We start from the raw sequence: 144,179 nt of genomic DNA, 5'->3' as shown, positions 1-144,179 counted from the left end.
TCAACTTACCTAAACCAGATTTAATTATTGCCTGAAAGTTTTGACATTGTTTATTATTTATCCGTTTCGGTTTTGTATATCGTCAGGAAAATACGCTACAATACAACATAAAAAGCCACACTATGAAAAAGCAACTGTAATGGCTTAACTCTAACAAAAAGACATCGAAACATTAACAAGTGAACGTACTCTGAACGAATAATTTTGTTATATTACACAATATAAATAAAATATCAAAACGCATGAGCCTATATAACATAGAATTTCAGGTAGTGATACAACACATTTGTTGTTTAAGTGTCAATAAGACAACTCAAAACGAGACAAACTATAGCTAACATTAAACAAATAAAAGCGTACACTGGTAAATTAAAACATAATAAAATTGTCGTAAGAAATAAAAATCAGCAAAGCAGACAATATTAACGGAGGTGAAAGGCTTGAGCATATACCTAGTGGTATTCGAAATAGAAGAAAAGTTGTTTTCTACTTTTTTCAAAAAGTGGAAAATGTTCGTACAATACGAAATGGGATGGCAGGGAAGACGTGGACGAAAACAATACTATCGATTTCGAGACGAAAGTATAATTGACTATCTAATCTGGGAATGTGTTCCTCCTTTGTACAAAAGTTTAACAGACTGCATAATTTGCTCCGATTTAGAAAGCAGTGGAAAAGAATTACAAGTGTACGACAGTGCTAAAAAAAGTACGGCATCGCTAGAGATGCTATTAGATGTTGGGGTTTGTTCAGCAAAGTATATTGAAGAGAAAGGCTGTCAAAACATAAACGCAATTATGAATGCTGATACGACAACCTTAGCTAGAATAATCAGCAACATAAAATTGAAAATGGAAATGGGGAAAGTGTCAAAGAGACAACAACCCGACCAAAGAACAGACAACAGCAGAAGGTCATTCAATGCAGCGAGAAATTCCCGCACCCGAAGGCGTTATTCAGCTGTCCCCTAAACAAATATATAAACTAGTTCAGTGATAATGAATGCCATACTTAACTCCAAATTGTACACAAGAAACTTTAAGTTGATATAATACAAGACTAACAACGGCCAGAGGCTCCTGACTTGCGATAGACCATTAGGTAGAAAAATGAAGTTAATCATACTTGAGTACCACATGGAATCAAGTAATACAAAATTGAGAGAAAAAAATATAAAAAAATTACTAGTGATATTGTTCACTTACAATAATGTTACATGTATGCTATACAGTGTCAAATAAAATGACCAGAAATCAATAGCAGAAAACATCAGCAATCGTTCTCTATTTTCTTAACCGTCATGATCAATGTAATGCAAGATGGTGCAACTATCTACAAAAACCTAATAATATAAAACCTACTATCCGCTTAAAAGATTCAATTTTATAGTTGAACTCGTTTTAGTAAATCTGTTTCAGAAAAAAAATGGGCAAAGTTGCACTATGTGGACCAACAAAGCACAATAAATCATCAATTATAAACATGGTAACACACAATGTACCACAAGCAAACATTTCTGTGTTCCAGAGACATTAGAAAGTAAGGTTATGTGTTCAGCAGACCAGAAAAATGCAAAATTTGATTATATTTTGCTTATAAAAATAGGATTACAAAAATAACGAACTCTGAAGATTGCGATCAGTAGTCGAATTAAAACCAAACGAAAACTTTGTTTATTGTTGATAAAAAGTGACATAAGATAGTTTAAATATACACATATTCAAATTCTGGATCTGTAAAGGCCCATTTAGTTAGGTTTGTTAAATATTTCTTAATGAGATAATGCGTTTTTGCTATTGATATGACAGTATTTCGTTTTTTCTATAATGAGTTCCAATCCCAACATAAAGATATGCAAGACAAAACTCAAAATATTTCTTAAAATATTTAACGGTGTACTGTATACTGAATAGCAAACGAACTATGTGAACAGCCAAATAATGTTGTAAGGCAAATATTAAATGGAACAAATATTTTTTCTGAGGGTTCATAAGTAGTATGCCGAAAGATAATTGCAAAAAAGATAATCATATAACTCTTACTTACATATGAATTTCAGAGAATCTACTGTTACCAGTTGGCGTGGTATCACTTTTGTCTGCAAAAATATATACATTATAATATAATGAGTTTTCTTTTTATAAAAAAATATTTTTTTTTATAGATATATTGTTCAAGCAAATGAGGTCATAAATTTATCCAAGTGATCAAACTGTATATAGTAGACATAAACTTGGTTGCATGATTTTATAAATGTTTTACTTTATTTTTTTTTCAATTTTTGCAATTAAGAACAAAGTTGATCTCATCTTCCACCTACTCTTCACAAAGGTTACAAAACCGATCAGGACCTGGGATGCTTTTGTGTTTTTTATCTCCATTGCAAAATGATGGTTCATAATTCTGAGTTTTGTTATTACCTGTCTTTGTTTAAAGTTTAACAGGTTTGAATAGGGTTCAACATTAAAAGGAGTAGGTTCAGTGAGACCCCTTTTTGGCCCCAAAATAAAGCAGTTTTACAAAATTGTTAAAATGTTAACTTTTAGATTTTTATTGGAAAGTAGAATGCTTCTGCTACATAAATATGGGCTGATTTTAACAATATAATGCACATATATCGGGTACTTGCATCATTAAGTCATGCTAAATTACTTAAATCTTCAAAATTTTAGCATTTTAATTGAATTTTAGACGGTTTCCGTCTAAAATGAAAATGGCCGCATTTGTGTTCATTTTCTTTTGAGGAACCATGTAATTAATCAGTAAAAAGAGACCTTTATGGTGGCACGATAGTATAAGCATTCCGGAATTTATGTTGCTCATGTATGTACCGATCAACTGGAATACTTTCCCAAACCTAGGGATGTATTAGGTGCATGATAAAAATTCAAACAGTTTATTTTATAATTATGACCATATCAATGACTTCTGATGTCAAGCCCAGAAATGCTCACCAAAACAAATAAAGTGCAAGGGTTCTTATTTTTTCACTCAAGTAAGCTATATTTATTTTTTCTCTGGTTTAATTTTTAGTTTTAGGGTAACATTAAACCAGTATGAGCTTTCTTGAAACAGTTAGTGGTAATTGGGTTCCTACATATTCATTTAGCCCTATTTATTTGGAATAGAGATAACATTTGGGGTTCTTTACACTGACAAGACAAAAATGTGATTATGAATGTAAATCTCCAAGATTAAATAGTTATATGCAAATTTCACGAATTGTTTTGAATTTCTGACCCTTAAAAGCACAATTAAGGTTAATTGATTTTGTAAGGATACATATTCTAACTCAATGTATACATGAAAAATAGACTAATAGTAAACTTAGGGATGTATAATTGTACATGTACTAGTATTTGTATGCATGCTTTATTGATTTCAAAAAGCTTTTAATCCAGTTTTGCTTCAGAGGTTTTTCTATAATCTGAGACAATTTGGTGTAAGTGATAAATTTAATTCAGCATACTTTGATATTAATTACATATTAACTATAATATCTTTCTCAATATACAAATCAGATGTTGTCTCAGAAAAGAAGACAAAAAAAGTAAACATTTTAAAAAATTTCTAGAAAGAAATTTCAGATATTATAGAAATAAACAATTTTAATAACAAAAAAACTAATCAGATACTCATAAAATCAAATAGATTCATTGCAAAGATTCAATTGAATCAGGACTAAGCTTTGTATGAAGCACACAACATTGTGTACAAAAATTGTGTCTCGTACACAAGTCAAACATGGCAATATATTAATAGTTATGATCAAGTTCAACCATGCATGTTCAATGTTTGTAAGCATGTTCAGACAAGCATGAGTCACCACATGTAAATTATACGGCATTCTTTATATTTCAAAATGTGTATTTACTAAAGATAAAAAGATTTGTTACGGTATAAATGTATCCGCACGTTTATTTATTAATATGGGCGAAAAATGTATCATTTCGGATGAGAGTTCCAATTTAAACATGTCAAACTTTAATTACTTGTGCATTACATATACATTTCGACAAAAAATAGATCAGTATATAACTAAAATAAACTTAAATAGTAAACTCACCATATATAATCATTAAATCCAATGGATAAAAATTATATTTAAACGATACACATTAAAACTATACCCGATAACGCACATGTGAAAAACAACACATATTGTGCCCAATATTAATGGAAACACGGATCATACCGATAACGGAGTTGATTCCGGAAAAATTTAGTACTAAGAAAAAGAGAAAAAGAAACAAAATATAATGTATGTGTAATCACAGTATTTTATCAAATATATTTTGTGAAATGACTTATGTTATGAATACTAATATTATGAAGAAATAATATCTTGCCAAATAGTGCTTCCCTTAACTATTAGGTAAGCTAACATGAGGGATACTAAGGCCGTGTTCACATTGACCTAAACTCGGTGTTGTGTAAGTGTAACTCACACGTAAACTTAACAAAATTACGTTCCCATTGATAAAATTCAATGTTTACATGTAGTGTAAATCATGTTTTGTCTACATGCAGTCGATACTCGATGTAGGCCTTGTGTAGATTACGTGTACACAAAACTAGGCATTTAAAACATTAGTTTCACCGTGTATATTTACGGAAGAAACAATTTTTGAATAAAATTGATATTTATAACAATTATTAATAAAGTTCTTTACAGAAATATTTGTCTAAATTTGATATATATAAATTATATATTTTTTTTTTAACTTAACGTAGTTTTATTTAGCCCTTATAAAGACTCAAATCAGCATCATTGCCGAACACATAATTCATTTGAAAATTAAGGTCTTTCCGAATCGACTTGACTTGCACAGAAATGTTTGCCACTGGTCTTTACTCAAACAACGATTCACTCATAAATGCATTACTTAAAAAGTGTGAGGTAAATGTATTGTTTGTCAAGTACATGTATCTCGGATCCGTTAAATAACCCTTAAAACTAAAAAAAAAAAAAAACATTACCCCCTTCCTTTGCCAAATACTCATTGGAGAAGAAATTATACCATTTTAAACAAACAGAAAAGATAGGAATATAGTGATCCCTAATATATCATTCCTTCTTCTCCTTCAATCTCTGTACCGATGTAATGCATTGGCTTTATGAGAATAAAAATATATTTTCTTCACCTGTAAGCACGCTGCTGCAGCCTACGTTTTTTAATGCTTAATCGAGACATCTTTATTATTTTCAAACTAGTGCAAATCATCAAAATGGCTTTCATAAAGAAGCAACCACTTAACTTAAAAAAAAAGGGGGAGGGGTATTTTGTTAATCTATCTGAGCCAGAAATGTTTCCGCGCAAACGTTTTATTCCGGGTAATCATTTTTTTTTCTCAACATATAACACTATAATGTATGGGGAAACTCTTGATTTAGAATATTTTTGTATCATCTATAGGACTTTTTTTTTTTTTATCCAATTGGGGTTCGGAATATTTTCATCGATACACCCTTCACAAACCCACCCCCCCATCCCGGTTTGAAGTCAAATGGTCGTTCCCTTACTGCTAGAAAAGTTGTCCAACAACTTTGCATTCGGTTCTACGTAACGAACATTTAAATGACATAGAGTTTACAAGTGTGAACAAATCTTATGTACAGGTAATTAAACAAGGTGTATAGATGTGAACAAATTTAATGTGAAACCAATGTCCAGTTCATTAAACTATTGTAAACAAGTTTACTGTACATGGCGTTTGATGTGAACACGGCCTAAGTTAGTAGTAAATACAGTAGTTTTGAATATTTGATAAATAGCCTGCTGTTTAATCAATATCACGCAACTTTGATGCGCACCCTTTATCCCATACCCTTTATCACACCCCTACCTTTTTTTTTTACAAAGTCAGTTTTTATTTATTTTAGCTTAAGAAATAATTTCCCTCAAATAGGTAAATAGAACGTAATTCATTTAATGACGTCATTGTTTGGTATGTACATGTGACATCACAAATGTCAAGTTTTCATATTTTTTTGCACACTAAATGCAACTAAAAAAATACAAAACACACTAACAAATACAATAATAAACACTATATTTTTAATTCAGCACGCAAACTGTGAGGTAACCCAGGTGCTTTGGATAATTAATTGCTTGAGCATTTCTTTTAAGGTTTTTAAAACAAGACAAAAGAAGAACTGAAGGTAACCCAGTGCTATGGAACAGAAAACAGTTCATAAATGGTCTAAAAGAAGCAATACAAGAATACTGCTCAAAATATAATTTTGGGTGGGAAAATATGAGTGGTTGCCATGGTAACGGACACACTATTTTTTGGTAGATAAGCACGGTAAAATCTTTCAAAAATCAGCTAAATCACCACAATTCAGAGCCTGATTATGAATAGAATCATGCATTTTTCATTAATGTTCATATGTAATTAACATTGATACAACTTGTTTGAAGCTTCATTTAAGTGAAGATTGCATGTCAACCAAATTTGTAAATTTTTTGAAAAATTTTGCCAAAAAATGCATATTTTCCACTTTTCTGAAATTGGGATTTATGCAAAATTACCACATTTTCTCTGGTGTTTTTCAGAAAAGTGCAAATGTGTACAGAATAGGTAGAACTGTAGTTATGAAGTTTGGATACTTCTTTACCAAATTAAATAAAAAAAATGCGTGGGATTTTCTTTAGTTTTATCACCATAGCAACCAATTTTTTCCTTGGAAACGGATTATTTATTTGCAGAATATTGCAGTTTAAGAGCTCAAATGTCTTGAATTGTTTTATAACCGATAAGAAAATACAAAAAAGCTAACGAAAACTTAAAATTACTATCGTCAAGTGTTTTTGACTTCAATTGTTACCACGGAATCACATAATATCCATAGCAACATCCCCTCAAAAACTGCATAAATAGAAATTTATGTAAAAAAAAACATAAATAGAGGGTGTTTATTTTCAAATTGGAATATGAGTTCATTCTTTGCTTCACTCTCAGTCTTGTCTGGGTTTTTTTCAAATTTTTTCAGATTGTTCAATAAATATAATATATAATGTAACATTTAGGTTTGGGGATGAGGGGATGGCGTGGAAAAGGGTGGAAGGAGATATGTTAATTTTTTTTAAAATGACACAGACATTAACAACTATAGGTCACCGTACGTCCTACAACAATGAGCGAAGCCCATACCGCATAGTCAGCTATAATAGGCCCCGATAAGACAATGTAAAACATTTCAACCAATAATAGAATCATTTGGCCAAAGCATTTCTAAACTAAAACTGAAGTGTGATGGACAGACGGATAGACGGACAGGCAAATTGAACACATTTTTTAAGTTGGTGGTGACTTGAAAATAATATTAGTCAATTGGTGATCACTAATATCAGAAGTCCAGTATAATGGAATCCTCTTAATATATACATGTAGTTATTTTAAAACATATCATTAATAACTCCTTTGTTGTACTACTATCCCGCAATTGGAATTCAGGATCTCCGAGATAGACAAATAGAATATATCTAAGTTGGAAATTGTGCTAATCTCGGTAAAATAATTATGCTATTACTGGCAAAATTATCAAGCAAAATTATCAAGCAAAATAATTGAATCAATATATCTCATAAGTTCAAGCTCTATCTCAATTACAATGCCTAGGCAAACATGAATACAAACCAAGCAAGCAAGTCTTCAAGAAAATGAGTATAGTCTAATTTTCAAAATTTTTTCCTAGGGGCGGGAGGGAGGACCCAAACCCTTCTATCAGGTTTGGATCACTACGTGAAAAAAATTGTTTTTGATTGGCCCTGGTAAACAATACAAGTTACTTTGTCTGGAAAACATTACAGGTTATTTACATAAAAAAAATTACAAGTTACATGTAAATAAAAAATCAAAGACCTCCACCCCAAACCCCCCCCCATCAGCCCCACCCATCATAAAATCACATGGTTGCTACTTTACTGTCCAAGATATATGTATACAATGATGGCGTGTAATAGGAAAGGATATATTTAATCTTACATATAGATCTGGGTCTGTTCAAATTATCAGAGAATATAGAATTGACAATATAAAAAAGAAGATGTGGTATGATTGCCAATAAGGCAACTCTTCACAAGAGACCAAAATGATACAGAAATTAACAACTATAGATAACCGTACTGTCTTCAACGATGAGCAATAAATGCCATTTTACAGCATTTATAAATATATTACCTCAGACTTTCACTCACAAAGTATGCATATATACTAGTCAACAAAAGAAACGATACACGAATTTGAATTTTTTTTTATCAAAAAGTATTAAATATAAAACAAAATGAGATAGACTATTTTAAAAAGCTTTCATTTGCAATGTATGCACATGTGATAATGAAAATCAAAACTTGTCGTAAAGTATCTAAATTCCGTGTAAACGATCATAGGGTGCAAATTAGTTTTTCAATAAGTTGAATAAAAAATCGACACATAATTTTCTTACTACTGCATAGAATTTCAAATGTGTTAAACATATTCAATATGCTAATCAAGTTATGTTCATGTTGTAACTAATGAGTTGAAATATTGTTTTTTCAAGTTTTTGGGGAAAAAAGTGTTTTTTGAAATCTCAAAAATGCAAAAAAAAAAAAATTTATTTTCGTCTCAAATCAATGCTTTAGATATGAAAACAACACACAGTAAAGTTGAAACCTTTCGGATTAGTTTTAAGATTGTTACCGCTTTTTGAATCTCGCTCTGCACATACTGTCTATGGTAAATCAGTTGATAATGTATACATTTTAACGATTTCTCGTGGGGCCGAACTTTGCTTCACAAATAAACGAAGAAACTGTATGATTATTAAAAACAAATTGATGGCAAACACTGTCTTTACCTTTAAATGAGAGGTTGGCATCATAAGTTGGGACTTCTGTTTAGGAAAGTAACATAAATTAACCATGTCAAACTTATCTAAACTATGACAAAATCACTGTACTCAACGCTCCTCGATATGACGACCTTTAATACTACCCATGATGCTTAAACCAAATGTTTCTATTATCGGTTTGTAAGCTAATATTTATAAGTGAGATTTCAAGTTGGGTCTTTTGCTGTTTAAAATTTCTGAGAGTTATTGCGCTAGGAAAATTAGAATTTTGCCAAAGTTTTATAATTTTTTTCCCATTTGTAAAGGACATTATATTGTCGGAGCAATACTTTAAAATTTTATACGGACCTTAACAAAAGCTAGAATGTGCTATTGCAATCCCTATGAAGTCGATCATCTGTTAGTAACATTTCATGAATAATAATAGATTACCAGATTGAAACCAAATGTTGTAGGAAAAAGTAATATAACAAATATACGGAACAATGAGGATAATTCTAAACAGAAAGTTTCTAAGCAAACGACAAAATCAAAAGCTCAAACACATCAAACTAATGGATAAAAACTATCATATATTACTGACTTGGTACAGACATTTTCTTATGTAGAGATTTAGAATGTTCTTATGATTTTAGTATATAAGTTAAGGGTTTTTATGGTTAATTATCATTGTAAAAATAGTAGTAACAGAAGTATAGAAGTATTATCAGTTGAATTAGAAAGAAGAAGGATTATTCCAATGTGGTATTTATAAACTGTATATATTGTAAATAACTGTTAGTTATTGGATTAAAGATATAAAAGGATTCCGTGTTAGACTGATTTCGCCACAATGCTTTCTGCTCGAAAAAATGTGTGAACCAAGGACCGGAACAAAGGTGCATTTCTAAATCTGCATGAGTATTTTCTTTTAACGTAGGTGTTTTTGATTGAGTTATAAAATATTAAATGTCGGAGAAATAATCACTTTTTTGTTCATTGTGTTCTTTTTGAAGTCAAGGAAAGAACATTGCAATATTTTTTAATGTCAGTTTTGATAACGAACAACCAGCAAGTTCTACATTTAACAAAATTTAATAAATGTGTACCCTATCAAATTATAACCCTAAGGCTTTTTATTCGTGTAAATACGGTAAATGTAACTGGAAATTCAGATCCAATTTACGTGGAAACAAAGCTTAAATGGAGATAACCTGCCCTGTCAATGAACTTTAAAGGAAATTATTTAAAATACTTCTTTTTAGATACTTTTAGAGATAAAAAAAACTGTATTCATAAAAAGAAAAGGATAAATGTTTCAAGCAATTAACATTTCTAAAATGGAAATGCTGGATCAGATAAAAAAATTTAACTTTCAAAAAGGGTATGCAGCTATCTCAACATCCAATTACAGACCGAAGGCAACGCACAAGTATGATTCATTCAATATCATCAAAAATGCGTTCTCTATTCTATGCGGATATTAACTTATCAGCTTTTACTTGCAAAATAGTGACAATACAATACAAAATGAGTTTTAGTTAGTTCAGAAAAAAGAAATATTTATTATTATCTTTACTGTTACTATTTTTATTCCTTTTCACTTTTTCTGTTTTGTAATTTTTCTTCTAATTAAAAATAAAAAAATGCCTATACAATAAATTAGGCACTTGATATTCCATAAAAAAGATAATATTACTTAGTTTTGAAAAATAAATCAATTCAATCTATCATTGTCAGGATTGACAAAAGATAATATGTTTTTTTTTTAATAATATCTATTGTTTTATATATTTATCTTTTAACTTAGATCTTTAAAAAATGTAAAAGAAGGAAAAGTCACCGCCCCCTCTCCATCTATATGTCAAGAGCTATATGTCAAAAATACCTAAAATAAATAGCCAAATTCATCCAAAAACGACTTTGCCTGAGGGAGTTAAAACCTTAATTTCATAATAGTAAAGGCGTGCATCCGCCCGTTAGTCTGCTCTGCATCATGTTGAAATTTGTGATCAAGGTAATGTATCCATGAAGTTTTGTAACAACAACTTAAAACGTATAATACAAGTTCACAAAGCATAGAATTATAAATGCGTAAAATTTGTAATATTTACAGTTTTTTAGTAGTTTACTGTGCCTCGAATTAAGTTGTGGTCACATTAGGTTGAATCACATGACACATGGTGCCATGAAAACATATCATTGATAACTTTCTTAGAAACTCTTGCTTACTTTTATATGTTACCGTGTACATGCATAACTATATCAAAGTGAAATCGACTAAATGTGAACACATTTTAAATATCAGGCAAACAAAAACTTGTAGGTTGCATTTTTGTAAATATTGACAATGCAATTTCCCATAGGAACTCCTTTCACGGCTAAACCTGTACCACATTTATTATGAAGTTTCGAAAAAAATCATATCATAGAATGAAAAGTTCATATGCACTATAAATTTTTTCAAAGGTCAAAATATAGGGGTGTGCGGCATATTTTCAACGTTTATATGCCCCGAAATTTTAAGAGTTTAAACTTACACTAAATTTCTTAGCTGTCCCTACCTTGACTGTAGTATTACCACAGATTTCAATATAAACAATATACATTTGTATAAATAGAGATTTATACATGGCCTTTTCCATATCAGCCTGGGTATCATCCCTAGACCCCATATCAGCCCGAGACGGAGTCGAGGTGCTGATATTGGTCGAGGGATGATACCCAGGCTGATATGGAAAAGGCCATGTATTAATCGCTTTATCATATACTTTCGACAATAGTTTTATGTAAGGCAAATAAACAAATGCAATAACTAAAACAGTCAAAATCTTTATAAAGAAGTTAGAATCTAATATACTATAATTGTCCAACAACAGCATCACTACCTTCCTATATTTATGATAACATTTCCTTAAGACAAAAAAGAGGCATTTTGAAACATTGACAACTTTTAAAAGAGTTTTATGATCATTATTATTCCATGTTTGTTGTACTATAAAATGATTCATAATTGTCAATGGCATTTGTTCGCAAGTACTATATATTAAACTATCCCCATAAAAGCTCCCGTAAATTTTGACGTCGTCATAAAAAATATCTGACGTCAAAATGGAAAAGTAAACAACCAATACCGGAAACACCGGAAGTAACTTGCACGAGAAGCACTATTATGGGTTTTGTGCACGAGATGCACCTGATATGGGTTATCAGCCCGGGTGGGAAATTATGGCTTGTGTACTTCCGCTCATTACACATATGCAAAAGCTATCATATCAATGCTAAGTATATGATAATTGCTTTTAACACACTACAGTTATGTATTTATAAGATGAAATATAGAGATCATCAATAGAAACAAAACTAGTTATCTATGCATATTCTATATATTCTATAAAGAGACGTAAATTGAGAAAAATCTGTACAAATGCAACCTATACAAACATTTACTCTAATAGAAAACTGTCTAAAACACCCTTTCTAACATTAATACTTATTTATTACCAAAGAATAGCCTTAAAGAAATATACGAAAATGTATTAGCGCCACACAACTTTTTTTCTAAATATTTCTTCCTGTGATTGCGATTTTAACACACAAATTGGTTTAATCTTGTTTATTATGTAAGATTCAAAGGCAGCAGCAGTTATAAATTGAAGAGGCTGCATACATTAAAATATATCTGTCTGTGTTATGTGTTACAAAGAAAAATGCTTGACTATTTAGAACATATAATTATTGACTAATAATAAGTAGGTTTATAAATATGTGGTATGAATGGCAATGAGACAGCTCTCCATCGAAGTCACAATTTCTAAAAAAAAAATTAATAAGGGTCAAAGTACGGTCTTCAACACGGAGCCTTAGCTTATACCGAACAGCAAGCTAAACAGTGTCCCAAAAATTATATACATGATAATACATGTATATATTACAAAGAAAATTGAGTTTTAGCAAAGCATATAATAAATCAACCCTGGCAATACAGCTATAGCCAAATATAAATATACTTCAAAAGTAAGCTCTCGTTTGAGGGTTGTGTTGGGTTGCTTAAATTCAAACAAACTACTTTTTATCAATAAAAAATCATCAAAATCTAAAACAAAATGTTTCTTTATTACTGTAAATTCAGAAATTATTGCGAGGTTTTTATTATTGCGAATAATGCGACAGAGTTGTAAACGCAATAATTAAAACTCGCATTTTGTAATATCTTAACTGAATTAAGCATGACTTTTCTCAAAATCGTAATAATTAAAATCGCATTTAATTTAAAATGACAAAATCGCAATAATAAATGAACGCAATAATTTCTGAATATACAGTAATAATTCATTTTAAAGTAGAAAGATCATTTTGTGTATTTGACTTAAAATTTCACAATTGTATGACATTATTTTTGCTCTTTCAATTAAAGTATGCCAATATCATATCATTTTTCATGTTAAATTATATACTTTTGTGATGCACACATCATTCTTAATTTATGTATGATTGCACTTCAAATATTCCCTGATTCATATGCATTTCTATTATAATGATTTGGCCTTGTACTTATGGTTCTTACTTATCTACTAGTTAATCACAAATAAAATAATAACAGACGGACAGATATACCAAATTTGATGAATAATTGAAATCAAGATGTTTGCGTTGTAACGCAAAGGTTTCCGTTATTTCGCAAAATATTTGCATTATTTCACAAAGGTTTGCGTTACGTGATGAACATTGTTTACCTGTTTTATTTTACTAGGGTTCAAATTAATATTACTTTTATCAAAATGAAACATTGTTAAAAATTGAACGTTTGTCTACACTCGAATTTGTTTTGTTTATGAATTGCTAAGGATATTTTTAATACTTAGAATCAGTAACAGAAAGGTTGTGGTTAACAAAACCGGAAATATTCCGATCGGTAGTTGTAAATTAAGGGCCGTCATTCAAACTTTTAGCTATAGGGGTTTATGTACTCTACAAACACTTATAGGAATAAGATATTTAGTATCGTCAAAATTGAATGGTGTGGTCCAATGCTCAGTATAAAACCTGATGCGCTGTCAGAAAAAGGGTCGCTTCATGAATATTCTAGACGTCTAGGAGAAGCAGGAAGGTAATTATTTGATTTATAAAAGATTGTATAGATTCTAAATAAGAATCTATATGCGTACCTGAATAAGGTTGCAAGAGGATATAAGTGGAACATACGCACCAGGCAGTAGGTGGATAGGCGACTGTGCGGTCATAGTGCACAGGTACATACATGTACCGGTAAACCATAACACAGAGTGTGCGTTGGTTAAACAGTGCATAGTCGGGACATGCCAGATAGTGCATAGGATAGCGGTGCACAGTATATTAGTGCATTTATAGAATACACTAAAGTTTCATATATTGCATAGGTTGGCGCTTGTTGTTGTTTGTCACATAAGGACTGTAGAAAGACAACAACACGTCCCACTCATTGCTACTGAGTGAGAGGTCAAATTAACATGTTAAAATTAGATATCTAAGAAACTGTTAATCTTCCAATATCCAGGGGTAAACTCTGGTACGATACCCATAAGTCACTACCCGATTGCGTGACATAAGTCATGTGGCAGTGGTGGGATATTAGTAAGTGCACCGATACTTGATTAAATATGGACCATTTACAACAGCATAAAAATACGTTAAAGGAACATGTTTAGCAAAGGATAGAGAAGTTGAGACAAACTCAATATCAAAGGCTTTCACACCACAACACTTTACCCCAAAAGAGCAAAAAGGAAACCTGACAGACTTTGGTATTGTCCAGACGAGGCGCAAGGATTTCGGTGATGTAACAGAGCTCACAGTCCAAATTCAGTTTCAACGAGCTGATGATCTTTCAACATTGTTTGGACCTTACTTGTGTGAGCACGAACAGGGCGCCCGTTCAAAGCAAATGCCATACAAAACAACTAGCGCAGTGCCCGGTACCAGTAGCGGATGTTCAATAAAGATTTCTCCTTTCTTAAGATATAACCAAAGAAATGCAAGACAGGTTGTCAATAACCAAGAAAAGAACACACGCCTGATAAGAATACCTGGAGAAAATCAAACTTGCCAATTATGATGGGTCTAGCGAATGGGTCGATTTTAAATCGCACTTTGCAGCATGTGCTATCATCAATTACTGGAATTAATATGAATTAATATAGTGGGTTTACCTTGCAGCTTCCCTTTGAGGGCACGCACAGAGTGTCTTCAGCAATTTAACAACTGATAATAAAATGAATAATGAGACCTTAGTGAAATCATTAGAAGAGCGTTTTGCCCCTCCAAATCAGAACAAACTATACAGAGTTCAGTTGAAGGAGTGACACCAGCGCGCGTGAAAATTTGCCAAAACTAGGACAAACTACACGGCGATTATTAAACAGAGCACACCCATTAGCACCCATTGAAGTCAAAGAAACATTATAAAAAAATTATTTATCAGATGCATTTCAAGATAGTGATATGAGGATAAAAATTAAACAATCCAAACCGCAAAACTTAAACCAAGCAACCTGTTAAGCTGTCGAATAAAAGATAAGATTTTGTAAAACCTCGGATGCGGGCAACGCATGCAGAAACTAGTACTAAAGAATTATCTAAGGACGATCAAATTTACAGAAATGATGGATTCGTTTACTAATTCGTTTACTAAGCAATTAGAATTACTTCGAATTGAGTTAAATGAATTCAAAAAAAGTGGTCAAAGGAACACTGCCAATCTGGAATAGAAACGAAATCACCAATGCTACAATTGCGGTAAATTTGATCATTTTAAACGAAAATAAAGGCTACGAAAGAAAGGTGGCAATGGGAATGGGAACTATGAGAATTTCTCTGCAAGGCCAGTGCACAGTGCATTCTAAAACACGAATACAGCGGAGAAGACAAATCAAATTGAATGTGCAAAATAACTCTTCAACAGAAGCAGGGGCAAATATAGACGTAGCTTTAGGAAATATAAGTTTCCTCGAAGACACAGGAGTCACAGTCACTCTTATATAAAAAAAAACTATTCAATAGTTTGAGAAAGGAATCGATGCCAAAGCCAAATTAGTTGGTTCAAACTATGATGTCCGCAAATGGAACCGAACTAAACGTTGCGGGAAAAGGAGGATTTCACACCTGGATTGATCAAAACGTATACTTATCAGAGGCAGTAGTAGAGGTTCTTGCTTTAGATGGTATAAATGTATATACAACTCGTCTAAACATCAACCCAACAATGTTAGATCTGTAAATTTGTTTTCGCAAATGTTTTGTTCTTCCCTCGCCGGGATTCGAATCCATGGTACTGAGATATCGTGACACCAAATAGTCTGCACTATAGCCGTCCCGCTCGACCACACGACCACCTGGGCTTCACAATAATAAAGCTTTCGGTGGTCGTGTGTTACCTTTCCTCGTCAGTTTTAATCTAGCGTCGTACTACAGTACATGATATATAAGGCATGGAGATGTTATTTTTACAGATCAGCTCCATTATCTATAGTAAAGGATCCAAAAAATTAATGCAAGATACAGTCACAGAAAATAATTATATTTATATTTGTAAGAACGTCTGAGTCAGTGACAACTCTACAACAGATTTATCCATCGGATCACAGCAGTGATGGTAATACATGACTTGGTACATTCTGTATATACAAGTCGTCTAAACATCAACCAAACAAGGTTAGATCTGTTAATTTGCTTTCGCAAATTGTTTGTTCTTTCCTCGCCGGGATTTGTACCCATGCTACTGAGATATCGTGACACCAAATCGCCTGCACTGTAGCCGTCCCGCTAGACCACACGACCACCTGGGCTTCACAATAATAAAGATTTCGGTGGTCGTGTGTTACCTTTCCTCGTCAGTTTTAATCTAGCGTTGTACTACAGTACATGATATATAAGGCATGAATATGTTATTGTTACAGATCAGCTCAATTATCTATAGTACATGATCCTACAAATTAATGTAAGATACATGTACAGTCACAGAAATAATTATATTTATAAGTACGTCTGAACTTGTTACAACTCTACACCATATTTGTCCATCGGATCACCAGCAGTGGTGATGATACATGGCTGTGTACATTCTGTATATACAACTCGTCTGAACATCAACCCGACAATGTTAGATCTGTTAATTTGCTTTCGAAATGTGTTTGTTCTTCCCTCGCCGGGATTCGAACCCATACTACTAAGATATCGTGACACCAAATCGCCAGCACTGTAACCAGCGCGCTAACCCACACGACCACCTGGGCTTTAAAAAAATGAAGCTTTCGGTGGCCGTGTGTTATCTTTCCACGTCAGTTGTATTTTAGCGTCGTACTACAGCACATGATATATAAGGCATGAAGAGGTTACTTTTACAGATCAGCTATATAATCTATATAGTAAAGTATCCTACAAATTAATGTAAGATACAGTCAAAGAAATAATTATATTTATAAGTACGTCTGAACACGTGACAACTCTACAACAGATGTGTCCATCGGATCACCAGCAGTGATGTACTACAGCATATGATATATAAGGCATGGAGATGTTATTTTTACAGATCAGGTATATAATCTATATAGTAAAGGATCCTACAAATTAATGTAAGATACAGTCACAGAAATAAGTATATTTATAAGTACGTCTGAACACGTGCCAACTCTACAACATATGTGTCCATCGGATCACCAGCAGTGATGGTGATACATGGCTGTGTACATTCTGCATACACAAATCGTTTAAACATCAACCCAACAATGTTAGATCTGTAAATTTACTTTCGCATTTTTTTTGTTCTTCCCTCGCCGGGATTTGAACCCATGCTACTGAGATATCATGACACCAAATAGCCTGCACTGTAACCGGCGCGCTAGACCACCCGACCTTCTGGTCTTCATAAAAATGAAGCTTTAGGTGGCCGGGTTTAACCTTTCCACGGCAGTTTTAATCTAGCGTTGTACTACAGCACATGATATATAAGGCATGGAGATGTTATTTTTACAGATCAGGTATATAATCTATATAGTAAAGGATCCTACAAATTAATGTAAGATACAGTCACAGAAATAAGTATATTTATAAGTACGCCTGGACCAGTGACAAATATACAACAGATTTATCCATCGGATCACCAGCAGTGATGGTGATACATGGCTTGGTTCATTCTGTATATACAACTCGTCTGAACATCAACCCAACAATGTTAGATCTGTTAATTTGCTTTCGCAAATTTTTTGTTCTTCCCTCGCCGGGATTCGAACCCATGCTACTTAGATATCGTGACATCAAATCGCCGGCACTGTAACCAGCGCGCTAAACCACACAACCACCTGGGCTTCATACAAATGAAGCTTTCGGTGGCCGTGTGTCACCTTTCCACGTCAGTTTAAATCTAGCGTCGTACTACAGCACATGATATATAAGGCCTGAAGATGTTATTTTTACAGATCAGCTATATAATCTATATAGTAAAGGATCCTACAAATTAATGTAAGATACAGTCACAGTGATGGTGATACATGGTTGTGTACATTCTGCATATACAATTCGTTTAAACATCAACCCAACAATGTTAGATCTGTAAATTGACTATCGCTATTTTCGTATTCTTCCCTCGCCGGGATTTGAACCCAAGCTACTGAGATATCGTGACACCAAATAGCCTGCACTGTAACCGGCGCGCTAAACCACACGACCACCTGGTCTTTATATAAATAAAGATCTAGGTGGCCGGGTTTAACCTTTCTACGTCAGTTTTAATCTAGCGTTGTACTACAGCACATGATATATAAAGCATGAAGATGTTATTTTTACAGATCAGCTATATTATTTATCTTAAATGATCATACAAATTAATGTAAGATACAATCACAGAAATAATTATATGTATAAGTACGTCTGAACCAGTGACAACTCTACAACAGATTTATCCATCGGTTCACCAGTAGTGATTGTGATACATGGCTGTATACATTCTGTATATACAACTCGTCTAAACATCAACCTAACAATGTTAGATCTGTAAGAAAGCAAATTGTTTCTTCTTCCCTCGCCGGGATTCGAACCCATGCTACTGATATCGTGACACAAAATTGCCTGCACGCGCTAGACCACACGACCACCTAGGCTTCACAAAAATGAATATATATAAACAAGTCTAAATTGAAAACTACGTTCAAACCTATAACGTTGGATACAAACTACAATTGTTATACGTTTGCATGTAAACAAAATCGTTGTAGAAGGGTATAAAAGATTAAGGGGAAAATGTTTGCCTAATTGGGATTAAGATATGATATATATCATCTGAAACAATCTAATGGCATCTTATTGTAGTGATTATACCTGAAATTATTAAATTTAAGAATAATTGACTATAATTTTAAATTAATACATGCCAAAGCCATAAGGCCTTTTGCAAATTGTTGGTTGACAAATGACCGTGAAAAATATTAACCATATGTAGCCATTTTTTGCAATTTTGTCATTGAAACGTATCAAAAATTATATATTTTTTTAAATATGCATACAAAAACCTATAATGCGAGACAGGAAGTGAATTTGAATAAACTGGAAGTACCTTATATCTCAGTTATCACTATCAAAAATATATAGAAACCATAAATTATTTTGAAATCATTTAAATAAATCATGTGATTGTAATTTTGAGTAAACCGCAAATATATTTACATCAATAATTTAGAAAATTGATGTGGAAATAAAATTGAGAATGGAAATGAGGAATGTGCCAAAGAGACAGCAACCCGACCATAGAAAAAAAAACAACATCAGAAGGTCACCAACAAGTCTTCAATGTAGCGAGAAATTCCCGCACCCGGAGGCGTCCTTCAACTGGTCCCTAAACAAATGTATACTAGTTCAGTGATAATGAACGCCATACTAATTTCCAAATTGTACACAAGAAACTAAAATTAAAATAATACAAGACTAACAAAGGCCAGAGGCTCCTGACTTTGGACAGGCGCATAAATGCGGCGGGGTTAAACATGTTTGTGAGATCTCAACCCTCCCCTATACCTCTAGCCAATGTAGAAAAGTAAACGCATAACAATACGCACATTAAAATTCAGTTCAAGAGAAGTCCGAGTCTGATGTCAGAAGATGTAACCAAAGAAAATAAACAAAATGACAATAATACATAAATAACAACAGACTACTAGCAGTTAACTGACATGCCAGCTCCAGACTTCAATTAAACTGACTGAAAGTTTATGATTTCATCATATGAACATCAGGCACAATCCTTCCCGTTAGGGGTTTAGTATCATACCATCATAACATATATGAGAAGAACATAACCCGTGTCATGCCAACAACTGTTTTTTGAATAAATGTGTTTAGTTCCGATGCAAAGACCCTATAAGTGAATCAATATTAACGCCAAAATATGCCATCTTTAATGACCTGACAACAGTATCGTAACTATATCCCTATAATAAAGGTTTTGTTAGTTTTTGAGGTGAATACTGACACCTTTGTGCTTTATAAAGAATATTTCCATACAAAATTGGATGTGAAATACCTGAACGTATAAGAAGTCTGCATGTTGAGCTATATTTACGAATGATGTCCTTATACCGATGATAAAATTTAGTAAATGTTTTGACTAGTTTGTGATATCGAAAACCCTGGTGTAATAATTTTTCAGTAATACATAAATTTCTCTCGTTAAAATCTAAAACATTGTTACATACACGAGCGAATCGTACAAGTTGAGATATGTAAACACCGTAAGATGGTGACAAGGGAACGTCACCATCTCAAAATGGATAGTTAACGATAGGAAATGAAAAATCATCTCTTTTATCATAACTTTTAGTATTCAGCTTTCCGATAGTGATATAGATATCATGATCGAGGAAAGGGCAGTGGTCATTGTTAGTATTAGCTTTATTTAAAGTAAGTTCAACAGGATAAATTTCTTTAATATACATACTGGAGTCGTCATTATTGAGAGCCAAAATATCATCCAAATATCTAAAAGTATTATTAAATTTGTTTATCAGATGTTGTTTCGATGGGTCTTTGCTTATGTTTGTCATAAATTGTAACTCACAGCAATACAAAAACAGGTCCGCAATAAGTGGTGCACAGTTAGTCCCCATTGGAATTCCGATAATCTGACGATATACGGAATCCCCAAAGCGAACAAAAATGTTATCAAGTAAAAATTCAAGGGCATATATAGTATCAAAGCATGTCCAATTGACATAGGTTTTTTGTTTATTGCTACTAAAAAATGACCTAAAAGAGTTTGAACATATATATTCACATTCTGACTTTTTAAATGCCCATTTAATTAGGTGTGTGAATTTTTTCTTAATGAGAATGTGAGGCAATGTGGTATACAGGGTAGAAAAATCAAAACTTTGAACAGATTTAAAATCACCAATATAAGCATGCAATTTATCAAGTACTTCCAACGAGTTCTTGTCACTCCAAAAGTAATTAATTCCACTATTTTCGAAGGCCTTATTTGAACAATTTATTATCAGGGTTTTAATTGTAACAAGTGTGCTGGTAAGAAGAATAGACAATTTAGTAGTGGAACAGTGGCTTGAAGACGAAATAAATCTATATTTGTAAGGTTTTTGTGTAGCTTCGGAAGCCAGTACATAGTTGGGACTTTCATTGTATTTGGCTCTGCTTGTAAAGCGGTAGCTAAAAGTTTATGTTTGTTACAGATGTCGTTTGCTGAAAATGGAGTCAGTTGGAATGTTGGTGAATTGGTGATTTCTTTTTTCAGAACCTCAATGTAAAATTTACGTCAAACAATAATAATATTATTAGCATCTATATCGGCCAGGACAAAAACAAATTTCTTGGCTAGTTCTTTTAGTTTATGTTTGATACGAGAAATAGGTTTTTTGTGGTTATTGTTAATAGTAAAATGTTCTTTAAATGTTGAATACATATATTGTGGATGATATTACGACACTCATTCCAATTAATAATTGACGGGGGACGATATTTAGGTCCTTAACTGAGGAATGATTTTAACTGTCGGTCTTGAACGATGTTAAGATCTCCTGTTATAACATGGGAAATGGGTCCATAAATATATTCGGAGGTACTACAATTACATGAAGTAGGTGTATTTTCACTGATATTAACATCTTTACACAGTTGACTTTAATTAAACACAAATTTCCGGGTAGATTTCTTGTAAATATAACAAATAAGAGGTAGCTCAGTATTGTCAAAATATCCAGGAATTTGTTCTTTAACAGAATGGTCGTTAAATATACCGGCAATATTTACAAAATCAAAACCTTTATTGACATACTTTATTTTAATAAAATGTTTTTTATGATCTTCAGGGCGATCAATTTTGGGAAATAGTTTAGAATAACAATATGCCATAATAATTTGAACAATTTCATACTTAGGACTGCTATATGAAATTGTGTTGCAATCCTCCAAATTTTATCTAACTTATTAACCGGTAATGAACAGAGTTTTGTTAACAGATAATGTCTGCCGTTGTTTTTTGAAATAGAAATTAGGTCCGAAATATTGGTATGATTGGTCCGAAATTTTCTTTGATTGCAATTTGTCCTACGACCGCGAGAACGGTTTTCACGAACAGTTTTAGAAACTATATCCAAAATGTTAACGGAATCGGTTCTAGATATATTACCAATTCCCATGATATTATCATTAAGACCGAGAGGGTAGACTGTCTGTAATTTTTTAATCCAATTTAATTCAATTATTTTCCGTGATCGTACAAACTTTGAATGAGATTCACCAGGCTGCTTATTTACTACTTCTAAAGGTTGAACTGCTAAATATTTAAAAGGATGGTTGTGCTTCTTAAGATGTTGGTAAATGATACTTTTGAATTTATTGGGTCTTTTAAAACGATACAGATGTTCTTGAGTGCGTTTAGATAAATATCGTCCAGTTTCTCCTTCGTACTGAATACCACATCCTGGTTTGTTTCATGTGAGTAAATAAATAATACTGTTTGTTTTTCAAGTTATATCAGTTTCAAAATTCAAAGAAAATGTGCGACCATTAAACGTGGACCTAACCGTATTGTTGGTGGAAAGACGGGGACATGTAAGTCATTTTTTGGCATGACACTTATCGATAGAAGGGTAACCACGATTTTTATTGTTAAAAATGTTAGCGATGGTAGTATTTTTAGATAACCGATTTTGAAGATTGAGACGTCTAGATACCCTTTGAACAAGTTTAGTATTTAATATTTTTTCAATTGTTCTTTGATCAATTGGTTTTCAATTACAGTTTTTTTTTCTTCCACCTTTTTTGTAACTTCGCTGTTTGATTGATTGGCAATATGTCGATTTAATTTTTGGTATGTACTATCGAACAGTTAATACACTTTTGAAACTGACACCGCTTAAAAAGTAAAAACACAAAAATTTTAACTGCGAGGAAATTTAAAAAGTCCCTTATCAAATGGCTAAATCAAAAGATAAAACACATCAAAACAATGCACTACAAATGCCATTTTCCTGAATTGATACAGCCATTTGCTATTTCAAAAATGGTGGATTAAATCTTGTTTTATAGCGCTAAACCTCCTACTTGTATGACAGTTGCATCAAATTCCATTATATTTGCAACGATGCGTGAACAAAATAGACATAATAGGTTAAACTGTCAAAATAAGGGTACAGCAGTCATTACCGTGTCACAATCTCAATCAGAACAAAAACAAACAAATAATTAACAAAGAAGCACAAAAAGCATATTTCAAATGAAACAACTGCGTGCATTGCTAACTTATTTTTGTATTTTGTTTATGTATACTAAATCAACCCAAGAGGATTGAAATATTTTTAGTCCTGTGATTGAATCGCTAGATAAACATCAACTCTGGTATAAAATCGCGTGTTTGACGTGACGGCAGAATGTAAACGTCGCTCAGGTAGAGATATTAAATAATTCGTTCGTTCAAATTATGCAAAAATTATAATAGAACAATAACATAATGACGGGATATTTTAAAGTACAGAGCTACGTCATATGTATCTAAGAACCACAAAAAGTCACACGGGCAAAGCACACTATCAAAAATGAAAGATAAGACAAACATGCAACACATTGACGGGATGCTTGAATACTGAACCACGTCAAATGATATCATCAAAACAGACCAAACAGTAAAAGTAATATTAATAAAGTCAATCAAAAGAACAATATAACACGTTATTAAGTTAATAAACAACGCCAGTACGCACAATCTATACACTAAGACCATCATGTATTATTTGTGAAGTTGATACGGAATTTTATCAACAAATGGAAGTTTTTAACGACCTTGACTGGCTATACAGTCCTTGCACGGTCGGTATATCAACAAGGTCTTGGTACCTTTCGATGAACTTTTTTTTTAGAAAAAGGACGAGACGTTATTTCACAAGCCCCTGGTTCATCAACTATCTCCTCAAACACTGGTGACGTTTTACAAATTATGAGAAGGAGCCGCAAGGTCTTGAGTAATGAATAAGCTGGGAAATGTATATATCATATGCATGGGAAATTGGTACATTTCTACTTAGGTGGGGGAAGTTAATAAATCTTAAAATTAAAATCGTTTGTCAAAGATTCTGGTACTTAGATGACTGTGTATGTCAAATTCGAAGTTAAAATTTGAAAATGCAGCCGATCACTTTTCAATGTAACAGTTATCTCCCTTAAAACAAAATTTTCTTGTTATTTCTAAAAACACGTTTAAGATTACGGCAAATTCATTTTACCAAATTGCTTTTTATATCCTCATAATGCTTTGATTAATATTGACAGAACCTATCCGGAGACTCGATATGAGAGTGGTTCCCCTATATGCATTTGATATAATTCATATGCATATCCAATCGGTAAACAATAAATGATAGACACATATAGTCTTTTTATTTGAGGTCCTTGGCCAAACAAGAGAAAATAAGGTCAAGGTCACCAGTCAAGGTCATGTTCTTAATTTTTATTTTGACTTATTTTCAGAAATCTTATAATATATCGACATACATATTTTCATAATTGTTCCAACGTTTCGTTATACGTAAATATAAGACGAAAAGGGTACGTATAAAATTAATTTGAATGGTTTCCCTTTTATATCTAAAATTAGCTGTATGATTATAGAACTCGCCTTTTCATTTGAGACTCGTGTTTAATGACCTTGATATTTGTGCATGATACATCTATATGCCTTTTTACATAAAGTTGCAAGCCATATGAACTTGAAAAAAAAACAATTGGAAAATACCTTTTGTAAACCGGAAGAAGCTATTTTTGAACTTATTTAATGTAAAAGTACATAGGACCACGCGTTGATTAAAGAAGATTAATCAACAGGTCAGGAAAAGGATTAAGTCATTTGAGATTTTTTATTTGAAAAGCAAAGCAAGACTAATTCTTGTCTTTTAATCTGGAATTGGGAATACTTGAGCTAAGGATAGAACAGTTGAATGTTTTAAAGCTAATGCAAATATATAGAAGATATGTAATCTAACAGATCTTTGGATTTTTTTGTATTCTCATCTTATTAACACCGAAGTATTCAGTGTTGTACTTACCTGTGAAAACTTCCTCTTTCAATAAAAATTTCCTCTGTCCTAATGTTACATCATATAAGCAGGAATACGAAACGTTAAGATCTTCTTTTGTCAGATTTTGTATAACTAAGGTATATCCATCCTTCAAAACCTTTCCATCATATTTTTTATTTGATCGTCCAGTTTTGACGTCTATAAATAGTGTATGTTGTACTGGAGTCCATCTATCCCATCCTGCATCCTTTGGACAACAGTTTGGAACATGGCAAAATAATGTCACGTTTTGTCCATAGTCTGTAGCCTTTCCAGTAACTGTCCATTCCAAAACACCTGAAACCGTTATATCTAGGTAAATGTTATTTATCCTGGGTAAAATATAAATAACTTAAACAATGAAAAATAGATATAAGAGGATATTAGTGCCAATGAGGAAACTCCGTACAGATCACACTTTGTAAAAGTAAACCATTATAGGACAAAGACAAGCCTTCAACACAGAGCCTTCTTTCACACCGAACACCAACCTATACAATGCCCCACAAATGACAACTGTTAAGTATTTCAATCAGGAAAACTAGCAGTCAAATTTAAATAAAAAGCGAGAAACGAGAAACACTTATAAACCCAATCGAAAGACGTCAACTACTAAAATCAGATTCGAAACTTATGACATGTGCAAACAAATGCAGCCGGTTTAAATGTTTAAGTAGGCACTAATATTCACCCTAACCTGAAACACAAGTATATTATCACAACATAGTAACACATACTACAAAATATAATTATAATATCTTCATTCAATCAAAAGACAAATGAAATAAACTCTTCATAGATTCAAGTACTTTTTGTTTTTGCGCCAGACGACCGTTTCATCAGTGACGCTCGAACAGAAAAAAAGTTTAAAAGGCCGAATATAGTTGTAGAACGATTCAATTTGATCTATAACAGTTAACCCGTTTACTAGTATCCATCATCTTTTTATAAGGAACAAAGCAAAGGAGTAACACATTTTAAGTGGTACATGCTGAAATTCTGAGAATACTAAAGTCAACTCGCAGGTCTCAGTAGAGCATTGTATTTTTTATATTATATTTGCCTAGATTTCTTATTTATAAATTCACAGCATATACATGACTGGCACGTATCTCAAAAGGACATTGCGTGCGTGTGTGGTGAAAAGCAGCATACAACAATTTATATTGGATTTCGTGTAAGCCTATTGTTGCATCCATTTATATTTTTTTAGAATTCAACAATAAAATTGAGAAAGGAAATGGGGAATGTGTCAAAGCGACAACAACCCAACCATAGAGCAGACAACAACCAAAGGCCAGCAATAGGTCTTCAATGTAGCGAGAAACTCCCACACTCGTCGGTGTCCTTCAGCTGGCCCCTTAAAAATATGTATACCTGTACAGTGATAATGGACGTCATACTTAACTCCAAATTATACACAAGAAACTAAAATTAAAAATCATACAAGACTAACAACGGTCAGAGGCTCCTGACTTGGGACAGGCGCAAAATTGCAGTGGGGTTAAACATTTTTATAAAATCTTAACCTTCCCCCTATACATCTAGCCTGGTTTTATATCTATTGTTAACTTGTTTATTAAATATACACATGTTGATATTTTTAGTTACCTTGTATCATATGACAATTTATTAAAATCAGCAAAGGTAGGAGCTGCTTCATGTCTGAAAATATAAAATAACAACGCAACTGTTATTTTCTTTACTTGTCACTGGCGCTTAGACAAAACTAAGTGTCATAGCTAGCCAAACATCCAAATAGACATAATTGGTCAACGTGAACATAATTGTGATCTATCAACTCATAGTTTGAAAACATATACCACAGATATACAACGCAAGACACGCAGAAATTCAAACAAATAAATGCAAAATGTGTTTAAAGGTCAAAAATCGATTGAGAAAAAAAACAAATCCGGGTAATAAACTTAAACTGAGGTAAACACATCAGCTATAAGAGGAAATAACTAAACAACAGAAAAACTGAAGTGCAACAAAAAACCAAAAACCTAATCGATAATGCAACTCACACAGAAAAGAACTATTAAATAACAACTCCTATTTTCTGACTTCGTACAGGACATTGCATGAAATAAATATTGAACTTGGTTTTGCGGCTCGCCAAAACTTGCGCTTTAATGGTAATGTTAAATATTATTTGACATAACTACAGTACCAATAAATGCTAAAACATTCAGGACAGAGAGATACGCAAATAAATATTACAATACGTCTTTCGACATGCTAATAGGTATCAAATGTACAAGGCTAATAATTTAATACACCATACGTGTGTTTCGTTAATAATACAAATGCATGCCTCATAGACTACATACACTTACAATTCAATCTAGGGGGATTAGTGTGTTAACGCCATGGACAGTCAAAAAGAATAAAAGTTTCGATAAGCAGACGGGTAATTCTTATTTTACCTTGTTACAAATAGGTGTATTGGTATATATAGAAAATTAACATGTTTGGCTGTTTATAAATCAGTAAAACCATTCGAAAAAAAAATGTTGATGACAAAGACGATATGTGTGCCAAAGTAAACAATATTTAAAAAAAAAATCTTACATTTGAATTACAACATTGTTTGTTTGAAGGTTCGATGAGTGCCCATGAATCACATAGTTGTTTCTTCAATTTTAGTACAATAATACCGAACAATTAAGTAAATAGCGTTCTTAATAAGGTAGAGACAAATTTACGCAAATATGTGTATATATGAAAGAAGTCAGTGAAATATTTTGGTAATTTATGGTAAGTAAATCTCTGATTTCATAATCAACAAGTGATGCATTGATTTAGTTCGTTGAAATCTATGACATCACTACACGAACGGGCATAAAAAAAGAGTTATGAAGAAGGCAAAGGAACATCGACATCTCAAACAAGAAAAGAAACTACACGTGCGATTTACATTTAATAACAAAGCTTAACCCATCCTAAGTATCCTTGTTTGAAATGACTTCATGATTTACACATGAAAATGAAAAATACTGTACTTGTAATAACATTAATAAAACAAATACTACTAAATTGAAAATCATAAAAATACTGAACTCATTTACAGACAAAAACCTATATATCGTGAGGTACAGCAAGGAAGACTAGTGTATAAGGTTGGGTCATGTCGATTAAAACAAAGAAGTAATGGTCCTCATAGAGCATTACAGAATGTATTTCAGATGATATGATTTGGCACTTTAAAGTTAGATATGTCAACTGTATCGTGTCGATGTGATGTTTACATCACCTTATACTGCTTACATAGTATATGTAGTAGACGTTTTAATGTTTTCCATAGCGAGCTAACATCGTGTTAATAGTGTTTACTGAATCTATACCTTTGTGTTAACATCTTTGATATCATAAACGTACCGAAGTTGCTAATAACAAGCCGTAATGGTGCCTAATTGAATACTGAGTCTATACCGTTGTTTCAACATCGTTGATTTCGTCAACATCTCAATTATATTGTATACCATGACTTTGTGATTACATCGTTCACTCCGTCTACATCATGACATATGGTGAATTGACAGGAACTGTTTTTTTAATCGTTTACATTATTACATTATCATTTGATAAGCAATAACTGAATGATTAACAAGGAAAGATACCGTTGATTGTCATTACACCTTTTAACTCCTATAACTAGTCAAAATTCAAAAGATGTTAACATTTTATCGTAAATACATTTACAAAATCACATAGTAAACTATGAAAACGATGTGAGGAGTATATAAAGTTCATACACAAAAAAATAATATTGTACGATACCGTAAAGATTGCAATAAAATGATGAAAACATCGCACCCTTTATCGCATACCATTTATCACACCCCTACTTTTTTCTTCTTTTTTTTTTTACATAAAGTCAGTTTTGGGGTTTTTCCACCAAAAACAATGTATTTTATCATGAAAGTTGTAAAATTCGCTATGATGAACAAAATATTCATTTAGATAGAAATTTACTAGTTGAGAAATTAATAATGCATTAAAAGATAGAAAAAAAAACAATTTGTCTAGTTTAATACGACATCCATTCATTCCTACTGCGTTATTTTAAAGAAGCATTGCCAGAAGGTGAATTATCAATTTTACAAACACAATGTGTTATCACCTGTCTACCTTTAGATGATAAACCCACACTTGTTCTTAAAGAATTGGCGACCTATTTCACTATTTAATGGAGACCATGAAATAGTATCGATATGTAAAAAAAAAAAATCCTCGATCAGTGGAACTCAAACTTGCTTTATGAAAGGAAGATATATTGGAAAGTTCAAACTGCAACTAATTTTCATAATAATTATATTGAATTGTTGTAAAAGGTACATCATCCTGTGTAAGTTTTTCCCACAGTCTTATGTTAAATTATGAATAGGCTAGTATCACTGAACTAGTATATAACTATTTGTGAAGGGGCCAGCTGAAGGACGACCCGGGTGCGGAAATTTCTCGCTGCATTGAGGACTATTGGTGACCTTCTGCTGTTGTCTGTGTTATAATCGGGTTGTTGTCATTTTGACATATTTCCCATTTCCATCCTCAATTTTATAATATATTACAAATATTTGTATTTAAACTGGTTGAGTAAACATTCATTTATTTAACATGTTAAAAGTGACACAGACACTTTCAATCGATTAATCAGAATATCGTCAGTATACACACATGTCATTAACATAATTGAAGTAACATACACGTGGTATATCAATATGTAGATTTTTCGGTTGTATTTGCCGATTGAACGAAGTATTTCTTCCTTATTTCTTAATCTTAGGACGTCGTTTTATCTCCAATTGTAAAGTGTTAAGATTTTTTTTTTATATTCTAGATTTAGCTTTATCATAAACAGACTTGTAAGAAACCTTATCTATTTTTACTAAGTCATGCAACTTTTTTGGAGTTAAAAAATGGTGGTGTAAGGTTAAATTGAGATGGCAAAATAAACAAATTGAAACAAAAGATATCAACAACAAAAGACTCTATAAAACTTTAGTAGATAAAAAATATTCAAAACCAATCGGTATCAACATTTGGACAAAATATTTAAAATTAGAATACGTACCACAGATGCCATTTGTATGCGATTTTATATTTAAAATGTTATGAGGTTTATGAATGAGAACAAAACAGTATCTCAAAATGTATTTTTCATAAAGTTAAAAAGATTGATATAATTGATGGAAAAAAAATAATGTTTATATTTTATTATATTCTGTGTATTTTCCTAGATACTCAGAAAGTATTTCACAGGGATACTTTATTGAAGCTTGGACAGTGAAGTAAAGTTGTAACAAGCAATTTGATGAATAAAGAATATTTTTTTGTTTTTTAAAACAAAACAAGAATAAAAATGGTCGTGTACTGATGTTAACTGTACATTTTCTATTTTCTATTTATGCAAGTTTCCCTTTATTAGACAACTGATTGATATTTAAGAGGAAAGTGTACATTTCTTAGGTAACAATTGAAACACCCAAAAAATATATGTGCGTGTCATCAATCAAGAATCTCTTAAGTGTTTGTCTTATGGAATAACAATATGCTTTTTGCCATTTAGAAATTATAGATATTACAGATTTTTATGGATTTTGATTTAATGTATTCATTTCTTTTACGAATAAGTGTGATGTGATACTTTATTAACTGTAAAGACAGATGTTGTTGAAGACTCAACCTAGCCTCTACATGCCATTTAGTTATCTGCATCGGTGCTGTGAAACCTGAACGACGCATATCAAATATCTTCTTTCATTTCATATCACTTTAGAATAATCAATACGGTTTACCTGAGCTTGCAATTCCTATCACAATTGCCTTAACATATCAATGAAATCCAGGATTTGTTTAGTAAATCTTTGATGAAATTAAAATAATATCCACATTTGATATAAGCAGAGACATATAATACATGTGTATTATATGTCCCTGATATAAGTAACAAAATAAACGAATAAAATCTTTATTAAAATGCTAATATTCTGATGATGGATATTATAATAAAATTGTCAATTGAAATTATCTTTGCAAAAGAAAATAAAGGTATATAAACTTGGGATTTTATTTGAAACACATCACAGTAACCTTTATGTAAGAAACAAATATGCACAAAGAAAGACAAAAATAATACTGAAGATATATTGTTTGTAAATGGGTCATTTTCAAAAAATGTCGAATTTTGAAATTGAAAAAATTATTAAAAGTTAATTGTTCAAACAACCCTCTACATAAGCAAATCAAAACAAACAGTACTTTAAGAACAACATATTAAAAGATGCAATCTTAATGATGTCATACAAAAATATGTTGAAACATTTTTTGATCGGTGGTACATTATTTTGTCTATCCTGTTACCATTTTCAAAAGAAATTTTGGGTTATTAAGAAAAGGTTTAGATAAAATGTTAAGCTTGTTTTACGTAGACAATTAGATGGTTTTCAAGAGAATAAACTTCTATATATATTCATTCTGTAATATAATAGATTATTTGCCAATTTAAAAGGTTGTACTGAAAAATGCCTCTAAAAATTGGTTTTCAAAGGTTGTAAAAATTACCACCAGTAATGCAAGTCTAAGATAGCAATATATATTGTTCGGCATTTTTTCACCCTTTCAAATGAACCCAACATCAAGTAAATCCCTCATAAGTTAGTTTACCTTTCTCTATATTTCATTGGTAACAGGAACGTACGTTTCTGATATATTACTATATAAAAGTCTATCCTGTTACCTTTTTGTCTACCCTGTTACCGATATCAGTATTGCACCTGCGAATGCTTAATTGGGAAGATTAATACGTTATAACCTTAAGATGACTTCAAACAACGAAATATTTCATTCGTTTTGCACCTATATGTTAAGATAAAAAAATTAACGACGTTTTTGTCTACAATTGTCTATCCTGTTACTGTAACCATAGCAACCATAGTAACAGGATAGACATAACCGGATAGACAAATTCCTTCGTTTTTGATTGCTGTTGTGAAATAACTACTCCCTTTGGTGAAGTGATTACGTTTTTCTATTGTGAATTTGGTTTCCAACACGTTATTGCACTTTTTACAAGTATACTGTTGGTGTATTTAATCAAAATTGGTGGTAACAGCATAGACATGAAAAAAAGTACGCTATATTTTTTTCACTAAATTTCTTGAAATTTCTTTTCTCTACACTGTCGTTCAAGAAACGAGGCGTTTTAAATGTAAAGATTACTTTGCACTTTTGAGATCAACACTGACTGATTCAATATTCATAGGGAGAAAATTTTCACGGCTGATTTAAGTAGCGGTAACAGGAAAGACATGAACCTCCTGTACGCAGATTCAATTTAGTTTGTAGATAATATGTTACATACAATGATATAGAAGCTACGATTTTTCGTTAGAGTAATATTAAACGTTCTTAAAAAGTCCCTTTTGCAGATATCAAGGCGATCAGAAAATCGCAAAAAAATCATTTGAAATGTGTTTTTCTGACACTGTACGCAGACAAATACCCCCAAAATGGGTCTTAAATGCAGTTTAATCTTATCAAAATAGATGTAAGGTGTGTTTATTATTAATGTTCTGAATCACAAATCCGACAAGCTTTCATTTTAACCATTACAACTGAAATTTCCATTAGAAATAAAAAAGTTAGCATGGGTGTACTGAAAATTCGACATTTTTTGAAAACGACCTAAATCATAATTTCATAAAAACTGTTTTCTTCTAATAAAAAAACTATTTATTGTACGAGCTAAAAACTTTTGTTTGTATTTACAGTTCATATGAGCAATACATCTTTTCTCTGTGTTCATTCTGTCAAAGTTAATATGTTCACGTGATGCTTTAAAAAGTTCATATCGGAAGTCTGTATATAAAAGACAGACCATTAAAACATGTTTTTTCGTTTTCCACACAGTTCGAACTACAAAATTTACAAAGTCTATCATTAAATGGTATCTGCGGTATGGAATATCGTTCCGTCTTAACGGCTAGCAAAGTTATGATTTCGCAGAAAAAAATATGAAGATGTTAAATAAAATTATTTAAACCTTTCTCACAGACTTTTTCCCAACGTGTACACTTTGATTACATTTTTGTGACTTTCGTCCTACTTATAAAAACATGTGCGACTTTTCCCTCAGCATACATGTAAATCATGGGATTCGTAGAAATACTACAAAGGACCTCCTTAGTGCACTAAGAACAAAATACACTAATGACCTGATGGAAAGATACTATCACAACGGATATGGCATCTAGAAAAAGACTTTGTAAAAAATCATAAAATCAAATTTTATAATTATGTCATTTTTAATTAGAAAGTTATCTAATATTTTCTCGACACGTGCTTCAATCGGTTGATTGCCACCTTTAGTGTAATCAGTAGAAATTCATGTTCGCTCAACCCTGTCCCGTTTATAATCCGCTTGTATATACCGATTTTAACATGTATATGGTATTTCAAATTGTTCTCTTGGTTTTTTTTTTTCGTTTGTTTGTTTCTGCCGTGTTTATTCTGTCTGGTAAATTTTTTACTTCTAAGGTAATAGCGTTTTCTCAAATATTTTCAGTTTTTGGAAATGTTTATCCTTTTTTTATTTATTTTAAAAATACAAATAATCTGGTAAATTTTTTACTTCTAAGGTAATAGCGTTTTCTCAAATATTTTCAGTTTTTGGAAATGTTTATCCTTTTTTTATTTTATTTTAAAAATACAAATAATTGTAAACACATCACGGAAAGGTGAGGTTTAATACTTGGTTGCTTAACGTCCAGTGGCCTATACTTCACTTTTTTTATGATGTCAGAAACCATGCCTCACCGCAAGGTTTTTAAAAGGATAGAACACAGGCAAATGCAAAAAGATTCTAATGACTATCTTTGCTGCCTAGGTCTCTATATAATGATTTATGTTTTATGGGATACTAAACTCCTGTTCTACAAAAACAAATATATTCAGTTTAAGTGAGGTTTTAGTCTGATCTAAGTTCTGATGTGATTTACTGAGAATGTTTCACTTATTTATAAGAGGCAGTACCAAACATGTTTATCTTTAACATGTGGTCAGGTTAAATACATATGGGGTTAAACACTTTCCTCGACATGTTTAGGAGAGGAACATATTTAGGGTACGAACTTGTTTACAAATGCATTACAAGTATAGGTATGTGTAATTTGATGTTCAGGCCCCGGCTAAACACATGTTTAGACTGTAAATATGACTTATTTATTTCTTACAGCTACTTAAATTTCAACGTTTGTGGATAGGTGTTTCATTGACAGCCATACCACATCTCCTTTTGCTTATTTTTGTTGTATATATTTTTTTTCATTTTCCTTGTCTTTTAAAGAATATTCCATTATAAATTTTATTTGATGCCGAAAATAAGAATACGAAGAGTTATTTGTTAAATGCTATAACTAAGCGAAGTAAAACAACCATTAATAATTGTGTATAAGAGCATCATATATATTTATAAAAAAAAATCAAATACAAGCAGACATACCATTTGTGACACCAATTTCATTTATTTCCAAATCTTAAATCTTATATTTCCACAGTTGTCCAGTTCTTTAGCGTCTCTTAATAATGACAGAACGGGCTTTAGAGTCATATGATTAAGTTAACTAAATTATTTAGTTCTCCCATGCACATTGTGAATTATATTTCTTACATCACTGCTTATTACATTATACAATAAAATGGTATTCATCTTTAATTGTTGAATAAAGATGAATTGTTAAAAAAAAAAGCATTGACATCAGTAATAAAGTTATCGTTCATAGAAGACAGTTATGATTTATATTCTCTTTTAAAAACGTAATATAGTATTTACCCCTTGGAGTTTTTCTATATTACTTCTGTAATCGAATTTGAAGAACCCCACGGACGCCACATACTCTCATATGTCTCTCAAGGTATAATGATAGTCTGTAAACTCTAGTGTTGTAAATAAGGAAATGAAATCGCAAAAGCTTTGTTTCTCACTTTGTATCTCAAAATTGGCTTCTTTAAATAAACAAAGAAGCTTACATAGCAATTTCCTTAGAAACAAAATAAAACAAAGGCAAAGTAAACACAAAAATTTTGAATTGTGGTTCCATTTTGCAGGCTTTACCTGAATCGTTTATTCTTTCTATAGTTCCTGAGTGGAATAAACCTGATACAAAACATTTCAGTGTCAACTCTATATCTAAATTTGAGAAAGAATTGAAAACAAAAACCAATATCTTTTGGTAGGAAATTAAATATTAATTTTTAACGCAATTGCGATGCTCCGCTTTATTCTAAAACTATGAAATTTTTCCAGCTTATATTACAAATGACCTGTTTTGCAAATGTTTGTCAGATATTGTGGATCGGTACGTCTAAATAACAACACAGGACTTCCTGTACGAATAGGGACATAACAAGTATACCCAAGGCAAGTTATAGATATAGGAAGATGTGGTATAGATATGCATTCGGCACCTTATTTATTTCAAAAAATATTCGTGTATTGAAAAATTTGTGTAAATTAATTAGAAATATCAATATAGACGTATGTTCTCCAGGTTGATCCCCAATCTCTCATTCTTGTGGCTCGTTTTGTGCACACTTGTCATGCGCAAAATCTGTATGTTATTATATGTAAAAATATCGTTCCTTGTACCATTAAACTTGGTTTTATAAGAAATAAAGAATCTTGATAGAAAATTTAATTTTTGATCTTATACTTTTTGTTTTGATAAAATCAATTCAATATTTGAGAAGCTATTTACAAAAAACGTTAAATACACTTTTCGTTTTGTTTCAACTTTATAATGAAACTCGTCCTCAATTTCACCTAATTTTACATAAAGTATATATAATAAATAAAATGTTCTCTTTAACTATTTTGCCATCTACCAATTTCAATAGACATTTTTTTAATTGTGTTCAAAGTTCTAAATCTACAAAAGAATAACTATTTTTGTAACATTGAATACCAAAGAAAGCTTCGCAAGTTAAACTGTTTTTTGGCATAATTGTTTTTATTCCCCCTTTTCTGAAACTCCTGATAGAATAGAACATCACAAAACAGCTTACGCATGCACATTTGTTTAAAAAAATATTTTTCGCCATTAAAACTCATTCTTGTCCCGTATGACATTTCCTGAACGAGTGAAAATCTGAAATAATTATTTTATTAAGCTTATATCTTTATTGCGGTAGCCTATTATTGAAAAAGGGTATAATTTTAAATTTCATGAAGTAAGATTCATACCACCAGAGACATTCAATATACTAGTAAACAAAAGAAACGACACACGGCAATACATTAATCATATAAAATAAAATTAGATACAAAATCTTTGCTCATTGTGGGAAGCCGTAAGGTGAACTACATGTATAGTTGTTAATTTCTATGTCATTCGTCTCTTTGGCAATCATACCACATCTTCTTTTTTTTTTATATAAATTTGCGTTCATCAGCTTCATGTGGACCTTGGTGGAAAGCAATAGTTTGAAGTTGTCTCATTCACAATCGAACCACATCTACTTTTTATACTGTCCAAAACCGGGAATGATAGCTGCAAAAGGCAGCGATTAAAAAAACAACAGCATAAATCATCGTAGTGGCCATCTTAGTCTGTTAACTAATTTTCACATTGGTAGGAATAGGGGGGGGGGGGGGCTTTACTTTTTCAGCAAGGTTAAGTCGAAAGTCGAGCTGATGAAGTCAAGAGTGGACAATATTTCTGTGCTCAAGTCTACCCTTTGGGTTCGAAAAAAGGGATTAAGAGTAAATATTGATGAGACAACAACCCAACAACACAGACAATCAAGATATTGAAAGTTTTTTTTTACAGTCTTTTTTTTTTTTTTTATTATTATAGAGAGATCCCTATACACCTTATCAAGCCAAACAAAAACGTTCCATGTATAAATAAAGTAAGGAGCTAATTTCATATTACCTGCCATTAAAAATATCACAAAAGGCACATACATATTTTGTGAAAAGTTTAACCATACCATTTTTATAATATCAATTCGTGGAAATCAAACCAAGTACATGAAATAAAAATCAGTACAAGGAAAATACTTCTCTATTTATTAACGATTTAGTAGATATATAATGAACGTTGAATATGCCTTATATCCAGACCTGTCCAGAGACAAATTCAAGTCCCAAATGTTATACTGAATATGAACCCTGTTCTAGACTGATAGTGTCGAGAAAGATTTTTAACGTGCTAGTTTACAAGGTAACACTTCGCATTTGGACATCATTTAGCCACTCGAGCATACCAGTCTTTTTTTTTTACAGATATATCATGTAATGGAGGAGAGGTGTAATTAAATTATTAATTCCACTAAAGTCTTGCTTAGCGGAGGAACAGCAATTTTAAATGTTGACGTATTTGGATTGACCAGGCCGGGATTTGAACCCACGATTTCCCGCACTAAGTGCAAAAACATAACCAAGAGAAATCTGAAATATAGTATCATACCAAAAAAACTAAAGTGCTATAAATAATCCAATCTAAAAGAACTCTCCCTTTTATTTAAGCCATCAAAATGCATTTAACCAGTTGATATTATTAAAAACTGTACTTGAAAAACGATGGTCGATTTAAGCATAGATTTCATGCACGGAAGACTTCTGCACATTTGGTACTCTTGCACAATTAATTGAGGCAGCTCTGTTTTTTATTCAATATATCCTGATTTTGCATTACCATTCCAAGTTCCATGTCCATTCTCTCAGTCGACCTTTTATATTTGCTATGAAAAGCCTACCTATTGTGTTCTCGTTATGAACATACATGTAATATTTGCCACAGGACGTAAAACAAACAACATTTATTAAACAGACTCATTAATAATTAATATCATGAAAACCATATACGAAGGCAAGATTTGACAATCCTATAAAGTAATATTTCCATGTATCCGTTTCGATAATTATTGAAACTATAACGACCCTTTTCAGGGTTGCGTTCAATATCGTAGCAGCTACGTAGTGCGACGTAAATTTATGACTATTGAACGAGAAGCTAGCTTAGCTGCTATTAATATCTATGTAGCAGCTAGGCTAGCCACCCGTTCAAAAGTCATAAATCTGCATAGCCCTATATAGCCGATAAGATATTGAACACAACCCAAGGTCGTGTTCAATATCGTAGCGGTTACGTAGATGGGTCGAGTTCAATATCGTAGCAGCTACGAAGTGCTACGTAGATTTTGACTATTGAATGTGTAGCTATAGACTAGTTGTTACATAAATATTGATAGCAGATACGTAGCCGCTACGTAGCTGCTACGATATTGAACCCAACCCTGGGACACGTTCAATATCGTAACAGCTACGTAGATATTGACTATTAAACGTGTAGCTATAGACTAGTTATTACTTAGATTTTGATAGCAGCTACATAGTCGCTACGTAGCTGCTACGATATTGAACTGATCCCTGGTATCAATATCTATGTAGCAGCTAGGCTAAATACAAAGGTTGAGTTCAATATCGTAGTAGCTACGTAGTGATCAATATCTATGTAGCAACAATTGTTAACGTTTGTAAGATACCAACAAAACTGACGAATCCATCTTAGATGACAAAACGTATCAAAATTTAATCCTATGGGAGAAAAAAAAATCCTATAGGACAAAGTTAATCCTAAGGGAAAACAAAATATCTTACAGGACAAAATTTATCCTAAGGGAGAGAAAAAAATCCGGTAGGAGAAAAAAATATCCCATGGGAGAAAAAAACATCCCACAGGACAAAATAAATCCCTTAGGAGAAAAAATATCCTAAGGGACCTTAGTTTCTGTCAAAAAGTCTTTCATGATAATCCTATAGGATAAAAAAAATCCTATCGGATTTAACACTTTTTTTGAAAATCCTACAGGATTTTACATCCCATAGGATATTAATTTAATCCCATAGGAGATAAATTTTCCTATAGGATAAATAAATCCGATAGGATTTATATATCCCACAGGATATTTAAAATATCCTACGGGATTATGACTTTATCCTATAGGATTTCTCAAAATCCTGTAGGATTTTTAAAAATCCTATGGGAGAAAAAAATATCCTACAGGATTTTGTCACTATTTTCACTCCAGTTTCCGAACCGGGCGAGCCACACCAATTTTTTTTTTGTATTGTGTTATTTATCCCCAGAGGTACATTATTGCCAAATTTGATGATTCTACGACAAAAAAAAGTGTGGTTCCAATTTGCACTTATGAGAAGTGCAAATTAATCCAAGAACATGTTATTTGCTGATTACAAGCTAGAGAAGTCGTTTAACTAGGATTTCCTAATGGGGAAGTTGGCTTGATTGAATGAGTTTGTACTTACTCGAGAAAAACGACGAGTGCCACAAATGGACCAAGATATGATTTGTACGGGGTAACTGAACTATTAGCATTCTAATAGGCACTAATTGTGCCCCTATTCTTGCCGGCTTTTTTCTTTATTAATATGAGTCTGAATTTATACATCAATTTATTAGGAAAAAAAAAGAAGTTAGCAACTTCCTCTAACTTCACTTTCAGTTTTATATATGATGTGCTCTCACTAAAAAAAAATGATGAGTATGTTAAACGCATCTATTCCATCGAACTAGAGATAAAGGATACATCAGAAACAGTTAAGTCCGCCTTATATCATGACTTACATCTAGATATTGGCAATGAGGGTAGGCTAAATACAAAACTTTACAACAATAAAGATGATTTCAGCTTCCTAATTGTGATCTTTCCATATCTATGTGTCAACATTTCAGTATAGTCTGCACATGGATTATTTATCTCCCTGTTGATACGATATACTCGGGCTTGCATTTTATATTATGATTTTTTCGTGACAGAGGGTTGCTGATAAGAAGGAAGCTACTAAACCAAGAGTTCCAAATGGTGAAGTTGAAATCATCCCTTCGTAAATTTTACGGACGCTATCACGAGTTGGTTGACCGTTATTCAATTACCGTTTCACAAAATATATCGGGTATGTTCTTTATGTCGGAACTTCAATCCATTCCCTTTTCACAATGCATGTGAACTTTTTTTAACCCATGACGGTGTCGGTTTATGTTTGATCTATGAGTTTTACTGTCCCTCTGGTATCTTCAGACCCTTTTTTAAATAGCTCCCGGATTTTGGTGGGGATCGTACTTACCAGACATTTTCAATTTTGGGTACTGATGTTTGTTGTTTCGTCGGGTTATATAATAGTTACTTTACTATTGCCCGTCAGTTTCATAGTTTGAATATTCCTAAAGTATCTTTTACTTCTTTTTTTTTTAATTTTTTTTGGAAAAGCGCAACAGTGTAGTAAAATTTGAACCATTAATATGCGATCAAAAGATCATATATTCAAGTTAAAGGTCGATTTCTTAAAATGTTCGCAGTATTTTAAGTTTCCTTTCGATATACTACATGTATTATACATGTATGTATACACAAAACCTGTTTACTAAGATATTTTGAAAATGTTAATGTCTTAATAAAAACAAATTTGTTATGAAGTAAATCACTTGATATCCCCCCCAAACAAAAAAAAAAAAAAAAAAAAAAATTGTTTTTAGGGTAATCAAGAACAATGAAGAAGTCTGTTTATATTTTTTAATTTCTGAAACTTGTACTTAACAATTATTTATTTTTGGCATTGTTCTTGGTAATTCACATTTTCGTATTACGTTTGTTTTTCTCGGTAATACACAAATTTGGATGTGTGCCAAATATGAAAATTCTTCCTAAACTATATATTTGTATACCTTTGTAATTCTGAACATAACACTATTACTATACAGATAGTAATTTATCGAGGTTGTAAAACATATATTATTCAGGTATATAGTAATACCACCTCATTTATCTATAGCGATATTTGATAGTCTTGTCGTCTTCAATAAAGAATTCAGGTAATTCGAATATCTACTTAATATTCGTATAAAGTTTTGACGCACCTGTTATTTGAGCAAACAGGAATATTTAACCTTAATTTCTTTTCAACTCTTATAAATGTTGAAAAAAATTAATTAATAAGCAAAGTACACGTAAATAAAGACAACAGTAGTAAAACGCTTTTCAAAAGTCATTAAACGAGTAAAACGAATTCAGGTTATAACTTGAACTGATGGAAACACATCAGCTTTGAGAGGAAAAAAACAAACACATGAACAATGAAGTGTAACAAAACAACAAACGCCAACATACATAGAAACTAATTTTTGATAACAACTGCAATATTCTGGACTTGGTATATGTCATTTAAAACACACGTTGGGTTTTAAATAACCTACTGTTATGGGTATCCAAACATCCGACTATATCGAAAGACTATTTTATGATTATTTTAACTACAAACAATGCTACAGAACATATTATCAAACCGAAATCACAACTGAACATCAATAATGAATACATGAGTTTTGAATATATTACATACCGGGACAAGTCGCATAGCAGTGCTATTCACACTCGGTAAAACTGTTATATTCTACTATAGATCACGTTAAAGTGAAATCAGTGCATTCATGATATATACTAGCCAACAAAAGAAACGATACACGACTTTGAAATAAAATTTATCAAAAAGTATTAAATTTAAAACGAAATGAGATACACTATTTTAAAAAGCTTTAATTTGTTATGTATGCACATGTGATTATGAAAATCAAAACTTGTCGGAAAGTATCTGAATTCCGTGTAAACGGTCAAAGGGTGCGAATAAGTTTTGTGGGATGTTGAATAAAATCGACACATAATTTTCTAAGTTCTAAATAAAATTTCAAATTTGTTTAAAAACATTCAATATGCTAATCAAGTTATGTTCTTGTTGTAACTAATGGGTTTTACTATTGTTTTTTTCAAATTTCTTGGGAAAAAAAGTGTTTTTTAAAATCTCAAAAAAATGCAAAAACATTTTTTTAAATTTTCGTCTTAAATCAATGCTTTAGATATGAAAACATCACACAGTAAATTTGGAACCTTTCGGATGAGTTTTAAGATTGTGACCGCTTTTTGAATATCACTTTACACATATTGTTTATGTAAATCTATTGATAATGTTTACATTTTAACGATTTATCGTGGGACCGAAGTTTGCTTAAACGAAGAAACTGAATGATTTTTTTAAAACAGATTGATGGCAAACATTGTCTTTATCTTTAAATGAGAGGTTGGCATCATTAGTTGGAACTTCTGTTTTTAAAATTCTCGTTTTATGTGAATTTTGTAAAAAAACAAATCGCGAAAAAACGTCACGAAAGCACGATTTTTTTTAAACGGATTTATATTTCTATAACGACTAAGTATTACTGCCTTTAATATTGACCCAATGAACAGAAAACTTTACCTTTAATTTGAAAAAAAGTCTTGTATCGTTTCTTTTGTTGAATAAAATTGAGAATGGAAAATGCATTCGTACCCCATTTTTCTTATATATCCATATAAGAAGGAATTAGACACATTTGGTAACAAATTACACATCGGACGACTGATAACTAAAGACATTACACCTCTAAAACGTGTAGCTCGTGTTATGAGACACTGATAAAAATAGAACGTACACTTTGCATAACTTAACGGTTTAGTCAGCTATAAAACTATATTTAATTCATCATTTTTTTCGATCTAAGGAAATATCTGTGCCAGGAAAATGACAGCTGTGCATATAAGTTGTTTTACATTGTAAATGAGCTACTAGTATGTGACAACAATATCTTTGGCATTTATTTTGTATAACTCATATGTAGCAATTTGCGATTCAAACTATATCAAATTTGAACACGTATTTATCTAGGCGTATTTAGTCATGTTATTTTTTAGCTATGATAATCCAAAGCGTTACCAAATAATACATGATAATCCAACATTTTTTTTCCTTAATTGAGTAAACATTTATCACTGAACTATATATTGTGGTAAAACAAATATATTTACATCGTAGATATGCACAGAAATCAAGAACTCGATGGCAAATCATTGGCGGACCATTTAAGTATATACGCAACACGTCTGATTCAATGCTGGGTTTTTTTACGAAATTTCTTAACAAGCTTTGTTTACCTAGTCAATTCAAATATATTATACAAACTATACCATCATTTGCTTCATTAAAGGATAAAAAGGGTCGATTTTATAGACATGTTCTTAAAATTTCATTTTTAAATATTTTCTTCTTTGAATAAACAAACTTACCTTTTTTAGGCTTTAACAGATAGACAGAATCGGATTTTGTAAAATTCTCTTAACAGAAGTGTGATCTTAATTTGTTCACATTTTGTTTGAATATTTGTTTTTACGAAAGTTTTATGATTTTAGTTAAACTGCCATTTGTTACTGCATCTGCTTTAAAACTAAATGATTGGTGACTTACAAAAATGGTACAAATAACTTTCATACGTAATCAAACCTTATGTCTTTTTTTTTTTTAAAAAGGTCTAGAGTTAAATCTGTCTGAAAGATAAAATATATTCAGAAAAATACATCTAAACCCGAAATTTCAGATTCACAAAAAATACTGAACTCCGAGGTTAATTCAAAACGGAAAGTCCCTAATCAAATGGCAAAATCATATACCTGATACACATCAAACGAATGGGTAGCAACTGTCAAATTCCTGACTTGGTACAAAAATTTTCTTATGAAAAAAATGGTGGGTTAAACTAGGCTTTTTAGCAATCTCAACATCTCGCTTGTTTTACAGCCGCATACAATTCCATTATTTTGACAACGATAATTAAACAAACCAAACAGTCATAATAGATACCAATTGTTCTGCACCAGATGAGTATTTAGACAATAAATTGAGTGATGCTTGAGGCCAAAATATTTGAAAATCAAAAGATTATTATAGATAAAGAGCTGTAATCTAAAAAGATAAAAAACGTAAAGCAAAAGCCGGGCAAGGAATCAGTGCTTTGCATGAGGAAGATATATTCCTTAATTCACACTAGTTTGTTACATTTTGTAAAGGCAAAATTTAATAAAAATAAAATCTGTATTTTTATGTCAGTACTGAAGAATTCATGCTACTGGCTACTGGACTGGTGATACGCTCGGGGACTAACCAGCAGACGCATCAACGGAGTGGTAGTAATAACATTAACAGTACTATTTTTTTGCACCAGAAGCGCATTTCGACAATTAATGTCTTTTCAGTGATGCTCGAGGCCAACATATTTGAGAATCAAAAAGTACAAAAAGCCTTTACATGCATTTAAGTGTGCTCTACATTTGTTCACATTTTGTGTAAATATTTTTTCTTATCAAATATTTATGATTTTATGACATTTGTTACTCTAGAACAAAAAAAGTGGTGACTTTTAAAAAAAATGGTACAAATAATCTTCATACGCAATCAAACCTAATTTCTTTTTAAACAAAACGTTTTAAGTGACATCAGTCAAAATGATAAATTGCAGTTGGAAAATGCATCTAAACCCGATATGTCACATTTTGACGTCGTAAAAACAACATTTGACGGCTGCAACATCATGCTCGCCCAAATAACAATATTGTATGTCCTTAATGCTCAGTGAGTACAATGTATATACAAAATTCAGATCATTACCAAAGAGGAAGTGAGGAAAATTCAAAACGAAAAGTCCTTAATCAGATGGCAAATTCAAAAGCTCAAACACATCAAACGAATAAGTAGCAACTGCCATATTCCTGACTCGGTACATGAATTTTCTTGTGTAGAAAAAAGTGGGTTAAACTAGGATATTTAGCTATCTCAACCTCTCACTTGTTTGACAGCCACAAATAATTCCAGAATATTAACAACGACGATTGAACAAATCAAACAGCCATAATTGATACCAATTGTTCTGCACCAGATGAGTATTTAGACAATAAATGTCACTTGAGTGATGCTCGAGGCCAACATATTTGAAAATCAAAAGATTATTATAGATAAAGAGCTGTAATCTAAAAAGATACAAAACGTAAAGCAAAAGCTGGGCAAGGAATCAGTGCTTTGCATGAGGAAGATATATTCCTTAATCTACACTAGTTTGTTACATTTTGTAAAGGCACAATTCTATAAAAATGAAATCTGTATTTTCATGGCAGTACCGAAGAACTCATGGTACTGGCTACTGACTTGGTGATACGCTCGGGAACTAACAAGCAGACGCATCAACGGAGTGGTAGTAATAACATTAACGGTACTACTGTTTCTGCACCAGATGCACATTTCGACAATTATTGTCTTTTTAATGATGCTCGAGGCCAACATAATTGACAATCAAAAAGTACAAATGTATAGCCAAAACCGGGCAAGGAATTTGTTATGCAAGAACTTTTATCAGTCCTTTTAATCTTTATATTAGAAAATCTAATAAAACATTGTCAACGCATCCGTTCTCGGTTTTTTGACAATTTATGCGATTTACTGAGTTTTATTGTTTGTTACCTTAATGTGTCCTTTCATTCGAGTTAGAAGTCTTGAACATATATAAACTAGTGTTGAACAATAATTTATGAACATATCTACATTTCTGTATAACTTTCTCTCACTTAGTCATCATCACAAGTTCCCTTTTACTTTGTATACAGGTATGTTTTCTCACCGGGTTATTTTTCTATATGAAAAATTCAAATCCATTAATCTTGAACTCTAACACTTTTCATAGTGATTAAGCACGCATACGTGACATATTTCAAATCTCAGTCTCCAACACAATATTAGACTATGTAAAATAATATCCTGTCAAAAGTCTTCGATCGTTAAAAAGACATTATTCAAATTAGGTTCAAATTTGACACTTTATATTTTGATAATGACAACTTTAGAATTATGGAAATAATATCATCTGGGAATACAAAATCATTGATATCATATATATGCATTGTTTAATTACAAAACACACATCATTTTACAAATCGAATGCGCCCAAAGCGCTTCTCTGGGTTCATCCTAAGCAGGAACGCCCAAAGCCGAATAATTGAAAGCCAATGATGTTTAAAAATCAAAACAGGTGAAGAGCCATATGAAAACGCATTGAATATTTTATATATGCAATAGACGCTCGTTTCGTATACAAAAGACTCATCAGTGACGCTCGAATAATGTTTTTTTTTTCAAAAGGCAAAAAAAGTACGAAGTTGAAGAGCATTGTGGACCGAAAATTCCTTAAGGTTTTGCCAAATACAACTAATGTAATCTATTAGTTAATATATTGTTTTATTGTATACAGAGTCTATACCGTTGTTACAAATGTAAAAACTAAAAGCACACAAATACTGAACTCCGAGGAAACTTCAAAACGGAAAGTCCCTACTCAAATGGTAAAATCAAGGTGTCAAGACATCGATAACAACGATTCAAAACAAATTGCTAATGCGTAGTATACATAGATATAGTTCCTTACATTTACTCCTTTAATTTCATAAACAAAACCATTTGCCAATGTATTATTCGTAAAATAATGTGTTGTTCGGTCACGCGTTGAACAGTTTTCTCTATTTGAAATCTTCAATCAGTTATTCGATATTCTTTGTAAAAGATGCATTATTCGATGGAAGTTGTTTTAAAAAAATATACCACAGTTCTAAATAGACTTAAATTATGAATAGGCTATAATACACTATATATATTTAAACTGGAAGAGCAACCATCCATTTATAAAAAGTGACACAGACACTTTAAATCGGTTAAACAGAAAATCGTCAGTATACACACTTGTCATTGACATGATTTTAGTAACATGTTTTATTACATTGTGATATGTAGAATTTTCGGTTGTTTTTGTCGATTAAACGAGGTGTCATTGACCTTTATCTTTCTTATGTCATAGTCCTAATACGCCATTTGATCTCCCATTTCAGATCGTTTAAAAAAGTATTTATATATTTTAAATTTAGTTTTATCATAAATAGACTTTTGACAAACATATTTCATATGATATGTCATTTTATCTTATTCATTATTATTTGTTTTCGTTTATTTCTAAGTCATGCAACATTTTTGGGAGTTAGTAAATAGTCATGTGCTAGTTTTTAATGTTTATTCTACCTATTGCCCTTAATAAGACAACTTCAATATTTAAGAGGAAAGTGTACATTTCTGAGGCAATATATATCGAAGGTACCATACGTATAAATAATACGCAAGATGCGTGTTTCGTCTACATAAGACTCATCAGTGACATTCCAAAAAAATAGTCATAAAGCCAAACATGTACAAGGTTGTAGAGAATTGAGGACACAAAATTCCAAAAAGTTGTGCCAAATACGGCTAAGGTAATCATGTCTGGGATAAGAAAATCCTTAGTATTTCGAAAAAATCATACTTTAGTTAACAGGAAATTTATAAAAATGACTATATAATTGATATTCATGTCAACACCGAAGTGCTGACTACTGGGCTGGTGATGCCCTCAGGGACGAAACGTCCAAAAACAGTATCTTCGACCCAGTTGTGTTAATAGTTATCAAATGTATCAGACTAATAATTTGATACGCAAGACGCGCGTTTCGTCTACATAAGACTCATCAGTGACATTCAAACAAAATAATTATAAAGCCAAACAAGTACAAAGTTGTAGGACCCAAAATTCCAAAAAGATGTGTCATATACGGCTAAGGTATTCATGTACAATAATAACTGATCGGTATATCAGAGCTTGCATTTTATATCATGATTTCCCTGATAGATGTTGATTACAATAAAATGAAGGAAGTCATTGAGCCAAGAGCTTCTAGTGGTGAAGTTGGATTAATTGAAATGGTTTGTACTTACACGAGAAACACGACGAAAGGCACATATGAAGCAAGGTAAGATTTTTACGGAGTAATTTAGATCACTTCAGGGTTCTGGTAGGTATCGTATTGACCGGACTTTTTTCATTTCTTTCATGAGTTTGAATATTCCTTTGATATCTTTTGCTTCCATTTTATATTTTTTAAAAAGCAGTAAAAATCATATGCGATTTAGAAGATTAGATATTCAAGTTATATGTCGACTTTTTAGAAAGTTCGCAGTATTTTTAGTTTCCGATCGTTATAATACAATTATTATATGTACATTGTATACACACAACCAACTTTAATAATTTTTTATTTGCCTAAGATATTTTGCAAATGATCATATCTTAATAAAAAACAAAGCAAGTTGCAATGAAGTAAATTACTTGATATATTTTCCTAAATAAAAAAAAGTAATAATGTTTTCTTTTCAAGAATCAAATCAAGAAGTCTGTTTATATTTTGTAATTTCTGAAAAACCTGTTCTTAACAATTATTTATTTTCGGAAATGTTCTTGGTAACTCACATTTTCTTATTACGCTTGTTTTTCTCGGTAATAAACAACTGTGGATTCGTGCCGAATGAGAAGAATCATCTTTAAGTATATTTATAATGTTATTCTGAACATTATAATAATACTATACAGATAGTATTTTAACGAGGTTGTAAAACATACATTAGACATATAGTAATACCACTATATTAAAATATAACGATATTTGATAGTCTTGTCATATTCAATAAAGAATAAAGGTAATTCGAATACCTACTTAATATTCATTTAAAGTTTTGACGCACTTGTTATTTGAGCAGACTGGAATATATAATTTACATTTCTTTTTAACTCTTATAGATAATGCAAAAATAAATATATAAAGATGCAAAGTAGACGTAAACAAAAGGCAACATTACTATACCGCTGTTCAAAAGTCATAAATCGAGAAAACAAATTATGGATATCAACTAAAACCGATGGAAACACATCAGCTATAAGAAATAAAAATAAAAGAAACTCAGGAACATAATAAAACGGCAGCATAAATAGGAACGCATGTTTTTCAACAACTACAAAATTCCTGACTTGGTACAGGTCATTAAAAAATGGTGGGTTTCAACTTGAATCTGTGTAATAATATCCAAACATCCGGCTCATATCACGGAACTGTATATAGTGTTAAAGAAAATCACGCGATATGATCTTTACACAACCGTAGAATATCAATTTTGTCAGAGAAAACTTTAAAAAAGTTAGAAAGTAAGTAGATAACAAAGGGCAAATAAAACTCATGTTGAAATTTTTTTTTAAACAAATATACATATCGGTTCATATATGACATAACATTACCAAGAAGCTTAAACATTCACCAACCGCAAGAAAAATCAAGGGTTAGGGGGGGGGGGGTGAAGTGGTCTTTGAATGGTTTTGAACTCAAATAATTTTAAAAGGTATAGGTTGACAGGTGCTTGTGGAAATTCAAATTCGGTAATTTTTTGGATTTTGTGATGTCAAAAAAAATAAGGAAAACAATGGTCAATTTTTACACTAGCCAGTCAACATTTTAAAACTTTTGAATTTTTTTTTTTATCAAAGTTTAAAATTGTAAATATATTTATTTTTCTTAATTTTTGTTTGGGATTTGAAAAAAAAAAATAATTAAATACATTCTAATATTCGTTTAAAAATTTTAAAGTGTAGATATTTAAAATAGTTAAAAATGTTAACATGTACATGCGATTTTATTTATTTTTCTTTTAAAAGTTTATCAATTTTGATTCAGTAATATAAAACAAAAAATAAAGGGCTAAAATACAACATCCTTCTAGCCTCTGTGGTACCTCACACGAAACGAAACGAACGTTCATGTAGTATCACTATAAGGAATAAAATGTGCAATACACATGTTAGATTTAACTTTAATGTTAATATAGAAAATAAAAAAAATAAGACGCATATTTATCTGTGAGATTTAACTGGGAAAATTATGAATGAAAAACTAAATATTTCTATAAAGGCGGAGAATCAATTTCCAAATTATTCACAATTTGATTATGCTCATTCTTTAGTAGAAATAAAAAAAGAACGATAAAATTGAGAATGGAAATGTGGAATGTGTCAAAGAAACAACAACCCGACCAAATAAAAAAACACAAACAGGTCTTCAATGTAGCGAGAAATTCCCGCACCCGGAGGCGTCCTTCAGCTGGCCCCTAAACAAATATAAACTAGTTCAGTGATAATGAACGCCATACTATATAACAAATATAGTTTAATCTTTTTTAAAGGCAAAACAAAATAAATAAATAAAGACCAGGTGCAAGTTTGTAGGTTTATTATCTATTGAAAAAGAAACAACATACGATTGATAATCCTATTTAAAGCTTAAATAAACAGCTTAATTTTACGTACAAGAATAATTTCTAAGAGACAATTCATTCAGAAATATTTGGTTTCACAAAGAAGGATAACAACAAATTTCGGATTTATAGATTTTTACTGAACTGAAGGAATTCTAGGTTGGATGTTTTTTTTGTCACTGTAATTGTGTTTTTTCTACAATCTTACAAACACACCAAACTTGCTTTATTAAGGGCCAAACATTTTGGAGTACTGAGTCGTACATGATTTCATTACAAAACAATTAGTATCTAAAATTGTTTACCTCCAATGGAAAATCGAATAACCGTCTCTATCAATTTTATTTCTTAATCAAAAATCATAAAATTCATACTTTCAAAACCCGAAAATTATAAATTAAGGTGGTATGGGAGTCTTACATAAATATAATAGAATTTGTTCATACTTTGCCAACACGTAGTATATATTGATACATGTTTAAAAGAATAATAAAAATGGTGACCGCGCATTTGCTCAAGCTACAGATTCTGACAAAATGAAACATTTTGAATGGCGTATACAGGGAAAAAACACCATTTGCTGATTAGACACTAAACAAAAAATAGAATTGTAAAATAAATTAGGAAAAGATAGCGTCCAGACAATGCTTTGGAAATATCAAAAGAAAAGATAGGGTCACCGTACCTTGTTTCGGCTGAAATACAAAATAGGAAAATTCCATGTAGAATCCTTCAGCAAATGCACTGTTATAGAGTTACCTCCCCTTAAAATGCCAATTCAAAAATCATTTCAAACAATCAAAACTTGTAAACATATTAATATTTATAAGTAATATTCTTATAAATTAGTTCTATTGAATGAAAATGCAAATTAAGTATCTGCCATCCTGTATCAAAGTTTGCTAACTTGATAAAAAAATGTTGACCTTGTGTTCTCTGTTTTTTACAATCCAAGATAGCGGAAGCGCCCAATACCACCTAAGTATATTTAAAGTTTGATTTGATAAGAACTATCAATGTTTAATCGATTTTTATAACATTTAAATTGCAAATATTTGGTAAATATAAAATATTTGATTTTTTTTTAGAAATTCCGATATTTTATACGTTGATGAATCCCCCCCCCCCCCCCACAAAAAAAAAACAAATACCACAACAACTTAAACTTGAAAACTTGATAAACCTTTTGTGAAATGATATCGTTAAGTTCTGAACTTAGTTCTGAATAACATGATTCAAAAACAGAAAACAACAATTAAACGACAAAACACATTACTTTACTTACCTCCTCAGCTAAACATTGTTCTTATTGTTGATTCTGCTAAGACCGTCTAAACAGTGCATGTAACATCTTGAATGTGGTGTGTCATAGTCTAGGTATAACAGTTTTATGAAATATGTAAATTAAAGAATGTAATATATCTCTATGATAGAAATTATCGGAGCGTTGCAGATAAATTGATACGGTCCTTGAGATGCACATGGGTTTTGATTAACATATGTATGTTTATATATTTTTCTAACCATATGCTAATTGAAATTGACTTGCAGTAGTAAAATGATACATAGTTTCGATAATTTGCTTTTGTTTATATCGTAAATAGTTAAACTGTTGCAGTCTTCGACTCAATCGAAATACCGATTCATTATATTTCACTTGACCTCAGTTAGAAATATACGTTGACATTAAAGATAAGTACAGGAATCAAGAACTCTGAGGCAAATCATTGGCGAACCCTTTAAGGGCACTTTTTTATTTTTGTGATTTTGCTTTACGATACACGTTTGATCCAACGAAATTTTACGAAAATTTGTAAACAAGCTTTTTTTACCTACTAGTCATTTCAAATATATATATATATATATGTAGGACTCTAAAGTGAGATGGTACTCTAAAGTGCGATGGTCACGCTAAAGTGCGATGGTCTACGCTAAAGTACGATGGTGTCTCACTCTTAAGTACGATGGTTTTTTGTTTGCTAAAGTGCAATGGTATAGCACGCTAAAGTGCGATGAAACAAAAGAGGATGGTTCAAGGGCACTAATAATAAAAACAAGTCTATTTGGAAAATCAAGTTTGCTATGATATAACATATAATGCGATAGGCTTTTACTTTACCGGTAGTCTTATGTGACTTTTTCTAAATTAAGAAGACTGACCTAGTAATAGTTGCTAAAACGCTTATTAAGGTGTCACACAATACTTTATTTCTTTTAAATGAATTTTTAACAATTCGGGCGTATTGAATTGATTGTTGGTTGCTTAGCGTCCAGTGGTTAATATTTCATGCATGTTCAGGACGAGGGGCGTATATGATAATTGATGTAGCTTGCCGTTTAGCCTATTAATGTAAACACATCCCCTTGTCAGTTGCAAATACAAAATTCGGTCGTTGTTCGAGCTTTCTCCTTTTTCATAGCGAGTATCGATACATGTAATATTTTACTACAATGTACACACTGATGTTTTAATAAACACTTGATTAACGCTTGAAAATGTGAACCTTTATTTTACCGAAGTTTCTCCTTTTCAATAAAATCGACAGTATTTTAACGTGAACGTTATCATTAAAATGCATCGGTTCGATTTCATAATTTATGTCATCTGCCGGCATGTTCATTTTCGGTTAGTATAAACGACTGTGAACGTCATAATCAAACTGCGTTTCGTACGTCTATACTTTCGCGTACCATCGCACTTTAGCGTAGAAATCGTAATTTAGCTTCCCCATCGCACTTTACAGTCCTATATATATATAAATATATATATATATAAATAATACTCGTCTAAACATCAACCCAACAATGTTAGATCTGTAAATTTGCTTTAGCAATTTTTTTTTCTTCCCTCGCCGGGATTCGAACCAATGCTACTAAGATATCGTGACACCAAATCGCCTGCACTGCAGCCGTCCCGCTAGACCACACGACCACCTGGGCTTCACAAAAAATAAAGCCTCGGTGGCCGTGTGTTACCTTTCCTCGTCAGTTTAAATCTAGCGGCGTACTACAGTACATGATATATAAGGCATGGTGATGTTATTGTTACAGATCAGCTAAATTATATACATTTTTTTAAATAAATGTACAAAGTTATTTAACTCCAAGGAAAATTTAAAAAGGAACGTTCCTAATAAAATGGCAACATCAAAAGCTCAAACACCTCAAACGAATGGACCACAACCGTAAGGAATATACTTGTTACAGACACTTTCTTATGTAGACTATTGTTGATAAAACATGGTTTTATGGCTAGCTAAACCTCTCACTTTTATGACAGTGGTATCAGAAGAGTTTGGATTGTTAATAGTATATCTGAATGTGAAATACAATTACCTTATTTCTTTATCTTCTCGTTTTTGACAGCTTTCAAAGGGAACTCCGATTCATAAACAAATTACGATAAAGTCGACAAGGACAGGCACACATTTCGTTCCCATAGGAATGCCGACAACTTGTTAAAATAAAATATACCTCCAAATTTAACAAATGTGTTGTCAATAAGAAACTCCATGATACTGATAAGTTGTAATGTAATGTAAATGTAGTCTTTTATTCTAACGTATCGTCCGTGTGCTGGTTTCCGAAATATAAGCCGTCGTTGAAAATTTGGCGGGAAATAATTATCTCTATATTTTTCTTTCACTTAACATTGGCACCTTTTTTTTTTTAAAATACTATTAAAAAAATAACAAGGATTTTCTAAGATTTTGAAATATGGCTTTTTAAATGATATGTTATAACAATATGAAAAGAAAAGTAGGGGTTAGTGGGCAGTTTTTCTTAATGTTAATACATGGATAAGACCAGAGGATTCCGGTAATCTGGAAAAATCAAAAAGTAGAGGATCAAACATCCTTAATTATTCTTCTTGTCGCTAAATTATTCATGTCGCTTCTTGACGCTTCGTGTTGCTAATTAGTGAATCCGCTTTTAAATTATTGACATGGACAGGTTCAAAGATTGACTTTGGGAATCTGTTACTCAAAAATATTCTCATCAATCCTTTGTAGTTATATTGGACAATCTAATAAGTTATTGTCAACTCATCCGTTCCCCCTTTTTTGACAGTTCATACAATTATATTGTTGTTTGTTACCTTATTTGTTTTATTATCGAAACGCGCGTCTGGCGTATTAAATTATAATCCTGGTACTTTTGATAACTATTATTATTAAAGTTATAAGACTTTGCCATCTATACACTAGTATTGCTCTATAGTTTATGAACATAATCATATAATTCTTTATAACTGCTTCTTACTTAGTCATCATTACGAATTTCTTTTAACAGGTATAATTTCTCATCAGGTTATTTTTCTAAATGAGAAATTTGAATCTATTAATCCTGAACTCTGACACTTTTCATAGTGATAAAGCACACAGAAGTGTCATAATTCAAATCGTAGTCTCCAACATAATAATAGACTATGTAAAATAAGATCGTGTCAAAAATCTTTAATCGTTAAAACGACATCATTTTCATACATAAAATATATAAAATTTTAAAGAGTATACAATTACATCATACACAAATCTCTGTTGTGAATTACACGCTATTTTTGTCATATCATCTTAATATTAGGACGTAAAACTGTTCAAGTTCGACCCTTTTTTATTTGTTGAATACAAATTTATAATTAATGAAACAAGATCTCATGAGAACCCGGACTTATTTACGATATATTTATGCGTTGTTGCAATACTATTATTGTATCATTGAATTACAATGAAAAGTACACCTCACAAATTAAATACTTTTAAAGCGCCTCTCTCGATTTATCGTTATCAGGAACGCTAAGTATCAAATAATTCATAGATAGTGATTTATAATGATTTGATACAAATTGAAGGCTAATTTATTTTTTTGTTTGTTAGGAAAAAGTTTTTTCAGATGTAATAATAAATTTGACAATGGATCTAATATATTTGTAATATATAAATGATTTGAAATACATAATATCTAATCTATATTTTGGAATATTTTTTCATATTTTGTGTTTGTCTTCTTGTTATCTTCAGTAGGTAGTTGAATTTCATAAATAATTCAAAATATTCTAGTAGTATAGCCATATGAATAATAATTATTTCAACAAAGTTCCTGCAAAAATATTTTAATTGTTTCAAAAAATCACCCCTCAGTAAGAGATTTCTTGTGTGTGAACGAACTGTATGCTATATACAAGACGTGACCCATAAAAAAACACCATTTAAATATACAAGCCGTAGAAATATGTACGCTTGAAAGACGCGTTTTTCCTACAAATTGTTCATCTGTGGCATTCAAATAAACAGATATAAAAAGGCAAATTAGGGTTCGAAATTTGTATTAATTTAAATTGATGGCAGAAAATTTCGAAACACCTTTACTTTGTTTTAACATTTTTGTGTACACCCAAAAAAACACCAAAAAGCTTGCTGATTCACAACAATGTTTTGTGATAATATTACATATTAGACAATTTGAATGATATGAGTCAGCAATTTTAAATTCGTCGTGAACTATTTATTTCATAAAGAAAATCCACTATCACTGAACCAGTATCCATTTTTGTTTTTGGGCCACCAGAAGAACTCATCAGGGTGCGAAAGTTTCTCCTTAGAGTGAAGACCCATTGATGGCCTACGGCTGTTGTCTGTTCTTTTGTCGGATTGATGTCTCTTTGACACATTCCCCATTTCCATTCTAAATTTAATTTCGCATTAAGCAGTTTGATAAGATAAAACATTTTGATGCTTAGACTTTTAGAAGATTAGCTAGTGTAAACAACCGGCTTTATACAACAAAACGTTTTATCTCATATTTTGGTTCACAATTTTCAGTAACAAAATGTAAAAACATTACTTTTGCCAATGGATAAGCACGTTTTAAAAATCATCTACATATATTCATGGAAATGAGATTCACTTATATTGAGGCAACATATACTGGTGAAACGTTCTAGGATTATACAGTTATAATAACGATCGTATGTCATTATTCATAGTCAAATATGCCAAACTTATGTTTATATGAGAAATTCATGCAAATAAATAAACATAAAGAATATTACATTTTTCTTTTTATCACATTAAACACTTGATAATGTTGTTCAACCATTTTGTTTAAAAATTCTGTTGTAAACTTAACTGCCTATTTATCAATCAGCTAGCATGTGTCAAGGCTAAACTCTATGTAAAACCTTCAACACGAACTATAATTACAATTTTTAAAATAAAATGACTGAATACGAACGCTATGTATACAAAATCTAAAACATATCTAATATCTATATATTGTATTTTTAATGTCTTTGTGCCTGCAAATGAACCAAGTTGGTGTATAAACATAAATTTTACTGATATAATACATTTTTCAGGTCTGCATGCTTGCCAATAAACCTAGTGTTTGCAGCATAATGTATGTAACGAAATGTTGGGCCCTGAAATGCAACAAGTGGTGTACAGACGTTGTTTAAATTGTACCGATAATTGAATTGCTCTATTATCGGTATTTCTTGTTTAACTATGTTTAAACATTGATAACTCTCAAACTTTTTATTATATTTGTCTATATTTTTATTTTCGGTATACCTCTAATTTGTTTTATTCAATCAATTGACTTACACTGTCGTTTTACATATCTTGGTTAAAGCCACTCCAGTTTTTGGTAATAAAGACATTAAATAAATGGTAAATAATAAACCAAAATTATGTTAAATGGTAAACAAATCGGTTACATATTATTATATAATTACATTAGATGTATGTTTCATTATAATACTTTATTCTGATTGGCTAACTTTACATCATGTGTTATTCCTTAAGCAGTTGCATTACTCAATAAAACTTTTCATTCATGATAACATGTGGTTCAACAATAAAGTGCACAGGTGAGTTAGATAGAACAATTACAAAATTCGTGTTTTCATGATCATAGCTAAAAAATGTATTTATAAGTATTGAATGTTTCTTCCTGTAACTTCATAGGGTTGTAAAAGCGTTGACCGTGGGCACATTTTTAGAATGAAGCGCTTCCGCGCTTCATACAAAATGTACTTATGTCAACGCTTTTACACCCTAATGAACTTACAAAAAGAAGCATTCAATTCTTAATTAAAACATATATTTATGTATGGCGTATACAGATCAGTCTTTTTTAGCAAGATTTAATCCTGGGTAAGTAACACTTGCTTACTCCATGCTATTTTTATATACGTATAGATACAATGAACCAGACCAAAAAGTAACCAGAAAGCCAACGCTATTTAAAGATCAGAGGAGACGACGTCCATAAAATGTTGGTTTGTTAGTTCCTTTTGAAGTTACATTTAGGGAATACAATCTCGAGAGAACTTAATCTTCTGGCATTGCATTGATTTTACAATTGCCGATTACCAACCTAAGATAAGTAAACATTCTCGGTACATCTTTTTCCGATATCCATTTTCATTTAATGCACGTTCAGCAGCAAATAACATATTTATAAGGCTGTAATATCGTTCAGAAATTAATATATATCTGTATTGTTGATATTTGAGGCATCTAACATATAATATAAGTTATTTTTAATTTGTACGAGTTTGTTATTTCTACAAACAGAAATACGGAGAATTACATACAAAATACACAAATACTTTTGCAGGCAAAAAACCCGATTTTACACAAGTCTACATTTTACCAAAGTATTCAACCTGACCGGGGTGTAGATAGCCGACATCTAAGTACGACGGATCCAGAGTACCACGCTACCAAAGATTAGTCACCAGTTATAACTTTTATTTGATATATAGTTAAACAATCTTACATAAACACATTCTTATAGCAACGCACTACGGGATACAAATTTATATTTCAATACTAACATGACTAAGGCCTGACCACCTGGTTTTCGTAACAGTTGTTGCAACGGTGGGATGTACCCAAATGTTTTTCTCAAAACTGTTGAATTAATGTGGAATGTGATGTGCTAATTTATAATTTCATAGTAGAATATTCAGATCAGCTGAATCTATTCCCAATTATTTGAATGGAAATAAAATTCTATTGATTTTGTTGATAACATGTACATTTGTAGATGTGTTTTCGTCTGAAAAAATTAAAATTAACACAAAAAGGGTTAGATAGAAAATAAAAACAAAAATTTGAAAAATCTTTTGATGCGACATAGGGGTGTTTAATTCTTTTGCTTTGTTTATTCTAAGCAGAAGTATAATCTATATCCTTTTTTAACCAAGAAATTCGATAAAAACAAAGGACAGGTGATTTTATAGTTTTGCCATCTCTTATAATAAGTGCATGCAAATAGACATATCAATTTAAATGGGTAATTAATATCCAAAATTTAAGCAAGTTCATAATGTACCTTATAGTTGCTTATATAAAGCTTGCAAATGAGAACTTCTGACTGTATTCACATGCTGGCTTTCGGAGTTGACTTTAAATCAATAAAGAGCACATTTATTTAATAAAAAGTTTTGAATTTGTTCCGCAATCATGAGTCAATTAACAAACTATTTATTGTTTAAAGGTATTGCTCTTCCAATTACCAGTCTATTACATTAAACTATAATAAATCCAAGAGTCGAAGCGAAGGATGGTATGTAGTAGTCAGCACTTCTATGTTGACATGAGTTATCATTGATTTTTCATATTTAATTATTCATAAATATAAATAAACTGTTAACAAAACTTGAGATTTGAAATACTAAGGCTCTTCTACCTCAGGATTATATTACCTAAGCTGTATTTGGCAAAACTTTATAGAAATTTTTGGTCCTCAATGCTCTTCAATTTCGTACTTTATTGGGACGTTTTGACATTGTTTTATTCTGGCGTCACTGATGAGTCTTTTGTAGACGAAACTCGCGTCTGGCGTAAACGCAAAACATTAATCCTGGTATCTATGATGAGTTTATGTAGCTAAATGTAAATAAATTGAACGAGTGCATTTCTTTTAATAAGAAAAAAAATCATTTAGTTGTTATCCATTTGTTTGATGTGTTTGAAGATTTTATTTTGCCAATTGATTTTGGACTTTCCTTTTTTGAATTTTCCGTGGAGTTCATTTTTTTTTGTGATTTTACCTTTTACTTTATTTAATTAGGACTTATTTAAAAATAAGTATATCAAAACAATGGAGAATATTTGTTAATTTCTATAATTTTATGAAATGATCATCTAATTATATAAAATATATACCAGTGTCAATCTAATGAGTTATATTAGATATTTGTTAAAAATATTTAATTCTTTTTTCAAATAGATTCGTTCAAGTAAATAGAACTACTCACTTTCATGACGATTCTATCTATAGTACTATTGACACACATAGTTCTGTAATTTTGATATGTTACCTTTTTAATAAATACTTACTCCTTTGAAAATATATATTTTGAATGTACCTTTTTAATAAATACTTATTCCTTTGAAAATATATTTTTTGAATGTACCTTTTTAATAAATACTTACTCCTTTGAAAATATATATTTTGAACATTTTTAGGTGAGTTGTTTTTTTTTCTGCATGAACAGTTTTTTGGGTAAAGATTGTACAAAATGCAATAAAAATCCTACGTTACTGATTTGATATATATATCTTCCAACAAGTTATCACTACAGTAGTTTCAGAAACTATTGCGATGATTTTATTAATGCGAAAAATGTGACTGAGTTACAATCGCAATAGTTCTAACTTACATTTAAATAATATTTATATGAACTGAACAGGAGTTTTTACCTATTATCGGAAAAATTAAAATTGCATTCTAGTCTAAAATGACAAAATCGTAAAAATAATGCACCCACAATTTACTGTACCTTTTTGATACACAAAACATAGAACATTGATAATAAAATTGTATACATCTTATCCATGATCATTGTCGGAAATATATCATTGTAGTATAAGCTCAGATATTCAAGTCACAAAACGATGTTACACCTGTCAAAAAAGTCATTTGTTAAAATTTGAGTTATCTCCCATTGTCCAGAATTGAAGTTGAATCAATAGACCACTTTCGAGTTCATCCGTCACCGGAAAAAAACTCGTCAGTTATGCGCACCTTTATGACGTCATTTACCAGATAGAGGGGATCGCCTGTATCCCTGCACTTTTTACGCTTATCTAGCATCTTAGTGATCGTCATTATGCATGATAAACTAATAATAATGGTTATTCTGTATGTAACATGTCAAAAATTACATTGGAAATTTTGAGTTATCCCTCTTTGTATAATGTTCAGCATTTGAAATTTTGTAACATGTCAAATTTTACATTAGAAATTTTTGAGTTATTTCTCTTTGTATAGAGTTAAGCAAATGAATTGAATTTTGGAATTAAATGAAATTGGGAAAAAAAGAGAAAAGATAATTTTTATATTAGCATTTATATATTTTATCAAATCATATTTATGACACAGTTTGATTTTTTTGCCCAAATATTATCTAAAGGTATTTAAGAATATTATTTACTTCATTCTAGTAATTAGTGTATAGGTAAAAACAGTTCACTGCATTGTATGTTTTAACTATAGATAAATAACTGATCGACAGGTGTAGTTGTGTCTCAGTTTTGTGAGCAAGAATTTTTGAAGATTTAAGATTGGTGTATTTTTTAAATATTTATAAAGATTGTGAATATGACTGTTTGATATAAAAGAGTTTTATAAAATACAAAAAGAACAAAAATATGATATGTACATGTAAATAACAGTCTATATTTTTATCTGAAGTTTTGCAAATGCAAATATGATTATGAAATTTTGTTTAATCATTTGAATTTGAAATATAGTTTTATTGAACTCATTGATAGGCATTTTTGAGAAATATTTATACTATAAAAGATGTGTTTTACATTTTAAATATAAAAAAGTTCTGATAAAATAAATATTGTTCACAGGTAGATCTAGGTGATTTTCATACTAGAGGATGATATCATTGCAGTCAAATTGTCTGCCATTTCCTTATTTAGGGTATTTATATTGAATTGTGCCCTTGATTGATATTATGATTATGTTTAGTTAATTTTTGATATTTCTAATTGAAATATTATTGATTATTCATAAAAAAATGTTGTTTACTTTGAAAACTTGTTCTGGTGTTCATATTTTTATTTGACAAATGTTATGAATTGTAATATTCAGAAAGGGAGATAATCATGTTCTTATAACTTTTGAATAACTTTGTATAATTAACGTGTCTGTTGTATTTAATTGATATTTGAAAATGCAATCTTTATGTCAAGCTAAAGGGGATTGAATTTATATCTGCATTTCATTAGTCTTATGATGTTTTGTGTTTTTCTATATTTCCACAATATAGTGCTATTTAGCGTTGCCAATAATTAATGTTACTTTCGATATATGTATAATGTGAGTTCGAATATATGAATACAGTATAATAAATTCATGAACCTTACATTTGTGCTTTCGTACGCCAGCTTTATCGTTTTCGGAGGTTACATGTAGTTACTTAATGACAAGTCCCTAATGACAGCTACAATGCTGATTGTCAATTTTAAGAATTATATTTGCCTAATAATTCGTACAATATAAAATCATAGTTTTCCAACCACTCGCTCAACATTGGAATGGAAGTGATGACGCCCCTAAACGCACAAATGACGTTCACTAAAACAAGAGTGTTTGACTGAAATGCATCAAACTCGAAAGTTGTCTATTTATTGACAATGCAATATTTGATTGGTCAATTAACTGTTATGTTAGGACTTGAGACATGAAAATAAATAATGGTTAAGCATGTTAATGAAACTCAATCCTCCAACTTATTTGGAATACTTGTGTAACAACACATAAACACAACAAAAACAGTAACTAACTTGACTCATAAAACCATCACTAAGCACACCCACAAAATTAGCAAACTGGACAATAAAACAAGGTGTCCATCTAAGAACACTAATAATAGATTGAAGGTAGTTCAAAGTAATTGCCAAATATTAGATAAACTGTCTGATAAAGTCAAACTTTTGAAAATCACGGGTATGATAATACGGTTCAAACATTCTTTCGTTTGGTTGAAAAGTTCATATCCGGTTAAGTTTGTGTTAGAAGATATAATTTCAATTTAACAGGCCATTTTCACACATCTGATATGTAATAGAGGGTCTGGGTTGGGTTTGTAGAAAAAAAGGTGGGAGGGGGATTAAGGACCGGGAAAAGTAGGCAAAACAGTATAATGGAGTGCTAATTAATTATAAAGAATAGATTTAAAGACAAGTACAAAGAGAATAAAGAAAAATTGTCTAAGCAACTTATTATTGATCGTTGGTATATTAAACCTCGCCGCATGTTTGTGCCTGTCCCAAGTCAGGAGCCTCTGGCCTTTCTTAGTCTTGTATTATTTTAATTTTAGTTTCTTGTGTACAATTTGGAAATTAGTATGGCATTCATCATCACTAAACTAGTATATATTTGTTTATGGGACAGCTGAAGGCCGCCTCCGGGTGCCGGAATTTCTCGCTTCATTGAAGACCTGTTGGTTACCTTCTGCTGTTGTTTATTTTATTTGGTCGGGTTGTTGTCTCTTTGACACATTCCCCATTTCCATTCTCAATTTTATTTTAGTCTCAGTAGAACTCGTTGTAGTATGTTTTTGTTTGTTAAATTGATGTCAATTTCAAAATTGAAATATATTCTGTAAAGTTTCCATATATATTTACATCCCCGTTGTATTAAAGCATTTTTTTGGATGAATGATAATTATCTAAATTGCAAGTGAGTTAGCTCCAACACACGCAAACTTCCGTGGATATTATATTGACTGATGATTCGACTGTTGACCAATAATTCCGAGAAACTCATCTAAATAAAGCAAAATTTTAACAGTTTTCATCATATTGACAATACAATTTTGTAGATATCCAAAGGCAAATCCCATTGTCACAGATGTGTGGTATGGTGATGCATAATAGAGATGTGTAAAGTGACATTATCTATATTTAATTGCTATTAATTTAAAGCAAACATGACATATATTCCATTTCATTTCGGTAATTTTTAAAATCAAAGGTTATACGTTGGACTGATAATTGAAGATTCTTCAAATTCTTATATCATTCTGAAATTATAGATGAAGTTGTATTTTCTATTGATAAAAAAATTATATAATTAATCCACATATGTGCATATGTTCAGTAGAGCCTATATACGTATGAAATTGCATCCATTTGCTTAGTTGACAATGCTTTTTGTTTTGTCAGGCAAGCTGCATTCAAATAAAAATGTCTCAACAACCTCGCCTGTAATTAACAAACAAACTCAATACATACAATTCCTTGTCATATTTCGGCATCACACCATACATTATAAGTCGACAATGAATACATTCTGCATCAAGCATATCCTTTTAAGATTATACGTTGTTCTTACGAAGATCTTTACAAAGACACATAACAAAACGTTGTAATGCACAATTGACAATGTACGATGTCATCTTGAGGCGTCGACTTCGTGCTGTCTAATAGCTCCTTTTGATGTTTCTGATCGATTGTAAGAGACTTTTCTTATACAATTGATTTTTCTCTTTGTTGATGAGGTTTTTCTATTCTTCTTATCGATGTTAGGATATCTAATCTAAAATTAAAACTTATTTAGTGTGTCACTGTTTATAAACATAGAGATCGAAAGCCGATAGGGAGTGACGAATTAACCATTTAACACCAGAGATTTTTAATTGATCTTACAACTTAATAAATATTATTAGATGAGGGATTTTGTTCTGTAATTTGTTTCATTTGGGAAATAGCACATGGCCAATAACAAGTCTTTGATCAATATTTCTTGAAACGATATTATGTTCGTCTGTCAATCACAGCAATGGCAGACGATAGATCGTGATTGTAAATCAATTTCCATAATAATCTTTAGTCAATCGATTCCCAGATCGATGCTGATAGGGGAAATTCCTCAACACAAACCATTCTAATTAAATTGCAAGCTACTTTTCGTTTTTTCATCGGATTTCAATTTCTTCGCGACTAAATGTAGAATAGCTAAAATGTAAGAGATAACTACATTTACGCCGGAATGAAAGTGGCATTGACAAATATTGCATCTTTTCACTCAATTTTTATGCATATAATTTTATACATTGAATTCTATATGCGTTTATAAAAAAAACATATTTACTCTCGTTTCTAATGCATCTTAATATATTTTAAATCCCCTTGAGTTTTCGTCGCTGCTTGTGATTAGTCTTTCACTGTTACCAACGTCTTATGTACAAGTTTATATTGACGAAAAAGTGACTTGTACTTTTAATTTAGTGAATGCACCTTACTGAAGGGACGACTTTAATTGATTTATATCTAGTTCGGTATACTTCAACAACATAACGAAAGTTTTGTTTTTGCCTTGCATCAAATTGGTTTTGAAAAAATTGTAAATATCATTGACATTTCTGAATCGAACATTTGCTAAAAGCTATAACTGATTTATAGAAATAGCAAAATTCTGTGTCGAATCTATGTTCCGAGTAACATGCACCACCATTTTTCTTCTCCAAATTTCACAACACGATTTGTTTTATTTATCAGGAACATTTAATTTTAAAACACAACAGTACATGTAACGTCGGAAATAAGCGTTTTTAGGATGGTCGACGTTTTCAGAAGTTTGGACAAAATGTCTTCCGTTTTGTTTATTTTATAATGTCATTCATTTTATTCATTTAAGACTTAAACATGTAGTTAATTAAAAAAAAAGAATTTAGACATTTTGTACTTTTCCTGTATCCAACTTTGATTGTGGTCAATTATAAATTACTTATTGAAATATCAGGTAAAAAAGCCTGCAATAGACAATAGCCTGAGATGCTCGATTAAGTTTAGACTTTCCCCCATTTTATCAATATTTTCAACATGCAATATTGATTTTAACTGAAATTTAAGCCTTGAATCCGGAAACACATGGTGAATGCATGGAAACCATATACATGATATGTTATACGACTCTTAGCCAAATTACCTGAACAAATATATTTTTACAATCAAGTGTGGATTTCAATCAAAAGAGAAGTACACATTTGACAATATTATCATCGCTACAATTATAAATAGTGTAATACAGAACATAGTACAAACCGTCTTTAAAAAAAGAAGATGTGGTATGATTACCAATGTATATAAGTAAGTTTTTAATCGGCAATTGTTTACTGTAAAATACATAATATGCAATATATAAGTTTTTGCAAGCGACTACAACAGACAGTATTCACAGACTTAAAACAAAGACAGTACATATATAAAATCAAAATAAGCAAGAGAAATATATAGATATAAAAAAACACATTTTATTATTAATACGAAGGTAATTGCATTCTGTTTATCATACCAACGCAGTTTTGATATATTATTTTGTTGTGCAGACATTTAACAGAGACAAAAGTCTCTTTTCGATCGATATTTAAGAAATAATTCATGGGGGCTTGAATATATCGTGATTTTACCACGGGTTGGCCCTTTATGACAATATCGGCATAAAGGGACAACCCGTGGTAAAATCTAGATATATTCAAGCCCCCATGAATATTATATCGATTCTAATAGGACAAATACGGCAATTATTTTGGATCGAAGCGCTCTAGGTGATGGCATTATTTGCCGTTCCAATATATAAACGCACTATTAAATTGACGTAAAATAACGGAGCAAACTGAATAAATGATGATGCTTAAACTATTTATAATAACATATTTAGATAATTTTAGATTAATCTAATTATTATTGTACTTATATGTCTCATATGTATACAAAAACGGCTAATATAACTCATTTTAGCATCATTTGTTAACGTTTCCTTGTTGTGCTGATTTTCCCTTTCACAAGCGTGTATTTTCCCGTAAATTGCTTATATTCTGACGTCATTGTTCTATGACGTCGAGTCGTTCATTCATTAAAAAAACATATGACGTGGGGGTACAATGGGAACAGCCCATGAAATATATTCATATTTTACCACGGGTGTGTACTCAAAGCGTTTGAAGGACGTCATGTTAGAATCGTTTATTTTACATAGGTTGACTAATGACATATTATACAGTATATGTCTTTGGTTTCAACTTTGACCAAGCTGAATGATTTTTGTTCTAAATATAACTGTACATAATTCCTTGGGATGACTATTGGGTAAAAAATCTTCCAGAAATAGGTTACTAACTGGAAGCAAAACAATGGTTTATACCTCTTCGACAAAATTTAAAGGAATATGCATTCATTTTAGATGTGAATTTATGTAAAGTTTTCATGGTGGGGTTTTAGGTAATCAAGATTTTATTATACGAAAAACGGATTCAAGTTTATTTTCAAACACGAAGCAGATAAACCAACCAGTCCTATGGTTATTAAACAATGTGGACCATTACTTTTTAGCTCACCTGGCACAAAGAGCCAAGTGAGCTTTTCTCACCACTTGGCGTCCATCTTCCGTCGTCGTCCGTCGTCGTCGTTAACTTTTTACATTTTGAACTTCTTATAGAGAACCACTGAATGGGATGAAACCAAACATGGCATGAATGTTCCTAATGAGTTGCTGACCAAGTGTTGTTACTTTGTAGCCGATCTATCATCCAAGATGGCACCCAGCGGGGGGACTTAGTTTAACATAGGACCCTATGGGAAATGCATACAAATGACTTCTTTAAGAGAACCACTGAATGGAATGAAACCAAACATGGCACGAATGTTCCTTTTGAGGTGGTGACCAAGTGTTGTTACTTTGTAGACGATCCATCATCCATGATGGCCGCCAGCAGGGGGACTTAGTTTATCATAGGACCCTATGGGAAATATATACAAATGTCTTCTTTTAGAGAACCACTAAATGGAATGAAACCAAACATGGCATGAATGTTCCTTATGAGGTGCTGACCAAGTGTTGTTACTTTGTAGCCGATCCAACATCCAAGATGGCCGCCAGCATGGGGACTTAGTTTAACATAGGACCCTATGGGAAATGCATTTAAATGATTTCTTTTAGAGAACCACTGAATGGAATAAAACAAATCATAGCATGAATGTTCTTTATGAGGTGCTGATCAAGTGTTGTTACTTTGTAGCCAATCCATCATCCAAGATGGCCGCCAGTGGGAGACTTTTAAAAGAAATCAAACATAGCCTGAATGTTCCTTTCCTTATGAGGTTGTGTTGTTACTTTTAGCCAAATTTTATATTTTTTTATATGATTTAAAAAAAAAACCAAGTAGAATCAGGGGAGCGATACAGGCTCTTGAGAGCCTCTAGTTTCCATTGGAGATACTTTTTCATATTTTTAGAATGCAAACTATGATTCGTATTGGTATTAATGTCAGATCAAACAAATGTGAAAGATTGTGGCTATAATTATGTATATTCGTTCTAAATAATATTTAGTTATTAACCAGCAGTATGTATATTAGATTGCTAGTGTTAATTGTTTAGTGGATATATTGTATTAATTTTGTAATTTGTGTTGATTTATATATATATCTGAATGCTCTTTATAGGCCTTTTGATTAGGAATAAAGATATTTTTATTTATTTGTCACTAAGTCTTGTGATTATACCGAACTCCAATGAAAAAAAACAATCAAAAAGTCCCCGACTAATCAAATGACAAATCAAAAGCTTTTAAAACATATCAAGCGAATTCGGATAGGACCATGCCACTGTCATAATCCTGACATCATATATAAAGTATGGGTAGCAGCTGCAAGCTCTAAAATATAAAATGATTTGGGAGATGTATATCCTATGTTCAGGTGATGTAGGTATATTGCTAGCCTAGTAAGGTTGGGGAACTTAATGATAATTTTGAAATTTAAAAACGTCTCGTTTGTCATAGGTTTTGGTACTTGAATGACCGCTTATCTCAAATTCGAGGTAAAAGTATAAAATTTAGACAGAGACAGCCTTGACTAGTCTTATTTCTATGTTTGTAATTATAAAACATGTATGTAATTATTCACTGATGCTATATATTATATTTGTATATGTAAATTCTATAAGCTGTATTGCTTCTGAATAAAAGACTATTATTATTATTTTTATTATTATTATCATTATTATTATTATTTCCTAATCTATAGTTTTGAATAGGGAATATTAATGGGACCCAATCAGAAAAGTTTGGATTGTTAATGAATATAACATCATCAATATATCTGAATGTGAACTTAAATGATATGGATTCTTTGATTATTTTTTTCAAGTGTCTGAACTTCAAGGAAGTCCGACTCATATGGAAAAAAATGGTCAGCAAGAACAGACACACAGTTCGTACCCATAAGAATGCTGGCATCTTGTTTGAAAAGTCTACACGATGGCTTCAAATTCAACAGACATGCTGATCCTGTGAATAACAAACTATTGCATAAAAATCATTTGTTGATCTATTTAGCATATTTTTCTTTTTTGTTAATTATTAACAAGTATTTGTTAGTTTTACTATAGAAATCCTTGCTATTACGATATGCGCAGTTTCTGGGTTCTGGCTCGGGATCAGCAGTTTGAATATAGCAGTTAATTGTAAGGGAAGTAACTCAAAATGTAAATAAATAAATGAGAAAATGCAGAACTTCTTGAAGAACTTTCCAACACAACGTCAACGAACGACAAGAGTGACAAGAATTTTGACACGAACAGCTTACACAAAAGCAACTACATTAAATGATAATGAATTTGAATACACTGCTCTATTCTCTAGTGCTCGTTTAGGTCACTTTACACAGCCAAAACCTCAGTTGGGAAATTTTCTGAAACAGGACCAAACTTTGTTGAAAATTCTTCAGAAGAATTTACCAAAACAGGTATAAGTTGTACTAGCACATATTTAAGGGAGCTACCATTTGAGTTTACAGGGGCAGAGTGGACGTGGATAAAAAGGGTGGGACAGGAGTAACCCAGTTTTGGGTAGGAAAAATAGACAGGATAAGACACTTTACAATAAAATAAAAAGCAGGATGACAATTTATGTAAAAAAAAAGTCAAGATAAACTAATAGATAAAGGCATCGCCAAATAGATTGAGGCATCGCCAAATAGATTGAAAAATAGAAAGGCAGGACAAATTACAACCTAAAAAAAGTGCAATTTTTCATCCCAACCTATCCCCCCTCCAAAAAAATTTAATAATAATAAAATTAAATTGTAGCTTCCGAAGCTTTGTTTAGTTTTTGTTATAGATTTGCATCTGGTGGCTACTATACTTTAAAGCGTTAAATAAAATCTTCTCATAGGTAACATTGTCGTAAATGCATGAAAAGCTGAAACAACTATAGCACTCAGGGACCAGTTATTGCAACATATATTTTTTTTTGCAGCTGGTTTAAATAAAAGTTTGCAGTTAAATTGGACAAACCAAGTAGTTGTCCATAAACATTTTGAAATGTCCATTTTCAAAAATTTCTGAATTATGTCGATTAGTCATGGTCATGATGTTCCGTTCAAGTTGTTTGCAAAAACTACAATCATGATGATATAAAAAAAGATATATTAGTTAAAATGTGAAATTGTTTTATAAGTTAAACATCTTACAAGAATTATTGCCCTTGAAAGCAAATTTTACCTATTGACTTATTAAAAGTTTGATAAACAATTGATTTGAATTTTGAATTCAATCACATGCACGACATGCCTGTTAATGAAAATGTAATTCAATTGTAATATTTTTGGTATAGTAATAGTGCCTATTTTACATTCATACTTTTTTAGCATTACCAAACAGTAGAAGATGATCTACTCAGATTTAGTGAGAGGATTGCAATAGAAATTGATGACCTTGGTTTTCAATGTGAAAAAGAGAAACCGTATGTTCAGACATTTGATGCATGGGGTAACAGAATAGATCAACTGGTTACCTGTGAAGCATGGAAGAAAATGCACAATATTTCAGCAGAAGAAGGTCTTATTTCTTTAGGATATGAAAACCCCAAAGAAGAATGGAGGTTAGATGTTATGTATTTATTAAACATTTTATGGTGTCAGTTCTTATACCATTATTCATATCGTTCAATAACAGTTGCATCAGAATGGAATTAAAATTATTGTGTTTCAAATTTTGCCTCCATCAGTTAATATTTTGATGGTTACAAATACAACAAAAATTTACTAAAGTGTACTAGCCAGTACACTTGCAATCAGTAACAAACATGACAAAACCAATCATGAAAATGTAGAATACTGTTTTACATACATCATTGTACATGTCAAAGTTTAAAGTTTCATTATTCCTTATTTACAATTATTTAAATTTAAGGGAGCTCACAGGTCTAAATCAATATTTTTTTCTAATATAGGATTTTGCTATTTTTTTCTATGATTAAATTTGATCTTATACCTAATAAAAAGATAAAATAAAAATATTGGGTCCCCATTCTATTAAGCTCACAATCTGCCTCCGAAAGAAGCATATATATATGTTTGTAAATGTCCTTTTTTCTGTTGAACTAATAGGAGAAATATTGGTAATATTGAAATAAAAAAAAGAATTTAATTATAGAAACCACCGCTTAAATTTTACAATTTCTTAGTTTATGTATAACTTATTTGAAAACAATAATAAAAAAGATAGGTCACAGATGAGTTAAAAAAGATATATTTCAATTTAAACATAAAAAAAATCCATTTTTGCACCTAAGGGAGATAATTTGGAGCTTTTTCAATGATATTGATAAACATTTTTAAAGTCATCTGTGGCCTAACCAAATTGATTTGTCTGGGTGATTTTTGTACCATGTTATAAAGTAATAACTAATAGTGTAATAAATAAATTTGTAATGAAAAAACAAATGTTTAATTTTTTGCTGATATTTTTTGTACCCGCGAGCCTCCTTAACAATAATATGTGAAACAATAGAGTAACACTGTAGTTTAATTTTAGACAGTACATGTATATCAAGCATGTCACAAAATTACTATCTTTTGTTTTTAAGTGAGTCCCTGAAGAATTTTATTAGACATAGCCTATTAGTGTATTGAAACACTTTTATTTAAGAATTGAATGCTTCTTTTTGTAACTTCATTGGGGTGTAAAAGCATTGACCGAAGTACATTTTGTATGAAGCGTGGAAGGGCTTCATTCTAAAAATATGCCCATGGTCAACGCTTTAACAACCCTATGAAGTTACAAAAAGAAGCATTCAATATTTAATATTACATTTTTTGCTAGGATCATGAAAACTATGGTGGAGTTAAATGATAACTGCAATTTGTTTTTCAGACGTTTACATCAGATGTCTAAGCTGTACATATTTGCCTCATCCTCTGGACTTTATAGTTGTCCTTTGGCTATGACAGATGGCGCTGCAACAATTATAAGAGTAAGTACTTTTTACTTATACATTAAGTTTCCAAATTGATCATGTTCTTGTATCACAGATTTGTGATTGAAGGGTCATGTTATGAATATTTAAATATATGGAAAACAGTTAAATTTTTTTAAAAATCACCGCATATTTTCTTTTTTCCTGCAGTCCTTCATTTGAGCATTTAGTTTTAAAGTGGAACACATAAATTATTCTTGCACTATAAACTTCTGTCTTGTGGTGAAGAGGTGGTCATGCCTTTTACTAATAAATGTTTAAGAGTAAAGATAAAAAAAAAAATAGCTGTATTTATATTTGGTTTTACACTAGAATTGTTCTATTTTAGCAGACAAAATATATTGATTGAAAATCTTTATGCTATTTACAATCATTGACTGTATATTACTGTAAGCCACAATTTATGTTTTTTATGCTTTCTCTGTATAATTATTCATGATATTTTTGTAGAGAATAGAAAACCCAACCAGTCAATTACTTAAGGCTTTTGAAAACTTAACTTCAAGAAATCCTGAAGAATTTTGGACATCTGGCCAATGGATGACTGAAAAGAAAGGAGGATCAGATGTAGGTAAGGGGAGACAACTTTAGAGCAGACAGGAAAACCATACAAATTTCAGATGCCAAAACTTTGATTTCCAGTTGCTTTGGATCTGAAAACTTATTAAGGTTATCCTGGTCATTAGGTTACACAGGATTGATTACTGATAAAAAGAAGTAAAACAAAATTTGCAAGATTAGAATATTAGAAATGCATAAAACTAAGGGGTTTTTATACGACCGCAAAAATTGAAAAAAATTTCGTCGTATATTGCTATCACGTTTGCGTCGTTGTCCGTGGCGTTTTAGATTTCGCACTCTAACTTTAGTAACAGTGAATAGAAATCTATGAAATTTTAACACAAGGTTTATGACCACAAAAGTAAGGTTGGGATTGGTTTTGGGAGTTTTGGTCCAAACATTTTCATAATTAGGGGCCAAAAAGGACCCAACTAAGCATTTTCTTGGTTTTCGCATTATATATTTAGTCAGTCAAGGGTCTAACTTGAATAAGTTATCAGGGGAAAATAACATGCATGTTGTTATTACAGACACGTTCATGAGTTGTCTTCTCTTTTTTCCTGAATCTGTAATAACATATGTTGGTTATCAGTGAAATATATCAAAAATGTTTTATCTTTAATGGGCACTTGGGAATTCTTAAAAACTTTTGCGCAGTAGCTTAATAACCCTGATAACCCTGATAACTAATTTTCTAATTCCATTGATACAATTATGATTAACCATGGTAAGACACTTGGAATCTTGCACAGTGCCTCATTACAAGCTCTGTTCATCATTTCTTACAATGAATTGAAATACATTCTTATGCAAGTCAGAGCAAAGTCTTATATATATTGCAAAGATTAATACACATAAAGAAAATTATAAAACAATAAAACTTGAAAAGAATTTAACAAAATGAAGGTTGTATATTTCCCCCTTTGAAACATGTAACATACATATGTTATTACAGTTTTTTGATATTTCAGCTCACAATAACAACATGTATGTTATTTTCTCTAATAACTTATTTAAGTTAGACCCTTGACTGTTAGTTTAAGTCAATAGAAATCTATGAAATTTTGACATAAGGTTTATGACCACAAAAAAAAGATTGGGATTGATTTTGAAAGTTTTGGTTCCAACAGTTTAGGAATAAGGGGTCAAAAAAGGGCCCAAATAAGCATTATTCTTGGTTTTCGCACTATGACTTAAGTATAAGTTAATAGAAATCAATGAAATTTAAACACAAGGTTTATGACCACAACAGAAAGGTTGGGATTGATTTTGGGAGGTGAGGTCCAAACAGTTTAGGAACTAGGGGCCAAAAAGGGGCCCATATAAGCATTTTTCTTGGTTTTCGCACCATAACTTTAGTATAAGTTTAATAATAGAAATCTATGAAATTTAAACACAAGGTTTATGACCATAAAAGGAAGGTTGAGTTTGATTTTGGGAGTTGTGGTCCCAACAGTTAAGGAACAAGGGGCCCAACGGGTCCAAAGTTTAACTTTGTTTGATTTCATTAAAAAATAAATAATTGGGGTTCTTTGATATGCCAAATCTAACTGTGTATGTAGATTCTTAAATTTTGGTCCCGTTTTCAAATTGGTCTACATTAAGGTCCAAAGGGTCCAAAATTAAACTTAGTTTGATTTTAACAAAAATTGAATCATTGGGGTTCTTTGATATGCTGAACCTTAATATGTACTTAGATTTTTTATTATTGGCCCAGTTTTCAAGTTGGTCCAAATTGGGGTCCAAAATTAAACTTTGTTTGATGTCACCAAAAATTAAATAATTGGGGTTCTTTGATATGCCAAATCTAACTGTGTATGTAGATTCTTAATTTTTGGTCCTGTTTTCAAATTGGTCTACATTAAAGTCCAAAGGGTCCATAATTAAATTAATTTTGATTTTAACAAAAATTGAATTCTTGGGCTTCTTTGATATGCTGAATCTAAACATGTACTTAGATTTTTGATTATGGGCTAGTTTTCAAGTTGATCCAAATCAGGATCCAAAATTATCATATTAAGTATTGAGCAATAGCAAGAAATTTTCAATTGCATAGTATTCAGCAATAGAAAGAAATCTTCAATTGCACAGTATTGTGCAATGGCAAGAAATTTTCAATTGCACAGTACTGTACAATAGCAAGCAATCTTCAATTGCACGGTATTGGGCAATGGCAAGTATTTTCAATTGCACAGTATTGTGCAATGGCAAGAAATATCTAATTGCACAATATTGTGCAATAGCAAGAAATTTTCAATATTCTTTGAAAATTTGAGTTATCTTTCATTGTCCAGAGTAGTAGTTGAATCAACTTAAATCATTGTTTTATACAGTGTACAATGCATATTCACTTTTACTACCAACTGATAATTTAAAACAATCTTTACCATTCAGTGATAAAAAGCACTTTTTTACATTTTAATATTTTATGATGTATTTAAATGAGTAGTTATTGTTAGGGACTATTAGAAATTTGAATTGAGATAAGTTTTGGGATGTGAATTTTTTTTTATTTATATTCAACAGCATAGTGAATTGCTCAAAGACAAAACAAAAAAATTAAGTTTATTAGACCACATTCATCCTGTGTCAGAAACCTATGCTGTGTCATCTATTTAATCACAATCCAAATTTAGAGCTGAATCCAGCTTGAATGTTGTGTCCATAATTGCCCCAACCGTTCAGGGTTCAAACTATGCGGTTGTATAAAGCTGCGCCCTGCAGAGCATCTGGTTTACTCATCTTTTCTTTTTAAAAAAGCATATGATTTGAGAACAGTCTTGACAAATAAAAAAAAAAAGCAATTATCTTACGTTATAAAGAGAGATGATTTGGTAATATAAAAGAATTTTCTGCAAATATGTCTTCTTTTTAATGAGCAAGAAATAATAATAATAACCAAATCTTGATCTTTGCATCTTTAAGGACTTTATTAGAGCTTACTTAAAAAAATTATTTTGAATCCTTATTTACTTATGGTATATCCATTCTCCAAAGTTGATTAACCTCTAACATTCTATCTATCTTGTGAAATTTGTGTTTTTGAATTTATTTACATGATATAGAAGAATCTTCTCAGCTATATATCTTCAAGTTCTGTTCAATAATTGTTTTTGTTTTTTAGCTAGTGGTACAGAAACAGTAGCTGTGGAGCAGGATGATGGAAGTTACAGATTACATGGTTATAAATGGTTCTCTTCAGCAACAGACTCAGATATGGCGTTCACATTAGCTCGTGTAGTTGATAAACAGAATAATGTCATAGAAGTAGGTCAAAAATGTGTATTGTTTTCTATGAGGATGACCATTTGATTTTCTGAGGAGGGGAGGGGGGAGGGATTGGACTGAAAAATGACAACATGAGTAGAGCTTAATGAATAATTGTTGATTAAGACGTTGACAGAATCTGTATTCTGACCCACAAAATGCTAGATATAAGTGTGAACAAAATATGAAAAATATAAATGGCAGTGCAAACCAAATTACATATAAATAAAAGTGATGTGGGGTATACATGAATGAAACAGCAACTCAATACCACAAAGCTCTGAAAGACATCTAGAGATCAAAATGAGGTAAATGTAATCAAATAGGATCAAACTTTACATAGTCTAAAAATATGAACAAATTTAATGGAGGCTATCAAAAGATATGCAGTTTAAACCAAATTCATTTTAAAACATTTTGTTGAATGATAAGAAATATTAAAATATGACATTAGACAACCATGCTTCAATTTTTGGAAAGATTAGAACTTGTTCTAAATCTTTACTTAGGCACCACCCTCCCTAACAACAGGACAGGTTACCTACTGTTACTAAATGTATTCACACTAAAATATAGTTCCCTATGGTTCTCATGCATTTGCACATAATACACATACAAATTGGGGATATTATTGGAGCAGTTCATTCAAGAATGTATGTCATTAAGGTGTGTTGATGTGCAGGCTTTTTTAAAAACATTTTGATTAGGTAAGTGGGTATTGATTCAACTAGTATGATTGACAACTGTCATTATCACTAAACAATCAGAGACAAGTTGGACCTTTATTTACAATGCCCCACCTCCTAAACTGCCAAACAAATTGACCACATTACCTATCAACCTCAGTCTTACATAATTACTAGCTAATAATTACACAGACCCTCCAATATACATCTAATTCTTAATAAACATGTACTTGGCCTCATAATTGAATACATAAATGTGTATTTTAGGTATTTGATATTTATAAGGGTGATAGATTTATTTATTGCAAATTACTTTTGATCTACATTACAAAAAGTGATTCTGTAAATAATATCTGAGAGATGAATAATTAATGGATTAACAAGATCTTAAAAAAATAAAATATGAATATATAAAAGGCATTCAAGTATGGCCTATAATTTACTTGATAAATAGCCATTAATCATCTGTAATTAATCAACAATTTAGATTAGTTCACTTTTTTTTTTATCAGGAATTGGCTTGAAACAGTTTTAAAATTTTAAAACTTTTAATTATAACAAACCATTGATTATTTCCCATCAATCATAACATGCATTATGTCTATTTTAGTCATTTGAATTTTTTTTAAAAGTAAATAAATATTTTTGCAATCAAGAAAGAATCCACATTTCAATAAAATAAGTTTTTTAATTGGTTTACGTTGATAAAGTACATTTGCAATGCCCTGTGTTGAAAAATACTTAAAAAATTGATCAAAACTTTTAATCTTCAATGCCATATAACCTCTTTTTCAACTTACAAAATGCCCCAAAACAACATTTTTCGATTTTTTATTTGCTGGCACTTTAAAGTTTTAAGTTGTTGGTCTAAATTAATGTCTTACAAGGATAGTTGGTAACATTTACTAGAAGAATTTTTTTGGGTTTTTTATTTTTAAACATGTTCAGAACCGGCAACATAACTTCCATAAAATATAAACTGCAGTTTCAATAAAATTGTGCAAATTAAGAGACCCATATTATTTAATTTGAGCTCATTTTATCCTCATACTGAAAAAGCAAGTTTCCTTCTAAAGACAAATGCAATTTTCAGCAATAGTGCTTTATGAATGTTAATTTTCCCCCACCATACCTTAATATGAAATAATTCAAACTACTGTTCTAATCTTTCCATGAGTGATATCCATCACTTTGATTAAGTTCTGAAATGTGCGAAATGGTAGGAAAAAATCAGCTCTAACATCCCTGTTATTAACAAGGAAATAGTATATGTGGTATGGGTTTTGCTCATTGTTGAAGGATGTACAGTGACCTATAGCTGACTGTGTGGTATGTGCTTTGCTCATTGTTGAAGGCCATACAGTGACCTATTGTGGTTTATCAATGAGTCATTTCAATTTTTTGTGTAGTTTTCTCATTGGCAATAATACCACATCTTCTTTTTTTAAGAACAAACAGTTCATATATAGTTATTGGATGTAAATTGATATTTTTTTTTCAACAGGGTACCAAAGGACTATCATTATTTTATTTGGAAACTAAGAAAAATGATGGTAGTTTGAACGACATTCAGATAATTAAATTGAAGGACAAATTGGGAACTCGACAACTACCTACAGCTAAGCTATTATTGGATGGAACTTCAGCAGTTAGGGTAAGATATTTTACTGAAGAACTTTTAAATTTAGAATACAGAGATTATGGTAACATTAAATTGAAAAATTAGTTGAAAAACTAAATTGGGCCAGCATCTTAAGCATAACCTGTAGCACACCTTTAAAATACATGTTAGTCTGCTATCAAAAAGGAGATGAAAACAGTTATACAGATTTTGTCGGGCTGTTTTATTCATTTTCATCTTTCTTTGGTTTCCAACTAGTGACTTTTCTACTTATGAAATATTTTTCATTGACTAACACTCATAATTACCTGTTTGAGTGGAGATCATTGTAACTTATAGTGTTGGATAATCGGTTGAAATTACCAACAGATTATCTATTACAATCGATTGACAGCAACCAACCGACTATCGGTTATAATCGCATCATAATACCTTGCCCTTTTTGTTAAATGAAATCATGCATTTAGTCTCATTGTACATGTCTAATGTGTATATTCCATATCATTGCAGAGTTTATATATTCATATTTGATCTTTTGTTTCCTTTTCATATTCTGGCATGCTAAATTATAATCCTGGTACCTTTGCTAACTATTTATTTAGCAGTTAAAACAATGAATTAATAAGAGTCAAGATTCATATTGAACATATTTTAACATTTATTACCAACAGTGACACTTACGTTTCTAAATTTCAATAGTGTAACTCACAATACAATTTCAATAACATAGCTGTACAAACATTTGAATGCTTCTAATAAAGAAAAGATATATGAAGTTTTTAACTTTAAGAAATTTAAAATTAACAGTAAAAAATAAAACAATGCATTTGCATTATAAAATAATATAATATAATATACAGTAAACAAAGCGGATTAAGCCAATGTCTGTTAATTCGTGTAGAATGCTTATTTTCACTTTTATGGTCATCATTTTTCTGTCAATTGTGTCATTCGTGCGTCTGAACTTATAATTGCAAGAATGCGGAATTATAACATAGTTGAACCGTATCCGATTCGTGATTCTTATATTTTTTAATGGCGGACAAATTTCGGAAAAGTTTACAAAAATAAACGATGTTTGGCAAGCAATTTGGAAAGGAATATGACGTTTTTGATGCTACAAATGGATAACACATTTATAAAAGGCAATTTGCAACATGTTCTAATGAAGCAAAGAAAATATTTTATCTAAAATCGCGATGATTTTACGCACGCTCTCAAGTAACAAGTACCGGTATTGAAAGAAAGTATTTCATACAAAGTTATTAATTTTAAATAACATTCCATCAATCTGCAAATATTTATAGTCAATGCTTTTGTCACGTTTATAAAGAAGGAAATTGGTTATGTCTTTAATTATAGGATTTTGACATTATCATTGTCATTGACTGATGTTTTTTGTTATTATTTGTTTGACTGCGCATATAATATGCAAACCGCAAACGGACCGGAAGTTGATAAGCTAAAAGTCCGGAAACTTTAACGACAATCGATTGAACAAAATCCCAATAGATTATCGACATCGCCAGGCCCAACCAACTGATTTCCGACTTATTCCGATCATCGGAACAACACTAGTAACTTATAAACCATATTTGACATAGGATGATTAGAAATACTTGCTGTAACAAAAACACAATGAATATAAAACATTTTTGGAAAGCTAAGCAAAATTGACATACTTTTCTAAAGTAGTTTAGGTTAAATGGTTTAGTAAACAAAAGGGGAAAGGGGCAAAGGGGGGAATTCTTGGTTAAGGCAATTTGTCTGTACTGAAACTTTTGTAAGCTTCAGTGATAAATGTTTTTAGAAGTCCTTCCCTAACCCCCTCCTATAATCAGCTTTTATCTCTGCTGATGTTTTTCTCTTGTGTGTATATTTGATATTTTAGGTGTCAGAGTTAGGAAGAGGTGTTGCTGAGATTTCCAACATGTTAACAATATCTAGGATACATACTGCACTCATGGCTATCTCTAATATGAGAAAGTGAGTTTATTACGAAAATGGTCGACTTTAATTTGAATATACACTAAGTTGAAAAGTGCCATTGAAGTATCTTTATCAGATTATAGATCAACTTGTTTCTTTTTGTTTTTGTGATAGGAGATAAATTATATCATAATTTTTTATCATTCATTGATTATGATTTTGCTTATATTTTTGAGAACCTTGGAAGGCAGGCTTGTTTTATTTTAAAGCAGTTTATTTAATACAAGGCAATGAAAACGAAAAGTTCAAAAAAGATAAAAAACATTGTGTCTAAAATAAAAAAGCTTTTATTTCGGTCAATTGTTGATTTAAAATAAATAAACAAAGCGGTTTCACTTCTGGACTGAGTGATCATAGTTATCAAAAGTACCAGGATTATAAAAGCTATCATTAAATTGTAATCATGCAATAGACATTCAATGGTATTTTCATACTTTGTGTAATATGCATGAATTCAAGTCAATAATCAGAAAATCATAGCAAAATTCAGTAACGAAGATATCCTCTTCAAAAGTCCTTAATAGTCCTAGTTCTCCTATTTTTATGGAAATAATAAAACAGTTATCAAACATGTCAAACTGATCATAATGACTGGAGTCAGATGGATCTTTAACATGTGGACACATTGTATATGCAATTTTTTCTCCTTAGTTATTAGTATGTAAAATTTAAATCATTGCCATTTTTTGGTACAGGTGGAAAGAAAGATAGCCATGATAGCAGAATGTTTAAAAGTCACTGTTTTCCCTAATTAAGGAAGCTGGCTTGTCATGTTTTGGATGTTTTGTCAGATTTTCGGAATCCTCTGGTTTTATCCATTTAAATGCCTTAAAAAAATTTGCCCGGTGACCCCCATTTTTCATTTTGAATTTCTTTAACATGTATAATAATAAGTCATTTGTAAAAGTCTTATAAATTTTTATTTATTTTATAATAGTATTTGAGAACTTTACTGGTCAATGATAAATCTATGAAAAATCAAGAGAGAACATTTTCCCGCCAAAATTCCAATGGCTAATATCTCGAAAACAAGCACATGGACCCCTATATTGTTTTTGCTATTTTGATTCCTGAACTTATTCCATATCAATACATACTTGTTTTATGAAAAGTTATTTATAATGAAACTGAGCAGCGAACATCCTTAAAGGGATTGGGATAGATTTGTTAAGTTCTTTTACAGATATTTCTTTTCAGGTATTTGTGCCTACAGATATATTTACTTTTTTTTACATATCATACTGTATATCAACCTATATATTTTCCTGTCTTTATTCTTATCCAACCAACTTTGCAGGGATTTATTTTTGTGCTTTGATGATATCATACCAGAGAAGATCCACATTTGACTTATTGTAAGGATATTATTTCTTTTATTTTTTATAGCTTGAAAGTTGTAAATTGCTTGCAAAAAATTGTTGGTTTAATCCACTATAACGATAAGCTGCTAGCTTGATAATATGACATATAAGTCTAATAATATAATGAATCACAATATTTTCACTAAGTTGATGTTGAACATGTTGAATATTCAGCAATCTAATTTAAATTAAATCTTTGTGCTCACTCATTTTTTATTCTTGATCACTGTGTGAGTGTTAATTTTATGTCTGAAGTGTAAAAAAATAGTAAAATCCTTCCATCCATTCAAAAGTAAGTTAATTTAAATCTTTGTTTATTTGTTTGACTGTTGCTTGCTTAATGATAAAATATTCAGCTTCTTTCAGCTTTACACTGCCTACAATAATGCCTTAAGGCCTAGTTAATTTATCAAGGGGAATTAGCTGTAGATTAACAATCCTGCATAATATTAAGATGCCAGATGATTGGCTTATTCATCTAGAGAGAACTAACTAAATATCTTAATTTGTTGGTATAGATAAAACCAAAAATTTGAATGTTTGACTAATTTACCAAAGGTTTGTATGCAGATTTTAACAAATTCATGAACTACAATTTACTTCAATCCACTAAAATTGATATCAACGGAAAATAATTGAATCCACAGTTAATCCTCAATAAAAAACCCAAGCCATAATTTTCGCAGGTTGAACTGCTCAATGTAAATTTTTCAACAGTTATTTAGTATGCTATTTAGCTCTTGCAAACATTTCAATATTTATGTAATGAGTGTGTCAAAATATAAAATTTCAATTTAGGTATCTATGATGAGTTTATTCACAACCACTGGATCAAAGTGGACTGTTGGAGTTTTAATTCTGCAAGGTTATCACCAACCCAGTAGTTGGCACTTCTGTGTTGACTTGAGTTATCATTAATATGTTCATAATTATAAATTAAGTGCATGTTAACAAAAAACTTTCACCTTTTGAAATACTAAGGCTTTTCTACCTCAACAATAGATTACCTTAGTGGTATTTGGTAAAATTTTAGGATTTTTTGGTCCTCAATGCTCTATAACTTCATACTTTATTTGGCCTTTTTTACATTTTTTATTCAAGCACCACTGATGAGTCTTATGTAGACAAAACGTGCGTCTGGCTTAGATATAAAAATGTCAATGCTTGTATCTATGATGAGTTTATTCATGCACTTTTGGCACCGCTGATTATTGAATTTAATGTGCCACTTTATTTAAAGGTTTATAAAATTGTGGGAAATCAATGTTCACAGTTCTAACAAAATTGGTCAAATGGTATGCCTGTCGTCATTATGTATTAATATATATTTTAGACATTTGCACATTTTGTAGATTTCAGATCTAGGAAAAGGTGTGGCAGAAATTTCCAGTATGTTAACATTGACAAGAATACATAATGCTGTGGCTGCATGTTCAAGCATGAGAAAGTGAGTCTAAATTTATTTCAGCTCACCTGTTCACAGAACCAATGGAGCTGTCTAATTTTTTTTTTATTTCATTTTTTTACCTTCATTGGTAATAGGAACATCCTGTTTGATGAAGTTATACACTATACATTCAGAAATTAACTTGTGCATTTATAAATGCAAATCCACCAGAGAAAAAATGTGAAATCTTTTGCCCACAATATGATGAAGGAAAAATCACAACAGAAATTATGAATGCAAGTTTTTATTAATGTGAACCTAATACATGTACTGTCACATTTTCACATTAATAAAAATATTACAATAATTCTTGAATTTATGGTAATCATGTTATATTCTGCGTGTACCGGGGAGGCAGTTTAAAAGACTTTGGAACAGATACTAGTGGGAAAGTTTCTTTACCATTTATGATATTCAAATTATAAAATCAGTGAATGATTTGTTTGCACTGTGTGCTTGAATACCACCTTTTGGCTCTATTATAGGATCATATGTTGTTATTATTTATTTAAGTTAAATGTTCTATGAAGAAATTTAATGTTTAATTTAATCAAACTTAAGTATAATATTAAATATTTTTTGAAACTTTACAAAAACTGAGGACAATAGTTCTTTAACAACAGCTCTGTGTAAAATCCCTTATTTCCAAAACAGATTGTTTTTGTTCAGAGACGAGATATTTCATCATGACAGTTAAGGGGGCTTGCGGGTCTAAATCAATTTTTATGCCCCACCTAGGATAGTAGAGGGGCATTATGTTTTCTGGTCTGTGCCTCTGTTCGTTCGTCCGTCTGTGCGTCCGTCCGTCTGTCCCGCTTCAGGTTAAAGTTTTTGGTCAAGGTAGTTTTTGATGAAGTTGAAGTCCAATCAACTTGAAACTTAGTATACATGTGCCCTTTGATATGATTTTCTAATTTAAATGCCAAATTAGAGTTTTGACCCCAATTTTATGGTTCACTGAACATAGAAAATGATAGTGCAAATTTCAGGTTAAAGTTTTTGGTCAAGGTAGTTTTTGATGGTTTACTCACTTTTAATTCTACCAATTATCTATTAGTAAAGAAAACAAAAAACACAAAAGGGTTAATGAGCATACAATCGTATAGGCTGTTCCAACTTAAGTATATTATAGATTTTAAGTGTTTTCTATATATTCAGGTTGTTTTTTTGGATTAAAAAATTATTTAAAAAAATCAATTTTTTTTTCTCAATAATTTAATATAAATTCATTCAATTCATCCAACATGCATAGATGTACACAACAAATAACAAAAACAATGATATTCAGTAACAAAAGTGTCTTTATAGTTCATTAGTTTCTGAATAATATACATTAATACAAGATCTTTTATTGCAAACTTAGTTTAATAACTTTATCAATTTTATAAACGCATTGCATAAGGAAATATGTAAAATGAGGAGAAATACAATCTGTTATATATACTTAGTACATCAACAGTCACATTTTATTGAATAATTTACAAAGTCACAATTTACAATGTTTCACTTCATTCACCTCATTGTTCAGTTCAAATGGAGAAGATGGGATGCTGTGTCAGAGTAATCTACCACGTTGATGAGTCTTGTAGGTATCGGTCTTTCAGTAGTTGCAGTCTGGTGTCTACTAGTGTTAATCTGTATCGTCGGCTTTTTGTTTGGCGGGCTACTCATGCTGCATACTGGATAATGTTGCATTCTCTTAGTGCATGTGTCTTCCTTCAGTACTTTAATGATCTCGTAGATGTTTGGCTGGGCATGTTTCAGTCTCTTCTTAATTTTGTTGTGCCATCCTTCCAGGTGATGTGTGGTACGGGTCCACACTGTTCGTGCTGCGTTGTAGGTTGCTGTCTCATAGTCAGTAAAAACTCTTTCTGGTTGAAATTCTAACTGGCATTGTTAGTAATCATGATTATTAATTGAAAGATATTTTTTTTATTTTTTTTAAGAAAAGGCTACCTTGGAAGGAGATTACTGTTCAAATTGTGTCATATGTATAGCTTTGATACTGCAAAGTTGCATTTATATTCTAGTTGTTGTAGAATTGATTGGATAATTTTTTTTATTAAATTATCACAACAGTGTATCTTTAAAAAAAATAATTAAAAAAAGTTAAATAAAATCAATGATATTCAAATGAGATTTATTCTAATATATCTTTAGTTTCATTCTTTTACTTTTTACTTTTTTTCTCAGAATGTACCAATAGTTAAAACTTTTTGTTGATAGATTGGAATAATAATTCGTTTTTAGTGCACATTTTTCCTTTTTTTTATAAATAAAAATACATTTTCCTGTCAAAGTAACATAAAATATAGAAAAGTTTTGCACATTTTTCTTGATTTGATAGCAGAATATAATATTCTTTTAAAAATGTACAGGTAAAATAAAAGGTAAAAAATATTACTATAATTCAGAAATAAACTATAATTGTTAAAACAACAATTCCCTCTATGTTTACATATACATGTAATTAAAAGTAGGCAAACCAGGTTTTTGATAAAGTAGAAGTCCAATCAACTTGAAACTTAGTGTATATGTTCCCTTTGATAATATCATTCTAATTTTAAAGCCAAATTAGAGAATTTGTTCCAATTTCACAGTCCACTAAACATAGAAAATGATAGAGTGAGTGGGGCATCCGTGTACTGTGGACACATTCTTGTTTTCTTCTAATATAGGATATTGCTTTATTTTTCTATAAATGAACTTATCTTATACTTAAAATTAAAAAAAAATAAAAAAATGGGGTCACCATTCATTTACGCTCACAAAATGGTCACCAATGTGATAAAAAAGATATTTTAATTTTAATGCCAAAAAAATGCATTTTTGGACCAAAGAGAGATAATATGGAGCTTTTCATTGATATAAACATTTTAAAAGTCATCATGGGGCAAACAGAATCGATTTTATTGGTTGATTTTCGTACCATATCATTAAGTAATAACTAATATACTAGTGTAATAAATAAAAGTTTGTAATAAAAAAAACAAAGGTTTAATTTTTTGCTGAAATTATTTTTCCTGCTAGCCTCTTTAAAAGATAAGTAAGCTTCTGTTTATACAAACTAAGTCACTTTTATTTTCAGATTATTAATATTATCTAAAGACTACAGTTTAAAGAGAGAATCTTTTGGTAATCGACTGTACAATTATCCTCTACATGTACAGACACTGGCCAGATTGGAGGTAATTATTCCGTGGATGGTCAGCTATGGTATAATTTGGTACATGTAGTACATATATATTTTTTGCCATGGCCAGAAAAAAAACCCTTGTTTCTTTGATGTAAATGGAAACATAGAAAAACATATATTTATATACATGTATCAACAAAGAAGAAAGCACAAAAACAAAAGAGTCATCATAATACATTATATTTGGATGGAGAGTTGTCCTATTGACACTCACACCAAATCTTCCTATATCTATTAAAAAAAAACATCTATGCAATTTGTCCCACTTTAAATCTTGTAAAGAATATAGAAGTCTGCATGAAGGGGACCATATATTTTTCCTATTAGATTTTTTGGAAATTAAATTAGTGAAGTAAAGAAAGATTTTAAACATTCAATATTTTTGCATCATTACTTTTATGCTATTATTAAAACAATAGTCATCTTTTCCTCCAATAGTATTGGTTTGAAGAAGTTGACTGATGTGTACATTTTATAATTAACAGACTGAAGTGAGAGCTGCCACCTTATTTGTTTTCCAAGCTGTGTTACTGTTAAGTAAACAAGAGAGTGGTAAAGCTACTGAAGATGAATTACACTTACTAAGATTACTCACTCCTCTTATCAAGTTATACACAGGTAAACAGGTAAGTTTCAGGTAAACCTAACACTTACTTAGATTACTCACTCCTCTTATCAAGTTATACACAGGTAAACATGTAAGTTACAGGTAAACCTAACACTTACTTAGATTACTCACTCCTCTTATCAAGTTATACACAGGTAAACAGGTAAGTTTCAGGTAAACCTAACATATTGTTTGGCTTTCCAGACTTGTTGTGTACTTAAAGGTCTATGCTCATTATCTTTGTGTGTCCACATATGTATCGCCAAAATTTACTGCATGTTTTCGTATGTTTTTTTTAGTATATGTAGGTGCATCTAAGATACTCCCACTAGTCATATTTCTTGTTTTGAGTTTACTTTGGTATTTTATGCCCCATTTTTCGGCATTATGTTTTCTGGTCTGTGCATTCATTCATTCCTCTGTCCTGCTTCATGTTAAAGTTTTTGGTCGAGGTAGTTTTTGGTAAAGATTGCATGAAATGCAACCAAAACCTTATTGGACTGACTTGATATCTAAATGTTCCAAGGCTTATTATGATTCTAACTTTTTACTGATAGGGCATCTGTGTACTATGGACACATTTTTGTTGAAAGTTTTATAATCGAGTGACAAAAAATAGTGTTGTATTGGGAAAGATCTGTCTGCTTTAAACTAAAATAAAAGTAATTTATCCTGCACTTATTTTAGCCTACCTCGCCAAAAGGGATATTTTTTCTATTTATTTGTTTTGAGCATCACTGATAAGTCTTTTGAAGACATAACACTCATCTGGCAAACACAATTTTAATCTTGGTATCTATGATGAGTTAATTGTACCAGACTAACACATTGAGCCAGATATCTAATAAGCTAGTTCACAAAGTGGCAGTTAGAAAACTTATGTCACTCTTCCTTGACACATTATTTTGACTAGGGTCCAAGCATTCTCAAACTTCTAAATGATGCATGCTTAGGGAAAAAGTAGCAAATACCAATTTTCAAATGGACAAATCCCTGAAAATTGATGTATTATTTGATTTTTTATAGCAAACAATTTCACTTTTTTTAGTAGAACAACTTGCCATTTAAATGTACTAACTATATCTATACCAGAATAAAAGTCTGTTATATTTACCACAAATATCAACTGTTGATTAATACATGTGATCCTCACATCCAAACAATCTGAATTTTCTTCTGATTGAATGTTTTTAATTATTTTTAATTTATTATTAATTTCAGGCTATGTTAGTAAGTTCAGAAGGTTTGGAAAGTTTTGGAGGTCAAGGTTATATAGAGGAGACTGGGTTACCTAATTTTCTTCGAGACGCTCAGGTAAGAATTTGGTTGATTTTTTTTCTATAAGAATCTTATCTTGTGCTCATCTTAAAACAGAATGTTCAACAGATTTAAAATGAAAAATATCAATACTGAATTAATAAACTGGTAAATAACTTGGGAAAAAAACACCCTTTTAAATTCTTTTTTTATGCTGAGATGAAAAAAATGCTTTGTCAGGCTAAAATCTTTAACTGTCTATTTATTTACCATGGAAACTAATATTTCTTTTTATTCATCCAGGTATTAACTATATGGGAAGGAACAACAAATATTCTGTCTTTAGATGTGTTAATATGTATCAGTAAATCAAATGGACAAGCATTGCTATCTTTAAAAAAAGATGTGACAACAAACTATCCAGTACGCCTTCAGAGTTATCAAAAGAAGCAGAGAAGTTACAAATGGCTTTGAAATCAGTATTGCAGTTTATTACAACAAATCAGGGAAATTTGGATGTTTTGAGTTTTGCTGCAAGAGATTTGTCTTATAGTTTGTCTAGAATATACATGGGTAAGTATAAATTTAATCTGATTTGTCCTAATATATATCACAAGCGACTGAAAATGACTAATTTATATGCATGACTAAATGATATTTTATTTCATTGAAGTTATTTTTTATACCACATCTTTTTATTTGAATATTGTTCATGTATCCAATTTTTTCTTAAGTAAGTGATCAAATTCCAATTTTAATTTTACTTATTAAAGAGGGGATTTTATATTTATAAGGAGAGGCTACTACAACTATTTAGAGGGTAACATTCTTGGATTGACAGATTTGAAAATGTATGTAAGGATGAAAATGTCTGACAATTGTTTCACAATTGACCATTTCTACATTTGTTTCAGGAACATTAATGATTGAACATACAGCAAGCTGCGGATTGTCACCAGTTGATATTTATGCATGTAAAAGGTAATAGTAATAGAGAATTAATCATTTATTGTACAAACATCAGATATTTTATATAAATATGGTAGGTACCTGTGTTTAATTTAAAAAAGTGACATAAAATTCTTGAGATATGCTTCATTTTGAGGCCTTCTCTTACATTAAAATTAAAAGTATCTTTAGATAACTCAAATATATGGACATAAGTTGTAATGTTTTGAATGGAAAAATGCAAAAAAAATATTTATTACTCTTTTTCCAGATGGTGTGAACAGCAACTATCTTTAGTTTCTAACCAGGACCAATACAGTCAACAAAGCTCAGATATGGACAAAGAACTTGTTTATGGATGAAATTCATTTTCCAGAAATCTGTTTATATATCTGTGATATCTATCGAACACATACAAATGACTTATTTTGTTGAGCATGATTTGAGTTGAAACTTGTTATTTTCCGATTGATATTAATGAAAACATATAATAATTGACTGTGATCAGGTTGAAACCTTTACCAGTAACGATTGGTCCTCCATGAAAATGTATTATTAATTTTTGTATAATGTTATAAAAAATTAAAAATTAGAACAGTATTATTAAAAATATGTCGCTGATGATGCGGAAATCATTACTGAAGATGTAGACTATGACAATTCACTTATGACTACTGTTGATTTTAATTAAAAATGAATTTTATTCCAATTGATGTGTGCTTTGAACAGTATTCAGCCAGCTGGTTTAAATTATCTTTATCTTTATGTGGGTTAAAAAAAATTAAAACAACACCGAAAATAAGTTCATGCATCCGACACGCTTTTTCGAATTGTGATCGGGAACCCTCAAAGCAGTAAAATTGAAAGCCTAGAATGTATCAGTGTTGAAACAGTTGACGAGTTTTATGACAAAAAATAACTAAAAAAAAAACCAAATTCATACAAGGTCAACTTTGCCTGAAGAAGTTTATCACTTTGTTTCTTCATAAATTATAAATTTATAAATGGGCAATTGAATTTAATTAATGCACATCTGGTGCAGAAAAATTGGTATCATTCATTTTATAAAGAAAGGTTTGTTAATAAATTGCTTCTCTCAAGTAACCTTTCATTTTCTGATGCTTTGATAAGTCGCACATTAATCATTTGAAGTTTAGATAGCAATGACACCTATTATCCTATTAGATCAAGGGTTTTTATACTGCAACACATATGGGGGGGGGGGGGGGGAAATTCCCTTCTGTTATTAAAGAAGAGGGACGAAAGATACTAGAGGGACAGTCAAACTCATAAATCGAAAATAAACTGACAATGCCCTGGCTAAAAATGAAAAAGACAAACAGACAAACAATAGTACAAATGACACAACATAGAAAACCAAAGAATAAAACTCCACCAAAAACTAGGGGTGAATTCAGGTTCCTCTTTTATAACAAATCCGTTAAATAGTCTTATTCAGTAGGTCACATTCATGAAAGGGAAGGGGATTGTAGTTACAAAGTAAGGAAAATATCCAATATCATTTGTGAAACGGTTATTCCATAAAGGTCAACCAACTCGTGATGGCGTCCGTAAAATATAGGAAGGAATGATTTCAACTTCACCATTTGGAACTCTTGGTTTAATAGCTCACTTGTCAGCAACAACCCTCTATCAAGAAAATAATGATAGGAAATGCAATATGATATCGTATCCATTGGGAGATATTTACCCCGTATGCAGGTGTTGCTACTTAGAAATGGAAAGTTCACAATTGGAAAGCTAAAATCATATTTTTTGTCGTAAAGTTTTGTTTTCAACCGACCCTCATTGGCAATTTCTAGCTGTATGTCAAGATATGAGGCCGACTTAACTGAATATATTGTACCCTTTATCCAATTGGTATGATATATTATTCAGTGTTGGGGTTAATTAATTCTCCGGTTACAAAATATGTTGCATATTACTTATAGAATTAACTTTGGAGGAGCATAACAAATATCAGTCTGTGAAAAAGCGAATGCAGAAAATTATTCCTTTTATGGACTGGCGATATCGTCTAATATGACATTGTATATATGCAGACGCTCCAGGTGTTTTGGTCAATGAAAAATATATTCCAGGATTATATAATGCGTGTAATGTTTTTTTCCCTGACAACAATAAATTACTAGAGCGTTAAATAGATAAAACCCTACTTTTTCAGGCCGTTTTGATGGAGAAAATCAACTACATCAGTTCAACAAGAATCAAGATAAGATTTTATTAAGAAGATACCAACTTGAAAATATATTATTCAAATACAAACAACAATTTATTCACAAACTATATTCAATAGTTAGATGAAAGTAAACGTGTTTAATTTAATTTGCTGTGTTTGTCTTATGTACATGAATAAACAAATACTACAAATTCCAATATAGATGTGATACTTAAACATATACTAGCAGGATTTTGACATTTACCATTAAACAAAAACAAAATGATCTGGGATTCTGTAAGCTTAATATATATCTATCTGCATAGTTTGATGAAAATCCAAGTTGATTTGAAAAAGTTATTGAAACAATTAAAGATGCCCATCTGAATTAAAATAATAATTTTTATTTTTACCTATTGTAAAATCAAATTCTAACATTTCACAGCAATACATCAAACTACCAAATAAGCTTGAATTTTGTAAGATCAATATTCAATATAGTTAGATAGTCTGATTTACACCAGTCAAAACTAAATGTGAAGGCCAAGACTAGTTGAGATAGGTCGAGACAGCTCGAGCCTTGGTCAAGACTCTTACACCAAAATCATCAGGTTCTTAATCAGACTAATTAAGTAAAGTCTAGACCTAGTCGAGTACACTTAAGTTCAGTTAAGTACAGTCGAGATAATGTCGAGACTAGTCGAGTGAAATGTGTGCTCTATTTAACTGGCCGAGCACAAAACATTGGTCAATCCAGACTCTGAGCAGTTTGTAGTGTTATGTAAAAGTAAAGATAAATAATCACCTAGTTCATTTGTATGATTTTAGTTTAAAGCAACTATATGCACATGATTTATTTGTTTTACACAGTTTGATTTGAAGAAAGACCGACATAGTTCGTTGCAATATTACTAACACAATTATTTATTAATATTCCTGTAATTGTTATAAAATACACTAAATACTAGCAACATAATTAGAAACCTAATCTTGATTTTTATCCAATTTTTAGAAATTTACCTGTGACGTTACTATTTGTGGCGTTGATTCATTCGTGTAACAGACACACACTTTATAATTATATTAACAAGGTGATTTTGTGCACTGGCCTAGATTTATTAAGTATTCGTTGTTATTCTGTTTGTTACATGTCAGAATGTACTATGATATTGTTTATTTAACATTGTCATAAAGCGCGGAGGTTTAGCTAGCCACAAAACGAGGTTCGCCCAACCATTTTGTTTTCTTAAAATGTCCTGTACCAAGTCAGGAATATGACAGTGGTTACCTAATGGTTCGTTTCTATGACTGTTGCATGATTGTTTTTTTTGTTTTTTGTTTAACTTACGTTGTTTTCCTCTTGCAGTTGATATGTTTCCCTCGATATTAGATTGTAAACCGGATTTGTTTTCTCTCAATCGATTGGTGACTTTTGAACATTGGTAAACTACCGTTGCCTTTAGTTGTCTATTTATAAGTCAGTTATACAAAAAGGAAATATAATTATAAGTGTACCATTGTTGAAATATTACATAAAAATTACGACACTTTTCAAAATTGCAAGCAAGAACCGAGGACCAAAACTGGTTGCACCGACCTTGTAAGCGTCTCATGTTATGTGTATTATTAATAATCGTCTATCATACAAATATTTATTTAACATATGCCGTAAACAGGCAGAACATGTCTAAAATAGTATAGCTTAGGATCCGTTTTGTAAATTTCCATTTAAAGGGACCTATTAAATATCTAATAAGGCATTTATCAGAATACATACAAATACTCTAGGTCTGCCATTTATACACATAACTACATATTTTTACATAACATTTTTACAGTTATGTAAGGGCACGACAGAACTACATACGACAAATAACTTCTATTAAATGTACCAAGTAAAATACGTAGATAAATATAGGAAGATGTGTTTTGAGTGTCAATATGACAACTCTCAGTCCTAGTTACAATTTATAAAAGTAAACCATTATAGGTCAATTTATTGTCACTGATGAGTCATTTGTAAACGTTTGCATAGCAATGTTAACATCGAACGATTGTCCAAGGATTGAAAATTATTACAGGGCTAATGAAATCTCAGTATTGAAACTCAGTTATGTTATCCGTAAATAGTGGACATATAGTCAATATGTGTATGTTATTCTCAACTTTTACAATATAAACATTTTCTAAGTGCTCGATTTAAATAAAATAGTTCAGTCTCAATCCAGTATGGATTACCGCTTATTCTAATCCTATAGATTGATTTCCAAAATCTAAAATCTCTTAGATCCAAATATTTATCGAAACAAATTAGAGTTTTGAGGATGAATAAGAATTAAGTTTCAATACGTTGTTTTTCTCTTGCAGTTGATATGTTTCCCTCGATATTAGATTGTAAACCGGATTTGTTTTCTCTCAATCGATTGATGACTTTTGAACAGCGGTAAACTACCGTTGCCTTTAGTTGTCTATTTATAAGTCAGTTATACAAAAAGGAAATATAAATATAAGTGTACCGTTGTTGAAATATTACATAATACTTACGACACTTTTCAAAATTGCAAGCAAGAACCGAGGAGCAAAACTGGTTGCACCGACCTTGTAAGCGTCTCACGTTATGTGTATTATTAATAATCGTCTATCATACAAATATTTATTCAACATATGCCGTAAAGATACCATTAAACAGACAGAACATGTCTAAAATAGTATAGCTTAGGATCCGTTTTTTTATTACCATTTAAAGGGACCTATTAAATATATAATAAGGCATTTATCAGAATACATACAAATACTCTAGGTCAGCCATTTATACACATAACTACATATTTTTGCATAACATTTTTACAGTTATGTAAGGGCACGACAGAACTACATACGACAAATAACTTCTATAAAATGTACCAAGAAAAATACGTATATAGAAATAGGAAGATGTGTTTTGAGTGTCAATATGACAATTCTCAATCCAAGTTACAATTTACAAAAAATAAAATGTATAAAAGTAAACCATTATAGGTCAATGTATTGTCACTGATGAGTCATTTGTAAATGTTTGCATAGCAATGTTAACATCGAACGATTGTCCAAGGATTGAAAAATATTACAGGGTTAATGAAATCTCAGTATAGAAACTCAGTTCTGTTATCCGCAAATAGTGGACATATAGTCTATATGTGTATGTTATTCTCAACTTTTACAATATAAACATTTTCTAAGTGTTCGATTTAAATAAAATAGTTCAGTCTCAATCCAGAATGGATTACCTTATTCTAATCCTATAGATTGATTTCCAAAATCTAAAATCTCTTAGATCCAAATATTTATCGAAACAAATTAGAGTTTTGAGGATGAATAAGAATTAAGTTTGGCTTGATCTTATTGTTATATTTTTTTTACAGAGAAGATACCGTTTTTTTAAAGTTACATGCTTGTATGCTCAGCTTTTCAAAAATACAGTATATGCTTGAAAACCATGTTTTCACTTTATTATTCCTTACTACCTATGTAAGATCACTTTTTGTTTTGTTTACACTCACATATATTTCAAACATTTGATATGTTACTTTTCAGATGTTTCTTTTGATAACACTTTTTCTAAAATATATTGATCAGTTTTCTTGCATGCAGCTGATTTTACAGAAAAACATACCCAGACTTCACATCCACAGGTTAAAATTGTCTTTAAAATGTGGTCGTATAAAAAAAGTAAATTTGAAACACTAGGGATAGAAGATGGCACACTTTGTTGTAATTTAAAAATTCTTTCATAGCCTTTTGGTACAATTCACTCTTACATTAAACTAATGTCCAACTCGGTATAAGTGTGATGCCCAAATATTCATAATTATAAGTAAAACTTATATATCTCGTATATGTGAAAAGGGAGATTTACATGTCTCCAAATTTGATTAATAGTATTATAAGTATAAATAGGACTTTCTCATTCCAGGTAAAGATAACCTTAGTTGTATTTGTCATTACTTTTTGGAACTTGAGGTCATTTATGCTCTTCAACTTTGTACTTGTTTGATGTTCTAACATTTTTTATCTGAGCGTCACTGATGAGTGTTATGTCGATGAAACGCGAGTCTGGCGTACTAAATGATAAGCCTGGAACCTTTGATAAATATCGGTTCTGTTCTATCTGAAGACCACTTATACAATTACAGTGTTTACATTTGCAATGAAAGAATCAAATAAAACGCAATCTACTTCCAAAATTAAATAATTACTAACAAAAATAACAAACTACAAGGTATATCAAAAAAGGGGAAGTCCATACAATGTAAAAGAAAACAACCAAACGCCCGATTAACTGACGACAGGAATGGAAAATCTACTATCCTATTCCCGACTTGCTGAAGGACTTGTCTGATACTACACTAATCACACATCAATTTACTATTAACTATTCCAGTCACTATCATGTTGTCACATAATCATCGATGTACAGGTAACTAAATTATTTATAGGACACACGCAGTATATAGTATACTGATACAAACATAAATTTAAAAGACAAAGTTTTTTTTTCTGAAATGAGTTTTAACACAACTTTTGATTTGTCAACCCTGTATACCACCATTCTCCATGTGAAAATATAATTACAAAAATACTTTGAACAACAAAGTTATTTTATATTTCTTCCTGTGTGTTGTTTAATATTCTGACGCCAAACACGCCACTCTACACTAGCGTCAATGTGAACTGTGCCATTCAGTCACAGGACTTCAAATATTTCAATCCTTTATATATATATATAAATAAGCAATGAATGTGGTTGTTTTATTTGATAGATGCTTTTTTTGCTTCTTTGTTAAATATTTGTTTGTGTTTGTTCTAATTGTGACATATTGATCACTGCTGTGTACCCCTATATTGACAATTTTACCTATTACATTGTATTATGTCTGTTTTGTTCACGCATCGTTGTAAATATGATGCACTTTGAAACAACTGTCATGCAAGTGAGAGCTTTATCGCTATAACACCAGGTGCAATCAACAATTCTCTATATTTGAAAATGTCTGTTCCAAGTCAGGAATATTACAGTGTTGTTGTCCATTCGTTAGATATGTTTAGTCAAGAGGTAGATTGTTCTAGTCGTTTATCATGCGTTGTAAAAATGGCCTCAAAAGGAATATTGTGTGACGTCAAGGCTTCGATAATCTCCAGCTATACTTGCGGAAATTTTGATGTGATTTGCTAAAATACTCTGTACTCTCCACAACATCTGGTCAAAAACAAAATTACAAGGGTATATCATACTATTCTGCCTTGGAGTACTCCAATTGTAACATTTTACCTTTCAAACGGCCTCTTTTCACTTGTACTTTTATACGTTTGTTTAAAAAGTCAGTTATTCTTTTATCATTGGATTTTGTCATTCGGTAAGGGACTTTCCGTTTTGAATTTTCCTCTGAGTTCAGTATTTTTGTGATTTTACTTTTTATCCAATATGGATCCACGGATGCTTTATCCACACAGTATAATTTATATAAAACGAGGCCCATTATTGAAAGCTTTTGTACAGTCTAGGTAAATTGTTTACTTGGATATACGACCATATATCATTATTTATAAACACTAACCAGTCGTCCATGACGTCCAGCAACTGTTTAATACAATATCTGTAAGGGCAAGATACCGTCTTAAAATCGGTATTAAACTATCTGAATCTAAATGATTAGTCAATATAATCGTCTCTACATTTTACATAGTATTGGTCAGTTTTACACCAATACTATGTAAAATGTAGAGACGATTATATTGACTAATCATTTAGATTCAGATAGTTAAATACCGATTTAAGTATCAGCATCCAGCTTATTATCTTTATTTCTTAGACATGTTAAACGAGATAATACTGTAGCATCAATCCATTTATTATTTTTTTTGTAGACTTGTTTAACAGTTTTGCTGTAAAAGTTTATCATTATCTTCAATGATATTCTGGATAATAACCTTAATAACATTACAAAATTGGGTTCTTCATTTCAAATTTCAAGGCTCATAGATCTTGACCTATTGAACGTTTTACATGTTTTACCCAAATATCAGATTAACTCTAAATGTTTTTTTGTTTGTTAGATCTAAGCCAAAAACTGCATTTACTCCCTATACTTCATGGCGGCCATGTGTGTTGATGGATCAAAACTAGAGAAACAATTCATAAACAAGATACCAGAAGGAACATTCAGTTAGAATTTGAAGTAGTTGGTCCATTAATTGCAGAGGAGAAGATTGTTATAATAGGTAACGACGACGACGACAACAGACGCCTAGTGATATAATAAGTTTATTTTTGTCAGGTTAGCTAACGCAATAGGTGTAATGTAGGAAGAATTCACCCAACATCATTGTTTTGTACATCACATACTCACAGAGTTGTGTATATCAATATTGGTTTGCTTGTTCGACTTTAAAGGGTAATTGTCACATTTGTAAGTATACACTATATCCTCTATATGATATAGGACGAAAATATATGAACTGAAATAAGTCTGCATTTGTTTTAATAGAACAAAGTAAGTTCAATTTGCTAGTTGGTGATTATAATTTAGTACGCCAGACGCGCGTTTCGTCTACATAAGACTCATCAGTGACGCTCATATCAAAATAGTTATAAACCAAACAAATACAAAGTTTGAAGAGCATTGGGGATATTTCAATAAATCGTTGTCAAAGCCTATCCCAGCACCCCAACTCCATAGATCATAAGGTGTTTCGAACATCTATTTAGACCAATTAGAATTAACTAATTGATCACGGCCATGTCCATCGTCAGGAGCCCAAGCCATTGCATAGTGACACTTATTATAAAAATACTGTACTTTTTATTAGGGGCTCGACACCTCATGATCTGTCTGACTTATATTTAGAGCCACCCAATGTGAGCTCAACAAAGGCACGTAGCTAAGAGAATCACCCAATGTGAACTCAAAAATGGCACGTCGTTTTAATAGAAATGCTAAAAAGCAAAAATTCCGATTCTACAATAAAAAAGAACGGAATAAATACAATATGCAGCAAAGAACTGCACATGCGAAAAAGCATGTAATTAATCTATCAAAACGCAGATTATCAAATCAGGAATATATCCTGTTGGCGAAAGGCTTGAAATTTATACCAACGCCATCAAGCAAAAATGCAAAAATGTCTATACTAAAAGACTACAATGAATTTGCTAGAAAATTACGATGTCGGTATATGTTCAGTCAAGAAAAAACTGACCTTCATCCATTTCGTAGCAATACAGGATATAAACCTGCCTCTACGTGCCATACGTTGGAAAATTATATAGAGTTAACCAAGCTTGAATTGTCTTTTCTACCAATAGAAAGAAATGTAAAAAACAATCTTACTAAGGGCGAAAGAATAGCGCTACGCAATTTGAAAAATGATGAAACAATAGTAATAAAAAAGGCAGATAAAAACTCAAATTGTGTTATTTTAGACAAGCTAGACTATATAACAGAAGTCACAAGACAACTAAATACTCAACATTACTGCCAATTAGATTCATTTAACATGGCAGAACTGAAAATCCAAGTCATTGAGTATGTTAAATCATTATACGATCAAGGCATAATCGACAAAATATCATTTAGATTTTTAACAAATGGTCAAAAATTAAGAGATGCACGATTAGGGAGAATTTATATTCTTCCAAAAATTCACCGCCTTGAAATAGAGACGTTTAAACAAATACAACATGATGGATTAAATGAATTAAATATAATTCCACCTGGCAGACCAATTATATCACAGTGTGGTTCTGTAACTGAACTTATAGGTCATTACGTTGACTATTTTCTTATACCAATAGTTCAAAATCAGTCCACATATATAAAAGATACTACATCGTTCATTAATATCATTGAGAAATTAAAACCTATGGCAAACAGCCTGTTAGTTTCGTATGATATAACACAGATGTTTACAAATCTACCTCCAGAAGCATTATTGCGTGCGGTTGAACGCGCCTATGACAGTTTTGACAAATCGAACTTCAAGGTCAATGCTCCGCCAGTCAATGTATTAATACATTTGTTGAGAATCATTTTAGAAAACAATGTATTTGAATTTGATGGGAAAATTTACAAACAAGTAATAGGTACGGCAATTGGTGCAGTTCCTTCACCGGAAATCTGTGACATACTTATGTTTGAAATAATGAATGAAATTATTTCTGCATTTCAATATAAAGACAAAATATTCTATCATGGCAGATATAGAGACGATGGATTCATAATATATGATGGAACATCAGATGAAATTATAGATTTTTTTCGTCTAGCAAATGATTATAACCCCTTATTAAAGTTCACCTATGAAATCAAAAACGATAAAATGTCGTTCTTGGATGTTGATGTAATTAAAGGTCAAAGATTTACAACATATGGCATTCTTGACCTCGAAATACATTTTAAAGAAACAAATTCTTATCTGTTTCTGCACAGAAATAGCTGTCACTCACAGCATGTATTCAGAGGATTTATTAAAGGTGAAGCAATACGGCAAATTAGAAATACAAGTGACCATAACAAATTAATAAACATTCTAACTAATTTCAAAGTGAAATTATTAGATAGGGGTTATGATAACGTTGAAATAGATGATAATATTACTGATGCTTTATCAATTGACCGTACTGATTTATTACAACAAAACAAATCTAAAGAGAAGCAAAGTATTCCGTTAGTTTTAATAACTAAATATAATCCATATATACGTAAAATAAAGAAACGTATAATGAAACACTGGCATTTATTACAGTTCGACGAAGACTGTGTACAAATGTTCAATACAGCACCAATAGTTGCGTATAGCAAACATAAAAGTATTGGAGATATGCTTAGTAGATCAAAGTTAAAGACTTTAACATTAAATTGACGGTTGGACCCCTGATGATGGTAGATCTGTCATAATAACTCGATATATAGAAGAAGAATAAAAATATAAATATATCAATATAAATATGAATAATTTTCATATTTGATTATATTCAAATAATGCATCTTAAAATGACCATCCCAAGCTTAACTACTGAAACACGAAATTGATATTTGTGTCGGGTCCTATCAGCAATATGGGATGCGTGGTTGCATGGGTGTTTTATTATAACAAAAAATTCCAAAAAAGTTGTGCCAAATACGGCTAAGGTTATCTATGCCTGGGATAAGCAAATCCTTAGTTTTAGAAAAATTCAAAGGTTAGTAAACAGGAAATTTATAAAAATGATCGCATGATTGATATTCATGTCAAAACCGAAGTGCTCACTACTTGGCTAGTGATACCATCGGGAACGAAACGTTCACCAGCAGAGGCAACGACCCAGTGGTTTAAATAGTTATCAAAGGTACCAGGATTATAATTTAGTACGTCAGACGCGCGTTTCGTCTACATAAGACTCATCAGTGACGCTCATATCAAAATACAAATTTGGAAGAGCATTGGGGATCTAAATTTCCAAAAAGTTGTGCCAAATACGGCTTGTCACCATCTTACGGTGTTTATATATCTCAACTTGTACGATTCGCTCGTGTATGTAACAATGTTTTAGATTTTAACGAGAGAAATTTATGTATTACTGAAAAATTATTACACCAGGGTTTTCGATATCACAAACTAGTCAAAACATTTACTAAATTTTATCATCGGTATAAAGACATCATTCGTAAATATAGCTCAACATGCAGACTTTTTATACGTTCAGGTATTTCACATCCAATTTTTTATGGAAATATTCTTTATAAAGCACAAAGGTGTCAGTATTCACCTCATAAACTTACAAAACCTTTGAATAGACTTATTAAGAAGGGGTATAATTACGATACTGTTGTCAAGTCATTAAAGATTGCATATTTTGGCGTTAATATTGAGTCACTGATAAGGTCTTTGCGTCGGAACTAAACACATTTATTCTAAAAACAGTTGTTGGCATGACACGGGTTATGTTCTTCTCATATATGTTATGATGGTATGATACTAAACCCCTTACGGGAAGGATTGTGCCTGATGTTCATATGATGAAATCATAATCTTTCAGTCAGTTTAATTGAAGTCTGGAGCTGGCATGTCAGTTAACTGCTAGTAGTCTGTTGTTATTTATGTATTATTGTCATTTTGTTTATTTTCTTTGGTTACATCTTCTGACATCAGACTCGGACTTCTCTTGAACTGAATTTTAATGTGCGTATTGTTATGCTTTTACTTTTCTACACTGGTTAGAGGTATAGGGGGAGGGTTGAGATCTCACAAACATGTTTAACCCCGCCGCATTTTTGCGCCTGTCCCAAGTCAGGAGCCTCTGGCCTTTGTTAGTCTTGTATTATTTAAATTTTAGTTTCTTGTGTACAATTTGGAAATTAGTATGGCGTTCATTATCACTGAACTAGTATATATTTGTTTAGGGGCTAGCTAAAGAACGCCTCCGTGTGCGGGAATTTCTCGCTACATTGAAGACCTGTTGGTGACCTTCTGCTGTTGTGTTTTTTTTTATTTTGGTCGGGTTGTTGTCTCTTTGACACATTCCCCATTTCCATTCTCAATTTTATTAGGTAATCTATGCCTGAGATAAGAAAATCCTTAGTTTTCGAAAAATTCAAAGTTTTGTAAACAGGAAGGTTTTATTTTTATCTGAGGTAGCTGCATCCTTAGTTTCAATTTTTCGAAAATCACACATGTGTTACACACATGTCAGGAAAGTCTCGATATGTATTTTGAACAAGAGTGCACACGCTGAAATGTCTCGCCTTCTTTGCTAATCATTGAATATATGTTGATAGACCTAAATATAAAGCTTTATTACAACTGTCTAACAAACTCCACATTAACCAAGAAAACAAAACATTGATCAACGAACCATGAAAACGAGGTCAAGGTCAGATGAACCATGCCAGACAGACATGTACAGCTAACAATTCTTCAATTCAACAAATATAGTTGACTTATTGCTTATAGATTAAGAAAAACAATCTAACTAAAAAACAAATACTTAACACTTAGCAAAGGACCGTGAAAATGAGGTCAAGGTCAAATAAAACCTGCGTAACAGACATATAGATCATAAAATATTTCCATAAACAAAATACAGTTGACCTAATGCATAAAGTATTAGAAAATTAGACCAAAACTCAAAAACTTAACTTTGACCACTGAACCGTGAAAATGAGGTCAAGGTCAGATGACACCTGTCAGCTAGACATGTACACCTTACAATCATTCCATACATCAAATATAGTAGACCTATTGCATATAGTATAAGAAAAACAGACCAAAACACAAAAACTTAACTTTAACCACTGAACCATGAAAATGAGGTCAAGGTCAGATGACACCTGCCAGTTGGACATGTACACCTAACAGTTCTTCCATACACCGAATATACTAGACCTATTGCTTATAGTATCTGAGATATGGACTTGACCACCAAAACTTAACCTTGTTCACTGATCCATAAAATGAGGTCGAGGTCAAGTGAAAACTGTCTGACGGGCATGGGGACCTTGCAAGGTACGCACATACCAATTATAGTTATCCAGTTACTTATAATTAGCGAGAATTTATCATTACAAAAAATCTTCACTTTTTTTCAAGTAGTTACTGAACCATGAAAATTAGGTCAAGGACATTGGACATGTTACTGACGGACAGTTCGTAACATGAGGCATCTATATACAAAGTATGAAGCATCTAGGTCTTCTACCTTCTAAAATATAAAGCCTTTACGAAGTTAGCTAACGCCGCCGCCGCCGGATCACTATCCCTATGTCGAGCTTTCTGCAACAAAAGTTGCAGGCTCGACAACAAATTACATCAAAGACGATTATTAAACAAACGTTTTGATCGGAAACAAACGTTATAAAATAAAAATAAACCAATCTTTCGGATATGAGTTTATTAAAAGAATATATCTGAATGAACAACTACAACATTATTAATGATCTACAGTATAATTCTTGCATGTCTAGGTATAAGAAATTAACTGGTTTAAGAAGTCTGTCGTTTATTCTATGTGTTAGAAAAATTCCCCAAAAGTTATCTTTTAAGAAATAAGATATATTGTAGCATTCCAATTTTTCAAAGATCAAAAAAAGAGGAATTTTCAATTCAATTATTCTGAAGGACCTACTCGAAATGGTTAAAAATCCATAAACAATTATTTTTACCTGGTTGCATTGATTGCTTATTTAAAAATATAGTCAACAAAAGTGAAGTACAGAGCTGAATTTTTTTTACTTTTTTTCTAGTGGAAAATATATATCTACAGTCGTATTTTTCTTATTTTCTTCTCCTTACGGTATGTGAGAAAATGGCTAATGGCGTACATTTTGTGACAATTATCAAAAAAAAAAGAAGAAAAAACACAACATAATAATCATTTCATCAAGAAAAAATGTGTTAGTTCATCTCCTGAATAATAATCAAACTTTTCTAAGATATCCCGCTATTGATATAATATACAAAACATATATTTGATAAGTCTAGATCTACAAATGATTTATAAGCACTAATTCATTTATTTACATTATTACCGTACTGCTATTATTTATGGCTAAAATAACATTCTATAAAATTTTGAATTCTTAAAATACACGTTATGACATTAAAATGTCTTTTTCTTATTTAGGTAGAACTGTGACAGTAAATGACTTAAGTATTTTTTTGTTGGTTTATTCTATACATACAGGAAATTATTTTTTTCTATTTTTACGGTTTTTGTAACACAAATGTAATACTTCAAGAAAACAGTTTTTACATAATTTGCATGTTTTGAAGTAAAGGATGCAATTTCATTACATAGAATATCTACATTATAAGCACGCACACCTCAACAAAAATCAACATGAAAACACAATATTAAAATCAACTCGGTATCAGCAGTAGTTATATCAGTTAAATGATTGGTTATATATAGATATAGCATGCAAACTATGATAAAAGTGTATAAAGACTTACTACAAACGTTGCCAAACTTTTAGATTAAACCAGTCATGAACAATAAAGAAAACTATTTTGTTTTTACTTATTTTGTATTGGAGCAGACATTTGAGTTCACAGTTACGTTATATATTTTTGCATCAAATTTATTTTATATGATCAGCTGATTACTTTATTCCCCGAGCTCCAACACATGATTTTCAAGTAAACATAATCAATAAAGTGAACACAGTCATGTAAATCATATTGACTTACTCTTTATGTACATGTATCATATGTTTAAATGCATAAAATTCCCAAAAAGTTTAAGATATACAAGATTTTGTCAAATTACAATTTTGAAAGATTCCAAAAACAAGAATTTTTAATTCAGATTTTTTGAAGTACCTACTCAAAATGGAACAAAATCCTTAAAGGTGTAATACCCCCATTGATTTCCCCCTACTAGTCTTTGATAAATTTGCACTTTTTAAAAAAATTTGCAGAATTTATCTTTGTTTCAAATAAAGAAATACTTGGCACATGAGTAAAGTTTTATCCTTTCCAGTACTATAGAAAAAAATTCACATAACATTGCATTGCATATAAGAGAATAACCATCATTGGAATTTAACCAATAAAATTTCTCCCCTTATTTTATATGTGTACAAGGTTTAGTCACCATGTAACCTCAAGATTACAAAATTTTCTATAGAAATCCAAAATAAAAAATAATGGTGTTTTGAAATACCCAAGATAATATGTTTATGACACAGAAATGTTTTACTGCAATAAAATATAGGATTAATTACAAACAACTGTCAAATTCAAGGGAATATATTTTTCGACCTACTTTGATTGCTTATTTAAAAAATAGCCAAAAAAAGTTTCTATATTTAAGTACTTAGCTGAATTAGTTTTACAATTTTCTAGTGAAAAAATATATATCTACAGTCTTTTTTTTTCTTTTTTTTTCATTACAGTATACGAGAGAATGGCTCAATGAGTGCATGTTGTGACCATTATCAATAAAAAAAACATTGCAAGAGTTCCGCGGAACCCAGTGTCTCGCCTACTTTTGCTGTAACTCCCAGCCCTAACAAAAATGAAGAAAACAATGAATAAAAATATTCCTCTTGATGCTATCTTTTGATGGTTAGAAATTTCTGTCCAAGAAATGATGTTTTTTTCCTGTTTTTATAGTTTTTGTAACACACATCTAATACTTCAAGCAAACAGTTTTTACATAATTTGCATGTTTTGCAGCAAAGGATACAGTTTCTCTACATATAAAATCTACATTTCAAATTGTACCCACATTAACAAAAATCAACATTAAAACAAAATATCAAAATCAATTCGGTATCAACAGTAGCTAGATCAGTCAAATTATTGGTCATATATTGATATGACATGCAAAAAATAATAAAAGTGATATACTAGTACTTGTAAAAGTATAAATGACTATCTACAGGATACAGATCCTATAAAAAGTATAAATGACTATCTACAGAATACAGATCCTATAAAAAGTATAAATGACTATCTACAGGATACAGATCCTATAAAAAGTATAAATGACTATCTTCCGAATACAGATCCTATAAAAAGTATAAATTACTATCTACAGATTATGCCAAATAAACTTACAAATTAGACAAGTCATGAAAAATAAAAATAATAAATTTTTACTTATTTTGTATGGGAGCTGACCTTTGAATTCACAGTGTATTTATTATGCATTAACTTCAATTGTGATGATCGGCTGATTACGTAAAGTCACCGAGCTCATAAACATGATATCCAAGTTAACAACGTCAATAAAGTACACACATGTAAATCACATTGACCTTCTTTTTTATGTAAATGTATAAATTGTTTATAATATATCAACAAAAAATGTGGAGTAAATATTCATGAGCCATTCAAGCTCAACAAGTCATTAAACACAAAGAACATCTAAAAATAAAAATAGACACTTGTCACATGCATGTCTTATCAATTTGTCAAGAAATTTATAACAATGAGTCACAATAAGCATATTTTTACAAATTTATGTAATGTTCTTCCTTCTAGATATTTGCAAAAACTAGGTCTATACCTAGGATTACATTTTAGACTTACGATTACAGGTGACAAAAACAAGGGGTCATCTTATAATACAAAAACAAAACAACAATACAGATACAAAATATTAAAAGGTGTCTTCTGTGAAAAAAAATATGTAAGCAAAACGTTAAAACTACATGCGTCCGAAGAGCTTTGCTGGTTCTACAACCAGGACCGCACACAGCCGAATATTTGAACATAAGGATTTATAAGGACAATTTCTCCTCATCTGCTACACTTTTGCATTTTTTATCCCTAACAATCAATTGAATAGATTTGCGTATTAGCTTTGTTTTGAAATGATGAACATCTCAGAGAGATCACGGGCTGTTCCGGGGGTTGTAACATCCTATTTCTTGCCGATCAATGCTTTAGAATAGGGACATATAGTTGGACCCCTCCCCCTTTTATCTTGGGTTGGAATCCCCTTTTGAAAATGACTCTACCCCTGCATCGTCAATGCACTCTATATTAAAATTCCATCACAACGGTTCAAGTCTCGAAACAGGGGTTAAAGCTCATGATTCGAGAACACCAGTCTCACCCATGTACACAGGAGAAGAAAAACCCGTCAATTCAAATGATCCCCAAGGTCTTTATTATTCAATTTGCATAAAAGAAACACAACCTGGAACTAGTTTGTCATTTTATCTTTGTTGCTGTTGCAAAAATAGATAGAAAGGTTTTAACTATTTGAGTACACCTATTCTAACATTTCAAGTCTGTCGAACAGTCTAAAATATATATCCGGAATAAGGAAGTGTGTTGATTTTTTTTCTATTAAAACCAAAAATGTAGACAAATCAAAAGTGTTTGTCCTTTTTAGGAAAAATCCTCTTTAAATGCAATGAGAAGGACTCAATAAGTCAAATAATAATGATAATAGAAATCATCATAATAATTAATGTCCTTTGATTTAGTGAGACTGTTTACTCCTTGGTTTTGATTGTTATTGTCTTCTGTAAATATTTTACAAAGCTATTTAAGACACATACTAATAATTCTTTAGAAAGAAACAATCATATCTTAATGTTATACAATATAGAATAGAATAGAAAAGAATATATGTAATGTAAAATTTGGGCACAAGGAGGGCATATATCATACACACAATATTATTATAAACCATAACATATGCAATAAACAGACAATAGATATGTAACATGAGTAATGATAATAACAAAAATAATAAAATGAAACAATATACTACAAAAAATACACAAACAAAATAGTAGTTCATACAAACTATCAGGAAATTACTCAATGAGAGATAACAGAAATAAATATGTAAATATACATGAGAAAGCATTTTACATTATGTTTTAGAAATTGAAAGGCTCCAGAAAAAGTTTGTTTGCTCAACTAGCGCTATGCAAACCTATCATGTCAACAATGGACAATATTCAGCATAGTGGACTAGAATAGACAAACAAAAACAATCTTGTTGATCTTGAGTTATTGGTGTTTTTTCTGTTGTCAATTTCTATCATCTTTAGTGTTTGTTCCAAGAAAAATAGTTATCTTTCATTAACCAAAATTGTTCAAAATCAAAATCATCATTGTTAATTTATCTTAAATTTCAATAAACAATTTTAGATAAAGAAAATGAAAAAAAATACGTCTTTTACACTTTAAATATCTATACAAACAAAAAGAGGTTTACAGTATTAGTATTTAATTATTTTCTTTCATTACTATCCATTACTATACTCTATCATTCAGTAATGTGATAGAATGCTTTCTGCGGTGTCGTGTATTACTTTTAAAGCAAAGACAATTGCTTTCGAAAAAAACCGTATATTTTAATATGACACCAGTTACTGCCCTAAGTATACCAGAGAACATTGCCATTGACACTAGCTGTGTACACTTGATAATTATTTCAACAATTGGTAATTGTGATTGGCATACGTTTCCCATGTAAATCGTGAATGATGGCATACTGATGACTATTTCTACTTCTGTGTAATTAATTAGGCTTATTTGGAGCATTATCTTTGTTTAAGATTTTATAATAATCTCAGTTTTTTAGAATTGTCACTTAATAACATAGCATATCTTTTTTAAATTGTATACTAACTGTTACATTATATATGGCTCACTGAAGTCGACATTATCAAATATCAAACTGAAAAACAAAAAGATAATGGGAACACATCAGTCAGACATCAAACTGAACAACAATTCAAAAGTAATGTAAAAATTACTAGCAGTAAGGTTCGATAACTTAGTAACACGTTATCAAATGGTTTCTAGCATTAATTTAGGAAAGTACAAATAATTAAATTTTATATTTGGAGTTAATCAATTTTAAACACATAGAGAATATTTTATAATTTAGCGGATTTTCTAGTATATAATCCACGATTCATTAGAGCACATACCATTGTGCATCTTGTTGGGAATTTAAAATTAACAAAAAGATACAGGTGTAAGTCTACAGGGTTGTTAATTAGTTAACCATTGACTCCTTAACATATCTTAGCTTCAAGTAGGAAATATACAGACAAAATTGCAATATGAGCATTTGTCAAAACACGAAATAACGAAAATAGCAATGTGGAATTAATAATTGTGACATCAATGTTGACTTGCACTTGTTCCTAAAAGTAATTCTTCTATTTTCAAATGACCATTCATATGTGCCACATAAAGAGGTTTCTGACCTTTGTCGTCGCATTTGTTGACATCAGCTGAATGATTCAACAGTTCCTTAACAACATCAACATGTCCATTCTGACTTGCTATATACAGAGGTGATTCACCATTCTTGTAACACGTATTGACATCAGCTGAATGTTGTAATAGTTCTTTAACAACATCAACATCCCCATTCTCACTTGCTGTATACAGAGGTGATGCACCATTATTGTTACATTTATTGACATCAGCTGAATGTTGTATCAGTTCTTTAACAACATCAACATGTCCATTCTCACTTGCTATATACAGAGGTGATTCACCATTCTTGTCACACTTATTGACAGCAGCTGAATGCTGTATCAGTTCTTTAACAACATCAACATATCCATTCTGACTTGCTATATACAGAGGTGATGCATCATAATTGTTACACTTATTGACATCAGCTGAATGTTGTAACAGTTCTTTCACAACATCAACATGTTCATTCGCACTTGCTTTACACAGAGGTAATTCACCATTCTTGTCACACTTATTGACAGCAGCTGAATGTTGTATCAGTTCTTTAACAACATCAACATATCCATTCTGACTTGCTATATACAGAGGTGATGCATCATAATTGTTACACTTATTGACATCAGCTGAATGTTGTATCAGTTCTTTCACAACATCAACATGTCCATACTTACTTGCTATATACAGAGGTAATTCACCATTCTTGTAACACGTATTGACATCAGCTGAATGTTGTAATAGTTCTTTAACAACATCAACATCCCCATTCTCACTTGCTGTATACAGAGGTGATGCACCATTATTGTTACATTTATTGACATCAGCTGAATGTTGTATCAGTTCTTTAACAACATCAACATGTCCATTCTCACTTGCTATATACAGAGGTGATTCACCATTCTTGTCACACTTATTGACAGCAGCTGAATGCTGTATCAGTTCTTTAACAACATCAACATATCCATTCTGACTTGCTATATACAGAGGTGATGCATCATAATTGTTACACTTATTGACATCAGCTGAATGTTGTATCAGTTCTTTTACAACATCAACATGTCCATTCTCACTTGCTATATACATAGGTGATTCACCATTCTTGTCACACTTATTGACAGCAGCTGAATGCTGTATCAGTTCTGTAACAACGTCAACATGTCCATTCTGACTTGCTATATACAGAGGTGATGTATCCTCATTGTCACACTTATTGACATCAGCTGAATGTTGTATCAGTTCTTTAACAACATCAACATGTCCATTATGACTTGCTATAGACAGAGGTGATACATCCTCATTGGTACACTTATTGACATCAGCTGAATGTTGTATCAGTTCTTTAACAACGTCAACATGTCCTTTCTGACTTGAAATATACAGAGGTGATACATCCTCATTGGTACACTTATTGACATCAGCTGAATGTTGTATCAGTTCTTTAACAACATCAACATGTCCAGTCTGACTTGCTATCCACAGAGGTGATGCATCATTATTGTTACATTTATTGACATCAGCTGAATGTTGTAACAGTTCTTTAACAACGTCAACATGTCCTTCCTGACTTGCTATATACAGAGGTGATACATCCTCATTTTTACACTTATTTACATCAGCTGAATGTTGTATCAGTTCTTTAACAACATCAACATGTCCATTATGACTTGCTATATATAGAGGTGATACATCATTATTGTTACATTTATTGACATCAGCTGAATGTTGTAACAGTTCTTTAACAACATCGACATGTCCATTCTGACTTGCTATATATAGAGGTGATGCATCATTATTGTTACATTTATTTACATCAGCTGAATGTTGTAACAGTTCTTTAACAACATCAACATGTCCAGTCTGACTTGCTATCCACAGAGGTGATGCATCATTATTGTTACATTTATTGACATCAGCTGAATGTTGTAACAGTTCTTTAACAACATCAACATGTCCATTATAACATGCTTGCCACAGAGATGATACTCCATTATTTATACATTTATTGACGTCAGCTGAATGTTGTAACAGTTCTTTAACAACATCATTATGTCCTTCTTGACTTGCCCATAATAAAGGAAACCAACCGTCATCTCTACAATAGTTAATGTCACTACTCATATTTATCAACCATTTGACAAGCTCAATAGTACCAATGTAGCAACTTCCTGCAAGTGCTATATCTTTACTGTGAACATCTCGAGTAGAAACAAGTTCTTGTTGCGTCGATGGATCAAGTTGCTTTAAATGTGTAACGAGGTTTTCTGTAAATTTAGTAGAACTCAAGTTTCTGTTTTGACACACATTGTAAACGAATCCTCTCTTCCAATCTTCCAACAATCTTTCTATATATCTATTTACACATTTATCAGGTACTCTTATAATAAACTCTTTTTCTGTGCTCATGTTATCTGGTATCTGCCAAAGAAATCTCTCGCGTATCAAATCAGGATGAGCGTGATCAATAAAAATCGGTATCATCTTCTCCCCAAAGTAATTGGCAAGAAAATCAAACAATTTATCATGGATGATTTTGTATTTGTTATCCTCCTTGACCACATATGTACCTTCAAGTGTTTCAAGGGATTCCTTTAAACTTTCGATGGATGTTCCCGCATTCAGTTTACATTTGTTTAGTAAATCTTTTATGACTGCTCCTATCTTTTTATCTGTTATAGAAAAGTTGTCTTCTGTCAACGTGTTGTTAAACATAACACAAAGCATCAAGCTACAATATTTCATTTTACAACCAGTATCGCCTTCTTTATACATTCTTTCAACTTCATCTTTAAAAAACCCAAAAGGATTTTTAAAAAAAGTACTTATGTTTAAATTTGTCCGGATGTTCTGTTTACGATACAAACTACATAAAAGCGGGAAAAAATCATATTCTTCAGACAATTTAATTGCTTCATCAGAGTTGTCCTTAAAGTACATTTCAGCTAAAGCTAATTTTTCGGCATCTCTAAGTTTGAATTTCCCTGAACTTAAATCGATGTTACACATTTCAAAAATAGAGAGATTGCGAAAAACTTCATCTTTATAAACTTCCAATCTACATGTAGAAATTATTTTACAACATTTGTCTTTAAGAAGAGATGTAATGTGATCAAGATATTGCTTCCAGTCATTGTAAATTTGTTTATTAAGAGTATACCGGCCACAGACATCATCATAGACAAATACTGTTTTCCTATTAGGTTTAAAGAAAAGTTTAATATCTTCAGGTTTGATACCTGGGACTACAGTATAGCCATGTGTCATCATTTTGAGGGCAATGTGTTTAGAAAGAAAACTTTTTCCAGTGCCTGAGTTTCCTATCAGGGTAACGGAACTTTCTTCCAGGACTTTTTGCATTGCATGTTTCTCTGCTTCAGTACTAACAAACTGTTCATCATCTTCCATCCACTGTTTCAAAAGTTTTTCGAACTGCTCTGCAAGAATAAAAAAATCAACAAATAAAATTCGTAAACCATTTTTTTTCGCGAACGATTTATTTTCGCGACTTTCGCAATAGAAAAATAACGCGAATATTAATCTTCGCAGATATGTAAAACTTGTATCTTTCTTTATTAAACGATATCCAGATATGTGACAATCGCGATATAAAATAGCCGCGAAATATACTACAAAGGTTAACATGCGAAAAATAGTAGCCGCGAAAATAAGTTGGTTTACAGTATTGAATTGAGGTTTAATTCTTCATTCCAGTTGAATAACACTAATAATGCCACACACGGTTGAATGCGATTTGCTAATTTCAAAGCACCATTTTTTTTAGTGTCCCTATAAAATGTATTTAAACAGAGAAAATCATTAAAGATCCGTCTAAATTTCATTTAATTGATTATTTCTACAACACTGACCGTAATGTTAGTGATTTGTTTTCGTTACATAATCAAGAATTCCGTGAAAAGTACTGCCGAGATTTACAAAAAAGGACCATTGAAAAAGCAACAACTGTCCATTTCCACATAAAAATTAGTTAGTTTTATAAAAAAAAACCGACCCAAACATTTACAACTAAAGGGAAGATTTTTACTTTCCCTATTGTTCTTTTGGCACCACCGTACGGTGTTTATATACATCAACTCATAGCTATGTCTGTGTCTTTAGTTGTGTTTTGGATTTTAAAGAGCGTAATCTATGTATTATTACTTTTACATTATTAAGTCATGGATTTCGTAACCACAAGTTACTTATAAATTTACTAAATGCTTTAATAGATACATAGATTCAGTTTGCATGATTTGCTGTGCCTGTAGAAACGCAATAGGACATTTTATATTTGGTGTACTGGTGTTGTGAACCGAACCCGAAAACTTGAATACAACCCGAGTACACTCATCGATCCTATCAATAACCTCATTCAAAAGGTTACCCATCCAACAGTGGAATTATATATTGTTTGGGGTGTAATATTTATGTTAGCATTTGGTAATAAAAACCTTACAAAAGTTAATAAGTAAACACATATTTACTTTCAACATGTTCAAGGTACTACAATCTGTCGATACCTATATTTTGGCATTGCACAAGTTCATTCTTTTATTTGACTGTTCATGTCGTCTGTAGAATAAGTTTAATAGATGTTGAACTAGTGCAGATAGATATTTTAGTCTAGCTGTCAGCAACAGTTATTGCTAGCTATCTAAGAACTGTAATTTGTGTATTAGAGATGTATAGATATCCTGTCACGCCAGGTCTGTGTTTTTGCTAGTTATTTCTACTTTGTACCAATCTGATGAGTTACACTCTTTTTAACCGATTTATGGATTGCTATTATGTTTGCTGTACAACCTCTCTCCGAATTTAGTTGGAGGGTTGCACACATACAAACATTTTTTACCTGGCAACATTCTGTATGTGCCATCCCCAAGTCAGAAGTATTTTGATCAGTGGTTATTATTGGTTTATGTCTATCATATTTGTTTTTCATAAATAGTTGTGTTATCAATTAGGATGTTTCACAACTGATTTATATTTCGCGGTCTTTTATAGCCGACTATATGGTATGGGATTTTCTCATTGTTGGAGACCATACGGTTTCCTATGTTTACTTACATCCGCATCATTCGAATTTTAGTGGTTAGTTGTCTCCATGGCAAGCATACTACATCTTCGTATTTTCATATAGCTTACCGATTGTGGTTGTTTTCATATATGAAATTAAATATGATATGAGCATTTCCATGTTGTACTTATTTTGAGATAATCTATACAAAATGTTTCTTTTTTTTAAACAATTATTTGCAAAATTCCAGCGAAACCACGACTAATTTGCCAAATCAGGGGGTATAACCCTTGAAGAAAATAACTCTAGAATGTATTTATCATCATTGCTGTACCGTATATGATACTTTTCCCTAGTTCTGTAGTTATCAAAATCAGAAATTCACACTAAATGGACTATGTTTGTTCATAATTTACGTTCTACAACTTATAACATTTTATTTAGAAAATCATGAAATTATCGATGTAACCCTAAATTTACAAATGTGGTAACCACTTTGTTAATATAATACAGTATTATATCGTTAAACTAGTGATTATGGACAGAATTAGGGAAATTTCGAGGAAATTCTAAATTTCCAATATGTATTTAAAACACTTAAACTCTGTATGAAATGCAAAATCATATGTCAAAAGACCAAAAAAAAAGATAAAAAAATACAAAATACAAATTGTTCTCATGTTGAAATTCGAAAAACAAATCCAAATAACTGTTTCTTTCCATTTTATAAAAAGAAAATGCACAGCCGAAAATGTCTACGACAGGGCTAAAAAGTAAGCTTAAGATATTGGCTTAACAATAAAATTGCTTTTAGCTTGAGTTATGCTTATATAGATATAGGAAGATGTGGTGTGAGTGCCAATGAGACAACTCTCCATCCAAATAACAATTTAAAAAGTAAACCATTATAGGTTAAAGTACGGCCTTCAACACGGAGCCTTGTCCATAAAAGTTGAAAAATACTAAACTAAGCACCTTTTTCTTGATTTGTCACGCCACTAGGAGAAACACTTCAACTGGGACGAATTACTGCCTGAATCAACGATCACAGAATGAGTGAATATCAGAAAGGATATACAGGAAGACACAAAGTACCCCGACATCACTTTGATCTAGGTTCAGACACAAACAAAAACAACGTTATATATGTAATTCATCACTTATGTTTACATTGTACCACATATCAAATTTATTCGCTCATTGTGTGTTTGTGTGTATCACTTCATTTTTGATTGAGTTAAGTCATACCAATTGATATGTAATAGTATATCTTTCTATGTTGAGATGTTATACTACTGTTTTAGAAACAGGAGAAGGCTAGGTATAATTAAAACCTTTAATCCCGCTGCAAATGTTTGCACCTGTCCTAAGTCAGGAATTATATGTGAGGTAGTTGTCGTCTGTTTGTGTGATTCATAAGTGATTCTCGTTTCTCGTATTTTATATAGATTAGACCGTTGGTTTTCCCGTTTGAATGGTTTAACATAAGACATTGTTGGGCCCTTGTATAGCTCCACTTGCAGACCGTACCTTGAACAATAATGATTTAGTTTTGTAAATTGTAACTTGGTTTGAAAGTTGTCTCATTCTCTTCCACATCTTCCTATATCTATACACGGACTCTTGTATAAAAGCCTACGGCGCATGCAAGTACATAGTCACAAACGGAAAAAGTTTCCTAAGAATAACAGAGTAGCACCTCTAAAACAACTGATAATGACCAGTATAAATTAATGGCTGTCGTTATTGAAAGCAGACTTTTAGCACACATTAGGGACACTTTGTATATAACCCGTGCAGTTTTATGGAGTGACAGCCAGATAATGTTCACCTGGTTAAGTGTAATGAAAACTTTAAAACCATTCATTTCGTTCTGCGTAAAAGAAATTACTGAGCTTACAGAAGAGTTAGCTTGGGTATACTGTCCAAGTGAATCAAACCCTGCTGACTTACTGTAAAGAGGGATACGTGTAGATAGATTCCACGACAACCAAACCATTACAAACTGTAGAACACGATCAATACAAAAAGGTATGTTACACGCAATCGAAATACAAAACGCATCGATAACGTGGATAAAATCCTCACTGAAAAAGCATAATTCAGAAATCATTCAAGAGAGGAATTAATACAACCGTATCAAACAACTCAAATGCACCTCTTGAAGAATATACAAAATTCTCGATTGACGCACAGGATTATCGAGGACCGTAACAGTACTCTGCCAAACCTATTAGATATCTTCGATACAACACGTTATCAAGAGCAATATACATAAACGTGTGATCTGCAATAAAGTTGTAAGTCGACTGTATTCGGCTCCGGATCATCCTCCTTTACCTCCTTTACCCAAAGACCGACTTACAGAAGTACCCTCGTTTACAGTAACCGAAATAAATTTTACTGGTGCCTTGAATGTCAAAACCACTCATAGACACACCAGTAAAATTTATATTTGCCTATTTGCCTATTTACTTTCGCTAACACTCGTTTTCTGCTCTTTGGTCGAGTTATTGTCTCTGACACATTCCCCATTTCCATTCTCAATTTTATTAGACAAAGTCGTATATATTCTATATGTATGATCTCAACTTTCATGCAAAACCTTTCACATTTTGATTTTTTTTGGTCATTGGCGAAGGTCGTACAGTGACGTATAGAAGTTTTAAACACCTAGTAAATTTGGTTTTTGATTTAACTCTGTCCATTGGCAAACATGATGGTTATGCAAAAGGATCGTAATACTATTAATCGTATGTATTTTTCTTTTTATCTCAACAGTTTTTATTTTACTCAAATCAGTTTACATTAAATCTAAAATATTGATAACCGATAACAGCATATTTTTTCCCAGTAACAACAGTTCACAACAATGTCAGTTTTAAGAAAACAAATAAAAGATAATAAGTCAATAACAGTTAATTAACAGCATATATATCTTCAAAAAAACTAAACAAAAGTTTAAAAGAAATAAACCCCAAAACAGATCAACAGAGACGGTCTTGTCAAAACAAATTTCTGCGTCAATGATCTTGAATATTTGCCAGTTTTAACTAAAATATAAAGGCACAGAACCAGGACCATTTTTCTAAACACCAGCACATCGTCGGGACAATTTCGTTTGGCGAAATTGCACGAGTTATACAATAAAAAAATCGTTTTTATATTTCATGCATGGTACTAAGGACGTAGCAGATAAAAAATAAGCAACATAACGGTTGTTTTACTGCCGTCCTGATACAATGTAAAAAAAAACACCAGCACAAAATCAGGACCAGCCAGCACCAGTCAGGATAGAATCACTAGCACAAAACGTTATATCGCAGGACAACCTAACCCACCGTTGGAACGTGGGCCATAAATGTATTCGGAATTATTGCAATAACAGGACGTAGAAATATTTATGACGTTGGTGTATCGTAACTGTAATTCACACTTAAGCGATCAGGACAAAGGTGGGAAGACAGTTTTAAGACAAAAATAAGGGACGAAAAATGGAAAAAATATGCATTTACTGGCTTTTAAATGTACTATATATTTATCTTCTTGAAAAATGTAAACTTTATTAATGAATGAATGTGTCAGTTGTCAAGAAATATATACTATAGAGCATAATTGTTTTAAAAGAAGAGTGAGAACACATTTTTTTAGAACATTTTCTAATTGGTGGTATTTAATTTTTGGAGTAGGAATGTTTTTGAATAAAGACAAGTCATTTTGGGTGTATTGAACTATAATAAAAAAAAGAAATAGTAGTACACCGCTGTTCGAAATTCATAAATCGATAGAGAAAAACAAATCCGTTTTACAAACTAAAACTGAGGAAAATTGGTACAGGGCATTTTAAGATAAAAATAAAAATAACTTTGTTTTGAATTATTGTATTCTGCAGGCAAAGTAATGCATTAATTATGTAAAGAACACATCCTTGGATTTCAAATGTTTGGCTTTGAATTTTCCTGATGAAAGGGAATAAAAAACGCGCTTCGGACGCGTGTTACTATTAAAAGTGTTGTTTTCAATTTTGTACATCACTTGGGTGATACCTCTGCCTATGGACTGATATTCCACCGAGGGTTTCATAAGCTCTGTAGTCAGTACTTCATTACTTTGATACAAACATGATTTATAACAACGAATGTTAAGATGGTTCAATATTAAGCATTCAATATTTTCAACTGTTTTTGTAGCATTCATTTTTAACATTCAACATTTGATTTTAATATTCAACCTCCAAAAAAAAAATTATACTTTTTTCACTTTTTTCAACATTTAACTTTCGTACTAAACATTCAACATTTGTTTTCAACATACGTTTCAACATCTTGAAAGTGCATTTGTTTACAATAATATTCTTATGTTTGCTTTTAATTTACTGATTACAAAATCAATATTAATACCAATAATCACAATATTAAAAGAGGGACGAAAGATACCGGAGGGACAGTCAAACTCATAAATCGAAATGAAACTGACAACGCAAATGTTAAAAGTGAAAAGGACACACTGACAAACAATAGTACACACGACATAACATAGAAAACTAAAGAATAAACAACACGAACCCCACCAGAAACTAGGGGTGATCGCAGGTGCTCCGGAAGGGTTAGCAGATCCTGCTCCACATGTGACACCCGTCGTCTTGCTTATGAGATATCGTCTAATTCGGTAGGTCACATTTATGAAAGGGAAGGGGATTGTAAATACAACGGAAGGAACATATCCGATATTATTTGTGAAACGGTTATTCCATAACGGTCAACCAACTCGTGATGGCGTCCGTAAAATTACGAAGAGATAATTTCAACTTCACCATTTGGAACTCTTGGTTTAATAGCTTCCTTGTGAGCAACAACCCTCAAAAAAGTCATGATATGAAATGCAAGCAAGAGAATATCGTATCAATTGGGAGATATATACACTGTATGCAGGTGCTGCTGGGATGTTGCTACTTAGAAATGGAAAGTTCACAATTGGAAAGCTGAAAGAATCTCTTTTGTAGTAAAATTTTGTTTTCAATCAACCCTCTATGTCAATTTCTAGATGTAAGTTAAGATATAAGGCCGACTTTACTGTATCTATTGTATCCTTTATCTCTAGTTAAATGGAATAGATGTGTTCGATATAGTCACCAAATTTTGAATTATTTAGTGAGAGAACATCATCTATATAGCGGAAAGTAGAGTTAAAAGATATTGCTAACTTCTTATCTTTCTTCCTAAGAAGTTCCTGTATGAAATAAGACTCATAATAATAAGAAAAAAAGTCGTCAAGAAGAGGGGCACAATTCTTTCCCATTGGAATGCCGGTAGTCCTCCGAACGTAACAAATATGTTGTCAATCAAGAAATCAAGCATCTTGATATCGATACTGTCACTTTCAGAGAATTTTTTGTTCGAATCAGATCGAAGTAGGATGTATCCCTTACTAAGACCAGATACTTGTATCTTCGTCGGCCATTCTTTTTTTATGAAACAAAGCAATACCAATTATTTCAATTTATCTTTTAGATTCGAAAGTGGAATACTTGTATCAAGTGAAGAAAAGTCAAATGTTTTAATACTTTTACAAGATAAAAAAGAGAGTTAAATTGTATGTACTCTAAAAGATCTTTGAAATTTTAAAGTATCAACATCTGATTTGCGCCACCTCTAGAGTAATAAAAAAATAAAGCAATAATGAAATTAAAAAAGAAATATCCGTGTTATTGAAACAAAAGTTTTTTTTTTGTTTTCTTTTTATTAAAATCGAAAAAAAAAGAAGATGTAGTACTATTGCCCATGAGACAACTCTCACAAGAGACCAAAAAGAAAAACAAATTTACAACTATATGCACCATTCGGCCTTCAACAATGAGCAAAGCCTATACCACAGCGTTAGCTATAAAATGTCCATAAATGACAATGTTAAACAGTTCAAGCGAACAAAATTAACGGCCTACTCTGTTTACAAAAAATTAACGATAAACAAATATGTTACTCATCAACAAACGACAACAACTGAATAACTCATGGGATAGTGGTGCAATAGTACAACATAAGAACGAACTATACAAATCAGTAGAACAAGACTTTAAAGAGGGACGAAAGATACCTGAGGGACAATCAAACTCATCAATCGAAAATAAACTGACAACGCCATGGCTAAAAATGAAAAAGACAAAGAAGGTTTGGGCCCATTAAAACGTTTAATCCCGCTGCAAATGTTTGCACCTGTCCTAAGTCAGGAATCTGATGTACAGTAGTTGTCGTTTGTTTATGTAATATATACGTGTTTCTCGTTTCTCGTTTTGTTTATATAGATTAGACCGTTGGTTTTCCCGTTTGAATGGTTTTACACTAGTAATTTTGGGGCCCTTTATAGCTTGTTGTTCGGTGTGAGCCAAGGCTCCGTGTTGAAGGCCGTACTTTAACCTATAATGGTTTAATTTTTAAATTGTTATTTGGATGGAGAGTTGTCTCATTGGCACTCACACCACATCTTCCTATATCTAAACAGAAAAACAAAGGTACACATGGCACAACATAGAAAACTAAAGAATAAGCAACACGAACCCCCCAAAAAACTAGGAGTTTTCAGATGAATAAAAATAGAAATACATTTAACAAAAACACTGAGTCAATATGTCTATCTGTTTGTCGCGGGCACAAGGAAATATAAGTGTTCCTGTCCACACGAGATGAAGAATCGGTGCGTAACCAATCTGATGAGATACCATGTACAGATAATTTGTCTTAGCTTTAATAACAATGATCTTACATTTGACGTTCTGTTCTAATAAATATTACATCAGCAAATGGAATTCAGCCTTCACATTTTTGAAGGTGTATATAAATTCGACAAAACCAGAGAATCTGAATGGTCTTTAAACAGAAAATAAATGGTGTGTTTTCAGATACGCGTCATAAGCATATCTTGGACAAACAATGTTTGTAATTTAATTGATTGGTGTTTAAATGAAAATGAAAACAATGCATTTATTGATTGTTTACTGAGTCATGGTGGTCTCTTACAGATAGAGTGTTTTAAATTTACAACTACAACAGAATTGAAAAAAAAAATATTTAAATATAATTATATTCGAGGTCCCATTTGGGCAATGTTTGCTCTAATGAGTTTTGTTGTTATATTGATGAATTAACCTTTCCTTTTCAAAATGGTATACACAAGAACAGATTTTAAAATAAATAAACTATAATCATTGTCATTTTCTTTCATTGGCGGTGAGCGTGGGATCATATAAGGATACTTGCACATAATATAATGTTATTTGCACATCATATACAGGTTTTTGCAATTCAGATAATTACAAGTGCATATCATATAAAGGTAAATGTACCGCATAAAATAAAAAAGGTCGTAACAAGACAGTTATGGAGTTCCGTTAATGAGTATGTTATTTTGTTTGTACTAAAGATGCCTTATTCAAGGATTAAGTGAATGTTCAAATGTTCTACATCAAACAACTTACCACGTATATTTTGAGGAATAACTTCATCATGAATATCTGAAAACAAATTTTAAAATAATAAATTGATGACATTGAATTTAGATTTCGCAGATTTTACATGGCAATATATTTAACAATTTTCTGTTATTATCTCATCTCATTTTATCGGAAATGAACATAGATAACGAATAGATCACAGCTGTTAGTCCAAACATTTATTGTAAAAGCAACGTTTTTTCATGATTGAAAAAAAATAATGGATATTTGGGAATTTACATATTTTTAACGGGGTGGAGGGTTCTAAATTTAGCAGAACCCTACAAGTATTCATATATAAGTCGTTTTTAATACACAGACAGAAAGACTTGAACGGGTTGAATTCGGCGCTAAACATAGTTAGAGTTACATCATAAACGATGTGACATGAACTTAGGTCGTGCGTTAACCGATCAAATTCCAGAAAACTGAACCGGGAATAAGTTGAGCCGACCTCATTTGTGTTACTAAGAAATACAAGGATAAACAGATCTATAATTTTCAAACTCAATGACCATTGGTTGTTATAGTATGATTTGTTTCACATATGTCCTTTCATAACTGAATTATAACCAGTATTTCAAAATAATCAAATTTTGTGGACAACAATGTCTTCTTTATAAAGTTTAAAATCAGTCTTTATCTATATATAAGTCTGAAAATTAGATAATCAGATTTTTATGCTAACAAATTGTTGTCCTTCAACAGTCAGCTCACACCTTTAATTCACCACAGCATAAATCGCGTAGCCTCCTGTCCAGCACTTGAAACCACTCGACTACATGTCCTATGTATATTTATAGATTCGCCTTCCGTGACAAGGTAACACTGCGACCATTGAAGTTACATTTTTATATAGCGGATGTGGTCGAGTGGTCTAGAAGTGTAGATGTTATTATTTGTGTATGCCCAATGTATTTCAATTTGTCAGCAATCTACCTAAACAATTTTATATACCATATGGGATAATGATTCAAATCATTATACAGTTACTAGAATATGTATTAAAGTGTTGACAGTAGCGCCTAGATAAAGGCAACAATAATACACCGTTGTTCGAAATTCATAAATCGATTGAGGAAAAAACAAATCCACGGGTCCCACACAAAAATTGAGGGACACGCATCAAATATAAAAGGAGAACTACGACACAACAGAAACATAACATTAAAATGTAACACACACAGAAACAAACTATAATCTAACATTGGATATTTTCCTGACTATCTACAGGACATTTTACATTGTTTAACGAAAATCGACCTAACTTGAAGTAACTTACCGTAACGAAAAATGAGGGAGCACTTATCTATTCATTTATTTTGGACTATCGGCTGTGAACTCCTGTTAGAAATGTCTTCCGCATAATCAAAACAAAACCAAATAAAAACATACATGCAGGTTTTGTTAAAACCATTCTGAGTTTTAGAAATATTTTATTGACTGCAAATAGTCTTATATCTGTACTTTAGTGTATTTTTGTTGGAATGGGATAGCCAATAAATATTTTTGAAAACTTATATAAGCTCAAATTAAAGGTGAAAATTCCAAGGCAAAAAAGGGGTAAAATAGATCTTTGACTGTACGCCTCTATGAATAAGCCGGTTTATAATTTGAAAAAAACATCCTCGCATCCGAGATAACTTTTTTGTCCCAAACCTCTTAAATCCAAATGAGCACGTCTTCGCCTTAAAGGATTTATTTTGAAGCTAAATATAGGAAAATGTTGAAATAAATGTTTGAATAAACAAAGCCAGCTGACTTGTAACAGTTGACTCGTAAATTATGTTTAGTAATGTATATTGTTTGGACTTTGGTTTGTTTTGATTTCATGGCCATTCTCATTTCTCAATTTGTATGATTTTATATAGTAAAGGCGTATACACGTTAGTTTTAATATATTTCTAAGACTGCCGAAATATTTCGGGCAGATGCAAGGGAAAAAGGGAGGATGAAAAAATCTAATAGACTACACAAGAGCAGGCGTGTTTATGTTAAGCATGTCATCAAAGAATTGAAAATATTTATGGTCATTGGTTCCTTGTACCGTAACCTAAGATGGCAACTGTCATGTATTGTAGAATTTTGTGCGGGGTTAGCGCAAAGACGTGTTGATATAATAAATGAAACATACTAAAGTTTCTTTCATTTCTAGCATACAGTGGCAGCTGAGAGTGAAAAAAACATTTTTTTCTCAGGGTCAAGAACAAATTATTTTTTTTCTCCAAAAACTAGAAACCAAAAAAACATTTTTTTCCAAAAAAAACCATAGCCCCCCAGAAAATCAAATGGTTTCTGCCTAACAAAGACATTAGAAAAACAATGTTCCTTTTAATGGGTAAGGGAGATAAATCAAACGCATATATTTGACATGTAAACAAATGAAACTCAACGTATGCATTCGTTAAATTCAACAACAGAAAATCAATCAGAACACTAATCTTTAACCACAACAATAAAATGCAAGGTTGCAAAAAGAGTATATAATTGTTTATTGTTGTCCTTAAACATGCTACAATATCGTTAGAAATATTTTACTGCACACAATGACTGCTCCATAACGATACGTTCGTCGAGTTTCGTCCGTTCGTAAGATGTTGAGAAACCTCTATTAGAGATTTCCAATAAAATGACATACGTACCTAACTCGACGTACGCACGTAACGGGACCGGTTGTTGCTAACCAATTAATTTTGTTAAATGCGTAACTCAAGTTTTAACTAAGTATACCTTAACTATGACACCCATTCATAATAAATTTTATCAATATAAAATATTTCTAAGATGATGAAAAACGAAAGAAATCATGATTTGTATATATCACGTGATTATTGTGATTCCCGCCTAAACTTCACTGTCATAAGACCACGTATATATACGTATCTGTACCTATCATACGATTCATAGGAGTTGTCTTTCATGGTTTTGACAATGACAATGAGTTTAGGTATACTTAAACAAAAACCTCGCCCTATAATTTGGTAAAGGTAAAGACGAAAAAGTACTTTTGAAAAATAGATAATTGATATGAATTTGTGCCCACATCGAATTATCTTTAATTAAATTATAGAAAAATATTATTTTGTTTTAAAAGTCGAGTACACCTTTTACATTCGGGTGTGCTAAACGTTAAATCTTTTAAAAACAATCAAAAGGCAACCTTCTCGCTTCGGTATTTGTTATTTAAATATTTGTATGCTAAATGTCGTCTCGGTAGTTTTTAAAATTCATAATGTGAGAAGAACTAAAATATTGGTAAAGTGAAATGACAAAATAATGGTGGGTGTGTTTGATTACAAGTTGCTAATTTACTTTTTCTATTATAGTTTTTATGTCAATAAAGTCATTCAAAGTTTAATGACAAAATATTTAAAGAGTAAAAAAAAACCAGTTGTGGTTGAATTTTACTGAAGGCATATTCCAACAACAATGCGTGTTCAAATAGCAAAACATGCATGCAGTGTATGCTCCCCTCCGTCACGCTTCAATGCAGTGGGACGAAAAACGCTGAGTTAGGCCGGTTATGTCGAGTAAAGTCATTTTATTGGAAATCTCTAATATAACATTAAAAAGACAACATTACACAATACAAAGACAATAATAACAACTACACGTTTAGACCACTGGACAGGACTACATTTCAAATAAATAAGAGAACATATAGGACAGAGAAACACACGAATAATAGCTAACAAAAGGTACCAGGTTATCTTAGAGTGGTATAATCAGACTTTTAAGGCACAAATAAGAAATACTATTTGGTTTTACTTGTATTGATTCTAAACTCCATTTGCACATAAATCTCAACGTCATAAGTAGCATGACGTTACAATACATACATAGCGGTACCGCGAACGTCTAATGAACACAGTCCTGAACATCCTGGGGGGCCGCGAATGAAAATTTAAGCAATAAATAAAGAAGAAACTTTAAAATGAAATAACTATTGTCTCTCAAATGAAATAAAACTGTAACTTTATACACTTAAACAGTCTTTATGCTTTACGGAACGGTTGAATCCAACTTTTGATTTTCTCCTTGGCATCAGTTTTTGCTTTTCTGGTTGAAGTAATAGTGTTGTCACTTGAATCACACGGACTATATGTTGATAAGAGTTCAAGTGGATATATCTTACTTATTAGTCTAGACGTCGTGCCATTTTTAGTGCGTAAAATAGCAGACCTACAAAGTCCATCTCTCCCATAAATTAACTTAACGATAATCGCTATATTCCACACTGTCCTTGGGGTATCATCATGAATCTGTACAATGTCGCCCACTTTAATGATTTGAGTGTTAATTCCGGTGTTTCTATGTTGTTCCCTAAGTGAAGTGAGGTATTCTCGTCGCCATCTGTTCCAAAAGTCGTGAATAATGCGTTTTTGAACACTAGATTGTCTATTTGCTGAGTAATGTGTTAAGTTTTGTACGTTCTCCTCACTGCTGATATTTAGTGTTCCTGAATACGGTAAAGTTTTAACCCGTCTTCCATAGAGAAGATGAGACGGTGTAAGCGGTTCATCATCGGTAAGGTCCGTTGATACGTGGGTTAACGGACGATCATTTTATATAGCCTCTATCTCGATCACAATTGTCTCTAGCACTCTAAAAGTAACTAGTGCTCGTCCTAACACTTTCTTTATGCAATTCTTGGTCAAGCCGATCAATCGTTCCCACCAACCACCATACCATGGTGCACGCTTCGGAATAAATTTCCACTGAGTTCCATATATGTTGAGTTGTTCCTGAATAGTAGTAGATTTTGTAAGCATTTCAAATTCCTTCGCTTCTGCGGTATATGTTGTACAATTGTCAGACATCATGATTTTTGGTAACGATTTGCGGCTGGTGAATCTCCTAAACGCTAGAATGAATGTTTGTTCTGTAAGGTCTTCAACGATTTCCAAATGTACAGCTCTAGTGTTAGCGCAGGTGAATAGACAAATATATGCTTTACTAATACTGTTGCTTTTTGTTCTCACATTCAATGCTCCTGTGAAGTCGACACCGGTTACGGTAAACGGTGGTGAATCATTAAGTCTGTCGGACGGCAGTGGTGGTGGGTCGGGTGTATGATATGGTCTTCCGGTAATTTTACGGCAAGTAACGCAATTACGGAGTATTGATTTCACACATTGTCGAATCGACGGAATCCAGTAAGACTGGCGAATAAATGTCACTGTACTTTCTAATCCAGTGTGAAAATTCTTTGCGTGTGCATCCATCACAATTAATTTACAAAATCTGTCTTTGTTCGGTATTAGTACTGGAAATTTAGCTGATTCATCAATAGGTGCATTGTTAATTCTCCCGCCACAACGGATAATGTTCATTTTTATCCATGTACAATCTAAGTTGCTTCACTAGCGCATTTTTCTCTGATTTGTTGTTTAAACTCTCAATAACATCAGGGTATTTACGCAGTTGCGAATCTCGAATCCATGAAGTCGAAGCAGTCTGAATTTCATTGACACTAAGATTTCCTGTTAGTTTGTCATTATTTCTACAGTTGTTTATGAATCGGTACATGTATGCAGTTATACGCAAACGTTTTTGGTATGAGCTGTAGCGTTGTATATCCATAATTTTACTTATTCCTTCATAAGATCTGATTTTCTGTAGCGGTTCACTAGTTGATTGTCCTTGCTCAATGGTAGTGCTAAGAATGTGTGATTCTTTATTCTTCCACTGTGGCCAGTTTGATTAGTCAGTGAGCCATTCGGGTCCTTTCATACAAAGATCCAATTCTAGGAATTTGGTTGCAGTTACTCCTCTCGATAGCATATCTGCCGGATTTGAATCTTTCGGACTGTACTTCCATGTATATTCTTGCGTAATTTCGTTAATTTCCTTCACTCGATTACTAACGAAAACGGGTAATTGTTTCTCAGTAGTAAGCCAACTTAAAGTTATCTGACTGTCACTCCATAATGTGACGCTTGTAACATCCAAGTGCGATTTCAAATGCTTGACGAGTCTTGCGCCTATCAAAGCTGCACTGAGTTCTAACTTCGGAATTGTTAACTGTTTCAGTGGTGTCACTCGATTCTTTGACATGATAAGTACGGTTTCTTTTCCACTGACTAAATATGTGCATGCTCCATAGGCTTTCAAGCTTGCATCCGTAAACAATTCTACATTGTCTGATTTTTCTTTGAAATACGGTCTATTAATTTCCAAATGTAAACATTCATTAATATATTTTAGTACACACTTCCATTCTGATGTAATTTTAGATGTAAGAGGTTCATCCCAATTTAATCCTTTCTCCCACAAAGTCTGCATAAGCATCTTACTACGCACAGAAACTGGACCAATAAGTCCGAGTGGATCATAGATTTTAGACGATTGTCTTAAAATCTCTCGTTTTGTCATACGTGTATCTTCAATATCGGTGTATTCCGGTTTGGCGAAAGTAAGTGTGTCGTTACAAGTGTTCCATCTCAATCCAAGCACTTTTATGAGTTCATCTTTGTCTAATACGCTGTGTGAATTTGCGCGGTCTCGCAAAAGTTGAGAATTTGAAGCCCATGAGTGCAAGTTAAATCCTGCTCTAATGAATAAGTCTCTTGATGTATCAAAATATTTCAGTAATGCACTCTCTGTAGGAAAACTCGACAGTATATTATCAACATACAAATCGTTCTTTAAAGTGTCAGTATATTCACAACGGTTCTCTCTCAAGTTTTTTTGTAGAACGGAATTCAGTATGAATGGCGATGAAGTGGCTCCAAATAATACAGACTTAAATCGGTAAATTGATAGTGGAGTTGATGGGTCTGTTGGTGTATCGAACCAAAAGAAACGTGTGACATCTCTATCCTGTGTCTCTAGTCCCACGTTCAAGAACGCCTTCTCTATATCAGTAGTAACGGCAAATTGGTGTAAACGAAATCTTAAAAGAATGCCGACTAAGTCATTTAAATTGAGTGGAGTAGTCATCAAACAATCATTAAGACTAGACGATTCTGGTGTTGCTTTACAACTGCAGTCGAATACGACCCTGATTGGTGTTGTTGTTGAATCTTTTCTCACAGCATGATGCGAAATATAGTGTATTTTGCTCTTTTCATCGGCCTCATTAGTAGTATCCACTTTCTCTATGAAGCCCCTTTTCTCCTGCTCAGCCATTATTTCGTATATTTTTCCAGTAGTTTGGGTTCTTTGCTAAGTCTTCTTACTACACTTTCCGTCCTTCGTTGTGCAATGGCTTTATTTGTCGGTAACGTAGGGTGATCCTCTTTCCATGGTAACGTTACAAAATATCTGTTGTCATGGTAACGAATTTGTTTCTCTTCATAAGTCTTTTGAATATCCATCTGTTCTGCTAACTTTGTAGTGTCAATTTTCTCGGTAGCCAGTGACTCTATTTTCCAAAATTTCTCCAAGTCGTACTCATCGGTTTTTGTTGCGATCATCACGTTCATCATTGAAGCTCTCTTGTATCCATCTGTGTCAGAGTTGTGTGAATGTAGCGTTCCAGACAACAGGTATCCGATTTTTGATTGAACAGCTGTCGGTCCTTCGCCTCGGATAATATCATTCTGAACGATTGACCAGAAGTAATCAGCTCCAATTAGAATAGAAATTTCAAAGTTTTCATCTGCTGTTACTGGGTGAGCTAATTTGATTCCTGACAAATATGTAAGTTTTGCTGCTTGGCGTACATATGTTCTCATCGGTACTGCGATCTCTGGAACGATCAAGACTCGAATCGGAAGTTTACCCTCTGTAGTTATGAGATATACCAATCCTTTACTCAAATGGCGAATTTTAGTACTATTTGCATTGTCTCCAAATACGGATAGGTTAACGCTTTCAGTTCCAGTAGGTTTGAGTTTCAATTTTTCGGCTAATTCCTCTGTGATAAATGAGCGCTGTGTGCCTTCGTCAAACAATATTTTTGCATCAAGTATTTCATGTTCTGCACTTAGTGGGTTAATTGCTGTCTTCAAAAGTACACGATCTGTCGTTTGCGAGTGTAAAATAGTGTCTGGTTCCTCCGCGTTGTGTTGAATTGTGCCTACGGTTATATCCCCTGTTGGTTTGTTGTCTTCATTTGTTTTAACATTGTCTTTGCAAATGCTGGTGTGATGACGTTTGTGACACTTGTTGAAAGTGTTTGTAGATTTACATGCTGACAAGCTATGGTGTCCTAGACAGTTAAAGCATAAACGATCTTTTTTCACGATTGACATTCGGCCATTGTAATCAGATACTTCAGTGCAATTAACAGACGAGTGTGGCTCCTTACAGTACGCACAGAGTGGCTTGGGTTTAGTGTTAGTTGCGTTTGTATTCTTGTTACCTCTATTTCGATTACTATAATTTGTATTTGTCAGAAAGGCGGCGGTAGCTGTAGGGTGTTCTAACTGTTCTAAAGTTTTGCCTGCATCCATAATATAAAGTTCATCGAAAATTCCACGGCGTAATTCATTCAGTTGTAAATCTGTAGATCTATATTGTCTGGCAAGATTTCTGCGGATTTCACCGGGTAGTTTGTTCATAATAATGGGCACTAAAAACGCTCTGTATGTGTCTTCACTTTGACCTAATGACTCCAATCCTCTAATGTGTATCTCAATTTCATCGTAGTATTTTTTCATGCTAGATATCGTAGATAAACTCAATTAGTAGCAAAGACCCTGAAAAACACGGACGACATCAGGTGCTCTATAAATATCAGCATATCTCGCTCTTGAAAAAGCGTCGAAATATTGTTCATATAGCAAACATTGGAATACGTTTTTTTTATAATATTTTGCCTTGAAGTTGAGGTTATAACAAATTACAGGGGCTAAGAGGGGAAACAGGCAAAAAATGTACAGACAGTCATGAACTGTAAAGTACTTGACATGGTTGTCGCACTCACCCATTGTTGTACAATAGAAAATGTCTGTACCAAGTCAGGAATATGACAGGTGTTTTCTTTCGTTTGATGTATTTGAGCTTTTGATTTTGCCATTTGATAAGGGACTTTCCGCTTAAAATTTTACTCTAACTTTGGTATTTTTGTAAATTTACTATTCACATTTGTTTTCAATAACTCTTTATTAAGATCTTCTTAATCGTTGAACTACAAAAAACTGCAAATTGATATTATAAAAGAAAAAAGAAATGTTACAGACTATGGATATACTGATTTGTGATAGCTCGTCGTTTAGCATGGAATGAGACAGGTGTTAAAGCTGGATTTATTGAGTCAGACTGGTCTAAGTTTAAACATAGTATTCCTAGCAATTTTGTATATATACACATGGAAAAAAGTATCGCAACATCGAATTAAAATTCAAATGAAAACAACACTCTATATTGTTTTATGATATAATTTGTTGAAACGAACTAGTTAAAAAAAGTAGTATATCGCTGTTCAAACTCATAAATCTATGGACAAAAAAAACCCATCGGGGTAACAAACTAAAACTGAGGGAAACGCATTAAATATAAGAGGAGAACAACGACACAACACTACAATGGAACACACACAGAAACGGACCAGGCATCAGACAAAATCCCACGAGAATAATAAATATAACATCAAAACCAAATACATGAATTTGGGATAGACAAGTACCGTGACACGTCTTATCTCTATGTGAATTTACACTAAAAAATAAGAGAAAACAAACGACGCAACGTTAAAATGTAACACACACAGAAACGAACCATAATATGACAATGGCCATATTCCTGACTTGGTACAAGACATTTTTAAAGGAAAAAGTGGTGGGTTGAACCTGGTTTTGTGGCATGCCAAACCTCCCTCTTTTATAGCCATGTGAAATATAACATTAAGATGACAACTTAACACCACAGGACTACACTATAAATAAATTTGAGAACACTATTGACAAAGAAACACACGAACAACAGCCAACAAAAGGCAACAAGTTGAAAATTTTAATACGCCAAAAGTGCATTTTTTCCACCCAAAATCTACTAGTGACGCCCAGATTCAAAAGTTTGAAAGCCGAAACAAGCACAAAGTCGAACAGCATCGAGGACGAAAAGATCAAAAAAGTTGTGCCAAAAACGGCCATGGTTTTCTGTTAGTTACCAGAACATCCCTATTATTTAGAATAATTTATACTTTTGCATACAGTAAATTTACAAAATTACTAAACAAAAGCTGTACATGATAAAACTGAAATATTAACTAATTACAGAAAACAACTGCAATACATTACATAACCAGACAATTTCAACACAAAATGTAGACACATCCGAATAAGTTTAAATCTGAACGCCAAGTGACGTCATATTTGAAATTGTAAAAAATTACAAAAAATGACGTCATTTGTGAATTTGTAAAAAAGATTCAGTGTGATTCTTCACAAATATGAATTATTGTAACCCAAAACAAGAAATGTGTATCTACGATTCCCAGTTTTATAGAAAAAGCTCTGTTTTATGAGATGGTGAAGTCGATCCTTCAACTGAGCATGGGGAATAGTAGTATATAACGTAGAAAAGTCAAAAATTTTAATGTTGCAGCAAAATTGCAAAGATTGTGATTGAAGGTTAAGCAGTAGATCTTTCGAATTTTTGAGAATCCACATCTTGTTAAAACCACTGGAAGAATATATCTTCTCACAATATTTTCGAAGCCCATCTTTAACTGTAGAAAGAATAGTAGTGAGTACTTTAGAAAGATGTTTAGTCGAACATTTTGAAGACCCAGCTATGTGTCGTTCTTTATATGGAGTTTTGTGTAATTTATGTATCCAGTATAAAGAAGGCAGGTTTTCTTCGTTTTCTTTGATGTTGATACCAAGAAAGAAGGACAAATTTATGATTTTTGTAAAATTTCGTCCTTGGTAAATGATGTTAAAGAATATGTAGGATTACCAGTAGTTTTATCAATTCCAAGCTCTGTAGTGAGACATTGCAAATAATGTTTTTTTACATTTGAAAACAATATTATTTGAGGCTTTACCTGCTGGAACAACGACATATTTGTCATGCAAAAGGATAAAGCATCCACAACCTCCGGATTGTTGAAAGGATTAGAAAATCTAGTACTCATATTACATCGTAGTTTTTGTTTGCGTTTCTGAATGCATGATCGAATAGCTTTGATCCATTCAGACAAAGTGTCCAGTTCTGGTTCGTCCCGTTCGCGCCTTACCCATTTTCTTGCATAGTCTTAAACTGCATCCATTAGTAAATTGAAATTGTTTAAGAATAAATGTCAACTGGACAGGTTCTAATCTGCACATGCAGCTACTGTACCCGTTAACAATAAAAAAGGATGTTTTTATCCTCATTGTTTTCGACTCTTTAAAAACATCTAAGATTGTAAAGTTAAGTGATTGAAACCATGTAATGGGTCCTCCACAATCCTCAACTGCAGCAAGATGGCAGATTATCAGCATGAGATAAGGAGATATGTCGCTGTGACAAATTGCACGTTTTCTTGGTCATCACCATTCCACTAAGTTTTTTTGTGAATACAAATCCGCAACAATTGATGTTAAAGACCTACCGAGATCAGGACGACCCCCTATAGCATCAGCTAGGGTAAACTAAGTCTTATGACGGTTGGTCAGAAGGAAACCCTTTGCAAACAGTACAATACTAGCGGTTGTCTTACAGGAGACTTCAAACAAAAACTGTTCGAAATGGACTCTTAGCTTCTGGTTATTAATATTGATTTCTAATATTGTAAAGTTCGATTACAGAAAAAGTGGTAAAATGCATTTTTTTGTAGGAAAAATACTTCATTTTGTTATCAAAATTGTGGTTAATTCATGCATATTTTTCATAGTTTTTTTCTTATTCATTTTAATACCATTAACAATGTTTTAATATTACATACACATATTTTATCATACTCGAGCCAAAAACGGAAGGCTACATTTCCAAAGTTTAAAAAAATCAAGGTGTTGCAATACTTTTCCCATGAGTATATATTGACCCTATAAGGAAGATCACATACACATGACCAGATTCTTTTGTTACAAACAATTTACAAATATATAACTGAATGTGTTTGCCAGTGGTGAACATGCAGTAATGAATTAAAGAGATCATGAATTGTACCATTTGAATGTTACATTACACCGACAGAATGATCAGTACGGGTCAAATAAGTTATTCTTTACCTGAACGAAATTTTTTGAATTGATGTATTTCAAATTCTCTTTTATGTTGCCTCATATTTAGACCATATGTGCGTCTAAAGTACTAATTTTTATGTCTAGTACCTTTGATTATTTTGAACAATCACTATCTTCTATATATGCCACTGCTAGTGGGGGTTTCGTGACGGTCCGAGTAGTCAACACGTCAACACTTAGCCATGGCGTTGTCAGGTTATTTTCGATTTATGAGTTTAACTGTTCCGTCGGTATCTTTCGTCCCTGTTTCATGTATTTATCAAATTTCATTTAAATGTTCAAATATTTTACTGTTTATATAAACTATACCTATTCAGTTTATACAACAACTTCATTATAGTCATTACTAAGAAACCAGTTTAATCCACCTTTAATTAGTAATAGATGACAAAGCATAAAAAATCAAAATTCAAATGTTTTGCTGGTTGTTATCTTGAACTATGCGATTGAATGTGAAAATATTAGTTGTTACAAAACAATATAAGCCCAAAACGGTGACGCTTGGAAAGAAAAGTATAATATAACCATATAGTATTTAATAAAAAAATCTTATCGTGCTTATTACACATAATACCTTTAATTTTAAGCTGTAGTTTTCTTGAAAAGTTACCAATTTTTATACAATATTCTCCACTGTCATCTGATTTAACTTTCTTTATTATAAGTTTGTGTTCTATGCCTTGACTGGTCATTGTACAATTTTCGTTTAATGATATTTCTTTGCCATCTTTCAGCCAATTTACAGGTTGATTCTCAAAGCGTACTTTACAGGTCAAAGTTGCATCTGTTCCTTCTGTGCACTCAATATTGGAAGGACCTTCCAGAAAAAAATCTGTGAATAAAAATTAATTAAAATGTTTCGTTAATCTTTCAACCAGCTTCATGTTAATAGATGAACGTGTTACTCCCGGTTGTATCACAGGCAAATTAGTCAGCACTTGTTTGTTGATATGACTTATTATTGACATGGTCATTGTTTGTTACTTAATTGTTAATAAAATGTTTATTTCTTTGCAGCAGTTAAGTGTTCTACGCGAAATTTTCAAATTCTAAGATGAGTTTTTTTATGCGTATTCTGAAATTCTTAAACGAGTACTCAAAAAGATGATTTTTTAAAAAGTAAAGTCTTATGTCATGATTTAACGTTTCATTTATATCCTTCAAAAACTGTTATTTATTGTTCAAGAAACATAAATATTAATTTGAATGAAGTATCAACTATTGTATGCCATATCAATACTGTTTTTGTGTTGTAATCAGTACCGGAAATAACTCATTTGTAAATTAGTTTGTGTTAATCACAAAAGATTACTACTCGAAATTTTGACAGAAAGTGTACAGTTTTTATGAATAATTTTATTGCAGTTAAAAGGAAAAGAGTCAATAAGGCCCCTATTTGGCCAAATATAACTGCAAATTTTAAAGTTATCATACATATTATTAAATTTGTCAAAACTAGACTTAGGTATAAGCTATTAATAAAATCACATTGAATTAGTTACCATAGCAACAAACCAAGACAATTTTTTCATATTTTGTCAAATTTTGTGATTTTCATTGTTTTTCGTCAAATTCTAGTAAATTATTGATTGAGAAAGTATGTGCACACCCAAGAAACAACTGTATATTTGGTGAGATACGGTCAATATATATAAAAAAGCTTCTCTTAAATTATTTTGTTGTTTTTGCTGCGAACGATGTTTTCACAATGGAAACAACGACGGAATACTGCCTAAATTTTGTATTTTTCATCGTTTTTGTGAAAACAATAAATATTTTGACGCAATTATGACGTTATCAGATAAAAATCTTTATATTTTTTTATTTAAATTTATTGAACCTATATAGATGATAGATGTGGAATGAGTGCCAATGAGACAACTCTCCGTCAAAGTAACAATGTATAAAAGTAAACCATTATAGGTCAAGCTATGCTTTTTTCAACATTATGACCCAAATTTAAATTTGAGATAGTTGTCAAACGTTTTATTTTCTTGGGCCAAAATCTTAATTCCCCTACTCCTCTAAGTTTGAAACCATCGAGTCGTTTCATGACATAAAACTGCTAGACATTGATCTGTTTAAGATATTTTTGTAATCCCGCAAGTCAACGTGTCAGGCTTATTGCAGATTTTATTCTCAATCTACAAGTCCTAAAATATATGCGTTGGTTGCACTAAAAAAGAGACCATACATTTAAACAACGTTATTTTGTAGATTTTGATGGTAATATTACATTCAATTTTATTAGCAGACTCATAGAAACTTAATCAACAGAACGAGTTTATAAAGACTGAACTATTCTGGTGTAATTGCTGAGAAGGAGATACTAACGCATTGAAATTAAAATTAAGATGCTTTACTGGTTACTAGCCTAAGTAATATGATTAAATGTTCATATATGCATTAGTTGGTACAAAACGCAAAAGGTAGACAACGATAATATTTGCCAAAAAACATTTTACAGAACAACATATTATTTATACCTATAATTTTCAGATGAATTGTTCTGAAAAACTTTCCAACTTGCATACAATATTCTCCACTGTCTTCTAATTTAACTTTCTTTATTATAAGGTCTGTGCCTTGATTGGACATTGTACAATATTCGTTAAATGTTATTGCTTTGCCATCTTTCATCCAATTCACAGGTTGATCCTCTGAGGATACTTTACAGGCCAAGGTTACATCTTCTCCTTCTATGCACTCAATATAGGAAGGGTCCTCTATAAAATAATATGCTAAGTAATGTTTTCAGGAAGTGTTATGTAATAAATATTCGAACTAGATAACAAGCAAACTGCATTATAAAAATGAAACCATGCCTAAATACATATTGTGCTGTCTGTATACAGTTACGAGAATGTGTTGCATTAAAATATATACTTGATGTCATTCACCAAACAGAGGAATCTGATTAGTTAGATGGTTTAATTGTCTGTGCACGTGGTTGGCATAAATCCTGATATCGTCTGGGGGAACATAAAACTGAATTCACGCTTTAGGATATATCATTTTATTCTACCAGTTTTGCAAAAGACACTGGCTGTTCGCCTTAGACACACAAGCAAATGACTTAATACTGATTTTTGCAATAAATTAGTGAAAACTTGTGCTTGAACCACAGTTATATTAGTAGAGATCAGAGCACTAGCTGTCACTTTTATGTTCACTCACTTTACTCAAATTCACATATACGACTTATCATACTAAATGCATTTTCAAATAAAAAAGTCTAAAATTAACAATTGACGTCCGCAATTCTTGTGTATTTTAGTCTAGCCTCCACAAATTTCACCATCGAGGTGACCTTCCGACGACTACCGACGGTTATATATCCCGAAGTGAACAATTTTAAAGGGGGTAAACACCTATTGGTTTAAAGGTAAATGAAAATGCCACATCAGTAATTAAAATACGAGAGACTACTCCGCTTTGAGATACCATGCTTAAGTTGAGATGTTTCTCTAATGAACTTGAAGTATTTAAATGATTAACGGCAGCATTTTTTTCAGCGCATTGTGCGCATTTTGGCAATTAGTTTTTCTTCAGTCAAAGGTATAGTATTTACATCTCAATAGAGCTTGTCATTGTTTTGGACAGTGCCGAACTGATTGACCGCTATATGTTATATGTTGTCCGTGTCCCGAAAGACAACATTGTGTCTTTGTCGTAGATTCCTTTTTCTGTTCCCGAAAATTACACTCTTGTTTTGCACAAAGCGGAAACGTCTAACCCTTTCTATTTTCCAGACATTGGTTTTGTTTAATACTTTTTTCCCATACATAACATCTCTAAACATACATAGGGAAAGTTCTAAATCAAATTATACCAGTAAAACCCCGTCGCATGTTCTATGCGCTTGAAATACTTTCTGTACAGTTTGGTCATTGCAATTGGTAAGTTTTGTCACACTAGTTTTACAGTTATAAAATATTAGTGACTTTGTTTCCTTTCCTTTTCCCTTTTTGTTGGGGTTGGTGATTGGGGTCTTTTGCCAAAATGCAGACCATCCGGTAACTCTAAATGTTATGTTTTTTTTAGATTTCACGTTCGGTGATTCTTTTCCTACTGCAGACGTCCTAGCAGGAGAAAAGAAAAAAAGCTAAGGACTTTATCTTACTTTGAATCAAAAGAGCACACAGTTTATAAGATTAATATTCCTTGTATTGTTGTTGAACGTTTTTTCAACATCATTGGTTATTTCATGGCAGTTAGTTGTGTTGGCGGAGGAAGCTAGATTGTCCGGTGAAACCACTTTCCGTTGGTCTGAAAACACACAATCCTAGTAAATCAAGATTGGAGTCGATCTCTCCTGACATTTGCTGGATTTGAACTCACAACGTCAGTGGTGACAGGCCAATGTCACAGTGGTTACACTATTTATACCCCGGACCTCGTCAACCGAGGCTCAACTGACTCAATCAAGTATTGCGTCATTTCAAAAGATATATTGCTAAGACAAAATTTACAATATCGGAGATGTATCTGTTCTTCATGTAATCTGAATCTAATCTTCAATAAATTCGTGATACATTGACCATATTTTTCAAGTTCAATACATAACGCATTATAAGTGTAGCAAATTCAAAAGCTGATATTTTTCCACTTTCATAATTTCTTACTATAATTTGTTTTGCCTAAAAGTCTCCCTAAATATCTCCGAATGTATAACATTACATCATTGTACCTAGAAGAACTTCAAAGTTGTTAAACACGAAATTGAGATTAGACAAAAGAAATACGTACCTTGTCCAAGGAATGGCATCTCATCTGAAATTAAATTTTAGTTTAAAATGGTTGTACTGTAGATAATGCTGATATAAGTAATACAAATCAATCAACATTCAACTCAAGAAATAATAAACCTACAGAAATAGGAATATGTTGTTTACTTATCTTTAATTTTGACTTTACTCTTATTACTAGAATAAATAGAAACATGCAAGTATATTGAAATTATATTTAAACGTAGAACTATAATTTGGATATTCATCTTAGTAAGAACTCTAACCATTTGAAACTCTATCCCATGTGTCGTTCATATCAAACAGGTTACGATATGTTTGTACGCAAACAACAATAGCATCCAGCGAGCACGTTAAATGCAGCTCGGTATATAGCAAATGACTAAAACAGCATAGAAATATTAATAGTACCCTTTTTATTTTATCCGAATAAAATTAACATGAGAATGTGTTTATATGGCAGAATATTATTTACAAGAAATAAGCAATACAAAACTCTTTCTAATTGTTTTTGTTGTCTTCATGAATGTGCTATCTAAGATTTTTAAGTAATACGCACTGAGTATCATACACAACATACCTTCACTTTCGGGTCTTTTTCTCTTTTTTTTCCTATAAAATATTACAAAAAACACAACTGCAACTGCTACTGGAACGACAATTCCAATTATGATACCAGCACTGAAATGTATCAACATAAAGGCTATAGATGTAGACAACATAGGAATATTCCCATTTCTTATACGGCACTTTGAAACCGGACATAAGACCCTTGCATTTACCAACAAAGAAATTATGACCATTGATACAGCATTCTTTTTGGTATTTTAACCAAAGACATGTTTTACAGTTTTGGAAATGCAAATTACATGTATTCTACAAAATCAAGATATTTTGATGGATCTTTCGAATGCTCTGTGATACAGTCTCTCTAAAGTGTGTCTATTGTTTAAGGAATCGAATATCGAATAATATTAAGTGTCCGTGTTGCTTTTTGTTGCTAACTCTTAAGTTTCCTATGTTGTGTCTTGTGTACTATTATTTGTCTGTTTATCTTTTTCTTTTTTAGCCATGGGGTTGGCAGTTTATTTTCGATCTTAGAGTTTAACTGTCCCTTTGGTATTTGACCCTCTTTTACAAAGAAACCTAGAATTGAACAGTTTTCAACTTTATTCTAAAATGTGTTTTCTATTCCGTTCGCAATTTTTTTTGGAAAGTTAAATCTAAATTAAGAGCCATGGTTGAAAGAAGCTACAAATCTATGATTCGAGCATGTTACGTCTACCAATAATCTCTAAATATACCTTTTTTCATGGTTAGAATTTTTTTTTGTAGTATGAGCTTATTTCTAAGCTCGGTTAAAAAAAACAGAAAAAACATTAATATTCTTTTTTTTAATCAGTTCAATCTAAACTTAGAACCATGGTATAAATGTATGATCACAAAGAACATTTTATTTCTGCTTTATCCAATTACTATCAAAATTTGTTTTCTAAACTTGTGCTTTTGTAAATTAGTCTTAGAAGCATGATTTATTTTTATTAATTGTTTGTGACTTTGAACTAGCTGCAAGTAACTGCGAGTACTCTCAGATCTGTCCTTAGTGTCTTTTTGTTGTCGGGATGTGCAAGTACCCGACCACGTCCACTTGTATTTCATGTTTTTGTAGTATTTGTATTTGTATCCATCTGATGAGTTTAGCCTTTTTAATTGATTTTTATAGTTCGTTCTTATGTTGTACTGTTTCATCAATGTCCCAGTTTTTAGGAGGGTTGGATTCCCGCTTACATGTTTAACCCCGCCACATTATCTATGTATGTGCCTGTACCAAGTCAGGATTCTGTAATTCAATGGTTGTCGTTTGTTTATGTGTTACATATTTGTTTTCGTTCATTTTTTGTTCATTATTTAAGCCGTTAGTTTTCTAGTTTTAATTGATTTACATAGTCATTTCGGTGCCTTTTATAGCTGACTTTGCATTATGTGCTTTGCTCAGGCTCGAAGGCCGTATGTTGACCTACAGTTATTAATTTGTGTCTCATTTTGGTCTTTTGTTGAGAGTTGTCTCATTGGCAATCATACCACACTTTTTTTTATCTGACAGATAGTGTATTTTGTGAACTGAAAACATACAATCACTGTGAGAAAAACAAACATATATATCATAGTATTCTATATCACTTATCCCAAAATCAAATTTTTCAGTGTTAAAATGTGTTTAATTTTAACTTTTTCTAACAGATAAAATATGTCTTCCCAAAGTTTAGTCAGAAAGTTGCCTGTACATACGGAATAACAAAGTGTGCATTATCTTCTGTAATATTAACGTGATAACAGTCTGAGTTTGGGCATATGAATTTTAAAATTGTTTTAATAAAACTTTATTTTGAAGGATTTAATGTACGAGTTTCCATCTGAGCATTTTTTATTTATTTTCTTTCAAATAGTTATGAATAAATTTTAGCATATTTCGAGCCTTATTGTCTATTGTTTCAAAATTTAGTTTCTTTAATTGTAAAGTATAATTGCTATTTCTTTATCTTGTTCTAATATTGTCTGGTAAATCTCAAATGTTTCAATTTATTTATATTTTGTTTGAAGTTATCTGTGTCACTTATATTCAAGACATTGTCTGTAAGTACCATAGTTGTTCTTGAACAGTTGTCAGGTAATGTATTAACCCATTCTTTTGGTATATTTTTATTTAAAGAAAATCAGTAATCCAATTTTTTTTTTGTATAGCTTTTGTTTAATAAATCTTTCTGTTGTATTTCATTATTCATCAATCATAGCATTTATTTATATTATATTATTATGCATCAAATTTGAAATAATATTGTTCTTTTTAAATAGTAACCACTGATTTCCCCCAATAAGTTGTTGGAGGATTAGTCTGTAGTTATTTGGGTTTTTTTTATTATTATTATTATTATTATTAATCCAAACTTTGATTATATCAAAATACATATTTATATCTGATATTGAATTTACACTCTCAACATGATCAAGATGCATTTGCAATATAAGAATATTGTTTCCAAATTTGTTTAAATACAGTTTTGGTATTACAGTCCAGTTATATATTTCTCTGCAAGTAATCTTTGAATCCATTGCAACCTATTTTTATTGTTTATATGTATTTTTCTTTCTAAATTTATCCTTTTAATCCCTCATTTAGTTTGTCATAACTTAGTACAGAACGTTTAAACCTTTGTTCTTTAATAAAAAATCTTATAACTTTTTTTTTACCCGGGCTAAAATACTCTTTATCTATGGTCGGGAGAGATGCTAAAACTGTAATAGTAGCAATAATTAATGATATTAAAATAACTATCATAGTCTTGCTTGATCCGAAATGCTAAAATGTCAACAGCAATTACAAAAACTATTGCACAGCATGGGCACCTTTGCCTTATCATACGAAATATGCTTATAGGTTTTTAAATCCAACCATTGTTTATAACTGAGTCTTTGATATCAGTATATAAAACTGCAATCCATTTCAGTATTGAACTTTTGAATACACATTTCTGTGAAGCTAAAAATATGAAATTCCACTCCAAAGAATCAATAGCTTTAGAAAAATCTAAGAAAAGAAGAGCCCCTCTATGTTAATCTTTTCTGCAAATTCAATGATAGAGTCTTACAACTAAGAATTGTCCTAAAACTTTTAAATATTTATCAAAGGTACCAGGATTATAATTTAGTATGCAGACGTGCGTTTCATCTACATAAGACTCATCAGTGACGCTCATATCAAAATATTTATATAGCCAAACATGTACAAAGTTGAAAAGCATTTAGGATCCAAAATTCCAAAAAGTTGTGCTAAATATGGCTAAAGTAATCTATGTCTGGGATAAGAAAATTCTTAATTTTTCGAAAAATTCAAAGATTTGTAAAAATATGAAATTCCACTCCAAAGAATCAATAGCTTTAGAAAAAATCTAAGAAAAGAAGAGCCCCTCTATGTTATTTTTTTCTGCAAATTCAATGCTACAGTCTTACAACTAAGAATTGTCCTAAAACTTTTTAATAATTATCAAAGGTGCCAGTATTATAATTTAGTATGCCAGACGTGCGTTTCATCTACATAAGACTCATCAGTGACGCTCATGTCAAAATATTTATAAAGCCAAACAAGTACAAAGTTGAAGAGCATTGATGATCCAAAATTCCAAAAAGTTGTGCTAAATACGGCTAAAAAAATCTATGCCTGGGATAAGAAAATCCTTAGTTTTTCGAAAAATTCAAAGTTTTGTAAACAGGAAATTTATTAGAATAACCCCATTATTGATATTCATGTCAACACCGAGGAATATTGGCTGGTGATACCTTCGGGGATGTTGCTTTGCAAACGGTATTGATACAGCATGATAAATCATTTTAGAAGATTTGGGTTGTGTTTTGAAAGAATATTTTACTGAATTCCAGATTATGTTTTTGGTGGAATGTGGGCTTATCGACGAAGAATATTTGTCAAAATATAAGGTGTAATACCACAAAATCACGGTACGTCACATTTTTTACAATTTCGGTTGAATACGAAAATAGGTCTAAAAAATACTCCCTTGAATTTGACAGATGTAGGTAATTAATCCTACATTTTATTGCAGTTAAACATTTTTAAGTCATAAACATACGTCTTGGGTATTACAAAGCACCATTATTGTTTTATTTGGGGTTTCTATAGAATATTTTAGAAAATTGAGGTTGCATGGTTACTAAAGCTCATACACAGGTTAAAAAAGGAGGATTTGATTGGTTAACTTCCAGTAATATTTTTTATTATATGCAATGAAAGGTTATGTTCTATTTTTTCTATAATACTAGACAGGTTAAATCCTTCAACAATTTGAAAAACTCATTGGAAGCTATAAAAGACCCATAAGTTACTTATGTAAAACAAATCGAACGTTCCGAGAAAAACCTTTTCACAAAAATACTGGTAGATTTGTTTTAACAATAGAAAGATATTTCATTTTGTCTTTAATTTTTCTGTTGGAATGAAATAACCCTAATTCATTTTTTTTTTATATCATAGATATAAAATTGACAATGGAAACGAGGAATGTGTCAATTTGGCAACAACCCAAACAAAGTAAAGAAAACGTCCCGAAGCCATCAATGGGTTACAACACACCTGGAAAACCCCAAACCGGATGCAGACGTCACTTGACTCATAAAAAATGTGTACTATTCAGCGAAAAGGGGTCACAAAACAAAAATGACTTCCGAGGAAATTTTAAAAGGAAAGTCCCTAATCAAAAGGCAAAACCAAAAGGTAAAACACATCAAACGAATGGATAAAAACTGTCACAATTCCTGACTGCATACAGGCGTTTCTTTTAATAAAATGACGGATAAAACCTAAATTGATAGCTAGCTATTCCTCTCTCTTGTATGACAGTCGCATAGAATTCATACAGTGATGTAGGAACAAAACAAAAAGACATAATGAGTAAACATGTCATGTACAGTAGTCAGCATTGCGTTACATGTAATCCTAAATTCCGAAACATGTAGATGTATCTAAATTAAAATAATATACAAAACAAACAATGGCAAGAGGATCATGCCGTAGGACAGGCGCATACAATACATGCGGCTGAGTTTAACAGGTGTTGTGATATCTCAACCCCCTGGTACCTCTAGAAAATGTTTAATACACGAACACATATCATGGCACATAGTTTAAATCACCTCAAATAGTTTAAATTACATATTCACGTTCTAGCTTTTGAAATTCCTATGCCATTATGTGTTTGAAATATTTTTTTAAAGAAATATTGTTTTTTGCTATGGCCATGTCAGTATTGCTCTAACGTTTTTTCCTATAAATAGGACAACATATTCAAAGCTCAAAATAAAAAAAAAGATGTGTACGACAAAATTAAACTCAAAATATTTCTTGTAATATCTAAAAACATTAACGGTACCAGCTTTCTTGCATCAGATGCACATTTTGACAATACATGTCTCTTCGGTGATGCTCGTGGCCAACATATTTTAAATCCGAAGCTTATATAAAAGGTGAAGAGCTATAATTTAAAAAAGTCCAAAAAGTATAGCCAAACCAGTGAACGAAATCAGAGCTTTGCATGAGGGAGATACATTCCTTAATTTATAATAATTTCTAACATTTTGTAACAGCAAATTCTCATAACACAAAAAATCCATATTTTTATGCCAGTACCGAAGTACT

General features: G+C 31.6%; 6 protein-coding genes across 6 annotated transcripts; 2 read left to right on the top strand and 4 right to left on the bottom strand.

Moving 5' to 3' along the window:
- The first annotated feature begins 69,021 nt into the window (after nucleotides 1-69,021).
- LOC139527380 (acyl-CoA dehydrogenase family member 11-like) lies at nucleotides 69,022-89,186 on the top strand. Its single transcript, XM_071322793.1, is given in 14 exon segments — nucleotides 69,022-69,281; nucleotides 70,185-70,417; nucleotides 71,692-71,791; nucleotides 72,245-72,365; nucleotides 75,480-75,622; nucleotides 77,813-77,962; nucleotides 82,632-82,726; nucleotides 85,815-85,914; nucleotides 86,408-86,548; nucleotides 87,751-87,843; nucleotides 88,090-88,195; nucleotides 88,198-88,359; nucleotides 88,701-88,767; nucleotides 89,006-89,186. Coding segments are annotated over 14 exon segments (1,842 nt in total). The 5' UTR covers nucleotides 69,022-69,041; the 3' UTR covers nucleotides 89,097-89,186.
- Nucleotides 89,187-97,861: 8,675 nt separating this feature from the next.
- Nucleotides 97,862-99,811, top strand: LOC139526295 (uncharacterized). The gene has a single exon (XM_071321424.1). It carries the CDS (start codon nucleotides 97,862-97,864, stop codon nucleotides 99,809-99,811), a length of 1,950 nt encoding a protein of 649 aa, XP_071177525.1.
- An 8,613-nt stretch (nucleotides 99,812-108,424) lies between these two features.
- LOC139526294 (ankyrin-1-like) lies at nucleotides 108,425-112,012 on the bottom strand. The gene has a single exon (XM_071321422.1). The coding sequence runs from the start codon at nucleotides 112,010-112,012 to the stop codon at nucleotides 108,530-108,532; it is 3,483 nt and encodes a 1,160-aa protein (XP_071177523.1). The 3' UTR covers nucleotides 108,425-108,529.
- Nucleotides 112,013-125,672: 13,660 nt separating this feature from the next.
- LOC139526293 (uncharacterized) lies at nucleotides 125,673-126,440 on the bottom strand. Its single transcript, XM_071321421.1, has one exon. The coding sequence runs from the start codon at nucleotides 126,438-126,440 to the stop codon at nucleotides 125,673-125,675; it is 768 nt and encodes a 255-aa protein (XP_071177522.1).
- A 370-nt stretch (nucleotides 126,441-126,810) lies between these two features.
- LOC139526292 (uncharacterized) lies at nucleotides 126,811-128,238 on the bottom strand. The gene has a single exon (XM_071321420.1). It carries the CDS (start codon nucleotides 128,236-128,238, stop codon nucleotides 126,811-126,813), a length of 1,428 nt encoding a protein of 475 aa, XP_071177521.1.
- LOC139526290 (uncharacterized) lies at nucleotides 128,238-129,713 on the bottom strand. The gene has a single exon (XM_071321419.1). It carries the CDS (start codon nucleotides 129,711-129,713, stop codon nucleotides 128,238-128,240), a length of 1,476 nt encoding a protein of 491 aa, XP_071177520.1.
- Between the last annotated feature and the right edge of the window lie 14,466 nt (nucleotides 129,714-144,179).

The sequence above is a fragment of the Mytilus edulis genome, chromosome 6 (assembly GCF_963676685.1).
Source record: "Mytilus edulis chromosome 6, xbMytEdul2.2, whole genome shotgun sequence".
NCBI classification, from domain to species: Eukaryota; Metazoa; Mollusca; class Bivalvia; order Mytilida; family Mytilidae; genus Mytilus; species Mytilus edulis.
Note: the sequence above shows the minus strand (reverse complement) of the source record. Positions and strands in the feature narration are given on the sequence as shown.

Bases quoted from the DNA above. Each gene is read 5' to 3' on its own strand.
- LOC139526295 (XM_071321424.1), top strand. From the start codon at position 97,862: ATGGCACGTCGTTTTAATAGAAATGCTAAAAAGCAAAAATTCCGATTC.
- LOC139526294 (XM_071321422.1), bottom strand. From the start codon at position 112,012: ATGGAAGATGATGAACAGTTTGTTAGTACTGAAGCAGAGAAACATGCA.
- LOC139526293 (XM_071321421.1), bottom strand. From the start codon at position 126,440: ATGAACATTATCCGTTGTGGCGGGAGAATTAACAATGCACCTATTGAT.
- LOC139526292 (XM_071321420.1), bottom strand. From the start codon at position 128,238: ATGGCTGAGCAGGAGAAAAGGGGCTTCATAGAGAAAGTGGATACTACT.
- LOC139526290 (XM_071321419.1), bottom strand. From the start codon at position 129,713: ATGAAAAAATACTACGATGAAATTGAGATACACATTAGAGGATTGGAG.